The sequence below is a fragment of the Vombatus ursinus genome, unplaced genomic scaffold (assembly GCF_900497805.2).
Source record: "Vombatus ursinus unplaced genomic scaffold, bare-nosed wombat genome assembly UNPS02000749.1, whole genome shotgun sequence".
In the NCBI taxonomy this organism is placed as follows: Eukaryota; Metazoa; Chordata; class Mammalia; order Diprotodontia; family Vombatidae; genus Vombatus; species Vombatus ursinus.
In genome coordinates, this window is record NW_020940527.1 from 5,848,518 (window position 1) to 5,991,115 (window position 142,598).

General features: G+C 41.3%; 6 protein-coding genes across 6 annotated transcripts; 2 read left to right on the plus strand and 4 right to left on the minus strand.

The window, feature by feature from the left end:
* Positions 1-1,626: 1,626 nt before the first annotated feature.
* LOC114042701 (dual specificity protein phosphatase 13-like) lies at positions 1,627-10,969 on the minus strand. The gene is made up of 4 exons (XM_027861392.1): positions 10,902-10,969; positions 8,291-8,524; positions 6,815-7,032; positions 1,627-1,829 (listed from the first exon to the last, which is right to left on the minus strand). Exons 2-4 carry the CDS (start codon positions 8,503-8,505, stop codon positions 1,627-1,629), a joined length of 636 nt encoding a protein of 211 aa, XP_027717193.1. The 5' UTR covers positions 8,506-8,524; positions 10,902-10,969.
* A 5,193-nt stretch (positions 10,970-16,162) lies between these two features.
* Positions 16,163-17,695, minus strand: LOC114039881 (dual specificity protein phosphatase 13-like). Its single transcript, XM_027857789.1, has 3 exons — positions 17,550-17,695; positions 16,878-17,098; positions 16,163-16,407 (listed from the first exon to the last, which is right to left on the minus strand). The coding sequence occupies exons 1-3, from the start codon at positions 17,669-17,671 to the stop codon at positions 16,163-16,165; spliced, it is 588 nt and encodes a 195-aa protein (XP_027713590.1). The 5' UTR covers positions 17,672-17,695.
* Positions 17,696-24,496: 6,801 nt separating this feature from the next.
* On the minus strand, positions 24,497-28,760 carry LOC114039552 (dual specificity protein phosphatase 13-like). Its single transcript, XM_027857347.1, has 3 exons — positions 28,600-28,760; positions 26,873-27,090; positions 24,497-24,705 (listed from the first exon to the last, which is right to left on the minus strand). The coding sequence occupies exons 1-3, from the start codon at positions 28,758-28,760 to the stop codon at positions 24,497-24,499; spliced, it is 588 nt and encodes a 195-aa protein (XP_027713148.1).
* Positions 28,761-31,376: 2,616 nt separating this feature from the next.
* SAMD8 (sterile alpha motif domain containing 8) lies at positions 31,377-82,501 on the plus strand. Its single transcript, XM_027860719.1, has 6 exons — positions 31,377-31,474; positions 61,063-61,655; positions 71,509-71,604; positions 73,866-73,983; positions 77,337-77,487; positions 77,664-82,501. Exons 2-6 carry the CDS (start codon positions 61,078-61,080, stop codon positions 77,966-77,968), a joined length of 1,248 nt encoding a protein of 415 aa, XP_027716520.1. The 5' UTR covers positions 31,377-31,474; positions 61,063-61,077; the 3' UTR covers positions 77,969-82,501.
* Positions 82,502-110,773: 28,272 nt separating this feature from the next.
* VDAC2 (voltage dependent anion channel 2) lies at positions 110,774-131,342 on the plus strand. Its single transcript, XM_027860743.1, has 10 exons — positions 110,774-110,882; positions 111,093-111,147; positions 112,472-112,540; positions 113,645-113,694; positions 122,794-122,946; positions 123,050-123,102; positions 123,732-123,959; positions 126,218-126,368; positions 127,901-127,958; positions 130,760-131,342. The coding sequence occupies exons 2-10, from the start codon at positions 111,117-111,119 to the stop codon at positions 130,849-130,851; spliced, it is 885 nt and encodes a 294-aa protein (XP_027716544.1). The 5' UTR covers positions 110,774-110,882; positions 111,093-111,116; the 3' UTR covers positions 130,852-131,342.
* A 3,459-nt stretch (positions 131,343-134,801) lies between these two features.
* COMTD1 (catechol-O-methyltransferase domain containing 1) lies at positions 134,802-138,639 on the minus strand. The gene is made up of 7 exons (XM_027860077.1): positions 138,552-138,639; positions 138,276-138,418; positions 137,967-138,072; positions 137,672-137,790; positions 137,328-137,382; positions 136,263-136,396; positions 134,802-135,116 (listed from the first exon to the last, which is right to left on the minus strand). Exons 1-7 carry the CDS (start codon positions 138,637-138,639, stop codon positions 134,961-134,963), a joined length of 801 nt encoding a protein of 266 aa, XP_027715878.1. The 3' UTR covers positions 134,802-134,960.
* Between the last annotated feature and the right edge of the window lie 3,959 nt (positions 138,640-142,598).

The following is a 142,598-nucleotide window of genomic DNA, read 5'->3' on the forward strand; positions in this document are numbered from 1 at the left end:
TTCCCTAGAGGACATCTGCATCATCTCAGCTCCCTCTAATGGCTAAAACACACATTTCTCATCTCTGATTTTAAAATGTGGCCGCCTTTAGGACTGCCCTCCAAATTCAAGTTTCCAGTCTGAAAGGAACCTCTAATTCTCTGCTTATTCGTTTGCACAACAGAGATACTCCATAACCTCAGTAAGTGAAGCAAGCTGAGGTTGCCAACCCTGCCCAATTCCTCTACTTCACCTCCATGACTCATCCCTTAGGTGCCCCCCAAGAAGGCAATCTTCCACAATTTTATCACTCTAGTCTTATATGATAAAAACCACTTGACCTATTAACAGAAAGGTAGTGTGGCATAGAGGATAGAGAGGTTCCTTGGAGCAAGGAAGGTGAATTTAAGTTCCATCCATACAGGCTGGGTAACCCTGGGCCTACACGATCTCTTATCAGCTCTAGGCAACTAAGATAAATTATCAGAGAAGGTGTTGGCCTACTTTGGTAAAAGGAGCTTCCTCACCTGGGAGTTCCCTATATCAGTGAAATCACAGGTCCAGGCCCCAGCACTGCCCTACCTTCCAGTAATAACAATAGGTAATGCCACCCAGAGTAAGAAGAGGGTCATGCCACCTTTTGGATACACAGAATAAAAAGTCATTCACATGGCAATCCCAGAGTATGGCAATATATGCATATATGGCAATATATGGCTTCCTAGAACAGTGGTCAGGGCCGTAGCATGCTGGGCATTCTCAGAATATAGGAAGGCACCAACTAGTAAGTAAGCTGAGGGCCTAATTACAGCCCATGGAACACTGGACATCTATAGGATATACTAAGGAAGGAGTAGATCCCAATCTTTTCCTTCAGGGAAAATACTATTTATTAGAAAATGGCTCAAACCTATCTGATAATCCCAATTCTGTTCATGTATTCTCACACACTATTCTCACAACAATTCAAGCCCCAACCCCTCTTCAAGTCCTTGTGTTAATGGCCCTGTGAACTTGGATTGCCAACCATAACAATAGTTAGGGGGCAAGGGCATAGGAGATGGGAAATAGAGCAGTAGCAGGGGTCAGGGAGTTTATGAGAGTCCAAGTGATAGATGACTCAGGAACTTAGCAAGGGCAACGTAGAAGGAAGGAGGGAGCTAAGTGGTGTTACACTAGAGAAAAATGGCCAAATCTGGTGATGCATGGGATGACAAAGCACTGGAAATCTAAGGCTGGTCCAAAATCTGTTGATTTTGGCCAGTCTTATGTAGGGCTTCAGGTGAGGACAGTAAAGATGAGATGGGGAGCCAAGAGAAAGGGAGAAGTTTAAGACCTTTCTTACATGTTTGATTGGGCCCTACGAGTACAAAGAACAAGTCCATTTTTGGTCTGATGAATTAATTCTTTATTATAGATTGAGACCAACTTTTTAATGCATAAAGAATCTTTTTTTTTTTAACAAATTGAGCAAATTCACCTGTTAAACATCAACTCTCAACCTTTCTTGCCCCTGCCATCCTGATGCCCCAAAACTTGATATTTACATCTCAGGTCCATTTGTAAATAGTGGGGGCTGCCAGTCTTCTACAAGGCAGGTGGGAAGGGGAGGCCCCTAAGGGGTCTCTATCCCAGCAACCTGCCCAGTCAGAGCCTCCCTGTCTCTCGCCCCAGCCGACTGTCCAGGACCTGGAGCTGCCTGAGGAAACCCGAGTTGGGGCAAATGTCTCGGTGGGCCTGCACCGTCTGAATGGCCTCCACCAGGGTCATATTTTCACAGATCATGAGGAATGCCAGGACAAGTGTGGCAGACCGGCTGACCCCCATGGCACAGTGTACAAATACGCGGCCTGCAGGTAGAGGCAAAAGGCAAGTTATAACCACAGTCACAACCCCAGGAAAACTAATAGAGTTGAATGTTCAGTTGATATGGCCCCATCCAGGTCCCTTAGAGATTAGAGGCAAAGATGTTAACTAAGGTGAGTAACTGGAGCTTTGCACTGAAATGTAAATATCAGTCAGGGACTGCAAGTAGAGTCTTCATCATGTCCCAACTCCAAGAGGATTCTTAGAGAGAATCCAAGGAAAGACACATTCCTTCTTCCAAGGCTTCTAAGGAACTGGGGAAAGTCTGAGAGAAGCTCCAGGCCCTTCTACCTGGGAAGGCTCAGGCCCTCAGAGAACTGGTGAGTGCCTACTAGCTGGGAGCTTTCTCCTTGCTCAACCCATCATCTCCAGGGGCCTGAGTACAGGAAGGAGTAGAAACTGATTTAGACTGCGTGACTATGAATGATACAAATGATACATGGAACTTCAAACGTCAAGCAGTGGGAAGCTAAAGAGAAGAGAATCCTGTCTAGAGTGAGTTGCAGTAGAAGTCTGCCCCAATCTTGAGTTCACTGGTTCCTGGGCAGGCATCATTCTCTCAGGGTATGAATGGGCAGCCCCAGGACCTAGAGTTAACCCCACAGTAGAATGAATTGTGAAATCAACGGAGGTCAGAGGTGGGGGCTTGGGTGAGGGAGGAGGGAAAGGTCTTCCCACAAACAGTTGCATACGACCCAGGGAGTTTCCTCATCTGCAAAATGGGTAAATTGGATAAGATGACCTCCAGGTTCCCTTCTAGCTCAAAATCTGGACCTATCTGATGGAAGACAAAGAATCAGGATCAAATCATGTTGTTATTCAGTCATTCAGTTGTATCTGACTCTTCATGACTCCACAGACCATGGCACTTCAGACCCTTCTATCCTCTATCTCTCAAAGTCTGTCCAAGTTCATGGTTCACTGTTTCCATGACACCATCTATCCATCTCATCCTCTGCCACCCCCTTTTCCTTGTGCCTTCAATCTTTCCCAACATCAGGGTCTTTTCCAATGATCTCATCTTCTTATTACCTAGCCAAAGTATTTAAGCTTCAGCTTCAGTTTTTGACCTTCCATTGAATAACTTGAATTAATTCCCTTAAATATTGACTGATTTGATCTCCTTGCTATCCAAGGAACTCTCAAAAGTCCTCTCCCACAATTTGAAAGTGTTATTCTGCAGTGCTCAACTTTCCTTCTAGTCCAACTTTCAGCCATACATTGCTACTGGAAAAATCATTGCTTTGACTAAATGGACCTTTGTTGGAAAGGTGATATCTCTGCTTTTTAGTGTGCTGTTCAAATTTGCCAAAGCTTTCCTTCCAAGGAACAAGTGTCTTAATTTTATGGCTGCAGTCGCATCTGCAGGGATCTTTGAGGCCAAAAATATAAAATCTGACACTGCTTCCATTTCTTCTCTTATTGTTTGCAAGGAAATGATAGTACCAGTGGCAAAGATCTTAGATTTTTTGTTGTTAAACTTCAAGCCAACTTTTACATTCTCCTCTTTCACCTTCATCTTAACTCCTTTTCACTTTCTGCAATCAGAGTGGTATCATCTGCGTGTCTAAGATTGTCGATTTTTCTCCCAGCAACCTTAAGTTCAGCTTTTGATTCATCCAGCCTGGCCCATGATGTACTCTGCATATAAGTTAAATAAATAAAGTGATAATATACAGCCTTGTCATTCTTCTTTCCCTATCTTAAACCAATTAGTTGTTTATGTTGGGTTCTAACTTTTGCTTCTTGACCTGCACATTGATTTCTCAGGAGAAAAGTAAGATGACCTGATACTCCCATCTCTTTGAGGACTTGCCACATTTTGTGGTGATCCACACAGTCAAAAGTTTTAGTGTACTCAATGAAGCAGAAGTAGATGTTTTTCTGGAACTCCCTTGCTTTTTCTATAATCCAGTGAATGTTGGCAATTTGGTCTCTAGTTCCTCTGCTTCTTTGAAAACCAGCCTGCTCTTCTGGTAATTCTCAGTTCACATATTGCTGAAGCCTAGCTTGCAGAATCTTAAGCATAACCTTGCTGGTATGGGAAATAAGCACAATTGTTCAGTAACTTAAACATTCCTTGGCATTGCCCTTCTTGAGAATTGGGATGTAAACTGATCTTATCAATCCCATGGCCACTGTTGTTTTCCAAATTTGCTGGCATATTGAATGCAGCACTTTAACCATAGCATCTTTTAGGGTTTTAAATACCTCAGCTGGAATTCCAACATCTCCATTAGCCTTATTTGTTAGTAATGCTTCCTAAGGCCACTTGACTTCATTCTCAGGTTGCATGGCTCTAGATCAGTAACCACACCATTGTGGCTATTGGTGATGATAATGAGGTCTTATAAAATTCTTTTGTGTGTTCTTACCACCTCTTCTTAATGTCTTCTGTTTCTGTTAAATCCCTGCCATTTTTGTCTTTTACCATGCCCATTTTTGCATGAAACTTTCCCTTGATATCTCTAATTTTCTTGAAGAGATCTCTTGTCTTTCCCATTCTATTGTTTTCTTCTATTTCTTTGCATTGCTCATTTAGGAGAGCTTTCTCATCTCTTCTTGTGTCTTGGGTAACCCTGAATGGCATAGCTCATAGTTTCATTGGGCTATGCAAGCTCCTCCACCGACAAGACAGTGATTGGGTAAGTGTTGGGGGAAGGGGAGAGAGCATCATATCATAGTCTCTGGCAAACTGTCCTGACCCCAGTACTTAATATCTAGAGCTAGAAGGCACCTCAGAAGTCACCTAGACCAATGCCCTCACTCTGCAGATGAGGAAACTTAACCTGAGAGGTTAACTGAGTCATTTGAGGTTTCACAAACAGTAAATGTCAGGGGTGAGATTTGAGTTTACATCCTCTGATACTAAATACAATGCTTTTTCTACTGCTCCATGCTGTTTCTCAAGGAGTTGGCCTGGACAAATGGCATTTAAAAAAAAACAACACCAAAAACCTGAAATTTAAATACAATCAGTCCATAGCACATCCCATTACAAAAGTGGACTGCTCTTCCCTCCTTTTACCCTTGGGTTACCCTTTTGTGAATGAATCCTTCTCTCTTTCAGAGTTACCCTTGATGTCTGTTATAACTTGATGGTCACCTGTGTAGATTTTTGCAGAGAGATGTACAAGGTATGCATCTCCCAACCTTGTCCCTTACAGGGATGGCCTTGCCAGTTGGGCAAGGCCCTGCTGGGACCAAGAAATCCTAGACCGCTAGCCTTCCATAACAATTCTAGGGACCATCACATGATACCCCAGTTATTGACCTAGCTTTCCCCCAGAGACTTCTCAGGAAATCCAATTGCTGTCTAGGCATAAGGGCCAGTTAAATTATACTATGTCTTTTTCAGGCTAGCACCAGTTTTCTTTCAGTCACTCAGTGACCCTAATGAAGGCTGTAGACAATGCTTCTGGATACTACACCACTGTCACCTATTCCAACTGGGCAGGGATGAGTAGATGAGGAGTAGAGTGGAATTCCTGCAGGGATGCTTGATCCCTTATTTCCTGATTAAATACCTCCTAAATACAGATTTCACCTCAGTGATATGAATCCATCTGGGGGAGAGAAAAGAAAATCCTGCTAAAAATCCTATCCAGGGAAGGTCATTTTCACTTCTCACTTGAGGGAGCCTCAGTTTCTTGAGCTGAACAATAGGTGTAATGATACTTTATTACCCACTAGGGAGCATAGTATAATGGGTAAAGCTCCAGGCTCAGAGTCAGGAAGACTTCTTGTCTCTGACACATCCCATTGTGAGACTCTGGGCAAAATCATTTAATTTCTCAGTGCCCCAAGCAACTTTTTCAGACTGTAAGTTAGACAACAGGCCCTGGGGCAGCTAGGTAGCTCAGTGGATAGAGCACCAGCCCCTGGAGTCAGGAGGATTTGAGTTCAAATCCGGCCTCAGACACATAATACTTCCTAACTGTGTGACTCTGGGCAAGTCACTTAACCCCAATTGCCTTACTAAAACAAACAAAAACAAAACAAAACAAAACAAAAAACAAAAAAATAAATAAATAAATGAATAGACAACAGGCCCTGATTTGCACTGGTGAAGGGAGTTTACTTACCAAGGGTGGCATAGTGAAAGAGCTCTGGCTTTGGAGTCAGAAAATCTGGGTTCAAATCCCATTTCTGACGCTACCTGTATGACCTTGGGTAAGTTACTTAATGTCTTCAGTTTCTTCCTCTGTAAAATGGGGGGGAGTGGGGTTGGACTCCATGGTCTCTAAGGTCTCTGTCAGCTCTGAATATATGATCCTACTTATGTGACTTTGGGGCAAGTAACTCTGAGACTCAGTTTCCTCAAATGAGAAGTGAGGGAGCTAGAGGGAGCATGGGGCAATGGAAAAAAATAGTGCTTTGGAGTCAGAGGACTTGGGTTCCCAGTTCCTACTTGCATGGCACTGGGCAGGTCATAGGGCTCTCTGGGCAGTGGTTTCTTCAGCTATCCATGGAAGAGATTTGGCCAGATGACCTTGAGGCCCCTTCCCCCTCTGAGTCTATAATCCTCCCTCTAATCCTTCCCAAATAGGAGATTACTGAGTATTTGTGCTTTTCTGGGGTGGAGTGGAAAAGGGAGGGAAAGGTGGCTGGAGCCCCTGAGAATTTTACCCACTTGCCTGGCCTTCTCAGAATGGGCCCAGCTGGCTCTCCTAGAAGTGTCTAACTCCAAATCTTGAGAGCCATTTGTCCTAGATGGCTCCTGGGTTCCTCCCTCAATCTCTTCTACCCTTCTCTCAAATATAATACCACCACCAGAAAAGGAAGAGGGGGAAGAGGAGGAAGAGAAATAAGAAGAGGAGCAGGGAGAAGAGGAGATCAAAGAGGAAAAGGAATAAAAGAAGGAAGAGTAGGAAGAAGAGGACGAGGAAAAGAAGAAAGAGGAAGAGGAGAAAGAAGAGGATAAGAAAGAAGAGAGAGGGAGAGAAAGAAGGAAGAGGAGGAGGGTCACCTTGATTGCTGAGAGCAGTTCTTATGTATCTCGCTGCAGGCAGGAAGTAAATGCTGAGGTCAAAGAAGGGATTGTCATCAGCCTCAATCCCGTAATATTCCACAGGCAACCCTCGGTAGAATTTGGCACCCGTGTCAACATGGAACCTGCCGGCAGCCACATTCATGACGTGAGTGATGCCCAGCTGGCACAGCTTACTCTTATCCCGCGCTGCATATCTGCAGAGTGAATAAAGAAGGAAAGGCATAGAATGCTGCCGCTGGCAGAATGGCAGTGCCGAGCATGGGCTATGGGGAGGGAGGCCAATGAGTAGTTTAGGTTGAGGTGACTTGGCAGGGCGGCAGAAGAGCCTAACTCCTCAGAGTTCGGGAGGTCTAGAGGACAGGCTACTGGTACACAGGTACTTGTACACAGCAGATCTATGCTTTTAGCCTGGCTCTGAACAGGTGATAGCTGTGTAACCATGGATGAAGAAGAGAAGAGAACAGTTTTTATTAAGTACTTACTATGAGCTTGGCACTGTGCTAAGACTTTACAAATATTATCTCATTTAATCTTTCCAATAATGTGGGGAGGTAGGTGCTATTCTGAAACCTCCCATCCCCCATTTTACTGTCGAAGAAATTGAGGCAGACAGAGGTTAAGTGACTTGCCCAGGGCTACACAGTTAGTAAGTGTCTGAGGCTGGATCTGAACTCAGGTCTAGTGCTCTATCCACTATGTCACCTAATTACCTCTAGATAAACCAGTTAACTGCTCTGAGCCTCAGTTTCACCATCTATAAATTGGAATGGGGACTAAATCTGTGATTTCGTTGGTAGAAGACAAAGAAACTCCTAATTATGCAGATTGTCACCTTCCCTTTATGTTAAGAGGGTTGCTTAGGGCGCATAGAGGTTAAGTGATTTGCCCAGGATCACCCAGCCAGTAAGTGTCAGAGGTAGTATGTAAACCCAGGTCTTCCTGGCTCCAAGGTTTGCTCTTTATTTGCTACACCAAGGCGAATAGAAGAATGCAAACTATCTGAGTGTAGGAACTGTGTCATTTTTGTTTTTGTTATTTCCAGCACCTAATTTAAGTCATCTATCTTGCCCTCCTGCCCAGGTATCGATGGGGTTCTTGGGGTTCAGACCAACCTCCACACTGGGAACCCTGTCTTAGGGCAAGGCATTGGGTGAACCAGCCTCAAGAATTCACCCAAATGGCTCTTTCTGAAGCTGGGGCCCTCTATGCTGAGGAGAGAGATGTGCTGCCGGCTTTGGTTTGAAGGTAGCAAGAAGCTGGTCTCTTGGGGAGCCTCGTCCCCTACTTTGCCCTATTGGGTATTTCCCCTCATTCTTCCCTCTCTTACTGGGGATTGAGCCTTTCAACCATTCCTCAGGAAAAAGCCATCCCTGAGAAGACCGCGGCCCATCACTGTTTCCTCAGGGGTGCATCTCCCTCCCGTCATTGCTCGGTGGGGGAAGGCGGGCTTACGCGTCTCCCAGGTAGAGGTTGGGCCAGACCTCATTGATGTGGCTCATGGAAGAGGCCCTTCGAATCCACAACAGGCGCTGCAGGTAGGCCAACGTGGGTGTCTGGTAGGGGACGAGGGTCTGGGTGCTAACTCGGGTTGCCCCATGGATCTTGGGCCTCCTCAGGTCCTGTCTCTGCAGTGAATCCATCCTGGAAAACAGGGGAGGGCATCCCATTGCTGTCCTTATGCAGGCCCTGGGTGAGGGAGGAGGGAAGGGGAAGGGAAGGGGGGAGGAGGAATGAGTCCCGGAGTCCAGGAAGAGCTGTCTGTCCCATCACTAAGAGGAACGATACCTGCTTTTTTGTTTTTGTTTTTGATAGAGGGAGTGAAGGGATGAAGTATAGGAGAGAGACTTGTCCTGTCATGTAATCAGCCATGGGAGGAGAGCTGGAAGATGGCTTTGGGATCTATGGAAAGGGGGGGGGCCAGGAAGGCCAAAAAGATCACAGCATCAGGGGAGAAGATGTCCGTTGCAGAGGAAAGGATGGGGATCTCCCAGCATTAGTCCAGCTGCCCTTCAGGCGTTACTCTGCATCCCTATCCCCTCAGGCAACCCAACGTGGCTGTGTGTGACCTAGGGGGGCTTCCACAGCATGGTCTAGGGGAAACAGTTCTGGACTGAGAATCAGAAGAATGTCCTATCCCAGGAGCTCCTCCAGGATCAGGAAGGGGTCATTGAGGTCATCACCTCCAGGCCCCTCATTTTACAGAGGAGGAATCTCAGGGTTAGAGAGAAAAAGATCCTTGCTCCATGTCACATGAGGTCTGGATTAGAGTTCGGCTTCATACCTGTGTTCCCTTGGATAAGTTACTTAATTTCTCTGGGCCTCAGCTTTCACATCCCCAAAATGAATGAGTGGTAGAAGTTCAGCTAATTGAATGGGGCTCTGAGGTCTAAGGGGGTTGGACCTGTGATCTTTAAAATTCCCTCCCATTCTGTAATTGCACACCATCTTCTTTTCCCTCACCTCTGCCTTACCTGGGTGGCAGGTAGAGGCCATTCTGCTAGGGCCACAAGGACAGAGTGAAAGCTGTGGGTCTTGCCCAATACCTCCCTGGCCTTTTTGCCTGAGTTTAGCCATGAGACAGAGGAGACGAGTGATCCCTGCAGGGCTTATACCATCCCTTGCCCCTCGGGGCTCTCAGCTGTGTTTAAAGGGAAGCGAGATCTCTATTCTTTCTTCTCCTAGACTAGCACCTTGCTGACCATCAAGTCATCCAGCTGAGGCCACCCAGGATCTCAGTACTGTGCTCCACTGGCTACAAAACTCAGCCACATACTTGTCTGGGCCTAAACAGGTCAAGCCAACCTCCTTTGGACATGATTGTCCCAGAGTCCTACTAGTGTGTAGAAGAGTGCAATGGCAGAAAGAGACAGTATCATTTTTGTCTTTGGATTGCCCAGGGCCTGGCACATAGTAGGTACTGAATTGAACAGGTAATATTTCCCTTAATGTAGCCCCAGCAAAACCCAGTTCTCTTTCCTCAGCAAAAAGGGAGGAGGAATCTGGAAGCAAGAAGGTCCCCCTGCCCTAACCAACTTCCTTTTCCCAAATGCCCTGAGGGTCAGAGTCAAATGGAGTAGTTCTGAGGCTGAATTATTGTTTTTCTTTCATTTCAGTGGCTGAACACACAGCATCCTGGGGATTAGGGTTAAGCATGTGACCCTTCCCTCTAGAAAATTCTGTGATTCTATGATTTTTTATTTATTATTATTACTATGGAATACATACTGTCACCTGTTAACTTAACTTCAAAGTTTTTTTTTATTTAAAAAAAAAAGGTCTACCATTCAAGGAAAGCAAGCTATAATCTTCCTTTGTAACTTTTATACCAGGGTTCTTGTTCTGATTATTGAGCAATTACCTCTCCTGATTAGGAGATAAGCAGGAATTGAGTTCAAGGAACAATGAGGAAATTAAGGGTGCATGTAATTTGTTATTTGTAGGAATGTGTAGGAATTGTCCAAGGAGCTCTACTACTTTGGAGAGGGGTGATACCTTAAGGCTGCTGTTCAAAGCCTTTATGACAACTAGCTGACTAGTGGGACAAGACTCAGGGGGAGGATACAAGTTGAGGGAAAGATGTCTAACAGAAAATGATGAGACTTCACAATTTTAACAAGAACCAATTTTACCTGGGCCAGGTCCACCACCTCATGTTGGAAATAAGCCAGGCTGGAAGAGTTCAGTAAACATGGAAGGCCTGCTATCTCCTGGGCTTCTTTTCATAGGACATAGTGGATGCAGTACTCGCATGTATGTCTCTAGGCCCAAGGGGCACCTGGCCCTGGGTGTAGGGGGTAGGCGAGGGAATCCAAGGCCTTCTCACAATTTTCCCAGGTAAGCTTGGGGACCAGTAATATTCTTGAGACACTCACATGAGGCTGAAGCAGCTAGGAACTGAAGTGACTTCTACCTGGAGCAGGGACAATAATGTCCTATACTATTCTCTGTCTGACAACTGGCCAATGTGACCACAGGACTCTCCACGTTCCTCTCCCACAGTCAGGAGCTCCTGGCTGACACTGTCCCGGTGAAAACCCCCCATCCCTCAATTCCTCATTGAGACCTGCCCCTCTAATAGCTGTGAATCTTCCCATCTGATCAAGGAAAGGTTAGACACAGCCTTAATTTTCCTCCTTTGCATTCCTGAGCTGTATCCAGAACCATTATTTTTGGGTGACAGGGCCCTGATGGGCACGGAAATGGAGACACCGGTTGTGTCTTGTCCAGGAAGGTGGCTTATCTGGATAGCCAACTATATAAGGAAATCCCTGGGAAGTTGGAGCTTATAAAGCTGTGGGGTCATATATATCAGGGTCTGGTGTCCCTCTGGTTTTGACCTCCTATCCTGCATGCCATGACTAGGCTATGTGAGATGGAGGTGGTGCCTTCTTTCTCAGGCCACCCCCCTATGCAGGGTATTTAGGTATGGGACAGCATAAAAGGGAATATTCTTCCACTGGGGTAAAGGTCTACAATATCGGCTTGAAAACTGGCGGCAGGGATGAAGAGAAACCTATAGAACCTGATGACCTGTCCAAATTCCCACAGCCAATTGGTGGCAGGAATGATTATTGACCCAGAGGGTTGAATTCCCTGGAAACCCTAACTGTGGGGTTCTGCAGATTTCACAGGCTACAATCAGGACTAAGCTTAAGGCCACGGAAGGACTGCCTAATCCTGCAGACCTCCGACCCTTCCCCAGTAATGGGCATCTTACCTATATACAAATCCACCTACCTAGAGCATGGTCTAGGGCTTGAGTCTGGAGGCTCTGGGAGCCAGGGCGGTGCTGGACTCAACAGTAGGGATCAGAACAGGGGGCTAAGTTCCATCTGAGAACACAGATGTTGTGAAGCGTCTAGAATTCCAGCTGGTTGGCCTGGAAGCCTCTGGGGGGAAGGGGGAGGGAGCAGGAGGGAGGCCCTGAGCTATCTCTGCCCAGAAGAGGAGCGTCTCATGAGCTGCAATACGGCTTCATCAAGCCTTCTCAAGGCACCGATGTACGATGTGCTCATGAGCTAGACCAGGACAGACCGCAGAGCAAGCGGCCTCATATGATGTCATTGAGAGGGGCCCCGGAGAAGGAGTATTGGCAGGAAAGAAGGGAGGTTGCAGCAAACCGCCAAAAACAGGACGTAACCAGAGACTGGCCCCGCCAATCAGCCAGGCTTGGCTGTCCCAGGGCTCTTTCAGCCTTGATTCTGATCAGGCTGAGGCTGGGGGCCGCCTCAGGAAGCTCTTACCCCGTGAACCCAGCCACTCTGTCTCCCTGCTACAATTCTGATGGAGAGACCTGGTCCCACCCAGCTCTTCCTTTGCCATCCCTTTCTCTAGCCTCCCAGAATCAAACACAGGGTAAGACTACCCTCCCGTGGCCATCCCCATGCTCTGCAGCCCGCCTGCTCGGAAGGAAAATAAGAACCCCCCAATATCTCGGACCCAAGAAGATCTTCCTTCCCCTGTGGCCATCACTTCAACCAACAACTTAGCACTTTCCCCGACAGGAAGGATTATTGAGCTGAGAGATTCTGGGCTCCCCGCATTTCTCACCGGAGAAATCAGGGCCTGAGTTCAAATTGGTCTCTGATTTTTGCTGCCTGTACAACCTAGGGCAATCACTTCCTCAGTTCAGCATCTGTAAAATAAGGGGGTTGGAGTAGGTGGCTACTGGAGTGCTTTCTTGTTCAAAATCCCTAATTCTGTCCTTAAAGATTCCTTTCAACCGTAAAGCCTAGGGATCCTTCGCCCACACCATCCTGACCAGGGCCATTGTCTCCACTTCTCTCAGCATCAGGGGGCAGGAGTGGAGTTGGAAAAGGGATGAGGACATCAAGGGGAATCCTTACTCTTCCAAGGGGTACCCCCCCAACTCCACCCCATTGGCACTGAGGCCCTGGATTTCCAGGTGCAATCATGTACAGAGGCAGACCTCTGCACTGGTCTCTGGCTGCCCTGGGGTGCTTTGTGACTGCCCCTAGCCTCTGACTCATCTTAAGACTTGGTCCAAGGGGCAGCGAGGTGGCACAATGGATAGAGCCCTGGCCTTGGAGTCAGGAGGACCTGAGTTCAAATCTGACCTCAGACACTTGATGCTTACTAGCTGTGTGACCCTGGGCAAGTCACTTAACCCTGATTGCCTCACCAAAAAAAAAAAAAAAATACTTGGTCCAAGTTATGTTCTCTGGGATTTTTTTGGTTTGGGGGAATTGGAGAGTCAGAATTTGTGCTTATAGGACTAATCTAGTCTAGCCTAGGGAAGGTATAAAATTGTAAAGAGCTTTGAAATGAAAAATTTATTCTGAGGTTCTTAACCTTGGGTCTGTGAAGTTATTTTAAAAAATAGTTTGATAAGTATTTAGTCCTATGTATTTTAATCCTATGTATAAGTAGTATAACCCTATGTATTTTATTTTCTGTATTTAAAAACATTCTGAGGGGCAGCTAGGTGGCACAACGGATAGAGCAGCCCTAGATTCAGGAGGACCTGAGTTCAACCGCCTCAGACACATAACATTTACTAGCTGTGTGACCCTGGGCAAGTCACTTAACCCTATCACCTAGCCAAAAAAGAAAAAGAAAAAAAGAAACATTCTGAGGAGTCCATAGGCTTCATCAGACCCTGCCAAAGCAGTCCAGGAAATACTCACAAAGGGTTAAGAACCCCTGACATAGAAGAAAGTGAAATAGCGAGGTCTCTTATAACCTTTTCTCTTACAGGCGGAAATAAATGCTGCCCTCCATCCAGGCTCAGCCCCTCCTGGACAGCTGGAAGGCCCTTTCCTTTGTTTCCCTCAGTCCCATAACCTGCCTTCATCTTTCATCTGAGAAGCTGTCTTCATCCCTCCCTTCCTCCCTGGGCCCCTAAAAAATCTGAGAACAGAAGAGCCCATGGGGAGTGGGCCATCCATTCTTAACTTAGGACACTGAGACTCAGAGGGGTTAAGTGACTTGCCCAGGGTCACTCAGCTAACAAGTAACAGGATTCTAATGCAGGTCTTTCCTATTCTAAGTTCCACACTTAGAAGACAGCAGATTCAGAGGTAGAAGGGACCTTAGTAGTCTAGTCTCATCTCTTGATTTTGAGTGAAGGAGGGGAATGGGGACCGGGCTGGTGATTTCTTTGGTAAAGGGAACTCTCAGGGGAGAAAACTCCTCAACAACTCAGAGTCTTAGGGAGTCACCTGGTTCGGGAAGAGTTTAAGTGACTTACCCAGGGCCACATGGCCAAGAACTTGAACCCAGGTTGTCCTGGCTTCAAGACCAGCTCTCTAGCCAATATGCCATAAATGCCTCTTCTTATTTCACAGATTAAGAAACTAAGGCCCAGAAAGTCTAAATAATTTAAAGGTAGTAAATGGCAAACTTGGGATTTGAACCCATTACCTCGGACTACAGACCTAGCATGCTTTCCCCTATACTATACTGGCTCCCTAATCACTACACTACACTATCAGGTTACCTATCAGGCATAATTAATCATTCCTTTACCAACCTCTTATAATTACACAGCTCAGGGTTGTCTTGTCTGTACTGAGAAGAGGAGGGTATACTGCTGAATTCTGTATGTCTCTCTTGACTGTCAATTTTCCTCTGTTTCTGACTCCTCTTTTGTTTGTCTGTTTGTGTCTATCTGTGTGGGTCAGGTGGCTCTAATTGTCCCCACCCACCCAGCTGCCACGAACCACATGTGCCCCTGCCACCCCCAAGCATATGCCACCAAGGTGCTGTGTCCTTCCAGGCATGCCTAGCATGGGGTGAGGAGGGGGTGGCACTCACCTGTGGAGGGGGCCTAACCTGGTTCCAGCCCGCTGGCTATTGTCTCCCAACAGGCAGGTTCCCAGCTGCCTGTCTCTGCTCTGTTGAGGCTGATTCTATTTTGGATTTGTGTTTAATTATAAACCATGATGTGATTCCCCTCTTCCGCCCTCCTCTTCTTTCTACCCACCCTACTCGGGGCCATCAGTCTCGTTCATTCCCAGGAGGGGAAGGTGCCGAGAAGATGGCATGGTAAGGGCATGAGACTGAGCCCAGTCTGGTAGTCCTGGCACTGATGCCTGCCTCCTCCCCCTCTGACCCATCATCAGAACTCTGCATGCTGAGGATACAGTTAGTCCAGCCACAGCCTAGGCTATATATATGGTATGTGTCAATGATTGTTGGGAGCTGGGGGTGGAAGGAATAGCAAGAGAAGGCAGTAAGCAACTAATCCCAGGCCACGGGGATTTAAAACTGTGTGGGTATTCTTTTCAAGTCTTTATTATTATGGAGAAATAGAGGGTAGAAGGCAAAATGGAAGAAGCCTCATGATTATGGTCTTGTCCCACTTAGGACGCAGAGGTGTGATGGAGAAAGGAAGGGAAACCGAGCTCGCCAATAGGTCACTTGGATGTCTGGTCCCCTCCTGGATACCTCCTCTCCTTCCCTCTGCCTGCACTGTCCGTGGCTGTACCAAAAAGAAGGCTGGAGAGGGAACAAAGCTAAGAAAGGGGTAGATAGAAGCTTGAATGCTATTCAAATGAGAGAATATTTGTAAAGCACAGTGCCTAGCACATAGTAGGTGCTATAGAAATGCTTATTAGGCCTTCTCTCTTCACAGAGTTGACTGAGTTCATCCCTAGGATGTCAGGCCACAGGGCAGAGTTGCAAGGAGCCTGGGAGGATTTTGCCAGACAATGAAGTCCAGTTCCTTGGCCTATGCTTTGCAGAAGCTAGATGTCCCTTCTGTAAGAATCTATGACCCATAATTCTATCCAGGTGGAGGATGGGCCGCTGTTTGCAGCCTAGACTTCAGAGAAGTGGCCATTGGAAAGGGTAGTACAGAGGAATAACTACTGCACGTTTCCTGGGCCCTGAGCAGAAATTTAGTTTGTGACCTGAAGCTGCTCAGAGGTCTTCACATCTCAAAGCCATTGGGACCTTTGGAAAATCCCCAGGGAACCTCGGCAAAGTTCTCCTATCTCAGCTTACAGCATCCTCCCGCCATCTTGATCCCTGCAAATTTCAGCCTTCACGGGCATATGTGGGCACAGCTCTTACTGAGGACAAAGTCATAGCTTTCAGATCTTCACCCTTCCAATCCATTTTTTTAAAAAGGCAATTGGGGTTAAGTGACTTGCCCAGGGTCACACAGTGAGTAAGTGTCAAGTGGTTGTTCTGAGGCTGGATTTGAACTCAGGTCCTCCTGATTTCAGAGCCGGTACTCTATCTATTGCGCCACCTAGCTGCCCCCCCAATCCATTCTTAAGGGAAGATAACACCGTTGGCAGAATCTTTGAACCTAGTAAAACATCAGTAAAGCTTTGATTTTTTTAAAAAATGGCCATTTTATTTTCCGTGCAGAGTGGTGGGCGGCATCAGCCTCTCCCTGTTCCCTTTATGCCGTTCCTGGCTAAGTTGGAGATCCAGGTCGCGCAGCTGGGAGAGGAACCCCCGATTGGGGCAGATGTTTCGATGGACACTTACTGTCCTCAGGGCTTCCACCAGGGTCAGCTGCTTCCGGAGCATGAGGAAGGCAAGCACCAGGGTAGCAGAGCGGCTGAGCCCCATGGCGCAGTGGACAAGCACCTTCCCTAGGAGGAATCAGAAGGTCAGAGACTTACTTAGAACTGGAAGAGATCAAGTGCAACTCTCTCCTTTTACAGATGAGGAACTGAGACCAAGAGAGATTAAGTGACCTGCCCAGGGTCATGCAGCTAGTAAGTATCTAAGGCTGGATCTGAATTCAGGTTTTCTTGACACCAAATTCAATAAATCATGCCATGAAGATGAGGAATTGAGAACAGCATCAAATAGGCATAAAGCAAAGGACAAGGAAGAAGAATCCCTGATCCATTTTTGGGAACTCGCAACCCAATGTGACAGAAAATCAGGGGCAGTTACAGGTCTTCAACCCCACCAAATCCCAGGCCTTAGGTCCTAGAACTCTAGACTGACTCCTGCTCCCAATCATCTTTGCATGATCCTGAGAATGGGGGGGGGGGGCAGTGCTGATAGGGCTTGGGCAAAGGAGAAAGTCCCTCCCACTATCTTGCCCTCTTACCTTCTGGGGTCTCCAGAGCTCCTTGGATGAAGTTTGCTGCCTCAAGGAAAAAGACACTGAGGTCGAAGGCAGGGTGATCAAAAGCCTGGATCCCATGGTAGGTCACAGGTAAGCAATAATAATAAGTGGGTCTTGTAGATACATCTAAGCCTACATGGGCAGCATTAAGGATATGAGTGATTCCTTGACTCTGCAGCATTTTGATATTCCTGGCAGCCACACTGTGTTGGGGAAGGAAGCCCGAGAGACATGAAGTTACTCTTGAGTCACACGGCACTGGGCATCCAATAACTGGGAGCCTGACCAAGTCTCAGCCTTAACAATCCCCAACTCTAATTCTTACCCTAACCCACATCCAAAACTGAGACCTCTTACTCATAACCAAAATCCCAAAACATACTTCCCAAACGCTAATATCTCCACTTTAACCCAGAACTTAACTGTAGCCCCAATCCTGATAATCTAGTCCTACTTCTCCAGCCCCATGGCTCATTCTCTAGGGATCGGGATGGGGTAGAGACGTCCAGCTTGTTTAATATTCCCTCCCCCATGGTCTCTCCAGGGGCAGCCCCAGATCCCTCTGGGATTTGATTCCCAGTTTGGGTCCTAGGATGTGTGATTTGGGACAGGATAGGAAATCAGGAGAGGGACAATGGGCAAGGGATATCTTACAAATCTCCCACATAGATCTTAGGCCAGACTTGATCCATGTGGTTCCCAGGCCTCGTTTGAGTCCAGAGCAATCGCTGCAGGTCATCTAGCTCTGGTGTCTTATCTCTGACCTTGTGAAACATCTTCCCACCTGCCTGGCCACCAATGGGGAGTGCTCTAGTCAGGGTGAAATCCAAAGGAACCTTGACACAAGGGAACAGCAAAAGATGGCAGGGGTAAGAAGATAAGTTCAGAGGAAGTAGAGACAATAAGAAGGTTATTGGGGTGCCTGCTTTCCCTAGGGAAACACTAGCCCACTTACATGAGAGTGTGGGTGGTGCCAGGGGGAGGGTATTGGGAGGACAGCCTGAGTACGCTCCTTGAGGTTCTCATCTCTAGATTGTTGGACTTTAGTGGGCTGATGGTGGAGCAAGGATCCCTCATTTTCACAAAGATGTAATTGATGTATCGTCCCAAAACAGGAAGGATTCCTAGTTCTTCAAGACCCTGGGGCCTATCTCTTTGACTCCAGACACCCTATCTTAGTCAACTTTCTTCTCTTCTTGTTCCTTTTCTCTTTCCTTCTCTCTTCCTACCCTTTCTCTTGCAGAGGAGGCTCATTCTTAAGCTTCTTTTTCATCCAAAAAGTCACTTTAGCCCCTGATCCATTTTCCATCAAGGGACCCAAAGATCTGGCTCCCTGAGAAGCACTCCAGCCTAGACTGCCTTCATATCTTGAGTCCTAAATGTGAACAACGGGAAAATCAGCTTAAACTCCTTCCTTTCATTGAAGAGGTAGAGAACACTGTGGGTGGAGAATGTTGCCTTATGCTGTCAACCACAGTTTGATATATCAGTTTGTTTTATTAAACTTTATGCTTGTGTTTTTTGTTGTTGTTATTACAAGGGTAGAAAAAGGGGTAGGGGGCATGTTCAGAAATGAATGTGATATAAAAGCAAAAGTCTATTTGTATTTCACCTCTAGTAAGCTTTTTTTTTCCTGGAAAAAGAAAAAAGGGTTAAAGTTACAAAATAGCCACTTGACGCACAGTTGAGTCATCCTGGCTCTTATTACCAAAGTCCAACTGGACTTAGTCATAACCCAAGGGAAGGCCCAAGGGAGAGAATACTCCTGGTGACTATTTCAGGAACTTCAGGAACCCTGCTTCCTGACTTTCCTAATTTTTTGATTGAGTGACCTCCAGCACAGTCAGGGAGGCATCAGTTTCTAGCTCATTTTATAGAGAGAGAGGAATCTAGCAGGTGGTATGATAGATGTACTAGGAGTCAAGAAATATGAGTTCTAGACCACTGACTAGCCATGTGGCTTTGGATAAATCTATTTAACTTCTCTGGGCCTCATTTTCCTCTTTTATAAAAAGAAGAGATTGAATTTGATGACTTCTAAGGAAAGTCACTTCCAGAGGTCTAATCTTCTATGTCTGGGTGACTTCCTCAAGAAGGAGACTTGGGACTACCCAATCCTACCCCTGGGCTGATTCCAGCCCAACACCAGGTAAGCTGCGAGAACCTTACGGCCTCCAACTGGCAGCATTGGAGGCCCCAGCACACAAAGCCATCGACCAGGCCCTAGGCTCCCAACACAAGAAGTCTGGGTCACTGCCCCCTGCTCCCAAGCAGGAGAGCTCAATCTCTTTAAAGGCCAGGAAATAAGCAAATACCATGAGCAAAAAGAAATGTACGATAGATTCTTATTATGGGAAGAGTGAAGATCAAGGCAGAAATTCTGAAGAGGACAACATTGCCAACAAACTCACATCTGGAACCTCAAAATGGAATATGAACTGGTCTGAAGCCCAAAAAGCTGCCTTAGAAGAACTCAAGAAGAATTTTAAAAGTCAAATGAGAGAGGTAGAAGAAAAAATGGAAAAAGAAATGAGAGGTATGCAAGAGAGAGTCAATAGCTTGGAAAATGAAGGGCAAAAATTAACTGTAGAAAACAAGTCCTTAAAAATACAATTGGCCAACTGGAAAAAAGTACACTGAAGAAAACAAGTCCCTAAAAAATACAATTGGCCAAATGGGGAAAGAGGTACAAAACCTAATAGAAGAAAACAATTTGTTAAAAATTAAAATTGGGCAAATGGAAGCTAATGACTCTATGAGAGAGCTAGAATCAGTCAAACAAAAACAAAAGAAAGAAAAAATAAATGAAAATGTAAAATACCTCATTGGCAAAACAACTGACCTGGATCAGGTCAGATCCAGGAGAGACAACTTAAAAATTATTAGTCTACCTGAAAATCACAATGGAAAAAAGAGCCTGGACAGTATCTTTCAGGAAATCATAAAGGAAAACTGCCCTGAGGTCCTAGAACCAGAGGGTAAAATAGCCATAGAAAGAATTCACCAATCACCTCCTGAAAGAGATCCCAAATTGAAAAGGCCAAGGAATATAGTAGCCAAATTCCAAAATTACCAGGTCAAAGAGAAAATACTGCAAGCAGCCAGAAAGAAACAATTTAAATGTCATGGAACCACAGTCAGGATTACACAGGACCTTGCAGCTTCTACTTTAAAGGACTGTAGGGCGTAGAATATGATATTCCATAAGGCAAAGGAGCTTGGATTACAACCAAGGATCAACTACCCAGCAAAAATGAGCATGATCTTCAGGGGAGGAGATAGATATTCAACAAAATAGGGAACTTCTAAACCTTTCTGATAAAAAGACCAGAGCTCAACAGAAAATTTGGTCTTCAAATACAAGACTCAAGAGAGATATAAAAGGTAAACAGGACAGAAAGAAACATGTTATTAATAAGGGCAAACTGTTTACATCTCTACAAGGGAAGATGACACTTGTAACCCTTGAGAACTGTATTGTTATTATACCATGTTAAAGGGGTATACATAAAGGGGATGGGTATAAATTTACTTTGATGTAATGATAAAAAATCTAATCAAGTGGGTTAAATGGATCCAAGTAAGTGGATTAATTTGATCTAAGAAAATGTACTGAGAGAAAAGGAAAGGAGGGATGAACTCTTCCATGAAACGGAAGTGGATAGCAGAATGGATCAAAATGCTATCCACAAAGAAGAAAGAACTATGGTGTTTGAATGCAGATCAAAACATACTATTTGCTATTTTTTTTCTTCTGTTGCGTTTTGTTTCCTCTTTCTGGTGGTTCCTCCTATTGGTTCTTATTCTTAGTTACAACATCACTAATGTGAAAATATGTTTAATAGGAATGTATATGTATAGCCTATATCAGATTGCACTCCATTTTGGGGAGGGAGGTGGGGAAGGAGGGGGAGAAAATTTTAAAACTCAAAAGCTTATGGAAGTGATTGTTGATAATTCAAAATAAAATTAATTAAAAAAAAAAAGGAGACTTGGGACTGCCGGAGATCATACAATCACAGAATTTGAGGATTGGAAGGGACCTCATTACCCATCTAGTACAGGGGTGGGGAACCTGTGGGCTTGAGGCCGCACTGAATTCTAGTACAACCCCAACGTAAATTATAACTTACCCAAATAGTCATCCAACCTCCTCTTGAAGGCCTACTGAGAGGGAAAATCTACTACCTCTTGAAGCTCCCCATTCCTCCTTTGGACAGCTTTCATTGTTAGGAAGTTCTTTCTGATGTCAAGCCTAAATTGACCCCTTGCCCTTTGGGGTCAAACAGAATAAATATAATTCTTCCTCCCCAAAATAGATCTGCAAACATTTGAAAGCATATATCATGTTCTTCCATCTTCTCTTCTCCAAGCTAAATGTCCCCCCCTCCCCAGTTTTCTTAGCCAGTCCTATGACAAAGCATCATGGTTTTTTAACCATGTTTGGTGGCCATGATTGCCCTGTTCTGCACACTAACTCGCCAATGTTCATCTTAAAGTATGGCATCCAGAATTGAACATAACATATCAGATGATGACTGATAAGAGCAAAGTTCACCCCCCTATTCCTGGAAGCCGTGCCTTTCAATGCAACCCAAGATTCCATTTGTATTTTTTCAGTTGCTGCATCATCCCCATGGGGAGCTTGTGGTCCAGTAAAATCCCTAGATCTTTTTCAGAAGTGCTATCTAACCATGTGCCTCTCCCATCTTGTGCTTGTGCAGCTGACATTTGGTACCCAGAGGAGTGACTTATCCTGATGGAATTTCATCTTAATAGATTCAGCATAAGATCTTTGTTGATCCTGACTCATCAATCAGTATATTGTCTGGCTCTCCCAGCTTTGTGCTTCAGCAAATTTGGTGAGCTGTTAAAAATGCAAGTCATAGTTAAAAAATATTAAAAAGCACAAAGCCAAGCATACATCCCCAGGGTACACAGAGGCCTCTTGACACACTGACACTGAACTATTAGCAGTAGTTCTTTGAATCCAGCCATCCAACCAGCTGTGAATCAATCTATACTACCAGTTAATCCTTGTCTCTTTATCTTCTCTGTGAGAATAGGAGGAGATATCAAAAACCTTGCTAAAATCTAGATAAGCTATGACCATGGCATCTCTCTCATATACTAGTTTAATAATCTTGTCAAAAGAGGAAATGAGGTTAGTCTAACTTGACCTGTTCTTAATAAGGTCACTCTGACTTTTTATAATGATCCATTGCCACTCAAGAGGTTCAACAGCCATATCTTTAGTGATTCATTCTGGAATTTTCCCAAATTGGAGACCTGGAGGGTAGGCAGTCTCCCCGAGCAGGCCAGAAAAATTTAAAGTTCAGTCTTCAGTATATCTATTCACTGGTTTGAGAGTCAGTTCCCCAACTCATAGGACCATGCATTTTGAGCTAGAAGGAACCTTAGGGGGTTATCAGATTTAACCCCTTCAATTTACAGATGAGGAAATTGAGGTACAGAGGTTCAGTGTGCTTAAAGGCTCACAGCTAATAAATGTCTAGGCAGAATTCAATCCCATCTCTACTCTAGCATACTAGGCTGCCTCTCTGATATCACCTACATGGCAGTTCACATCCCCTTCCTCAACCTCTGTGACCATACCAATCCATTTAGAGTCTGTTGCAGTCACTGGGGTCTCTGAAACTCAAAATAGGAGCTAGATAAAGAGTCTATCCACTCCCCCCCCCAAAAAAGAGTCTATCCCCCTTTGATTTAGCAGTTAGCAATGGAAGCAAATCATCACTAAAGTTCAGTGGAAAGGCTTAGGAAAAATGGTCACCAGGAGGGGCAGAAAAACTTCTGTATCACAGGTAGCAGGAATATGGGTCATTTTCTGTCTCTCTTATAGACAGAACAAGAAGATGTGAGTTTAACTGGTGGAAGGAGGGACTCAGTATAGACTTTTGGATGAATTTGAGCACCAGCCAAAGGGAGTATGAACAACTGAAGGTGGGAAATGAAGCGGTGACATGTCCTTCTCTGGAGATCTCAGAATAGGAGATCCTCCTAGTCTAGACTGGGAGTAATCTGGCAGAGAAAAGGTGTTTGGCTATAAAGGATGACTTCAAAAACTCTACCATAAAAAAAAAAAAAAGAAAGTCTACCATATCCTCTGGCCCAGGGAAACTTGGATATTAGGACTAGGCTTATCAAACCCTAACCATATCAATCATTTGGTTGATACACACACACACACACACACACACACACACACACACACACACACATACACACATAAGTGTGACATATGTGTTAACACATGTAACCAAACCATTATAAACAATCACCTAACCAATCAAACCGTAACATGTACCTTCCTTTTTCTCTATTTCTACCTGAGTACCTGGCATAAGAGACAGTTTAGCCTGAAGTCTCTGCCCAAACGGTCATAGCCTGGGTTTCCTGAGTGTGTGGTGAGTGGGGTGGGAGGAGTAAAAGAATGAGGCCAAAGGAGTGCTGAAAAGAGAAGGAAAGAGAGTGAGGGAAAACTGATGATTGGGGGGAGAGGGGTCAGGAGCCTGGAGAAGTGTGTGGAGATATGTGTGAAGTTGTAAGATCTTGGTTAGAGGGACCCTTTGAAGGAAGGGAGATAAGGGGAAAGGAGACCCCCCCCCCCCAAGCACTGGCATCCATCTTGCTCCTCTAATTTAGGAAAGCTGGAGATGGTCCTGCCTGCTCAGCAAAAACACATACTCCTACAACATCTAGCATGGGTAACCAGGGCATTGTTGGCGGGTTAGTTGGGTAGCCAGAATGGCAGGAGAGGGCCTGGGATTGAGTGTGAGCTCTTGGTTTGATGGGTCTTGTGTATGACTTGGTAGAAGTTAGGGTGGAGATGGTGGTACCAGTTAGGATTTGATGACCACAGGGAGGTAGTTTCCTCAGGCCCTTCCTCATCTCTTCCCCTTTGCTGCCTTCAGGGGAAGGAAGAAGGGCCTGGCCCAGACATCAAAGTTAGGCAACAAGCAAGTTTCCCAGTCCACACCTCCTACCCACACACATACCTGTCTTCATCATCACCCCCTACCCACCCTATCTTATATTCCTTCTTCCTTCTCTCTTCTTTCCTCCCACCAAACTTCATCTAGCCCTCTATGTAGGAGTGGAAAACCAGCATCTTTCAAAGGGGATGACTAGCGTGATGGTGTCCTCAGGCTGAGAAACATAAGAAACCTAAGGGATGAGTGGATAGGAGAGAGTAGACCTTGGGCTCCTAAACATTCTTTACTACTTCTACCCCCAGGAGATCCAACTATTCTCTGCAGGCATGTTACTTGGGGCTCCCTGGGAACCCTTCCACTCCCTTCCCATCCCCGTGTTGGCAAGGAAGAGTAGGCATATTCATTCAGATCACCTTGCTCCTTGGGGCAGCCAGCACCAGGAGCCATACTAACCTGTCCTGGATGAGAGACCAATCCTGGCAAAAGACAGAAGGTGCTCCTAATCCTCCCCCACCCCAAACCATCCCTGGCCTTGCAGAGACAGAAATCTCCTTTTTGGTGAGGCTCCTGTCTGCTGTCCTATTCTCTTTTGAAGGTCAGGGTAAAGGTGAGGATATAGCCTGAACGTGATGAGGGGTTGTTCTCTCAGTCCCTTGGAGCTCCTCCTGCTCCCTGAAGCTGCCTGTCCAGCTGGCACAGCTGCTTGAGGAAACCAGAGTTGGGGAAGATCCAACGGCGTTGCTTCACAGAATTCACAGCCTGCCGCAGAGTTAGCCCTTGCCTCAGCATGAGGTAAGCCAAGACCAGAGTGGCTGATCGGCTGATCCCCACCACACAGTGAACTAGGACCTTGGCTGGAGGAATAAGCAAAAGGGAGATGGGTGGTGAGAAGCTATTGGGGGAGGCAAGCCCCTCTTACTTCCAAGGATGGGCGTGGGCTCTGGACCCCTCCCCCTTGGAACTTTCCCATGAATCCCAGAGCCCAGCCCCTGAACTCAGATCCCTTGCATTTGCCTGAGGATCACCTCAGTACAATCCTTTCAACAGTCCTAGCATTGTGGCTTTGACCATGTCCAATTCTCAGTTACCTCTAACCTAGCCCAGCCCTTCATGGTCTGTTACCTCCAGATGGATCCCCCACCCCTTAATTCCATTTAGATCTCTCCCTTCCCTGTGGCCCAGGTCATGCCTGGGACACCCAGGCCCTTCTAGGTCCTTCTGTTACCTCCCAGTCACCCCAGACTACTTGGCCACTCCTAGATCCTTCCCATAGTCCTTCTGTATCTAAGGTCCATCTTGCCCCCTTGTGAAATGCTCAGATTCCTTAAGAGTCTGGCCAATGGCACAAATTCTTAAAATCTTGTGCACCTCAATCGGTGTTTTAATAAACCTTATGTCTAACTGAAAGAAGGCTTGAGTTGAATTCATTCAGGGCAGGACCCGCATCTTCTGCTCTTGAATTTTGAGTACCCCTAGACCTCAACACCACTAGAAATAATCACTCACTAACTCTCGCAGGGGCTCCGGGAACTTCCCCCTCTGGGAGCAATAGCAACAGTTTCCATTTCTATAGCACTGCAAGATTTATGGAGTGCTATCCTTAAAATAACTCTGGGAGGCACAGAGGAGCAAGAACTTTCATCCTCCTCATTTCACAGATAAGGAAACAGAGCAGAAGTGAATTCCCCAGGGCCACACAGCTAGTACCTCAGGGATAGAACTTAAACCAGGGGTGGGGAACCTTCCTTAAACCCAGGGTACCAGACTTCCAGCCTAGTTGGTCTTTCACTATTTTCCATTACAATGACATAGTACAAAAGTTTTGGGGGGCCCTGAGGTGACCCTAGTCCCAGCTCTATCAAAGGTCACTTGTGATTGTTTGCAATTCCTTTCACCGGTCTGATCCTCTTTGTCCTTATCTCTGAAAAGAGTAGAATAACTTAACCTGCCCTTCATTACACTTATGAGGATGGGCAGAGATAATTACTTCTGAAAATAAGTGTAAAGGACTATACTTATTCAAGCCATCATTATCTTCAATCCCATTGCACAGATAAGGAAACTGAGGCCCAGAAAATGGTGCTGACTGAGTCTAGAGTCCCACATGAAGAAAAGAGAGTTGAGGCTGGTTAGCTGAGTTTAGGAATTGCGGAAGGAGCAGAGACTGCCCCCAACCCTTTCTAAGTTGTCTTCTTGGCTTCTCCAGGCTCCTTCATTGACTTTCCCCTCCTTTCTCCTACCCCAGCTTCCTCATGGGGCATATATTTTAGGGCAAAAATGGAAGTCTGAGGACATCTGGGTTGAAGCCTGAGTCGCTCTGGAACCTTCTCATCATAATGTTGAGGTCTAGATGTTTAGGGGTGCTGGGGCCCCAAAATATTGAGAGCGAGATATGTAGGTCCTGCCCCAAAAGAATTTGACCCAAGCCTTCTTTCAGTCAAAAACAAGGTTTATTAAAGATCTGCCATATTGGCCAGACTCTTAAGGAATCTGAACATTTGTGAGCTAGTGGCTAGATTGTAAAATCTGAGCCCTTGGCTAGGTTCTTATGGAATCTGAGCACCTTAATGGAGACAAGATGAATCCTATATACAGAAAGACTGTGGGAGAGATCCAAGAGAGGAGAATCTTGATGGGAATGACTGGGAGGTGGAATGGAGTTCAGATAGGATCAAGGGTGGGAGATGGCCACCACAGGGAGTGGACAGTGGAGAGCTAGGCTAAATTAAGGGTAACAGAAAATTGGGAGATTGGGCACAGAACATAATGAAAGGCCAGTTGATAGGATTATAGCTTCAGGAGAAAGCCAGAAACTTCCTTGATCAAGTGGGAGAATTCAAGGAGAATCTGGTAGACAAATTGGACCCAAATTCCTTTTTGGGGTGAGGGGCAAAGGTCTCAGCTTGGGTCTACACCCCATCAATAGTGAGGGATTTCTTCAAGCCGGATATTCCTTGGTTGGACTGCAAAGCAGGGAGAACAGAAAAGCACACTCATGCATTCCCAACCCCTGTTTCATACCCCCAGGTGTGAGGAGAGCATTGTGGATAAAATCAGCAGCAGAAGAAAAGTAGGCACTGATGTTGAAGTCAGGGAGGTCATGGGCAGGCACCCCTAGGTAGCTCACGCAGCTGCCATAGAAGTCAGGGCCCCCCTGGCAGCAAAGCCCCCCATGGGCTGCATTCAGCACGTGAGTGATGCCTAGTTTCCACAGTTCAAAGCGATTGTTTGCTGTGGCCCTAGAGGAAGACAACAATAGATAAGGTGGCTAGTGGATTGATCCAGTCTGGCTACGTTAGGGATGTGGGGAAGATGAGGAAGAATAGTGTAATCTAAAGGAAATACCCACCAAGCCCAAGCCTTGGACCCCTCCCTTACTCTTCCCTGTTCCTAGCCCTTGAACCTCCTCCTCTCATCCCAACACATATTTCTCTTTATGGATAGTGTGGAGCTGATAGGATCTGAACCCCTAAAAGGAAAAGGCCATGTCTTTGGGATCTGGACCCCAAAAAGGAAAAACCCTGGACTTTCCCACCTAGCCAAATCTCTGGTGTTCACCTGAGGCCATAATCCTATCAACTTGCTTTTCATTGTGGCTATGCCTAATCTCCCAATTCTGCTGTTACCTCCCAATTGCCCCTGGTCACTTCCCACCCTTAATCCTACATAGACTCCATTCTCCCTTGGCCTCTGGTGGTCCAGGTCCCTGGCAGTTCTATTCATCCCAGCTTACTGGCTATGCCCATCCAGATCTTTTTTAGACCCCTCCTCCAGTCACCCCAAACTACTTGGCCACTCCTAAATACCTCCCACAGTCTTTTTGTATATAAGGTCCATCTTGTCTCTTTTAAAGTGCTCAGATTAGCCAAGGGCTTAGATTCTTAAGATCTGGCCTGTTCACATTAGCCATACAAATGCTTCGATTCCTTAAGAGATTGCCCAGTATGACTAATGCTCTAATAAACCTTCTCTTTGGCAGAAAGAAGGGTTGGGTCGAATTCTTTTGGGCAGGACCCGTGTGTCATGATTTTGGGGTCTCAACACCCCTAAGCCCCTAAACTTCAACAGAGTCAGGTTTGGGGGACCCCCTTTGCTACCTGGGGTTTTCAGTTTCATTGGGCCCAGACCTTGGGTAGAGAAGAAAGAGGGAAGATTCTTAACTATCCTTGTCCACTCCCCATACTACATGTACCTTCCTTGATGCCTTCTTTCAACACATCTGTAAGTTACCTTTTGGACCTGAAGCTTTAGGGATTTTTCTTGTCCCCAGCTCCCACTGTCATTCTGAGCCAAGAGAAGGGAGGGAATGGGCTGAAATAAGCCGAGATGGACCAGTCGGAGGTTCTAGCAACCTCAACGACATTGCCCTCTCCAACTCCATCTCTTGTCTTTCACCCAAATCCCTGTAACTGGCTCTATCTTCTACGCCTGAAGCCTGCCTTACCACATGCTTATCAGTTGTTCTGAGTTTTTGGAAGACATCTGGAATCTACACAAAACTCCCAGTTTCTAGGACTACTATTTTTCTTCCTCTAGGAATACTGAGTGTTCTCATTCTCCCACCTTATGGTTGTACCTAGGAACCTTCCCTCTCCTCCCCTCCCACACCATGGTCATGTCTAATTACAGACACGGTATACCTCCTTCCACCCCTGCTGTAAAGCCTTCCTAACAGAACAGGTTTCCTCTCTTTCCTCCCTCACCCTAATTTCCCCACTGCATTTTCTTATCCCCAAATCACCACTCACGCATCTCCTATGAAGAGATTGGGCCAGACTTCGTCCACACGGCTGCAGGAGACCCTCCCTGTCCTGAGGAGCTGCTCTATTTCAGAGACACTAGGACAGGGAGAATCAGTATCATCTGTTTGAGCTTCGATCTCCCTTGGGGAGTCCTTTTCCCCAGACATCAGCAGGAGAGACCTTAGCCTCTCTATCTTGGAGAAACTGTGCTTGTGTATATGGGTATCTTGGTGGGGTGGGGTGGGGTAGATGGTGTAACAACTCCCTCCTAGAACTTGTGCCTTCCCTCACATAGGTATCATTTTTCTTTCCAGAGACTGGCAGGGACAGGTGGGACAGCAGTGAGTGACTCAGCAGGGCACAGTGGCCTCCAGAGAGAAAACAGTCACTTTTCCTTCCTGATTAACTTTGGTGTTTCCCTCCCCACCCCAGAGTCCATTAGCTTTTTTCTTCTTTCTTTGCCCCCTCCCAACATCTATACCTGCCCCTGGAGACCACTAGAATTGGGAATTGGGAGAGGTTAACGCAGCTATGGCCAGGGTGCGTTAGGGATGAAGCTCTGATGGTAGGCCAGTGTGTTCAACAGTGCTTTCCTCTTGGAACCTAACTCTAGGCCCAGATTTGCACATGTGAGTGAGGAGAATGAGTATAGATGGATTGAGGAAGGTTAAATATCCTGTTTCATGTTCCAATCCAGAACAGGCAGACACTCTCATTAATCATCTGAGCCTATCCTGAGAAGGCCAAGCTGCTAGACGGAGAGACCTTGGTGTCTCCTCTCCTTTGAAAGGATAAATGAAACCCCTTAACTCACAAGTCTTGACAGAAGACCTATGGGTGCAGTCCTCTGGTAGACACAATGACGGAACATTGAAGAAATATAAGACACAAGCTTTCCATCATCATAGATTTGTAAAATTCTATCACACATTGCCTTGGTGGCCCGGGCTGCATAAGAGATTAGACACATGGTACATGTCTGCCTTGTGAATAGAACCAGAGAAGGTTCCTGAAGTTTCAATAAACCATACTCTTTACTCAGGTACTCCAATCACATAAACAGCCAAGTTGTAGGGATTTGGCAGTTATCGAATGGTAGAAATCATAGAAATGGACAGATCTTTGCAAAGGTAATGGAAAAGAACACGCCAAGTGGTCAGAGGGTTGAGCAAAGGACTTGTGAATAAAATATTCTCTGGTTCTCAGTTTTTTGTTTTTTTCTAATCTGTAAAATGAGGGATTTGGATTAGGCAGTCTCTAAGGATCCTTCCAGCTCTAAATTTAATGAGATGCTATGGATCTGGCACTAGAATTGGAGAGTTTGAGGAAGAGATGAGTCAATGCATAATCTGGTCTAAGGACTTTTGAGCACAGGGAAGGGTGAAACTGTTCTCCGACACCTACAGCCCATTTGCCATGAATGACTTGCAGGCAGAATTCCTTTGATAGCTTCCCTCAGCAAGAGACTTCTGTCATTTTTGTCCTGTGCTTGCTGGGAAGAGTTAATGACTGACTGAGCCCTGGTGGGAGCAGTTTCTCAGCTGTTTCCTGCTCTGAATCATAACAGTGTCAGAGCTGGGGAGGAAGCTTAGAGCTTGAAGCCCCGAACTACCTGTCTCTAGGGAGGAATCTAGGTGGTGCAAAGGAAGAGGGTTGGTTTTCAGCATTCTCCTCCAGCTCCTCACCCACACACCCCTTGACTTGGAGGCAGCTGACTATGGAAGGGGTTGGAATGCTGGGCCTGAAGTCAGAAGGAGCTGGGTTCGAATGTGCATTTAGACCCCAGCTATCCTTGCCAAGGTGGCTATTAACGGCGCCTGCTTTGTACGGTGGTTATCGTGAGGGTCACATAAGACAGGGTGGGGAACCGGCGGCCTCGAGGCCACACGTGGCTCTCTAGGTCCTCAAGGGCTCCTGACATAAGATAACATGTGCTAAGCGCCCGCGGGCGTTCTATGGATGCTGATTCCCTTCCCTCCCCCATCCCCAACTATCCAGCTGGGGCCAGGCTGTAAAATCAGACCCCGCGGGCGTCTGTCCCGAGGGATAATAATATCTGACATTTATGCCGCATTGTAAAGTTCTCAGCATGATCTCATACAGTCTTTCGTCTGAGTCAACACCCCCGTGCTATCGGTATCGTTAGCCCCGTTTTACAGATGAAGAAACTGAGGCTCCAAGAGGTTTGATGACTTGGCCTGGCCTCACGGCTAGTGGTATTCGAACGCAGGTCATCCGGGCCCAGCTAAGTTTAGCCCTCAGTCCTCCGTCCAGAGGATGGGCTGGCCAGAAGTGTCCACCTCCCCCCGCCACTAACAGGTGTTTTGGGGGCCAAAGCTGCAGCAGAAGCTGTAGGAAAGCTCGCCCTCCCAAACGGTTGCCCTCCGCCCACTTGCCCCGCCCCCTGGCTGCAGCCCCGCCCCATCGCCCTCATTGGCTCCTCACTCCTTTATTTCCCCACCCTCAGGTCCTCCTGGGCTAGGGTCCTGGGCCTCAGGCCCTTTCGCATGCGCACTCTCGCCCTCGCTTTCTCCTCCCTTCGCTTCCCCTCCCTCCGTTCTCGCGCCCTTTCCGGACTTGGCCCCGCCTCGCTGCCAGCCGAGACCACGCCTCTCGAAGCAGTTCCGGTTCGGGCGGGCGCTGCCGCGGGCGCTGCCGCGGGCGCTGCGGTGCCCGAGGCCCCAGTGTGATGCTCAAGCTGAGCCGCCCCTCATCGCCAGCTCCGCCCTCGCTCGGGTCCCCGCCCCCGCCAGAGGCCCCCGGCCCCGACTCTGCTCCGAGGGGCCGCCAGGACAGCGACTGTGACGGCAGCAGCTGCGACTCGGAGGAGGAGGAGGGCTCCTGCCCAGAGTGTCGGTGGGGCCCGGCGGGCCTGGCCAAGGTGAGGCTCGGACCCGGGCCTGAGGGGAGGGGCGGGAGGTCCGGGCCCCGGGGCGGGGCGGGGCTTCCCCTCCCCCCACCACGCACCCCGGGGCGGCGAGGTGCTGGGGGTCCGGGGGGAGCGACCGCCAGAGGTGAGGGTGAGGGTCGGGCCTGGGGAGGGGGTGCGGGTGCGCGCGTATGTGTGCATGTGTGAGAGGAAGAGGGGGTATGTGCGTGTGTCTGGTGTGTGCGTGGGGTGTCAGCGTCTGCAGTGTGTGCATGCGTGTGAGGGTGTCCAGTCTGATGTGTGTGTATGTGACGAGGGGGTGTCAGTGTCTGAGCGGGTGCGAGCGTGAGTGTGTGGTGTCTGTTCGGTGTGTTTTGTGTGGAGGGTGTGTGAGTGTCTGATGTGTTTCATGTTGGGGGTCTGTGTCTGAGGTGTGTGGTGTGTATGAGTGTGTGCATACGTGATTGTTGTGTCTGCATCTGTATGGTGTGCTTTGTGTGTGGTATATGTGTGTGGGGTGTGTGTCTGAGGTGTGTGCATGCACGAGTGTCCCGTGTGTATTTTGTCTGGTGTGCTGTGTGTGTTTGTGGGGGGAAATCTCTGAGGTGTGTGTCTGGTGTGGTGTGTGTCATGTCAGTGTCTGAGATGCACGCATATGGGAATCTGTGCCTGGTTTCTGTGGGGGTACTGTCTGCTGTGTGTGTTGGAGGTATGTGCACACATGTGTCTGGTGTGGTCTGTGTTCGTGCGGGGAAGATTCTGCGGCAGAGGTGTGTTTCGTGTGGGTGTTAGTGTATGAGGTGTGTGCGTGTGTGTCTGTGCAGGTGCTGGCATTGCCCATTGGGGATGATCCAGAGCTCTGGAAGGTCTCGTTAGGTCAGAAGAGCTGCTTGGAGAGGGACAGGCTAGACAAACTGCTGGCTCCTCCACTTTGGTCCCGTGGCTTTTTCCCAAGCCCCTGGGGCTGACTTTACCTTTCCTGCCCAGGTTCTTGTGATTCCTCATCATGTTTTCAGCTGCCACCCCCCCCCTCACGTCCCTGGCTCTTGATACCCCTCCCACCTTCCCCCCATGTAGAAGGTACAGAATAAAATGTTTGATGAAATAAAATGTATGATCAGGCAACATTTTGCTCATGTTGAGGGGTTTTCATGGTTTTTTTACCTCTCAGAACCTAGAAGAGGTAAGGCCTTGCATTTGAATGATGGGGCTCTATTTGTAGTGAGGTGATTAGTTTAAAGAATTGGAAGAGGTGGGTGAGTAAGTGACTTTCCCTAAACCTCCTGGAGTCTTGTCTTAAGTCTTATAAGAAATTCAGGAGTAGTAAATCTTGAAGAGAAAGATATCTTAACAATTTCTTCTTTCTGTAACAGTTTCCTTGCTCTTTGAATTGTTTATCTGAAGGGCCTGAGGGCTTTGGGTTTTATACTTAGTTTTAACTGACTGAATTTACCACAGTGTAATAGTTTCATCGGTACAGATCTCAGTAAGGTTAATGTGGATTGAAGTGGTAGGCCTGTAACCTTATGAGAAATCCAAACATGAAACGTTAATGGTGGGAGCTTCCCATGTTCTCTCTGGATCATAAGACCTTCAAGGCCACGGGCTACTGCTGATTCTCAAGCAATTGAGGTATGTTTTGATAAAATTGTGCTATAGAGCGCTGGGCTTGGAGTCAGGAAGACTCATCTTCCCGAGTTCAAATCTGTCCTCCTACACTCACTAGCTGTGTGACCTTGGACAAGTCATTTCCCCTGTCCGCCTCGGTTTCCTCATCCATAAGATGAGCTAGAAAAGGAAATGGCAAACCACTCCAGTATCTTTGCCAGGAAAACCCCAAATGGGTTCACAAAGAATCGGACACAGCCGAAAAATGGCTTTTTAAAAAAAAAAGGAAACTATTTTAAGTTTGCTGCTAACAAAGACGGGTGGGCACTGTGAAATATTTTTTATAGGAGACAGCATAATACCAAGATTTTGTACTTGGGCCAAGGAAAAAAAGTGGTTCAGGGAGACATTATGGTAGGAAATGAATAATAATCTTTCATATGTTTTCTTCCCTGTAAAATGTTAATGTCAATGCTTCATTCAGCCTTTTATTTTAAAGGTCAAAAGTCACGTGCTTTATTCTACCTGTTACTTTTATTCTCATTGGGTGCAGTACTGGATATCTTATAGGTTATCTTTATGTAATCCATATGTTGAGCACATTCTGCCAGAGACTGGAATCCTTGCTTAAAATGACAAGACCATATGAGTTTCTCCTTGGGTACTCAGATCAGTTAGCCAACAACCATTTTATAAAGGCTAAATGAATTGTTTGATTCAACATTTTATCTTAGGTTGTCAGAAGATCATCTTGTTTGTTTTTTTTATGGAACTGATAAGGAAAATCTTTCATTTTAAAAATGTAAGTGTAAGAGCTTTCTATTTGGGTAGCATGTTGATGTTACAGAGAGCTCTGTTAAATATCTTTTATATTGCTGTAAGTCTTATTATAAAATTGGCTTAATGGTTTTATTTTAAAGTGTCCAATAAGCATTACTTAGAATTTCAGAACATGCTTTTTATTTTGAGCTTGATCTTCCATATTCTCTAGATCAGATTTTTGAAATGTTGTGTCTCCTGAGCATTTCCTCTCTTAATTCCTAATATGAGGAATTTCTAATTTTTCACTATAGGTAAGTTGTGTATGCTTAGTCAGGTATCTTGATTGCTTAGGTAAGCATCATTTTATTACAAATGTTATTTTTAATAGAAACAATTATGAGTTCTATTTAAGTCCACTTATAGTTTTTCATGAAGAAATTACATGTTATTCCGGGGTGTATGGAGTGTTCAGGAGGACTAGCACCTCTGGTGTGAGGACTTTCCAGACTCTTTTCAGGATTGCTTATCCACCTTTGGTGTCCATCAAAATCACTCGACTCTTACCTGTGGCTCCAAGAAACTGTAGCATGCACAGTGGTCACACCCCAGTAGAACCATTGGGCTGAACCAGGTTGAGGGTAATCCACAAACCTGTCAGTGAGTTGGGGGGATATCTACCGCAAGCATGTGAAGACTTCCCTGGGCAGAATGGGTGGATGAGAACAATTTGTTCCAAGGGCCATGAAAGTGACTGAAGCAGGTGCTACAGAGAGCTTAGAGCTTGGGCAGGTATCAAAGATGCCAAGGTCACCCACTGCATCCCAGGTGATTGACTTTTGTCCTGCCACTGGACTTTATGACTCTATAGAGAGTGTGAGGCCGATGACTTTGTTCGACTCTGCCTCACTTATCCAGTTCGAGTGGGAGGCATAACACTCGTGATGTCATTGGTCCTCTTTGAAAATGGAAGGACAAACAACAATTTTGCTTAGACACTGTGTTAACAGGCTAAAGACACAAAGAAAGGCCAAAGATAACTCCTGACCTTGAGCTTATAATCTGATGGGAGAGACAACATGCAAATAAATACATACAAACAAGCTCTACAGACTAACTAGGAAAGAGAGATATGGAAAGCCCTCCTATAGAAAGTAGGATTTTAGATGGGACTTAAAAGAAGCCAGGAGGCATCGTTGATATTAATATAGTATCAGTATACCTAATTATCCAACTCCTTTTATTTACTGTTGCCAGATCTTCAAAGCCACTTAATTGTAGTGGAAGTAAGCTTTATGAATAGACTGATAAAGACTAATATTTAACACAAGGGATCTGTTTTTAAGCTTTTACATTGTGACAGTGGTTAGAAATCCTCAGTACTTTGTGACACAATCATAGTTGATACAGGTGATAATTTTTTGCAGAATTTTTTAGGGATAGGAATCTTAACAATTTTTTTTTTAAAGAAACTGTTTAATCAGAGATGTTATGATGGGATTCCTTGTTAGTTTTGTAAGAGAAGCCGAGCGAAGTCAAAGTTTCTTAGTTTTTCTACCAACGTTTTTTTCTCCCAAGCCTGAACTGGAGTGGTGGTTTGGTGTTGATGGCTCCAGTAGGGTTTGTAATCTAGTTCATTCATCTTCCTCATTTATATTTAACCACTTTGAATTTGTTTCTACAATATAAAGTTAGTTTCTGTAGTTTAGCATCTTTTTTTGATGTTGACTAAGAGTTGTGAATATATGAATGCAAGTTAATATTATACCAAAACATTGTATCAAGAATTCTTAGGCAATTTTTGAAAGGAGCTGTGGAGCCAGTTTGGTATCATAAAGCGAGGTATTTAAATTCCGTTAGTAGTTTGAAATGTTAGATAATCATTTTAGCTTGCCTCAAATAATTGATTTTCAAAATTTTAAAGCTATTTTTTCATTCCACGCATAAGATCATTCTGTTTGCTAAATTTTTATCATTTTTTAGTTGAATAGTTTTTTGTTCTTCCTTGAAAACTTCACACATAAGATTATTCTATTTGCTAAATTTTTATCACTTTTTGGTGGAATACAGTTTTTTGTTCCTCTTTGAAAATTTTGTGTGTTTTTTTGAAACCTTGCCTTTTTCTAAGTATGATGTAACATGTTAAGGGGTAACAGTAGGATAAGAACATAAATAGTCACTTGACCAGAGATTTCAGAATGACTGATTTCTTATTTTGTTAAAAGCCTTGTAACTCTCCTGACCTTGAGAGATCAGAAAGTTAATTGAAAACAGGAAAATATGGGTCAGGCATCTATGAAGAAGGCACTTCTGAATATATAACCTTAGTTTCTGTTTAGTAGTCCATTGTTCCATTTAGTGGTTTGGTGGATGGATCTGTGATGGGTTGGTAGTATGTACTGACCTGCCCTTTAGTCTCTTTCTCCAACTCTTGATCCTGTACTTAGAGCCCTCCTTGCCAACATGCCTCTGGGGCTTTTAGATTTGCTTGGTGAATTTTGAAAAGTAAATTTTCTTCCTAACTCCTAGGGTAAGAGTGAGTTCATAATTTATAGGTGGAAGTGCCCACATAACTGTTGCAATGCAGAATTCGATTTGGGACAATATGGGACCTAGATCCTAGCTAGGAAGATTACTTATTCAAAATACTAGGAGGACTTTGTTCTAGCAATTTCATTGTCAGGGCCCCAAAGACAGTATCATCAGGGTCTCCATGTACTGTGCTTGCTTATATTTTAAATTCTGCTCACACAGTAGCTTTGAGTTGTAGTTTTGAATTTGCAGAGTATTTTGAGAGACCAATATTCTGCTTCCTTGTATATTTTTACAGTTAAAAAAATTCCTTGGGTGGGGGTGAGGAATGAGAACTGTGGATTCTGTGCACTTACATTACTCAAAATCTAAACTCTTTAACAACATTCCTAGCTCTGTAGCTACTTGAAGATTTGTAAATACCATTGAGTCAGCTAAATAGGTCTTGTCATTGCAATTTAATTAAATCCATATCAGTTTCATTAAAAATAGCATTGGCAAGAAAGACAGATCACCAGAACTATACATTAAAGCTGGATCTAAGTGCAATACAACATTTTCAAAGTATCATAATAGAATTTGTCATTTTGAGTCAGCTTTTCATTCTCCATTAAGTCGTGGTTGATTTCTGGTTGTATCATATTTAAGAATAATGGTCTCATGGATCAGCATATCTAACCTCCAGTGTCTAAGTGTTAATTTAGTGATTTGAATACCTGATGATTGAATGTAATCTTAATGCCAGTTATTTGGATTCATTAATGTTTTAGGAATGAGTGGGTGGGTGACTCTTCAAGGATAGAGAATTATATTCAGAGTTCTGCTAATCTTCTGTATTTAATTCTGGGCTTTTTTTCTGGCAGTTTTTATAAGTATAGTAAATGTAAACCATGCCTTGAGTTCAATAAGAGAGTAAGGTGACTATTTTGAGAATGATTTTAAAAGCAGAAAGTATGATACCTAGAAAAACACATATAATACTTAGCTTACAGGAAAGATTTATCCATCAGGAAATCTTGACTGTAAGTTGAGAGTTCTTAACCTGGTGGAGTTTGTACACTAAAAAAAAATATGGTTGAATTTCAGTATAATTGGTTTCCTTTGTAATATTGCATATCTTATTTTATGCATTTAAAAACATAATTCTGAGGAGTCTGTAGGCTTTACCACACTGCTAAAAGAGGGATCCATGATACAAAAAAAGTTTCAGAACCATTACTCTCATGAAGAAGAGTGATGTGAAGAAAAACAAGCTTGGATAGACCCATGAGAGAGTGAGCTAAATTACACTCATGATTGCTCATGAATGATGACCATGAACAACATGATTAATCCCTTGACGTGTTACTATCAGTGCCCTACAATATAGTTCAGACTTTCTGCCTTCAGTTAGAACTGTATGTTATCCTTTACTTCATTCATCTGTAAAGTGGCAGAATTAGTTACCTACTGTGTGCTTATTCAGTAAACTTTATTTAGTAGACTTAAAAAATTAGGTAACTTCCAAAATCTGCTGAAGCATTGTAACCATATGCTTTCCTCCTAAAAAAATAGTAACCTTATTAATTTTTACACAGTTGTATTTTCCTTTTTCTTATTTAGCTTTTTATGTATACCAAATAAGCAGGGTTCCTAGAACTGTTTTTTCCCGAGGACATTACTACTTTCTTACTGTATAGATATTAATGAATTGTATTTTATCAGATGTTTTTTAGAAAAGTTTCTGGGAACCAATAATACTTTGTTGACCTCAGCACTTGACTTAAATAAAGTAATCTTTAGGTGATAGGGCTTAGTAGAAGAAGTACTGAACTTCAGAATTAGGAGCACTGGGTTTTCAGGGGTTGGGAACCTGCAGCCTTGAGGCCACATGTGGCCCTCTGAGTCCTCAAGTGTGGCCCTTTGACTGAATTCAAACTTCACAGAACAAAATCTCTTAATAAAACTTTCAAAAGGCTGCACCCAAGTACCTCAAGGCCTCAGGTTCCCTACCCCTGGATTAGCTGGGCACCATATTTTATCAAGGCAAATCTCTTAACTATTTAACCTTTCTGTTCCTTAGTTTCCTTATCTGTTAAATGAGAGGATTGGAGTGTAGTCCCTTCCAGCCCTTTGATCCAATGATATATATTTTTTCTTCTTATGCACTTAAATGCAAAGATTAAAGAACTTGTGGCAGATAGGTGTGCTATATAATGAAAATAATTTGAGTGTCTATAATGTGATTTTTTACAGTCTTTATGTCTGAGGAATACCTACTTCACTTTGATTATATCCTCTGCATTATAAAGACTGCCTCATGATGTACTGAGAATCATTTTGTTCTCTCTCATGGTCTAATTAACCAAAATGGAAATTGGCTGTGTCTCTTACTTATCACTTTAAACAGTTTTGCAGCCTGTCACAAAATTATTTGTTTGCCCTCTCCCTCACCTCTGTGTCTAGTTATTATTAGCCAAGATGGCATTTCTGTTTTTATAATACCTTTTTTATAGTCTAGTCCTCTTCTTTTCACTACTACTATCCTATTTTGGACTGTTGTCACCTATCACCTAAAATACTTCATAGTAGCTTCCTAACCAATGCCCTTGCTTTTGGTGTCTTCCCTCTGGTAGCTGGTTAATCTTCCCAGACTCTCATTATGTCATTCATTTTCCTGCACAAATGAAAAATCTTCAGTGGTTCCTCATTGTCAATTAAATAAAACTTGAACCCCTTAGACTGCCATTTGGGACCCTCTGCAACTTGGCTTCTGTGTAACCTTTCCAGCTTCTCATATATCCTAGGCACCAGACAAACTAGATTACTCCTCAATTCCCTGAACTGTCCAATATTTTTCCCACCTCCAACTCTTGTACTTGGAGTGCCTTCCTTACTTTCATCTCCTTCTTCCCATCTATACCTCTTGAAATCCTGAAGACTGAGCTCCGTGAAGATAGGAACCATATCTTACCTGAATATTGTGTCTCCCCTTTCTATCGTGGGGCTTTTCTCATAATAAGCTCTTAATAAATGGTGAATTGAAATGGAATTGAAGAGTTGAAGGCCTGGCTCCAGGTGTCATCTCCTCAGTGAAACTTTCCTTGACAAATTTTGTCTACTTGGAAGTGATCTCTACTCTGAGCCCTCCTAGTACTTCTGTTGAGGTTAGAGGTTTAGGGACCCCAAAATCACAACACACAGGTCCTGCCTGAATTCGACCGAAGCCTTCTTTCAGCCAAAGACAAGGTTTATTAGAACATTGATGGGGAGAGGGGAATGTGAGATTTAAAGAATCCGCCATATTGGCCAGAATCTTAAGGAATCTAACCATTTGTATTGCTAATGTAAGCAGACCAGATCTTAAGAATCTGAGCATCTTAATGGAGACAAGATGAATCTTATATACAGAAAGACTGTGGGAGGGATCCAGGAGTGGCCAAGAAGTCTGGGATGACTGGAGGAAGGGTTCTAAAGAGGACCTGGATGGGATTGGCCAGTAAACGGGGGTGAGCAAAACACCAGGGACTTGTACCACAGGAGGCCTAACAGAATTGGGAGATTGGGCCTAACCACAGCTAGAGGCCAGCTGAGTGGATTACAGCCTCAGGCAAAAAGATTTGGGAAAAGTCCAGGGATTTTATTTTTTGGAGTCCAGAACCCAAAGACATAGTCTTTTCCTTTTAGGGGTTCAGATCCTATTCCCATCATTTCTATTCCTTTTTTTTTTTTTTTTGGCTTGGGCAGTTGGGGTTAAGTGACTTGCCCAGGGTCACATAGCTAGTAAGTGTCAAGGGTTTGGTCTGAGGCCAGATTTGAACTCAGGTCATCCTGACTTCAGGGCCAGTGCTCTATCCACTGCGCCACCTAGCTGCCCCCATTTCTATTTCTTATACAACTTAGTATACCCTACTTTGCATTAAGTTTGTGTATGGGTGTTTCTTGTAATGCATATGGCACTTCTCCCTTTACAAAACACTTTGTTTACAATCACCCTGTCGGGTGGTAGTATTCCCATTTTATGTAAGGAAATTGAAGCTCTGAGTTGATTTACTGAGTCACAGAAAATATCAGAGCTTGGACTTCAACCCATGCCTTGTGACTTCTAAGTCCTGGAGGTAGGAACCCTGCCTAGTCTTATTTTTGTGTCCTTATCAGGCCTTGAACAAAATAAATACTCAATAAATGTTATCTAATTGATAGTCCAAGATAGTCCAAAGCTAGTTGGCTTTTGAGCCATCAGCTATCAATAAAGTCAACATGACTTTGTTGATAATAAGATAAGAATTACAAAGTGCTCAAGACAGTTCCTGAGTCAGTAGTAGGTGCTTAATAAATGCTTGTTCCTTTCCTCTTCCACTTTTTGTTTTCTGTTGTGATGGTGGGTGATCTGTCTGTATTATCTGTTAAAATATAAGGGTTTTTTCTTCTTAAATCAGAATCTGGTTAAAATTTGCTAGACCTTTACTATAGAAACTCACTTTATTCATATCTAATATGCAGTTTTCTACATCATTTAATCAGAATTACCATAATATTGTGTTGTTCATTTAGTTTATAATGTTAGATTATCTTGTTCTTTTATAATATATTCCTGTTGGAAAGATTATGCGAGAACCTTAAATGGTTAATATTTGAAATATAGAAAAAATCATTTTGAAATGTATACTTTTCCTTTCCAATTAAAGATATCTTTTAAGAACCCTTGAAGAATTGAGTTTTTCCTGGCTAGTTAATCTGTTTCAGTAATAAAACAAAATAAATAAATAAAATTTGTTTCCGTTTAAAAATAAGTTCACAAATACCAGGTTGAGAATCCCTGACCTATATGATCTTTAAGATCTTTAGCTCTAAAGTTACTTGATGTTACTGACTGCCTCAGTAATTCTTAGGGGATCTTATACTATTTTTATTATTAAGTTTTTATTACGTTGAAAGCATAGTCACACACTTAAGTAGGTGCTTGAGGTAGGCTTTGAAGTCCTATACCCTGACTCTCACTACAATATTCTTTCCAGTTTTCCAAGTTGCCTATTTTAACTTCTCTGGTCCTCATATTTCTCATGTCAAAGAGGGTGTTAGGCTATGTGATTTCTAAAAGATCTTCTAGCTCAAATATTCTGCTTCTGTGGCTCAGCCTCCTATGCCATCTGCAGTGCCTGGTTCCCTTTGTTCTATGTATGATAGCTATCTATATTCCAGCAACTGGTACTACCTATATATGTAAAAGTGATGATGGGCACTTTGGTGTGTGCTGTGCCCCTAATGATGAATAATTATGATATTGCTGTTAACATTTCAGCCTGTCTAAGGGTGCTAATTCTGCTAATGGACAGTTTATGTCATATTTTTATTTAGTTTAGTTCTCATTCCTTCTATATGGAATATGTGCTTTTATTGACAAATTTGATAGCAATTCCAATTTTTTATATTTTATTTTTGGCTTTTAACAACCTTTGGAAAAATAATCTTCAGTACCTTATTTAATCCATTTACAAGTAAATACTGCAGTCTACTTTTAAATCAGTATTAAAATGGTATAAAGGGGAAATGGAAAATTGCAAGTGAAAAAATCGTCAGAATAGCAGTGTTAAAAGTATACATATTAGCATATCCAGTTTTCAGGGTAAACATTCAAGAAAAAAAGGGTAAGATTTTCATCTGTGTAACAACCTGTCAATGATAAGGAACTTTATAACAAAGAACATCATTTTGTTCTTTTATCTCCAAATAAAATGTATGATTAATGTTGTAAAAATGTTATTGCAATCATAGCTTTAATTCTGCATATATTAGAAAAGATTTGTTGTTGTTGTTTTAAAGATTGCTTTAAAGTTGTAATTTCATTTAGCCAGTAATTCACATCTGGTTATTGAAGATATTATTTGCATTTGTTGTGGTTTGTTCATCCTACCAGCGTGAAGAAGGGAATTTTTAAGGTGTACCACTACCTGTTAATAGAAAGAACAAATATTGATTGTAAAGAGAAGATTTAATCAAATTTACTTCCAGGAATTTGGATTAACATTGGACTTAGTTTCATACTGCAGCTGGGGTCTTAATGATCAACAATGAGAAGAATGAACCTAGAAACCAGACACACCTAGCAGAATGTAGATTAGGAGGCCAAGCAGACCAGATCAAACAGGAAGGTTCCATGACTTTCCAAGAATGTCAGGAAGGCTGAAAATTAGGGGCTAGACTTAAGGTAGAAATTTTCTGTGTTCTTACTGTCTTTTCATTTATTTATTTGATCCAATGTTGATTGCCAAAATATGAATTAATGATAATTTTAACAGATGATTGACAAATTTAGTATAGCAGGAATAATAGTTTTTCATTTTCTCAGTGTCATATTTTGGCATTAATAGACCCCAATGGTGTCAGTCAATGGTTAATAAATATTTGTTAATCTCCTACTATGTGCCAAGCACTGTTCTAAATTCTGGGAATACAAATAAAGATAAAAGACAGTCCTTGTCCTTAAGGAGCTCACAGTTTAATGAGGGAGACAACATGCAAACAACTATGAACAAATGGGCTTTATACAGGCTAAATTAGAAATAATCTGTACAGGTAAGGTACTAAAATTAAGGGGGATCTGAAAAGGCTTCCTTTAGAAGGTGGGATTTTAGTTGGAACTTGAAGGAAGCCAGGGAAGCCACAAGGCAGAGATGAGGATGGAGAGGATTCCAGTCATTGGGGACAGCCAGTGAAAATGTCCATTTGTTGGATATTATTAATTTACCTCTCTTTCCTTATCCTGATTAATGATTGCCCCTCTAGGCGTACTACATTATTTCTGCACTCCTTGCTATTTCATCTTCTCAACAGTCTTACCAACCACCCTGATGCCACACATGGTATCATTTTTACTCCCCCTTCCTAACACTCTAGTACTGGAACCGTGATTTAATTAGCTCTGCTATCTTGCCCCCCTAAGTGGAGTATTTCTGTTTACTTCCCCACAATCATAGTCATTTTAAGAACCAAAGTACCCCTCCCTAGCCACCTGGGTGGTCTCCTATAAGAATGTTAGCTCCATGGGATTAGAACTATTTTTGCTTTTGTAGTTGTATCCCTAGCCCTTAGCAGAGTGCTTAACATAATAAGTTTTAATGAATGCTTTTTCATTCTTTATTTTGAAAAAATGAGTATATTCAGTTGTTTTTCTAGTTAACTTGGGCTACAGTAACATTCTGTTACAGTGACTAAGGTATCGTATTCAGAAATTCTCAAAGTCATTTAGATGATTCCTTCTTATCTTCTCTTCATCTTTAAGGTTGCAAATTACTTCTGGCAAACAGTTGTTCACAGTAATTTAATTATTTCGTGTACTCAGGTTAAAAGTACTTGCAGTATTTGAAAGGTTTTCTGTGTGAGGGAAGTGTTCATTAAAAAGAAATGTTATGAGCGACAGATTGCCTTTGTACAAGTATTGATCAGGATTTTTACTAGCTACCTAAAAAAAAGGAAGGCTTAGAATAGAAACTAAATCCTAGTAGGACACTAATGATTCCAAGCTCTGTGGTCTCATTTCGTTTGAGGGGAACTGTATAAATCTAATAGAATAACCGAATTTTGTTTGTAGTTCTTAAAGAGTCCTTGATTTGTAAAATTAGGAGCCCTGAAGAGAGCTAAAAATGTTACTGGTGAAATTCTATGTGAGAAGTTCTTGCCAGTACAAATCCACGTGTAATCATATACATTATTATCTTGAGCCAAGCAGCCTGGTTTGGTTCTTCAGTGGTAGACAAGGCAGACAAATCTGGAACTATCTGTAATGATTTGGTGATGAAATGGTATAGCTTAATGCCTGGATTTTGTGTTAGACTTTTTAAAAAAACATACTTTAGGTATTGAGCTTTATCAAGAAATTATTGGAAGAGTGATTTATTTCCATATTACTTTCTGCAGAAGAGAGTGGCCAATTGTTTTGACAATGGTTGGTGATTTGCTGGGCTAGATCAAAATACTTTATATATGCACTTCATGTACCTAAATCAAAATTCTTATTTTTATGATAAAATAATGTAAAGTATACAGTTTGAGTATATATTTTTACTTTGAGCCTTCTGAAATCTTATCAGTTTATCAATTTGGTTTCATAAATTTATTTGTGAAAATATTGTTGATGTTTCCCCAAAAAATCATGACTAATTTGAATAATTAATAGGATTTTTTCGTGTAAAAGTGTCATCAACTTATGTTTATATTAAGAATACTCATCAAAGAATTGATCAAATTAAACACTAGTACAAAATTCAGATTTTTTTTTCTTTTAAAGAACTTTTATTGCTGCCTGTTTCTGTAGCATGGTAGAGTAGAGCGAGGGCAGATTTTGAATTCCAATTCTAACTCTACTATTTATTTACCCTAGGAAAATCGCCTAACATCTCTGGGCCTCAGTTTCCTACTCTAAAATGAAGGAAATGGAGTAGGTAATGTTTTAAGTTCCCTTCCTGCTCCAAGTCTGTGATGCTATGTACCTGTTGACACAGTATGTGTACTTTTGCAGTCTCATATCCTTGTTTTTTCCCTGTTTAAATTAGATTGTATTCATGCCCTACAATCTAGACAAAATGATAATATATGCATTTAATATTTTTTCACCTTTACTTTTCAGTATACTCTTAGTTTTACCTCCCCTCTTATTCTTGTATACTTTTGTATGCCTTTATAGGAAAACTGCCAGTGTCTTTGTCCCTTTTGTTTAAATAATAAACTATTTTACCTCTCAAACACTTCTTTACTAATATTTAAGAAGTACTTGATTGAGAGAAATAAATATGTGGCTTTTCAGGGTAGAATTCAATGTGGATTTAAAATGCATGGCAATATTAGACAGATTTAATGGAAAAGGAAGGAGAAAACTGTATCCAGTATAACTTGTACAGGAAATTACAACAGAATACAATTATTCCATCTTAGTTGAAATTGACCCAGAAAGTGGTCTTATGAAAAGACCACAGAATTACTTGGTACTAGTTAAAAAATAAGTCAGTGAAACAGGCTAGATAAAGAAGAATCAGAAACAGTTCAGCTATTGAATTTAATAAATCATAAACCCAAGAACATAAATTACTTGTGGAAAAACTTATTTAACATGAACTGCTGAGAGAAGTAGCAAGGAATTTGGCAGAAATTAGGTTTAGACCCGTACCTTACACTATATACCTCTTTAACCTCAAAATGGAAATGAGACCTGAATATTAAAGATCAAATCATAAACAAATCAGAAGAGAATCAAGGTGAAGTACCTTTCACAAGTAGGGAGTTACTGCTTAACCAAACAAGGGAGAGCAGTGATCACAAGAAATAAAATAGGTAATTTTGATCATATGAAATTGAAAAGCTTTTACATAAAATTATTGGAACTAGAACAAGACAGGAAACTGTCAATTGAGAGGAAAATATTCACATCACATTTCTGATAAGATACTCATTTCCCAGGTATATAGGGATCTAAAACAAATATGTATAAGACCAAGAACCATTCCCCAGTGTACAAGTGGACAGATGATATAAATAAACATCTCAAAAGAATAGCAAACTATCAATAACCATATGAAAGATTGCTCCAGATTACTTGTGAGAGAAATTCAACACAATTCCAGATCTTTACCTTATTCCTAGCAAACTGGCAAAGATGCTAAAAGGTAGAAATGAGGAATTGTGGAAAGACTGATACAGTAGTAAATACTGTGTTGGTAGAGCTGTGAATTGGTTGTCATTCAGGAAAAGGATTGGTAATTTCAATAAGAAAAGTCTAACATGTCCATACCCAAAGATCCTTCTGATAGGCATATTCAAGGACGTTAAAGATATAAACAAGGGTCCCATATATACCAAAATAGTCATAGAAGCCTTTATGATAAATAAGAATTAGAAGTTACCAGTAGGGGAATGACTTAACAAATATTGGTACATGAATGTAAGAAGATAAGCTAGGTAGTACAATGGATAGAGTTAGGAAGACCGGAGTTTAAATCCAGCCTCGATACTTGCAAGCTTTGTGACCCTGGGCAAGTCATTTAACCACTAACTACCTCAGTTTCTTATTCTGTAAGATGGGGATAATAATAGCACCTACCTTCCAGGGTTGTTATAAAGGTAAAATTAGATACTGGTAAAGCACTTGGCAAACATTAATGAGCTATGTAAGTGCTAACTATTATTGTTGTTATTATCTAGATAAATCAGTAGAGCATTTATTAAATGTTTACTACTATGTGCCAGGCACTATGCTAAGTCCTGTGGAAACAGATTCTAACAAGTAAGATAGCCCTTATCCTCGAGGAGCTTGCATTCAGTAGAAGACAGCAAATAAAGGGCAACTGGAAAGTAAAGTTAGTGTGTATTGGGTGGGGGGATGGGGGTGGGGACAGGATGTTACCTGGAGATTCCTTTTGCTTGGGGCAAAGCAGTTTTGTGATGAGAAGTCTGGGACCCTGCCCTCAAATAATGTTATGGGCAAGGAGTCAACAATAACCAGAGTAAGATTTCACCAGATTGGGAGGAGGAGGAAAAGCACATGGGACTTGTATATGAATTGATTCAGAGTGAAATCAACAAGAATGTTGACTTGAATATAAGAATGTTGTAAGGGGAGAGCACCTGCCCTGAAGTCAGGAACTGACCTTAGACCAAACACTTGACACCAGATGTGTGACCCTGGGCAAGTTACTTAACCCCAATTGCCTAAAAAAAAATATTGTGCCATACTTGTTAACAATTAAGAACTTGGTGTGCTGAGTACTTTTTAGGCAAATAATCCTGTAACAATCTATATGGATTAGGCACAGGATTTGTCTACTTGTGAAATTTTTCAAGTCTTGTGTTCTATTGACAACAACCCAGTATAAAGAAGCAAACTAAGGAAACAAAAAAGCTATAAACATTTTAAAGAACAAAAAAATAAGAAACTGAATGCTGACATAATTAGAATGGCCAGAAGAAGAGGTGACACAATGTACCTCCCCCTTCCATTCTTTGCAGAAATGGGGGAGACTATGGGTATAGAAATTTCCTATACTGACAGACTTGTTGATGGGACTTGTCTAAGGTCATACCAGTGATAATAAGTGGCAGAGAAATGAGCTTTAAGTCATCAGTATTTCGTCTCTGAAAGATTACTAAATCCCAGCCTTCCTGGATACTGAGTCATTTTTGATTCATAAATAGTATTGCTCCTCTTAGTCATTCATGTCTAAGTCACTTCTGATGAAGTGTCACTTGGCTGATGTGCCAGTGTTGGAAAGAGGCACACCAGACAGAGCTCCAGTAACATAGAAAAAAGGGAGAAGGGCTGAGGGGGTTATCATTGCATTTGTAAGTCTTGATTACTTTTGATTTTTCCATTAAGCCTCTCATCATTTCTCTATTGTTGATAGGATGGACTACAACAAAATTACTCACAAAAATTAAGACAATGTGTATTATAGAATGGATTAAGGACCCTTTGTGGGTAGTTTCTGACATAGCTATGTCAAATGAGTAAAGAAAATCAAGGTTTTAATATAAATTTTTATGTTCGTTATATTTCTTCCTCTTATCAAACATGAAAATAACATCATAATTGCATTAAATTATTTAAAGGCAAAAAGTTGTACTAGTGGAGAACTGATATTTTGAGAAATTGCATCTTAATCAATCAAAAATTTCTAGTTAAAATGTTGTAAGAAAAACTATTGTCTTATGTTCCACATAGTACAAAGAGTTATCTATTTGTGCTTTTCTCTTGTACTTGGAACTATGAGTACACCACTATCTGCTGACAGCAAGCTCTTTAGGTGCTGGCTGTTCTCTTCTCTTAACAACATAGTATTGACCTTTGATACTTACTAGCTTTTGGTTGCAACTAATTTGGGGAGAAGATATATTTTAAAATAATCTCAAGTGAGAGAAATGTGATGGTTATTAAGGTAGAAGAAAATGTAATAATTTTTCTAGTAGTATCTGAACAATGAGGTAAACTTCTAAATAAATACAAATTAATGATATTTGCCTGAAACACAGATCCATCCTCCATGTCAAAAAATAAAAAAAGGGAGAAAAAAGTAAGTTCAACAAAACTAAGAAACCCATCATTCAAGACCAATAATATATGTAGTGTTCCACCTATCTCTTCAGTGCCAAGTTTGACCATTACACTTACAAGTGTAATTTCTGTTCTTGCTCTTATCCTTTCTGTTTCTATTTTTATAGTCTTCATTATAGTCCTGGTTCTCTTACTCTGCACAAGTCATGTCTTTCTATGCCTATCTGTGTTCTTCATAGTCTTCATTTTTTACAGTGCAGTGATGTTCCATTACATTAAGGTGCCACAGTTTGTTTAGCCATTCCCCAATAAAAGGACATAAGCAAAATGTGCTGCTATAGATATTTGAGTGTGTATTGAAGGAGAAAATAGAAAATAATGTTTTTATATAGGTATGTGTATATTTATACATGTATATGTGTGTGTATATGTATGTGTAATAGGTGATAGAGACTGGACCTCTGATTTCATTGGTATAAAAGCTCCTAGTAAGGAATTTTCTTATCTCTCAACCAGTGCAAGTTGGTACCTTCTTCTTTATGTATAGATTGACATGTCTTCTTTTGCTCAAAAAATCGTCAGTGGTTTCCCCAAGACTTACTCAGTAGAATTAAAACTCTTCTGCTTGTATTGTAAAGTCTTTCCATAATCTGATTTGCCATTTTTTCCAGCTTAATCTCATATTACTACCTTTGACTCCCTCTGTACTTCAGCCAAAATTGGATAAGCATTGTTTTTACTCTCATGCCTCCATGCCTTTGCTCACAGCCTTCCCTAGCCCTGGAATTCCCTTCCCTCCCCGAATTTGCCTTTTGGATCTATCCTTCTCAACCCAACAGGAAGCTTTCCTTAGTTTACAGCAAACTACCTTAATCTCAGACCTCACAGAGCACTTTTTTTTTTAACTCAATAATGCACTTTTGTGTTGTTCAAGTCAAGTCAATATGCAATCTAAGGGGTAGCTAGGTGGTGCAGTGGATAGAGCACTGGCCCTAAAGTCAAGAAGACCTGAGTTCAAATTTGGCCTCAGACCAAACACTTGACACTGACTAGCTGTGTGACCCTGGGCAAGTCACTTAATCCCGATTGCCTAAAAAAAAAAAAAAAAAATGCAATCTAAAAGAAATAAAAACCTGGTGAAGAAATAGAATTGATGAAAGTTTTGTTCAATCCTTTGGGGTTTTTTTGGTTTTTTTTTTTTTACAACAGGAATTGAGGAGATATATATATGTATGTAGGTATATAAACCTTATAACTGTGAACCACTGTAATACCAAGTATTATCATAATTATAACAATCAGTTCCAAAATTTAACTTCCTAAATGAAATCATGAAGTACTTATTAGTGTTTCATACATATTTGTACACAAATGTCATTTGTGTTTTACTGCAAATAATCTTAAGAAGATTCATTTCTTCCTTTGTAATATGTCATCTATCTCTGGAGAATACCAAGTGTTTTTATTCTATTTGGTCTTGAACATTCTGTGATACACATATATATTAGTCACATATTTTTTAAACTAAAAATTGGGGCATGTGTCTAATAAATGAAATTCCTTTCACAAAGCCTTTTTAGAAGTACATTTTGTTTTCCTGACTATACTGGAAAATCTGGGATGTAGAGTCATTATAACTAAGTAGAAAATAGGTAGTGTTGTCCCATTTTACAGATGAAAAACCAACAGAAAATAAAAGTAGCATAAAATTATGCTGCAGATTGTGGCAGGACCAGGAAAGTTCATCATTTAGTTTAAGTTATATTGGTTTATAGAATTGTGAGACATTCAAAATTTATATAATTACTCTGAGATTTCTGTATTTTTTCAAAGAAATATTAATATACGTTATATATAGGTATAAACTTTGTTTTTAAGTTATGCTAAGGTCTTTAAAGTACTTTCCACTTCTATGTCAGAGTGGATAAACAAATAATTTTTAAAAATGTTGAAAATGTTTACTTAATTATTCTACCTCTTTATTTTCTATGCCTTTCACTCAAGCCCTTACAGGATCACAGATCTATGAATCATCTGTTAAATAAACGCCAACTGTATGCCAGGCACTTGGCATGTGCTAGGCACTGGAGATTCAAGTACAAAGAAACAGAGAAGCCATACTCAAAAAGTTCTTACATTCTAATGTGGAGAACAAGTATCTATATAAATATGTATGGCATAAAGTTGAATAAATACAAATATGTTCAGAGTAGTTAAATACAAGGCAAGTTTGAGAAGGGAAGGCACTAGCAGTTCGGGAGATAGGAAAAGCTTCATGCAAAAGATGGTGCCTGAGCTATATCTTAAATGAAGAGAGAGATTCTGAGGCGGGGAAGGTAAGAAGGGATTTCCTTTCAATCACAGGGATTGGCCAGTGTGAACGCAGGGAGATAGGAAAGTGTCATGGAAGAACAGAGAGAAGGCCAGTTTGCCTGGATACAATGTGGGAGGAGGAAGGGACCTTAAAGGCCATCAAGTCCAGCCCTTTCTTTTTACAACTGAAGACTCCAGGAAGATAAGTGATTTGTTCAAGATTTAACATGTGAATTGGCTGAGACAAAATGAAATAATTGCATATATTGACATATGCAATAAACCTTAACAACTTTTTATGTCTTAAACATTGTAATTTTAATTTTAATTTTTTTTTCAGTTAACAAAAATCTTAAGTTCTCAAAAACAACAACAACAACAAAAAAAGCCTTGTACGAAACACATATAGTCAAACAAAACAAATTTCTTTTTTGTCCATGTCCAAAAAGTACACATCTCAATCTGTACCAAGTCATCACCTCTCTCTCAGGAGGTGTGGGTATCAGGATTCATAATAGGTCCTCTAGAATTGTGATTGGTTGTTGGATTTACCAGAGTTTCTAAATCTTTTAAAGTTTCTTTTGTAGTGTTAAGATTTTGTAAATTGTTCTCCTGGTTTTGCTCAATTTACTCTGCATTGGTTCATAGAAGTCTTCCCAGGATTCTCTGCAACCATCTCTTTCATTACTTCTTATAGCATAATATTATTCCATTATATTCACATATCAGTTATTCTTTATTCTATATATTCACAGTTCAGTTAGTCTTCAACTGATGGGCACCCCTTTTCATTTCCAGTGATTTGTCATTACAAAAAGAGCTTCTATAAATATTTTTGTCTGGATCTCTCCCATTGCCATTGTCATATTTCTATATTATATCTTGTTTGTGTATATATATTAACCCCTCTATTATTAGACTGTAAGGTCTTTGAGGTCAGGGATTCTTTTCTTTTAATCTTTGTATTTCCAATACCTTATATGTAATACGCACCTGATAAACGTTTATTGAATTGTATTCTCAAAGAATAATCAAGATCCTTATTAAGAACCCAGCTGCCTTTTTCTTGTTTTATACTAAAAATATTAATAAGGGAGAAATCTTACAAGTAAATGTTATTTTGGTTTGGCATGCATTAAGTGATTTTTTAAAAAGATATATGTATATATTATCATTTAAACTGTGGAATGGTGGAAAAAACTGAACTAGAAATTAGATGATTTGGGTTCTAGTCCTGGGACTGCCACTTTTCGACTCTGTTACCTTGAGCAAATCACATAATATCTCTGAGCCTCAGTTTTCTCATGGGTAAAATGGTGATAATAATCACCTTCCTACCTCACAGGATTAATAGTGGTGAACAAATATGAATAAAGTATGTGAAAATGCTACACAAATATAATTTGTCAGTAGTGTCACTTTTCTAATTATATTGTCTTAAACATTCACTGTGTACATAGCAACTAGGATGGTAAGCAGCCTAGAAGCATTTTTGGTGTCTACTAGGGAAATCAATATTAAGAATTTTCCACCAATAATCCCCAAAGTAGATAATTCATAAGCAGAAAGTTGAGGGTTGACTGCTCTTCATTTAAAGACTTGTACTTTTAAGTATTTATACCCAGCCAATTCCCTTTCAAAATGAAGGCAGATCTCCATTGCTTCTTCTGTGAAACCTTCCTCAGCCATCTCATGTCTGCAATGTCTCTCCATTAGGATTATAAGTTTTTGTTTCTGTTTTGGTACCTACCTTTTACCCTCAGTACCTAGTACAATTCTGAGTGGTAGGTTCAGTAAATACTTGCTGAGTTAAATGTGTAGAGAAAAAGAAAAATCCCAAATATGTGAACCATTTAGGTATATATTGGTGAGTTATTTCATTTCTCGATCCCTGGTGTAATTTATTACATCGTGTAATCTACATAATGCAGTGACATATATTACATAATGTATTCTGTTCATGAGTTATTCTTTAGCAAAACTACAGATAACCTCAAAATACTCCCTGAATGTACTGGACTGGTTTGGAAAAAAAATTTAGGGGATGGGGTGAAGAGGAAGGGAAGAGCAAATTGTGAACTTTCTTTTGAACAATTTGGATCAACACTGGTTCCTTCTGTGGCATAAAATACAATCCTAAGATCTTAGGATGATATAATTATAGGACATGTTCTTACCTGAAACATCATAATAGGCTACTACAAGATGTGTCATGTTTTCAGGATATAGTAGTAGCAGGCTCAAAGGAGGTTTCTGTGTGATCTGTCATAGCTTTTAGAATCCAGATAGAAAACATCAAAGGTTCTTTGTTAGCAGTGTGTTGGTAGAAAGGAGAACCTAGTGAATCAAGTCAGAAGAAAATATTTGAAAGAGTAAAGGTTATTTGGCAGAAATGTAAGAAGAAAGAAAATTGGGTAAACTGAACTGGAGAACAAGCTTAACAATGCTGTAAAAGGATGGGAGTGACTTGGAACACATTGGTGGTAAGCTCTTCTGTCTTTACTAGAAGGAAGATGGCTAAATAGGGAGAAAATGAAAGATAAAATTGGACCTTTATAGTATAAGCATTTGTCTGCATAGTACTGTTGCACCCTTTGAAGCATGTGCTTGTGGTTCTCAAGTCTGAAATAACCAAGCCAGGGTACATGAGGAGAGGTAGGTTTTGAGAAGGGTCAGATTTGTGTGTGACATTCCCAGTATGCTTAAAGTAAGCTGGGTGTTAATATGTTCCTTTGCTTTCCTTAGCAATAAAATTGATTGAAGTGTTTAGATCTCAGGTTTGAAAATATTGAAAACTAAATAGAGAATTATAAATGTTAAAAAGATCTATTGGAAAAGAGAGAGGTTTGTGATGAAACAGTTAAGCCCTATGAACTACAATAATATTTTTAATCTTGCTGACCATGAATGTAAATTACAAATATTGTCATGAAGAAATCCTACCACCTGCACCGGTGGGATGGTAATGTCCTGTCTCCTCAAAGTGGACTAGGGACAAGTCTTTCTACTTCCAGAATCTCAGTGTAAGTCAGAAACCCTTGATAAAAACACTATTTACTAGCTCTTCATTAGGCTGATTAGAGGTATTAATTTTATCTCTAAGAACTGGAATTATGCTATGAATGTATGCACTAAAAAGCTTGTTGTTGGGCAGAGCCAAGATTGGCAAGTAATGGCAGGGACTCTCTTGAGTTCTTCCGATTTCCCCTTCAAATAACATTAAAAAAATGCCTCAAAACAAATTCTGAAGCGGCAGAACCAACAAAAGGACAGGGTAATTTTCCAGCCCAAGACAACTTAGAAGCTTGGCAGAAAAAGTCAGTCCCACTGGAGTGAGAGTGGAGTGCAGTCCAGCATAGACCATGTCCCAGCAAGCCATCTGCAGGCCTTAGGGGATGGCTGAATTGGTGATGGCACCTTCTGTAGCTGTCAGCCCACAGATGGTAGGTTGGCAGGGGAGGTTTGATGTCAGACAACTGGTCAGAAGGAGATTACAGGGGACCCTTTGCTGTCACTAGAAACTGGATTCTGTTGCATTGTCCATATGTAGTTCTGGGTTGTAGTCAGGGCAAGGAGCAGCACTAGCAGGAGCAGGGACCCTGGACACAGTTCCAGGGCAGAAAAGAGTGCTATAGTTGCTCTCAGACCAGAACACAGGCCAGGAAAGCAGCGACCAAACCTCTCCTTAGATCATATTACCTTGGAAGAACTGAAAACTTATAGACTCTCCCCTCCCCTGAACTGGCTCTGAAAATAGCAACACAAAAAGCCAGAAGCTTAGGAAAGCACAGACAGCACCCCATCCAACTTAGGGGCAGAGCCCAACTTTTACATAAAGGTAAAAGTCAGGAAATAGGTTGGAAAAATGAGCAAACAGCAACATCAGAAGAACTAGACCATAGAAAGTTACTGTGGTGACAGGGAATATCAAAACACAAAGTCAGAACTGCCTTTGTGCAAATTCTCAAAGAAAAATGTGAATTGGCCCAAAAAGAATTCCTGAAAGAGCTCAGAAATGAATTTGAAAAGCAAATAACAGAGTTGGAGGAAAAATTGGGAAAAGAAATGACAGTGATGCAAGAAAATCATGAAAAGAGAGTCAGCAGCTTGGTAATGGAGTCACAAAAAAATACTGAAGAAAATAACACCTTAAAAAACAGAACAGGCCAAATGGGATAAATGGGGCACAAAAATCCATAGAAGAGAAGAACATTTTAAAAAGCAGAATTGGCCAAATGGAAAAGGATGTATGAAAATTCACTGAAGAAAATAACTCCTTAAAAAGTAGAATTGGCCAAATGGCCAAATTGGCCTAAAGAAAATCATTCCTGGGGCGGAGCCAAGATGGTGGAGTAAAAGCAGAGACTTACTTGAGCTTTCCCCCAAACCCCTCCAAATACCTGTAAAAAATGACTCTAGACAAATTCTAGAGTAGCAGAACCCACACAAAGACAGAGTGAAACAAATTTCCAGCCCGAGAAAACCTGAATGGTCAACAGGAAAGGTCTGTTGCACTGGGCTGGGAGAGGAACATGGTTCAGCATGGGCTGTGCCTGCGTAGACTGAGCCCCAGCAAACCCAGAACAGGCCTCAGGGGACTGAATCAAGGGCAGCTGTGGTGGTTTCCAGACTTTTCAACCCATAAAGACACCTTAGAAGGTCAGTGCAAAAGGTTTTTCGGGACCTAGGTGAGAGAGGAGCCCAGTGCAGCTCCAGGGTGGTGGTGGTGGTGGTGGCAGTGGCAGCTGCTGCTTGCAGAGCTCTCAGCCCATAGACAGTAAGGGGATCAAATAAGTGATCAGAAGGAAATTACAGAGATCTCTTTACTGACGTGGCACGATTCTGTTGTTTTGCCCATACTTGAATCTGGTTGGCAGTCCTGGGGCAAGGAGGAGCACTGGCATAGCAGAGCTTGTGGCAGCAGTGGAGAGGGAATCCTCCTCAGTTCCAGGGCAGAAGGATGTGTTTGTGGGAATAAACAACTCTTATTAGATCATACCACCTTGGAAGAACTGAAAACGTACAGGTCCCTAGAAGAATCTCTAAAAACAGCTGCACAAAATGCCTGAAGCCTGGGACAATGCACCCTTCACCCTGGAAGCAGAGCCCTCCTTTAACAAAGAATTAAAAAGTCAAGTCATTGGCTGGGAAAATGAGCAAACAGCAGAAAACAAAGACTATAGAATCTTACTTTGTGACGGGGAAGATCAAAATATACAATCAGAAGAAGACAACAAAGTCAAAGGTCCTACATCCAAAGCCTCCAAGAAAATTATGAATTGGTCTCAGGCCATGAAAGAGCTCAAAAAGAATTTTGAAAATCAAGTAAGAGAAATAGAGGAAAAATTGGGAAGAGAAATGAGAGTGATGCAAGAAAGTTATGAAAAACAAATCAACAGCTTGCTAAAGGAGACCCAAAAAATACTGAAGAAAATAACACCTTAAAAAATAGACTAGACCAAATGGCAAAAGAGGTCCAAAAAGCCAATGAGAAGAATGCCTTAAAAAGTAGAATCAGCCAAATGGATATCCAAAAGCTCTAAAATGAGGCCCAAAAGAAGAAAATAATTCCTTAAAAATTAGAATGGAGTAAATGGAAGCTATTAGAAATTAAGAAATTATAAAACAAAACTGAAAGAATGAAAAAAATAGAAGACAATGCGAAATATCTCATTGGAAAAACAACTGACCTGGAAAATAGATCCAAGAGAGATAATTTTAAAATTTTTGGATTACCTGAAAGCCATGATTAAAAAAAAAAAAAAGAACCTGGACATCATCTTTCAAGAAATTTGTCAAGGGCTCAAACTCCTTAAGAACCTAGCCAATAGTTCACAAATGTTCAGATTCCTTAAGAATCTGACCTGTATGGCAGATCTTTAATAAACCTTGTCTTTGGCTGAAAGAAGGCTTGAGTCAAATTCATTTGGGCAGGACCCGCATATTGTGATTTTGACGTCTCAGTACCCCTAAATCTCAACACTTTGGTGGCCCATGTGGGGAAGTTGTCTAATCCCAAGTTCTTCTCCAGTCAAAATTTGAAGATTAAAAAAAAAATTTGTCAAGGAAAATTGCCCTCATGTTCTATAATCAGAGAGTAAAATAGAAATTGAAAGGATCCACCAATTACCTCCTGAAAGAGATCCCAAAAGGAAAACTCCCAGGAATATTATAGCCAAATTCCAGAGTTCCCAGGTCAAGGAGAAAATGCAGCCAGAAAGAAACAATTCAAGTATTGTGGTAACATAATCAGGATAACACAAGATTTAGCAGCTTCTTAACTTCCTCATTATTATGGCCCTTAAAAGGCGTATAAATAGAGGGTATGGGTGTGAATTGACTATGATGGGATAATATCCAAAAAAATAAAATTAAGGTGTGAGAAACAGGAATGTACTGGGAAAGAGAGAGAATGGGGTAAATTATCTCTGATAAAAGAGCTTAGTAGAGGGGAAGATGGAGGTGGTGGTGGGCAACGTTTGAACCTTACTCTCATCGAAATTGGCTCAGAGGTAATAACATGCACACTCAGTTGGGTATGGAAATCTATCTTACCCTTCAGGGAAGTAGGAGGAGAAGAGGCTGGAGGGCTGGGGGGGGGGGGGTTGATAGGAGGGTGGATTCAGGGAAGCAGTGCTCAGAAACAAAACACTTTTTTTTTTTCCTTTTTGGTGAGGCAATTGGGAGTAAGTGACTTACCCAGGGTCACACAGCTAGTGTCAAGTGTCTCAGGCCGGATGTGAAATCAGGTCCTTCTGACTCCAAGCCCAGTAATCTGTCCACTGCGCCATCTAGCTGCCCCCAGAAACAAAACACGTTAGAGGCAAAAGAAGGTGAAAGGGAATGATAAATAAGGAAAAAGTCAGAGGGTGGAAAACACACAGTAATCATAACTGTGAATGTGAATGTGGTGGACTCATCTATAATGCAGGAATGGATAGGTTGGATTACATGATTTACACATAAAAGAGAGATACAAGCAAGTTAGGGGAGCATATAATGCATAGATCTATGGATAAGGGAAGGGTTTATGACAAAATAAGAGGCAGAGAATATTATAGGATGTAAAATGGATCATTTTTATTACATTAAATTTAAAATTTTTTTTTTTACTCAAAACCAGTGCAGTCAAAATTAGGAGGAAAGCAGGATATTGGGAAAAAATCTTTCTAACAGCAAGTTATCTCTGATAATACACATTTCTCAAAGATTGAGAGAACTGAGTCAAATTTATGAGACTACAAGTCATTCCCTAATTGACAGATGGTCAAAGGATATGAACAGTTTTCTATCTATACTCATTTAAAAAAATGCTCTAAATCACTGGATTAGAGAAATGCAAATTAAAACAGCTCAGATTGAAAACAGCTATCAGATTGGCTAACATGACAGATAAGGGAAATGACAAATGCTGGAGGGGAAGTGGGAAAATTGGGATACTAATGCATTGTTGATCGAGTTGTGAACTGATCCAATAAAGGGCTATAAAACTCTCCATACCCTTCGACCCAGAAATATTACTGCTAGGTCTATATTCCAAAGAGATTTTTGAAAAAGAAAAGAACCTATATATCCAAAAATATTTATAGCAGCTCTTTTTATGCTGGCAAAAATTTGGAAATTGGGGGGGGATGCCCATTAATTGAGGAATGGATGAACAAGTTGTGGTATATAATTGTGATGGAATACTATTATGCTATAAGAAATGATGAACAGGATACTTTTGGAAAAACCTGGAGAGACTTAAACATGAGCATGAGCTGATGTAAAATGAAGTGAGCAGAACCAGCAGAACAGTTTACACAGTGACAGCAATATTGTATGATGATCAAATGTGAATGACTTAGCTGTTCTCAGCAATACAATGATCTAAGGACTTATGATGGAAAATACTCTCCACCTCCAGAGAAAAAACTGATATTGTCTGAATATAGATTGAAGCAGGCTTTTTTGTTTATTTTCTCTTTTTTGTGGGGTTTTTTTGGGGGGTTGGTGTTTTCTTTCACAACATGACTAATAGGAAATATTTTTGTATGACTGCACATGTATAACCTGTATCAAATTACTTACCTTCTCAGTGTGGGGGGAGGGAGAGAATTTTTTGAAAAGAATAGAAAAAATTACTTTTATGTGTAATCGTGAAAAAATAAAAAATTTTTTAAAAAAGCTTTTTAAAATCTAGCAGAGACCCCATATATGATACCAGTGGTAGAGAATTGTAGGTCCTTTGAAATCCAGAGTAACTTTTTAAGTACTTAAATATTGTACGGCAATGTTTAGTGTGTGAGGGGTGTGTGTGTGTGTGTGTGTGTGTATGTGTAAATAGTCTGCTTTCTGCTTTGCAACCTCAGTGACAATAGGTAATGCTTTAGTATGCCTTTGTCAACAAGTATCTTTTGATAAGCCTTTGGCTTTCAGGTTATGATCTAGGAGTCAGTGTATATTACTGTGGAAAAGAATATTAGATTTGGAATCAATTAAGACCTGAGTTTGAATTCTCAGTCTGACACAGGAGTATTATGTGATCATGGGCAAATGATTTCATTTCTGATTCTCTTTCCTCTTCTGTAAATAATAGACCTTTAATTCTTCTCGCAAGGTTTTTTAAGTGCCCAAAAAGATGATGTATGGGGGCAGCTAGGTGGTGCAGTGGGTAGAGCACCGGCCCTGAAGTCAGGAGGACCTGAGTTCAAATCCGGCCTCAGACCAAACCCTTGACACTAGCTGTGTGACCCTGGGCAAGTCACTTAACCCTAATTGCCAAAAAAAAAAAATGATGTATGTAAAGTAGTTGTAAACCTTCAAGTATTATATAATATGAGCTATTTTTATTTTAAAACATGGTATAAATCCCAGTAACAAAAAATACTTAAGTTTCAAGAATATGAGGGGAGAAGTATGGGATCAATGCAGTAGAAAATGTAAAATGCTTAAATTTTTAGAACTTTGAAAATATTCATTTGAAGTCTGACTTAAGACTTAAACTTAAGACTTTAGATAATATTTTACCACTTTCACATGATATTAAAACTTTTAAATTTTAGTTCAGCAAATTCTCCACGAACACAATTTTGGAAATGGATTACTCAATAGAGTTTTTTGGGTTTTTTTTTTTTGTTTTAACTGGGTTTCCCTATCTCACCCAGGCTAGAAGTATAGGTGCTACTCATGGCCCTGGTCCCAACCTGATCAACACAGGAGCTTTGATCTGCTCTTGTTTATGATCTATGCAGACTCTATCTTTCCTTTAGGCAACCTGGTACTCCCAGGGGCACACTGTATCAATTCCAGACTTAGTTCAGACATATGATTGGCTATCAGTGGTGGGAAGTCTGAGGCCTTAAGGCCACAGGTGACCTTCTAGGTCCTTAGATACATCCTTTTGAATTGAGTCCAAGTTTTACAGAACAAATCCTTTTATTAAGGGGATTTGTTCTATGAAGTTTGGATTCGGTCAAAGGGCCGCACTTGAGGACCTAGAGGGCCACATGTGGCTTCAAGATCGCAGGTTCCCCACCACTGAAACCTATAGCATATCAGATCAGAACTCCAGAGCTTAAAAGATCGACCAGCCTCAATTTCCCTGATAATAGGGATTATAGGCATGTCGGCTTTCTGAAGGAATATTCAAAGTATAAAAGTTACCCATCTTTTTCTCCAATCTGTACCTTCTTTCAAAACTTTGGCATCTGTATATTATGATTGTTATGTACATTGAAGATAAAAGACAGCTCTAAAGAGCTTCCAGAAACTAATGGAACTATCTAGAGAATTTTCTTTTCAGAGCATGTTTGAGAAATTTGATGTTCTTTATTTATATCTGAGTCTTCTATATGTCTCATTCTTTTGCTAATAGCCTAAGTGAAAATTTTCTAAAATTGATTCCAATCAGAGGATCTCTCCAATTTAATTATAGTTAGAATATCCCAGCACATTGGATTTAACCCCTGTGGCAAACTTAGAGGAAAACATAGACAGATTGCCAGGAACAAAGCAAGGAAATACTCGCTTTGATGTGATGACAGATCGGTTTGAGTAACATGTGCTTAACATTTTTAAAAAATGTCTTAATCTCACAAAAATGTATGATAGGCTTTCCTATTTTTGAGATACCCCCCCCCCCCATTTTGGGACTATAGTCATAAATATATTGAAATAGAAATATGTTAAGAATAATGTACAAGTACTTCCTAAATTTAATTTTACTTTTAACCTTTCTAGAAATCAAGTATAGCTGTGTGGGTGCATTGCTTTTTTTGGAATACATCCATACACACATGCATACATACATGCATGCATATTTGTATAGTTCTTGATGTAGAACCTTTTCAGTTCATGCTTAATTTGTTCCCTTTTTTTTTTACCCCAGCAAACAGAGGAGACAATGGCAGGGCATAATCAACTCTGCATTCGCCGTTGGACTACTAAGCATGTCGCTATATGGCTGAAAGATGAAGGTTTTTTTGAGTATGTGGATATCTTATGCAATAAACATAGACTTGATGGACTTACATTGCTAACATTGACTGAATATGACCTACGGTCACCTCCTCTGGAAATTAAAGTCTTGGGAGATATCAAAAGGCTGATGTTATCAATACGTAAACTGCAAAAAGTACATGTTGACGTTTTAGAAGAGATGGGTTACAACAGTGACAGTCTCCTTGGCCCCATGTCACCTTACATCAGTGTTCTGCAAGGCTCGGACTGGCTTTGTAATGGGGAACTATCACATGACTGTGATGGACTTATCACTGACTTGAATCCAGATCAGTACCAGTACATGAATGGGAAGAACAAACACATGGTTAGAAGATTAGACCCAGAATACTGGAAGACCATATTGAGTTGTGTATATGTGTTCATAGTATTTGGGTTTACATCCTTCATCATGGTTATAGTCCATGAACGAGTGCCTGACATGCAGACTTATCCACCACTACCAGATATATTTCTAGATAGGTAAGTATTTGTTTGTTGTTAATATACTAATTAAAAAGCCATTTTAATGTTGTTTAAAAAACTAAACAAACAGCAGTCTAGAACAAAATATCTGTGGTAATTGGTATTACGTCTCATTTGGTGGCATACACTATTTGTTTTATTAGTGTATTAAAGTATACTTTTGTTTGTTTTGTTTTGTTTTGTTTTTTTGAGGCAATTGGGGTTAAGTGACTTGCCCAGGGGTCACACAGCTAGTAAGTGTCAAGTGTTTGGTCCGAGGCTGTGTTTGAACTCAGGTCCTCCTGACTTCAGGGCCAATGCTCTATCCACTGCGCCACTGAGCTGCCCCTTTTTTTTGTTTGTTTGTTTTTTTTAAAGTATACTTTTAAAAACCCAGTTAGCCACTTACCCAGTGACTTAGAACTTAGCCCAGGTGACTGGAAAAAGAATGTCAATAATTCATTTTCATGCAAGTGTATCTCCTTAGCAATGAACTCTGTTGTTTAAGGACCAGCCAATCCAGCCTTTATAAGTTCTGGGAGTCTTGTCATTATTCACAAGGTGAGAAGTTTTCTGGACACAGCCACTCTCAAAGACCATTTACTAAGTTATGGAAGGGTTGTAATCTACATCTCAGTGTGAAAGTATGTCCTGACAACGTGACAATTTCTTGGCAATGAAAAATGAGGGAGTTAACTAGACTTCTGAGGGTCCCTTCCAGATCTAAATCTCTGCTTCTGTGATTCCAGGTTTTGATGGTTAACAGTTCTGCATTTAATGTAATCTTTGGAGGCCTACAGGTTAGCCCAAATGAACTAGATATATCTAGTTACTAAAATCATCACCACAGAAATATTTGTTCAGTGATAGTTAGCTAAGTTTTAAGAATAGAAATTCCCAATGATTTTGAAGTTATAGCAACTTCTTGTTGGCTTTGCTTAAAAAAAAATTTCCATTTGTACAAGAACTATATGCCTTGTCTTTATTTTTAAAGTTCATTGGATTTGGAGTTGGAAAGTACTTTAGTCTTCTAGTCCAACCCCTTCATTTTCCACTGAGGAACTGAGGCCCAGAGAAATTAGGTTACTAATGTAGTATCTGAGCCAGATATGTCCTCCTCTGACTCTAAATCAAATACTTTTTTTGGGGGTGGGGGTGTTTTTATTATTTTTGTATTTATTTAGTATTTTGTTTTCCCCCAGTTACATGTAAAAACAATTTTTAGCATTTATTTTTAAAACTTCAAGTTGCAAATTCTCTCCCTCCCTCCCCACTCCCCATTGAGAAGGTAAGCAATTCGTAAATCAAATACTCTTTTAAAAGTGAATTTAAAACAACTTAGTTTAGGGAATTTTAAAACCTTTTTCAATGCCTAAAAAGTGATTTAGTCAGTATTTGCTTCAAAGAATTTATAATCCAAGAGACAAGAATTAAAAGTTAACCATTCAAATATTTATTAAGAGCCTCCTATCATTATGCTAGTTGCTAAGAATACAAGAACAAATGGTAGCTTCTTCCCTCAAGGAGCTTAACATTCTATGGAGAGACGAAGTATATGATGTTGTAGGCACGTAAACACATAGAAAACATGAACAGAGTAAATACAAGTTAATTAGAAGGAGGAGAGAGAAAGAGCATACCAGCAGCAGGGGGCATCAGGAAAGGCCTTAAGGTGATGCTTGAGCCAAGTTTTGAGAGGAGCTAGGGATTCTGAGAGACAAGAGGAAGGAAGAGACAGCATTCCAAGTATGGGGAACAGCCTTTGGGGAAGGCATGGAGAGGGAAGGTGGAGGTACAGCCAGAAGTCCATTTTGGCTGGAACTAAGAGTGTGTGGAGGAAACAATGTATAATAAGCCTGCAACGTAGGAGAGCCAAGTTAGTTGTGAAGGTCTTTAAATTCCAAAAAGAAGAGTTTGTATTTGATCCTAGAGGCAATGAGGAGCCCCTGAAGCTTACTAAGAAGGTAGTTAAGAAGAATGGCTTTTCTAGACTTCTACATAATTTATTTCTGATATTTGTTAAATATCACTGGAAGTTTCCAATAATTGAATAATAAAATTAGCAACATATAAATTAGTTCTCTTAGTAGCGAGTGCTATTTGGAATGTGTTTATATTAGAAGCTAATGTCCCTTTAGGTAGTTTTACTTTTAACTGACTTTTTGGTTCCTTCACTGTATATTTGCGGTCAAGTTTAATTTATTCTGCACAAGCACTTCAGAGAGAGAGTTTCCAAGTAAGTACCTTTTCATGGCTCACAGACACTGAAGAGAATCAAGCCAAAGAAGGATTGAGGCAGTAAAAACCAGCCTGTTGGAAACAAAGAACACTGGCAAAACTGTGGAACAGTGTCTTTGAAGAGAAAGTTAAGAAGCAACAGTTAATCTCATTGTTGTCTTAATGTCTTCCTATCACATATTTGGGTGATGTAACTAGATAATACTTCACTGTATCAGCAAAGTGCTACCAAAAAGTTTTTGTCATTAAAATAAATTTTTCTTATTGGTTGTCTTGTAGACTGTATGGGAATTTCACTCCTTAAAGCGAGTAGTAAGTATCAAAACTAGAGGCTACGAGTAGCCATAAAACTCCCCAGTGCAGCTGAAATGTTTAACAAAATAAATACAAATATATTACAACATAGATAATGTTAATTTGTGGTTTTCTAAGTGAGCATGCTGCTGGCAGAAATCCATTTCTATTTGAGTTTGACAACACTGCCTTTAACTATTCTTAGATTCAACCTTGGATCTATTTGGAGTTAATTGAATTTGGCTTGGAGTTACTCAGATTTATCTGAATTTGTTTTCTGTTTTTAGAAGTTCTTGCTGAGATCTAGATTCTGGGCTTCAAATGTGTCTCTTTGCTGGTAGAAGTCTTCTGTTTCCATGGGTACTAATTGTTGTTAAATCCAGATTAGCAGAGATTGTAATAGTTAATAGTAATAGTAAAAGAAATAGTTGTTGAAAATTGGAATCCCTTCTGAAATTGTCTGTTACTGCTTCAGAAGACTTTTTTTTTTTCAGCTCTAATTTGTGATAAAGAACTGTTTGCTTAATTAAACTAACTTTTTACTTGTGGTATAAAAAGTGCCTACCATTTTTATAGCTCAAACTTAAATCCAGAGACTTTTGTTCTAGCTGTCTACCACCATGTTCAGACCTAAAGTAGGTTTGTTTCGTATCTTGTCACGAAGCTTAATTGTTCTGTATTTTCACATCTGTGCTCTAATTGGAAGTCGTTTTTGCAAATTAAGACTAAGAGATAGATATGTCCTTGACCCTTTTGAACCCAGAACCAGCTAATGTCAATCTCAGTTTCAGTATCTAAGGTACTGAAAAACTCTGCCTATCTTGTCCAATATGTTATTATATATTGTTGTAGTTAAATTTTTTTTTCTAAACTTTTGCTTTTTTTAACAGGGCTTCTTGAGATGTCTTTATCTTGGTTAAATCTGTCTTAAGTCTAGGATTCTTGGTCCTTCATTTTTTGTATTCAGGAACTTATTTTTAAATATCAGTTTACTCAGGTTTCATCAGACTCTAGGAGACAATTTTTGCTAGTGAAATTCAAGAAATTGACTAATTTCTTGTAATAGTAAATAGTACATTGAAATATACCTGCCAGGCTGACCAGAACATTCATGCTAACAGATCAGCTTATTCTCTTCCTATTAGAAAAGTCTATTTGGGAAAATGGATTAACATTAGAAGGTCACTTGGTGAACAGTCACTATAAAGGAATTTGATGACTTTAAGAGTGTCATTAGGTAATGATACTAGAATATATGTTCATTCCAGGTGTAGAGATGTGTTTTTCAAATAGACTTATGTTAATTGATCAGGGCACATTTTCCCCTAGGAAATGGGAAAACTAGAGAGACACTAACACATTTTTTACTCTTCAAAATCATCATTTCTTAAGTTCCATGCAGACCATCAAAAGCTTTTGTCACTAAAATATTATGTTGTGTTACAATTAACAAGACTAGATCATTTTAAATTAGCTACATTTTAGATTGGTATTGCCTCATTTATATTTTAGGAGACAACCTGTTCTGTAGCAGCACAATTACAAATAATTTTTAGGATGTTATTCTTAAATAACCAAGAAACAATAATGTGTTCTATATTTTGTATTTATATGGGGCCCTTTATCCTTAAAATCAGAGAAATTTCCAGATCAAAATCTTATTGTTAAACATATCTACCATGGTTTGACATTTCCACTAATTATAAGTAATAGAAATATAGTATACAGAAAAGGAAATATGACAATGGTGCTGTCCTCTTCCTTGATAAGATTTTTTTCTTTTTTTAATTTAATTTAATTTTATTATTTTTTTTAACATGTGTTTTTAAAACTTTGGTTACAAATTTTCTCCCTTCCTTCCTCACCCTCCCACCCTCATTGAAAAGGTAAGCATCTCGATACAGGTTACAGATGAGTAGTCATGCAAAACACTTCCATAGTAGTCGTGTTGTGAAAAACTTAAGTATATTTCTCTTCATCCTATCCTGCTCCCCATTTATTCTATTTTCCCTTTTGACCCTGTCCCTCCTCAGAAGTGTTTGCTTTTGATTATCCCTTACCCCAGTCTGCCCTCCCCTCTATCAACCCCCTGCTCTCTTGTCCCCGTCCCCCCTTATTTTCCTGTAGGGTAAGATAGATTTCCGTACCCCATTGTGTATGTTATTCCCTTCTTAAGCCAAATCCTATGAGATTCATTCATTCCCTTTCACCTTCCCCCATTTCCCCTGTAAAAGCCTTTTCTTGTCTGTTACATGTAAGATATTTGACCTCATTCTACTTCTCCCTTTCTCCTTCTCCCAGTATAATCCTCTCTTGCCCCTTAATTTTATTTTCCATATATCACCCCTTCATCTTCAACTCACCCTGTGCCCTCTATCTATCTATCTATCTATACATACGTATAATTTTTTCCCTCCCACTACCCTAATACTGACAAAGGACTTATGAGTTACAAATATCATCTTTCCCTGCAGGAATGTAAACAGTTCAACCTTAATAAGTTTCTTATGATTTCTTTCTGTTTACCTCTTCCATGTTTCACTTGAGTCTTGTATCTGAAGGTCAAATTTTCTATTCAGCTCTAGTCTTTTCCACAGGAATGTTTGAAAGTCCTGTATTTCATTGAATGACCATTTTTTACCCTGAAGGATTATACTGTTTTGCTGGGTAGGTGATTCTAGGTTGTAGTCCTAACTCGTTTGCCCTCTGGAATATCATACTCCATGCCCTCCGTTCCCTGAATGTAGAAACTGCTAAATCTTGTGTTATCTTGATTGTGTTTCCACAATACTTGAACTGTTTCTTTCTGGCTGCTTGCAATATCTTCTCCTTGACCTGGGAATTCTGGAATTTGGCTGCAACATTCCTAGGAGTTTTCCTTTGGGGATCTCTTTCAGGAGGTGATCTGTGGATTCTTTCAATTTCTGTTTTGCCCTCTGGTTCTAAAATATCAGGGCAGTTTTCCTTGATAATTTCTTGAAAGATGTTGTCTAGGCTCTTTTTGATCATGGCTTTCAGATAGTCCAATGATTTTTAAGTTCTCTCTCCTGGATCTATTTTCCAGGTCAGTTGTTTTTCCAATGAGATATTTCACATTCTCTTCTATTTTTTCATTCCTTTGGATTAGTGTTAGAGTGCCTTGATTTCTCAAATTGACCCTAGTTTCCAATTTCTCCATTCTAATTTTTAAGGAAGTATTTTCTTCAGTAAGCTTTTGGACTTCCTTTTCCATTTGGCCAATTTTGCTTTTTAGGGCATTCTTCTCTTCATTGACTTTTTGGACCTCTTTTGCCATTTGGGTTAGGCTATTTTTTAAGGTGTTATTTTCTTCAGTATTTTTTTGGGTCTCCTTTAGCATCACTCTCAGTTTTTCCTCCACTTCTCTTACTTCTCAAAATCCTTTTTAAGCTCTTCCATGGCCTGGGACCAATTCATATTTTTCTTGGAGACTTTGGATGTAGGAGCTTTGGCTTCATTGTCTTCTTCTGGTTGTATGTTTTGATCTTCTTTGTCATCAAAGTAAGATAATATAGTCTGCCTCTTTTTGCACTGCTTGCTCATGATCCCGGCCAATTGCTTGAGTTATAAACTCTTTGTTAAGGTAGGAGTCTGTTTCCAGTGTGGAGAATGTACTGTCCCAAGCTTCAGGGGTTTTGTGCAGCTGTTTTCAGAGATACTTCTAGGGACCTGTAAATTTTCAGTTCTTCCAAGGTGCTATGATCAAGGGCAAGGTGCTTACTCCTTTCCTGGCCTGTGCTCTGGTCTAAGAGCATTCTTTTCTGTCTTAGAACTGTGAAGAGGGTTTCCTCTCCACAGTCACTACAAGCTCCACCGTGCTAGCGCTCCTCATCACCCCAGGACCACCACCCAGAACTGTGACCCAGATCCAAGAACTGGCAAAGCAAGAGAATCCTGCACCAGCAGAGACATCCCTGCAATCCCCCTCTTATCAGCCACTGGATTCCCCCTCAGTCTGTGGGCCGGAAGCTCAGGAAGCAGCCGCCATCCAGAGCCTCACTTGGGGATTGGAGCTGAGACCACCGACTTCTCTCTCTCCCTGCTGATACAGACTTTTCCCACTGACCTTCTAAGTTATCTTTGGCGTTTGTGGGTTGAGAAGTCTGGAAACCACCACAGCTGCCCACGATTCAGTCCTCTGAGGCTTGCTCCAGGGTCGCTGTGGCCTGTGTGCCTATGCTCAACTTCACTCCTCTCCCCGCCTGGCACAATATGCCTTTCTGATCAACCATCCAGGCTGTCTTTGGCTGGAAATTTTTTTCACTCTGTCTTTTTGTGGGTTCTGCTGCTTTAGAATTTGTTTAGAGCCATTTTTTATAGGTATTTGGAAGGGCCTTCCTTGATGAGATAGTGTCTGGAGTATTGGTCAAATCTGTTTACCAGATTTTTAGAAGGACATTGATATATAATGTCTTATCTTACATCCCCTCATAAACCTGCCCCTCACCCAAACTTCCCTATTTCCGTTGAGGGTACTACCATCCTCCCAGTCACCTGAATTCATAACCTTAGAACCATCCTTCACTTTTTCTTCTTCCTCATCACATATAACTGGTCATTTGATAAGTCTTTACATCACCGTCATCCTTTTCCTTCTTTGTACTCACAGAACCACCAACCAGCTAGCTACTCTAGTTCAAGTCCTCCTAACCATTTGACCAAAATGTTAAAAATAACTGTGTATCAAGTCCTCCTAACCATTTGACCAAAATGTTAAAAATAACTGTGTATTTGCTATCCATGCTTTCTTCCAGTCTCTTGTCTCCAGTAGATCCTTTACACGGTCAGAATAGGTATCTTGAGGCATAGGTCTGAACATGGCAGTCCCTTGCTCAGAAATCTTCAGCATTTAACACCAGGCTTGGGACAATAGATGCTTAATAAATGTTCATTGATAGTAGACAGTTAAAAGTCATTCACAGTCTAGCTCCCACTTCCCTTTTCAGCTTTATTTTATACTGCTCCATTTTACCAACCCTATGTTCCAGTTCAGCAGAAGTTCTCAATGAGTTTGACTGCCATAGCCAGCACCTGTGCCTTCATACAAGTTATCCGTTACACCTCTAATGCACTTCCTTTTTGTTTCAGCCTCTCCTTCTCCTCCTTCACATGTCAGCTCAGGTATCCCTCCTGTGTGAAGTTTCCATGACTCCAGTTGTTCTTTTTCTTTCCTTCTTTAAATTAACTGTATTATGTTTATCCACATTGAGAGGGACTGTAACTAGGATTTCATTGGTCCTGCAGTGGATACAACCTACGACTTGGAATTAGAGGATTTCTGTTTGAATCCTGCCTCAGACACTTAACTAGACAGGGGATGCTGGGCAAGTCACCTTTATATATCACATAACCAATACTTGGGGGTGGGGGGAGGGAATCAGGTCTTCCAGATTTTCAGGTTGGTTCTTTATCCACTCTTCTATACTACTACCACCAACCCTGTACCTTCTTACCACTTGGGAAATTATATGATGCTTTAAGACCTCACAACAACCCTGGGAGGTAGATGCTATTATCATCCCCATTTTATAGATTAGGAACCTAAGGCAGATAAAGGTTAAGTGACTTTTCCAGGGTCACATACACAGCTTCCAAGTATCTGAGATTGGACCTAAACTCAATTATTCCTGAGTCTATTCTCCCCCTCTTTCTCATTCACTGACTCTCTCTGCCTCCTCTCCTTTCCTTCCTTCTAGTTTTATGTGTTACATCCTTCTGCTAGAATATAAGTTCCTTGAGAGTAGGAACTGTCTCATTTTTTCATCTTTGTATTTCTTGAACAGTTCATGGTACCATGCATGTAGTAGGAACTTACTAATGTTTGAGAGGAAGGTAACCAAGATAGCAATGTTGGGGTAAGGGGAAGGGTTCTCAAGACCATACATGCAAGTATCTGTTGAAGAAACTGAGGAACATTTTGGTCTGGAGGCAAGAAGATTTAGGAGGGACACAGTAAAAATCTTCAGATATTTGTAGGATTGCCATGTAAAATCAGATCTGTTCTTTTGGTGGTATCCAAAGAAGAAAGCTAGGACTGATGGAAGAAGTTATATGAAGGCAGATCTGAGTTCAGCATAAAGAAAAACATTTTAACAATTGGAATGATCCAAAAATACCTTGAAAGAGGTAATGACTTCCCTACCTTTGCAGCTTATAAATGGAAGCTGAATGGTTACTTACCCTGGAGATTGTGAATGATATTCATGATTTAGGTGGAGGTTAAACTAGATGACCTTTGAAGTCCTTTTTAGATCTAAGATTCTGTGGCTCACCATCTGCTAGCATTCTGATGAGTAGAACATTTGGGGGTGGGAGGGGAAGCAATAGGCAAGCCACTTAATGTTTATCAACAATTGAATCACCATTCAGAATGGCTTAGGTGTGGTCTAGTCTGCCGGCAGAAGAATGGGAGTACACAGCTCTTAAGGTCTGATGATTCTCAAAAAATACTGAAAATACTTGTTATTGGAATTTTATCAGTTGAAAACATTGGGGGCAGCTAGGTGGCACAGTGGATAGAGCACTGGCCCTGAAGTCAGGAGGACCTGAGTTCAAATCCAGCCTCAGACCAAACACTTGACACTTACTAGCTGTGTGACCCTGGGCAAGTCACTTAACCCCAATTGCCAAAAAAAAAGACAAAAAGAAAGTATTAAAGATAAAACTATTCTGAGGTTTTATTTTACTAATACTTTTTTTGAAGAACAAAAAAAGTAGAATAAATATGACTTAGGATAGTTATTCAGTTTTTTTTCTGTCTCAAGTTTGACATACTTAGGAAATATCTGATATCCAAACCTTTTGAAGTCATGAAATCCCAAAGTGCTCTAAGGTACAGTCATATGTACAAATACTAGATGGTATTATCTCATTTATACAGACATTCACTTAACTGGCAACCACAGTTCTTGGTAAGGAGTGGTGGCAGCTGTGGTGGTGGTTACCAGTGTATCCTAGTGATACTCCTTTTATGCTGGAAAAACTTACATTAAAAAGTTCAGCTGTTATGCAGATAAATAGTTATTTTTTAAAGGCTGTATTGAAATTCCTCTTGGTTTTAGAAATTTTCAGGAATTTTAAATGTTCCTTAAAATAGTTTTCAGCACACTTACTGTTTTGTGAAAACTGAACTATTAAGTATTTCCTGTATATGAGACACTTTTCTAAGCCTGTGGTTTTTTTCTCCTTTGAGTACTAAAAATGAGCCTTCTTCCCAACAGCAAAGTGACTATATATATATGTCCACTTTTAAAGACCTCTTTAAACAAATCCATTCTCGTGTTCCTCTGTGCATCCTGACCTCCCCCTCCTCTCATTTCAGTGTCCCTAGGATTCCGTGGGCCTTTGCCATGACAGAAGTGTGTGGTGTCATTCTCTGTTACATCTGGCTGCTGGTGCTTCTCCTTCACAAACACAGGTACTTCTTTACTTTTGGCTGCAAGTAGTTTAAGGTTTTGACTTTTTAGAAACTATGTCAACACCTTATTCTAGCCTGGTTGTTAATAAGCCTGTTTTACTTCCTTGTTTATTTCTTCCCATGCTTTACGTAATTAAAAAAAAAATCTTTTTTAAAGATGATCACAGTGTGATAGCAGTTGAGAGGAACATAGTTTGGGTGGGAGCTATTATAAGGGTTAGATAAAAATGAAATGTCATTGTCTTCATATTTGGAAGTTTACTTCCTTAGAGTTCTGGCTCACATCTCAGTAGTGAGGTGGAGAAAGACTAGACAGCTGCTGGATAACTGTGTAAGTCTTCACTTGGCCAGTCTCTTGCTCGTCTTTGACAACACAGTGTTTTCTTGAGAGTGATTCTCTTCAAAGGCATTAATTTAGTTTTACAAAGAATACGCTGTTCCTTACTATGACATGACATATTGAAGTACATATTGCTCTTTGTATTGAATTTGAAGTCATGTTCAGTATGTTTAATATAAGTAAACACAGTACCACAATGTGGCCATCCACTGTTATAGCAAATGAAAAGCTAGTCAATACTATATGTTTATTTCTCTTTGGCTCACTAAAAATCTCTCACCATAGAAGAAATGTGAGACTCCTTTTCTGCTTTAGGGAGTTAGGGGAGGGAGGAATGCCATTTTGGGTTTGAAAGGGAAAAATGGCATAGGCATTGATATTTTACTGTCCATATAACTTTGGAACATTTGGATGAGCTAACACTCTTTGATGCTCTCTCCCTCACTGAAGGTAAATCACAGATACGCTTTGGGTCTGAGGTAGCAGTTCTTTTAAGACTGTTGATAGGCAGTATAGTGGTAAAGGGACTAAATTTGGTGTTGAGATAGCTTTGTGATCTTGGGCAAGTCACTTTATTACCTGGACCACAATTTCTTCGTCAGTAAAATAAAGGAATTGCCTCGATGATCTTTAAGTCCCCTTTCAGCTCTAAATCCTATGCTTCTAGGAAAGCAAGCGGTATGTAATAGAAAGTCTCAGTTTCATGTACAGTTCTCTTTTCTGCTCTACTATGTATGTGGAAATAGCTTTTTTTAAAAATTTATTTAAAGTTCAGAGTAAAAATTAATTTATGAATCCTTTGATTCTGTAACTATCCATTCTGGTCAACTCTGAATACAGTTTTGCCCCATTTTGAAAGTCTGGATGTTTTACTCTGGGTGTTGCTTGGGGCAGGGGGTAGTATATACACAAACATCATTACTACTTTCCAGTGACACTCCTATTCCATAGAATCATCATGGACTTTTTAAAAATACCCATCAGAATTAGAGAGGTTGGTCCTTTAGGAAACTTCCCAAGGTGAGGAGTAACCCCCTGCTATATTAGACCCAAGTACAGATATTGTTACAATAGAAAGAGTTCAAGGCATGGTGGGGTCCTCTGAGAACACAGGTCTGGCCCTGTACTTAAGGAGCTCCCTTGTCCATGAAGTAAGAGGGGAAAGGGTGTAACAGTCAAAAGTGGTGGCCCAGGAGTAGAAGAGCTGTACACTTTAAATCACCATTACAAATCAGTACTTTATTTAGCCAAATGAGTGGTATTCAATCTAGTTTTCCAAACAGAGAAAACGTTAGGAATTAGATTTTATTGGGCCACTACCAGTGAGGCAGGGCCTGACATGAGTCCTAGCAATGACCCTTTATGTCTGTGTGACCTTTACTGGGCCTGTCTTCTCTTCTATAAAAGAGAGATAATATTGCTTAACACTGCATATATCATGGGCAGGTTGTGAGGAAATAGCTTTTCCCCTTAGGTTGTAAGTTCCTTGAGAGCAAGATTTGTGTGGGATCTATTTTGTATTCCCATTACCTAGCACAGAACTTTAACCTCCTAAGTGCTTAATGAAATATTTGTTAATTTGAATCAGCCATTTTGCAGTGTTAGATAGTCATACACCTGTAATTGGCTAGATGCACAGGTATTTGCTGATGGGCAAAAAAAAAATGTTCTGTTTGAGCATGGCATAGTGGAGAGAGCACTAGAAAACCTGGGTTCTAGAGTCCTGATCTGTCATTACTTTGTAACCTTGTACAAGTGGTTTGGCTTTTCTGGATCTGTTTCCTCTTCTGAAAATGAGGGGACTAGACCAGATGATCTCTTAGATCTATGGTCTCTCTCTTATTATTCTGCTTTTTAAATAAACATTCAAACCCCCCTTTGCATGATATTTTTTTTCCCCTTTTGGATACGCTGTTTACAGGTCAATACTCCTTCGAAGACTCTGTAGTCTGATGGGCACTGTATTCTTGCTTCGCTGCTTTACCATGTTTGTGACTTCCCTCTCTGTGCCAGGGCAGCACCTCCAGTGTTCTGGAAAGGTAACTAGCTGCATTCTTACTCTCTCTTTCATTACAGTAGAATGTTGAAATGATTGCATTGTTTGAAACGTTTCTGACAGTAGTTACTTCTAACTGTATGTTATATATTGATAAAGTGTGCTTTCCAGTATTTGCAGTGTACATAGTGAACATCCAAGTGGGTGACACCAAGCCAATCTCTTTGGATCCTTGTGAATTAGTTTGTCAAGTGATATCAGTATAAGAATTTAAAAAACTATTTCCCCATTAGTTGTGGCTTTGAAAAGTAGTTCATAGTTAGTACTAACCATGTGCTTATTCTTCTAACTCATGAAATACTGAGTGCCTTGTTATATAAAATGACGACTCATTGCTCCTTTGAACCTCTTGAGCCACAGGTCCAGATCACAAGATCATAGACAGAGTGTGCTGGAAGGGACAGGAACTTTAGAGGTTCTGTAGGGTCCAACCCCCTTACTTTATAGATAAGGAAAATGAAGCACATGGAAATTCAGTGACTAGCCCAGGGCTCCAAGGCACTGATGTTCAGAAATTGTCTCTGCCCAAGATACTAACTCTAATTTGCTCTAGTGGGAGCAACATCCCACCCAATGAATGCAGGAATCCCCTCTACAGTATCCCTGCCAGTTGGTCATCTAGCTTTTGCTTAAATACTTAGAATAATGGGAATCTTAGTACTTAACATTCCATTTTTAGACAGCTCTGATCGCCGTAAAGTTCTTTCTTCTGGTGAGTTATGGTATGAGTCCTAACTATAGCAGTTCAAGGAGTGCAGAAGTAGAATGGGCTGCTTCAAGAGGCAGTGGAGATCTGTGGCTATTAGGAGGGTTTAATTACCAAGGAAAAAGGAGGAAAATCTAAGATCTTACTTAGCAGTTAGGCTAACTAGGAGAAATTTAAAAGATAGTCCAAATATAATGAGCACTTATTGCTCCTCGGAAGGATTTGTTTGAGGGGCTGATTCCTCATGGAATGGGTGGTAGTACAAAATACTACAGTGTATATTCCAAAGAAATGTGTTACAGTAACTAAGCTGCCAGCAGAAGCAGGTCTCTTTTCTGTCTCATGCCAGTGATTGGTTGCCAGTTCGTTATATATGGAAATATCTATTTTAATCTACCCTTAATACTGTTAATTGCTCTGAGTTTTGCTGTAGCCTACTTTTTGACCTATATTATTTGTGGCATCATTTTAAAATTAGGTAATTGAAAAGGCATCTAGATCACATCTTACTACAGTAAACCCCTAGTGCGATTGTTAAGTGTATTGCCGCATGGTAGCCTCACGTGGTGAATAAAGAGCAAAGAAAAAGGCTAGCTCTGGATGAGGAAGATGTGAGTTCAAGTCCTCCCTCTGAAACCCAGCTGGGTAACAGTAAGAATTTAACCTTTCAGTGTCTCCAGACACCTCCTCCACATTATCAGTTACAAACAAGTTGCCAGTCAGTGTCATTGGGAAGAGTTCACTAGCCATAAATCTATATAGTTAGAAATAACATAGCCCATGGGAAGTGGGAAGAAAACGGAATATTTCTGTGAAAGAAGCTAGGCAGTGAATTAGTCATCAGAGACCCTTCCAAACATAGGAAAGAAAACCCTGAAGCAGATGCCTACACTTGTTTTTGTCAGTGCTTCCTGCCTGTTGTTTGTAATGTAATATGAATGATTTTGGTCAACTTTTCTGGGTGAGGGTAGTTGGGATGGTTAAGGTGGAAAGAGATAAGGGGAACTGGATTGAATGAATGAAAAAAACATTAAAGTATTTTCTGTGTGCCAAGCACTGTGCCTGAGCACCGCTGGTAGAAAAACAAAAGCAAAACGGTCCCTTTGGGGCAGCTAGATGGCACAGTGGATAGAGCACCGGCCCTGGAGTCAGGAGGACCTGAGTTCAAATCTGGCCTCAGACACTTAACACTTCCTAGCTGTGTGACCTTGAGCAAGTCACTTAACCTCATTGTCTAGCCAAAACAAAACAAACAAAAAAACCAGTCCCTTCCCCTCAGGAGTTTACATTCTAATAGAGGGAGAGAACACCTAGGGGGCAGTGGCGAGCAGGGATGGGTGTTTGGGATTGAGACATCACAAGGGATGGTGAAGTAGAACCAGATTGTAGTTGATTTTCATTCCCTTAACAATAGCAATGGCAGTATTTGATTATGGTTTCATAGTCAAGGGTAGGAAGGAAGATGACAGGAATGTGAAACATGCGTGGCTTGGGCTGGATACATATAGTGGGCAGAACAGCATAGGCCCCCAGCTGTGAGTTCTGGAACTGAGAGGGTCGAGTCCCTTAGGAAGATGTAATCAGGGGAGTTGGCAAGGTTCAGAGCTCTAAAGGTGCTGTGACAGACAGACCCACTGGCAAGAACATGGCCACAGTAGAGATTAATTACTGCTTTTTAGCTGTCATCACTTGCTTCCTCGCTTTGGCTTGCCAACTCTTTCCATTGATTTTACTTCCTCACCCCAAAGTAAATGCTGCTGCCTTTCTAGCTGCAAAATAAGATAGAAGACATTAACATTGAATTTGAAAGCTAGATAGTGAATTAGCAATATTATAGGAATTTAGAGTGCCTGTGATGAGGGGATATGATAAAATTTAAATTAACTTTGTTCCCCATAAGTACTTGGGTATAAGCTATGAAGGTGGAATTCAAAGCAGACTAGAGTGGTAGTCAGTCAGTACTGAGGAAACAAAATAATACTGCCAATAGGCATTGGTACTCAGTAAATATTACTGACAAGATGTTTCTGTGGTCAGTAGCTAGCCTTGCTAATACAACCCACTCATCAGATACCTTTTCTTTAGAAAGTAACTATGACTAACCCTTCCTTGAGATGGATTAGGATTAATCTCATAGAGTATTTCTTTATGAATAGGGTATATAAGTGCTCTCTCTATGCCAATGGCCAGACCTTGAAAATACTTTAGTTGGGGCAGCTAGGTGGTGCAGTGGATAAAGCACCTGCCCTGATGTCAGGAGGACCTGAGTTCAGATCCAGCCAGTTTCAGACACTTACTAGCTATGAAACAGTGGGCAAGATACTTAACCCTGATTGCCTCCAAAAAAATGCTTTAGTTGTAGTGAGCTTGAGTGGAAGAGTCTGACATAGAGTGAGTGGTTTGAGTTGATGGCTGACTTCATACATGTTTGAATTAGTAAGTCAAGCACAGTTCGCTTAGTGAATTTTCAGGTTTAACTGAGACCAGACTGTCTCCAGTCGTTTTTACGTAGGCGTCATTCATCTTCTGGATCATTCAGCTTTTGATTTTTGCTGAGAATTTCATGTGGGAAGCCTTAAGTCATCTTTTTGAGCATTGTAAATACTAATCTATTATTTTCCTCATCTTAGCTGTACGGCAGCGTTTGGGAAAAACTGCACCGAGCCTTTGCCATATGGAGCGGCTTTGGTATGACCTTGACTGGAGTACACACCTGTGGGGATTATATGTTCAGTGGCCACACAGTTGTTCTGACTATGCTGAATTTCTTTGTTACTGAATGTAAGTATCCATCCACTGTCATCATGACTTTATTCTTCAAGTCCTTAGTGAGGGTTAGGGGAGTCTACCCTACGCTAGTGTCCTGTCTGAGCAGAAGGTGTGTTTATAGGCTGATTTATGGAATACGTGATGAAGACTTGCTTGTGGTTTTAAATTGAAATTTCTTTTCTTTCCAGATACACCAAGAAGCTGGAACTTCTTGCATACTCTGTCCTGGGTCCTCAACCTCTTTGGAATCTTCTTCATTCTGGCTGCACATGAACATTACTCCATTGATGTGTTTATTGCCTTTTATATCACCACAAGACTCTTTTTGTATTACCATACTCTGGCCAACACCAGAGCATATCAGCAGAGTAGAAGAGCAAGGATCTGGTTCCCCATGTTTTCTTTTTTTGAATGCAATGTTAATGGTACAGTACCTAATGAATATTGTTGGCCTTTTGCAAAACCTGAAGTAATGAAAAGATTAATTGGTTGAAGAATGTGTCTTTGTAAAGGATTCGTGATCAAATATACAGAAATGATTTCAAAAACTAATAACTTTATTTTTTCCCCTCTTGTGTTTCTGAATGCCTTGTTACTTGGCTTGTTAGTTGACAGAGTGGGGCTTTCTGTGCTTAGCAAGGTTATAGTTGTAAAAAGTAAGCGTTGAATAGTCACGAGTACTCAAGTAGGTATTTGAACAGAAAGCTCAAATAATCTTTTTTCCTTTTAGGGGAGGAGCAGGGACAGAGAGTGCAGATTTTGTGTTAGCATTTTGAGATAGGTATATTTCTTGTTGAAAAGAAGATTTCTGCGATTACTGGCATGATTATATTCAAGAAGTAATATTTTGTGAAAGCTGCTTCCAGTTATCTTCAAAGAAAAAAAAATCCATGAGCAATACTTGTCATTTAAGCAGATCTCTCTCTCTCTCTCCCCTCCTCTATCTCTCTCTCCCCCCATACACACACAAGCATATAGATGTTTAGAAAGTGTAATTCTGAAGAATGAATAAGTTCTGTTGGCTAATAGCTGCCTTCTGAGTCTGCCATCTCAGAGAAGATACTGTGTTACACCAAGATGCCTGAAACTAGGAGAAAAGAATAAAAGGGACATTCAGTGGGATGGACAGAGTGCTGATGATAAAGCCGTCAATAGATGAAAATCACTGATCCCACTGCATTTGTGACCAGAGGAGCAAACAATATAAAATATTTTCTTTCTACTTTGTGTGGGCCTCAAGGTAGCCTTCAGTCGGTAGGAAGAGATGGCCACATTCATTGAAAAATAACTATGTTTTAGTTTTAGTGATATCACCTTGAACAAACTTGTACTTTCTGAAGACAAATTATTTAACTAGAGAAATGAGAGGGTTTTCTAGATATCAAACAAGATTTTTATGCCCTGTAAATAAGGAAAATAAGCATGTGATCATTTTAACTTCTGAAAAAAAAGCTTAATAGCAAATTTCAGAATCTTTTCCCTTCTGTTTTTGATTTTTGAAGTTTCTGGTTCCAGCTCATTGAAAAATGAGCAAGTATATTGAGAGACTCAAAGAGAGTTTTGTTTTGTTCTAAACACAAACTTGTAAATACATTCTTTCTATAAAGTATTATTTCAGCAGCCAGCACATTAGATTAGCTGCTTGTTTACAACATTAGAAGTTAAGTATACTGAATAATTTAGCTCCTAAGATACCATTGGTCACTTTTTTGGAATGATTCTGTTTTGTCGTTGTGACTAGAGAATAGTTAAAAAACTGGAGTTTTGAAATCTTTGGTGGGCAGATGTAGTGTGCCCTGCTCTTAGCCATCCTCTGAAAACCCTGTGGGTGAGCTTCGTTGTGCAGTCTTAACATTACTTTTTATACGTAGGAAGTTGGAGAAGGTGCTTGGATTTGAAGCCTTTACCTTAAGGCCCTAAATGAGGCCAACCTAGTAACAACCTACTCCTTTGCCTTTTTCTTTTGGCACTTTAATTACTCTCCCGCCCATTAGCTGCAGAGGACCCAGGGTGGATTATAAGGGAAAGTATTATTATCCTAGCAAGACTCACCTTGGTACTAGGTGACCTCAATTTGTGTCGGCTTTGAACTTTACCTTTTAAGTTCATTTCTGAATGTCTCTCTATAGGAGATACCAAGTGTGGAATGAGACTGATTTAAGTTTTATTATGCTCTGTAGTCTTTGATGCTTCCAATTCTTCTAACACCTTAAATCGTCAATCTTGTTATATTGGTGGGGAGGGGAGGGCAAAAATGCTGACATTTCATCCCAGCATACTGAATTGTCTTGAAGGATGATTGTTTCTATGCCAATCAGAGTAGTTAATATTAAACTGATCTGCCCCCTTCCCCTTGAGATCAAGAGATGGCCAGTGTTATTGCTTTATTTTCTGAGGGGCAAAAAGAATTGAACATCCCCTTTTGAACTTAGATGCGGTGTAATTTAGCTGGGGAAGGTCAGATAATTGCTTCTGGAGAAACTTTTCAAAATATGTTGTAACATTTTAATTTGAATATGTTAAATACCTATTTAATGATCAATTTTTCCATCTTTAGTCTTTTCTTCATGTAATTTTTAAGACTCAGAAAGAAAAATGCAATTACCTTTTCAGAGCTTTGGACATCAAAAGCACCTAACTGCTTTCGAGCTTCATTGGCTATAAGGACTTAAAAAATAACTTTTCAACCTGGCATTTACTCATTTCTATTGTTGAAGCAAAAAGTAGAGGTTTGTAATTTATTATTGTAGCTATTTTAAGACAGTGTTTACATAAACTAAAATGATCATCTTGAAGGTTCTCTCCTGAGACTTTGAGACAAAATTCTTTTCGTTTTTTTAAATGTGAAATATATATTCTTGTAATTTTTTTGTCCAGAAATTTCCAGTTTTACCTTCAGACCTTTTTTTTTTTAAAATTTCCTTCTTAAAAACCAAGCCATAGTGATGATAACATTTATGTTTACATTTTGGGCTTCATATGTTTGGATAGAGAAGCTACACACCCTAGGTCTACATCATTGTTTAATGACGTTATGGTTCTACCACTGTGAATTGGTGAGGTACTCACACCACCAAGGAATCAGGATTTAAGCTTCCCCATTTTCAAGGTGCTGTGGAGTCATGTGTAGAAGTAGAGACAAGGGTTTGAATTTGGCAAGCAAAAGTAGTTAATGTCCTTTCTGGTTCTGATGTAATTGCTGGGATTCTGGGGCTCTAGGGTTCCCTTCTTTAGACTAGCAAGAGTTGCGGTTTTAGTCACTACTGAAGTACAGTAGGACAGGAGGAGGCCAGAAAAGGGGGAAGTCTACCATTGAGGTGACCAATAACAGGCCCTTCTGTTCTACTGCATTCATAATGCCTCTTTTCCTCCCTCACTCTAGTCTCACGGGGCCACCGAGAGAGCAAAACTGCAGCCAACTCTGTAAAAATTGCAGAAGGTTGGAGTCTCCATCTTTCACATCTTATCATGGTCTTTTGGGTTTTGTGAAGGAAGAAATCAGTAAACGTAGATTTGGAGATAGAGACTTGAATAAGTGTGAGTTGTTCAAAGAGAAAATTCACTGACTAGAAACCTGGTGTTTCAAAAACAGCGTTTTAGGAATAACGTCGTCAGTATTCTTCTTTTCTTTTTGCCTATATGTTATTTCATGGAACTCCAGAAAACCAACAACTACAAAAAGAGGATAAGAGATGGCATCTTGATAGTGTAATGGATTTACTTTTCAGGGGATCTGTTTAGAAAATGTTAGTTCAATGTTACTGAAATACCAATAACACTAACCTGCTGTTTGTACTCAGCAAAAAATAAATATCACTAATTTTACATGAACTTTTTTGTTATAATTACAAAACTAGTACTCTAACCAAATGCTTGTTTTAAACTTGCTAATTTAGTAAACTCAGTTTTTATGGTCTTTTTTTGTAGACTTCAAATATCACTCATAAATTATAACATTAGTCATAGCTAAGTCTAGTAGGAGTGTTCAGTTATTTAAGATGAATAAAAATGAACTATTAGAATAGTTCAGTTGCTTTTAAAACAGTATCAGTTTCATTTGGATACTTTCAAAGCCAACTGAGGTATGCTAATTAGTATCCAACTTTGCTTAGCAAGTTAAAGGAGCTTGTTTTTGACAAACCTTAGACTGAATAAATTGTATCTGAGAGGAGGTGAATTTGTTGATGATATCTAAGGCCAAACTGTTACAAGCAGTTAACAAAACTAGATTTTCCCTCCAGTGTGTTTGAACAGATTTGAAATGATTGTACTTGGTATGAGAGGACGAAATACTACCAATTTATAATGACTAAAATTTGATTTACTCTTTTTTGTAGTAAATCCAGTGGTAGCCTTGACTAAATCTATAAACCACAACTCAGTCATCAGGGGCTGCTTTTTTTTTTTTTTTAAATTATGCTTACTTCCCCAAACTAACTGAAGGACATTGCAGCTCCTTATTCAGAGCACTCCACAATTGAACATAATTTAGCTTGATCCCTGAAGGTGGGAGGAATATTGTGGAAAGGCATGTTCTATATAGAAGTCAAGGTAATTTTTTTCTAGACCTATATGAAAAGTCTAAACTGCTGAGTTGACTGAAGAATGAAATACGGTTAGCCACATGATCAGTTAATCCATTGATAAATTAGTAATATCACCCTCTTGTTTCATTGAAAGTCGTTTTTATTTTGAATAGTCTATTGGCACTATGGAGTACTTTGGTTGGATAACAAAAGACATGGAAACTGGTACTTACTGCTTTGGGGAAACCAATGCCAACTCACACTGAAATAAGCATGTTTTCCTTTTTGAGGGTTGTTCCTAAATATCTCCCTGCTCCACAAAGAAACTAGTGTTACTTGAAGGTGTGAGTCCCTGTGGCAGCTGTACCTTGAAGCACAGTATTGTAAATAAGTAAATATTGTCTTGATTCAAAATTTAAATCCAGATTTCATTAATATATTATTTTATATCTTTGTTGTATCAAAACATATTTAAAAGAACTAAAAATAAAACATTTGAAAGCTGCATGGAGGTCTCATTTAAAGACTTTTTCATTATTATTGAAGCTGTTTAAAAAATTAGTCATTGTTTGTGCTGACAAAGCAGAGTACAGCAAGGGAAGTTAGAGTCCTTGTGAGTACTTCGTGCTGGATATCCTTGTCTTAATAGGAAACAAGCTGCTTTCTGCATCTTCCCTTTCTGTTTTATAGAAAGGGTATTTCATAAGGCTGTTGAAGCAGTTTTGATGGGGGGATGGGAAGGATTCAAAAAAGGAGAGGAAATTCTTCCTTAGATTCCATTTAATTTTTTTTAATTTAAAAAAAAATTATTTTCAGTTCCAAATTCTCTCCCTCCTTCCACTTCCTCCCCCACCAATTAAGAAAGCAAGAAATACTATACCCATTATACATATAAAGTCACACAAAACATATTTCCACATTAGCCATGTTGCAAAAACAAGAAAAATGAAGTGTAAAAAATGGTTCAATCTGCACTCAGAGTTCATCAGTTCTCTCTGGAGTTGGATAGCATTCTTCATCACGAGTCCTTTGGAATTGTCGTGGATCATTGTATTGATCAGAGTGGCTGTCTTTCACAGCTAATTATTGTTATAATATTGCTGTTACTGTCTACAACGTTCTCCTTGTTCTTCCCACTTCATTTTGCATCAGTTCATATAGTACTTCTCTGGTTTTTCTGAAACCGTCCTGCTCTTCGTTTCATAGAACACAATAGCATTCCATCATAATCATATGCCACAACTTGTTCAGCCATTCCCCAATTGATAGGCATCACCTCAATTTCTAATTCTTTACCACCACAGAAAAAAAGCTCCTATATTTTTGTACATATGGGTCTCCTTTTCCTTTCATCTCTTTGGGGTATAGATCTCCTAACAGTATTGCTGGGTCAAAGGGTATATATAGTTCTATATATTTTTTATATTTCGACATAGTTCCAAACTGTTCTTCAGAATGGTTGGATCAGTTCACAGCTCCACCAGCAGCTCATTACTGTCCCAATTTTTCCATATCCCCTCAAATTCCATTTTTAACATTTCTTTTAAAAGTTTAAGAGTTTTATAGGTTTTCATAGTCTTGAGTCAGCAACCAAGGTAATAACAAGAGAAGTACAGCAGAAGACCTTGTGAGATTAGGTCCTGATGTTGTCTTTCAAATCCACAGAGCAGCAGAGAGGTCTCATCTCTCAGTCACCAAGCCATTATTGATTTGTTCAGCCATTGAAATTGTCTTATAAAACCACAATGGCAGATAATCTATCCAAATAGGGATATTTTCTCATCAGGAACTTTTCTTATTGGTACAAGGAAGATGGGGCCAATAATAATAGGTAACATTTATATGACACCAATGTGCCAGGTACCGTACTAAGTGTTTTATAAATATTTCATTTGATCCTCCCAACCCACCTGAAAGGTAGGTACTGTTATTACCTCTGTTTTACAGATAAGGAAACTGAGGCAGGCAGAGGTTAAGTGATTTGCCCAGGGTCACATAGTAAATGCCTGAGGCTGAATTTGAATTCAAGTATTCCTGACTCCAGGCCCAGCATTCTATCCACTAGTTATTTAAGTTAGAGTATGTGTGAATTAGATATGTTCATATATAAAAGTGAAATTTCAAGTGTTTAAATAGTACGGAAGGACAACACCTTGTATTAAAAAATACAAATGTATACAAGGTGTCCCAGTTTTATCATTGTAAAACTTAACACTGTACTAAGACTTTTGGGATATCCTTTATAATACTGTCATGGAGACATACAGAAATGTGACAATATTCAGTTTCCCAGTATATTTATTGAGCGTCTCTTCTGTGTAGGACATAAAGTGCTGTGGGTAATACAAAGAAATACAAATATAGTCCTTACCTCAAGGAATTTAAAATGTAGTTGAAGAAACACCAAAAAAATTATTAAAAAGATAATATTTAACAATTGACATCCTACTCATTTGTCAAGGTCCAATTCAAATACCACCACTGCCATAAAGCTTCCTGATCTGAGCTTTCATCTGTTCTGGTATTCTGTACTCTCCCTAAGTACTTAGATGTTATTCCTACTATATTTTAAGCTCCTTGAGGGTGGTAGATACTAGAAAGTATTATAAAATTTAGAACTGGAAGGGACCTTAGCTCATCCAATTGAAACCTCATATTTACAAGGTCACAGAGGTAAGTAGTGAAGCCAAAATTTGAACCCAGCTCTCTGGTGCTTTTGCCTATATATCACTGTCTTTCTGACTTATCAATCATGTCCCTTCATGCTCAGTACAGTGTGTGCCTAACACATAGTAAGTGTTAAGTGTTTGAATGAATGACTAGCAATGTAAGGTATTGAAGTGCTGGGGAAAAAAAAAAACACCTTACATTTTACATGTAGAAACATGGATCCATAAAAGTTGTGACTTGGGGCAGCTAGGTGGCGCAGTGGATAGAGCTCTGGCCTTGGAGTCAAGAAGACCTGAGTTCAAATCTGTCCTCTGACACTTGATACTTACTAGCTGTGTGACCCTGGGCAAGTCACTTAACCCTGGTTGCCTCACCAAAAAGGAAAAAAAAAGCTGTGACCTGCCCAAGATCTTGAAGCCCCTTTGATTTGCCATTTTGGGACCTACTTCTTGTCTTCCCTCCTTCATTTGTAGACTTTCTACCTAAGGTTTTAAATGAACAAGTAGATATAAAGTACTGCTAAGTTAGACTTCAGTGTAGAATAACCAATATGCTGATTACTTAATCTATGCCCCAGAATCTCTTGTAATTAATCTGATCTTTGCTGTGCCTAAATTGACTGAAATGTGCTAGATTGTAGTGATGTGAGGTAGAAAATAAATACCACCAGCAGAGAAGCCAGCAAGAAAGAATTTATAGTGGACAGAGCAGCAGCCTTAGAATCAGGAGGACCTGAGTTCAAATCTAGCCTCAGACACTAACTGTGTGACCCTGGGCAAGTCACTTAGCCCCAGTTGCCTAAAAATAAAATAAAAAAAAAAGAATTTATGAATCCAACACCCTGGTTTTTGAAGGAGAAATCTTTTTACTATTCAAAGCTGCCAGCATCATAGAGGAAACCTGAGATCTGCTGGGGATAGGAAAGAGTATCAGAGTCAAATACAGTATGTTTTGGAACACCTTTCTTTGTAAAACAGAATAATTGACATTTACATAGTGCTCTAAGGTTTGCAAGGTGCTTTACGTACATCATATTATTTGAACTTCACAATAAGTCCAGGGTCCTTATTTTACAGATGAGGAAACTGAGGCTCAGGGAGGGTGAGGGATTTGCCAATGGTCTGAATCTATATCCAAATCTAATACTGTATCTATTAAGTTAACTAAAAAGTGCAACAAACCCTCCTTTAGAGGGTGATTTTAAGTAATTATGAAAGTGAAAAAATTTTTTTACAGAAACGAAATGTCCTTCAAATACCTTCTACTCTCAAGGCCTGGAGTGCAAAACCCAGAAATTCTAAGCCTCAGAGTTATGTTCACTTCTGTGGCCTTGCCAATCCAGGGTTTTACTTTGAAGTGAAGAGATCTGTACTCTGTGTGTGTGTGTGTGTGTGACCAGCAACACTGATCAACAGGACGTCAGACTACATGAAATTTGAATTCCACTACGCCACAAAGGCTGATTTCAGTGATGTTTGACCGGAGTCATGCAGTTTGAGGCACTTGAACCCAGATGAAATCTCACGCAGGCAATTTGATACCTGTTAACCTAGACCAGCCTCCGTGTGGCCTTCTAGGTCCTCAGATGCAGCCTTTTGGCTGAGTTCCAAGTTTTACAGAACAAATCCCTTTATTAAGGGATCTGTGAAGTTTAGATTCAGTCAAAGGGCTGCCCTTGAGGACTTAGAGGACCACATGTGGCCTTGAGGCCGCAGGTTCCCCACCCCTGACCTAGACTCTAGGCAAGATTTCAAACTTTTTAAAGCCTTGATGTGTGGTTTATACACATTTGCTCCAGCGTGTTCTTATTCTTTCTCCATGAAGTCTGTGTAAATACATTTCTTAACCAACACAAAAAGGGATTGGCTGTAACTCTATTGGGATCAACGTAGATCTGTTCAGGGATTTATTTGGAAATAGGGATAACACTGGATGAGTAAGCAGGATATACATGTTGGGATCTTGCTTTTACCATTAAATTAATTCACTGAGGGATCTAATCTATGGTCTGAGCATCTTTGCAAGGGAATGGGATTGGACGAGGTTACTGGCTGACCCCAAATCTCAGTGATGTATTAAGGTGTTAAGGATTTAACAGCTTAACGCTGTGCTGAGACCTAAAATCATATGAGAGAGAACTTGAAGGGACCTTATACAGGGTATCTCAAAAGTCTTAATACTGCACTAAGACTTTTCGTACATTCTTTTATGTGGTCTCTTCAAGCGCTCTCTCCTGTGTTCTGCAGATAGATATTGAATGGAAGAAACAGACTTAAGTAGTATTTCTCCCTCTATTTGTATCATGGCACATAGCTGTTACAGAAACTTAGCTGGATTGGTTTCAATGTCTATTGAGTACCTAATTCTAGTTCTTCTCTTGGCCCTTTTACCCTATCTAGAATGTACCCCTTCTGCACTTCTACGAACTCTTGTAATCAATCCTTAGATCCTTCAAGGCTCAGCTTAGTGGCCACCTCCTACTTGAAACTTTTTCAGATCCCCCTCAAATTATCTTGCATTTATTTATTTTATGTGCTGTATCTCTTAGCAGCATGGAAGCTCATTGAATGAAAGAACAAAGTATTTATTAAGCACTTACTATCTACAAAGCGCTATACTAAGCTCTGGAGACAGAAATATTAAGACAGAGCCTGCCTTCAAGGATCTCACATTCTAAAAGGGAGACAATACACACAGAAGCTTTCAGCTTAGGGTACAGCAACAAAGCAGATGGTAATACCTGTTGTTTAATGTCATTCCCACTGAAAAAAGCAGATCAGTGGCTGATGCTGAACCATTTGACAATGCAAAGGAGTTTGGGGATAACACCTCTTTTTTCTGGGTCTTCACTAGAGAAGTTCTCAGGCTGCAGCTTGAACAGGGGTTGTTTCCCCTATTCTATGACGATGGTTGCAGGCACTGGTCTGGAAGCATGGCTATTCCAAAGGCTCTGCTGTTCACGGCCCAAGATGATTTCCATCAGGGTCTGAAGGGAGATGTAGTCAAGGTGGTGGTGGTGGTGGTGGTGGTGGTTTAATTTCCCTGGCACATAATGTTTACTCTCTCTCCCCCACTAAGGGGAAGAGATGTTGTATCATCTTCTTTTCTTTTTCTCTCCAGTGCTTTGCACATGGGTAGGGTATTAATAGATGCTGTTGGTAGTAGTTGTTTAGCCAATAAAAATCTATCAAGTGCCTGCTGTGTGCTGGGTACTTGTCCCTGCTTCAAAGTAGTACATAACTTTTTAAGTTTACTGTTTGGTTTCAATTTTGGTGACTACTTCAGTCATCACCAGAACTAGGAGTTGAGGCAGAAATTGTATAGCATGCTTTCAGTGGAAATAAGACTACAGTAGATGGAATAGTATGAAGAACTTGTTGAATAAGTTTTTTCATTAAATTTTAAAAACATGGATATGAGCAAACCAGAATTGAGACCAAGTCCAGAATATTGGTCATGAGCTATGCAAAAGGACACCAGCAGAGGGCATCATGTACCTCTTTCAATCAATATGCTTCCTTCTCTGTCTGCTCTGTGTCAGTCAGACACCAAAAGTGTTTTGTTAAACATAGTATTTTAGTATAAAGTCTAGAGAGTGAGGAAAGGATCATAGATTCCAAGTTAAAGAGACCTACAAGGTCATCCAGTTCAATTCCCTCATTTTATAGATAAGGAAATCGAAGCCCAAGGATTTGCCCTAAGGTCACACAGATAAATAAGAAAAGGCAAAAAGAGGAAAAGATGGGATTCAAACCCAGATCCTTGTACTCCTACTCCAGGGCTCGTCCCATCATGCTACATGATAGGCACCTTTATTGCCTGGTTCATGATGAAGTTATGCCAAGTGAGAGGAGGTGGGGAGGGGGTTGTGGTAATGCCTGGCTGCCCTTCTGTTCCCAGGTGAGAATCAGTTCATTTTAGTCCTTCTACCCTTGGTGTTTCAACAATTCATCATGTCATTCAATTAAACAAATATTAAACTCATTATTTACTAGGTAGTGTGATATGAAGATAAAAATTTACACAGTTTCTGCCCTTTTTAAGGGACTCAGAGTCTAGTGAGAGATGAAATATGTGCATAGAAAACTATAATTCAGCAAGTTACAACCCCAATTACCTCACCAAAAAGCAAAAACAAAACAAAAAAAACTATAATTCACCTGTAAAAATAAAAGTTGGGGAGGAAAGTTATCTTGTCTAACCTTGAATCAAATTGTCATCTAGGGACTGCTGGAGAACCTCAGTGAGGTACTGCAGGGAGAGAACCACTCTTATTTTTTTGTAGACGGCTCTAATTGTTGAGAATTTTTCCCTTGGATTAATCCTAAATCTGCCTCTGCAACTTTCACCCCTTTTTCCTAGTTCTGTCCTCTATGGCTAAGCAGAATGAGTCTTACTGGACTCCAGTCAAACTGGATTTGAACAGTTCTTCAAATGCTTGAGAACAGCTTTCCTGGCCCCTCAGCTCATTTTCTTCTCCAAGATAACCCAGTGCCTTCAACCAGTCAGTCAATAAGCATTTGATGAGCACCAAGAAATATACTAGAAATACAAAGAAAGGCAAGTCAGTCCCTGCCTTCAAGGAGCTTACAACCAATGCACAGATGACATGTTCTTAAGTCCCCTCATCATCCTGATTACCATCCTTCAAATGCACTTCTTCTCTATGCCCTTACTAAAATGTGATGCTCTGACCTGAATATAAACTCTAGAATAAGTCTGATGGTAGCCAAATGAAGCAGAATTGTTCATCTTTCTCGTCCTGAACCAAGCAGATGTGTCATCAAAATACACACACACACACACGTGTATATATATGTGTATGAGTATGTATATATACATACACACACACACACACACACACACACACACACACACACACACATACATATAAATCAACAAAAATCTGCCTTTGCTCCAGCAAAGCAAATTTCCACATTGGCCATATCCAAAACAAAAATGCACATCTTATTCCTCACTCGGAAGTCTTTCACCTCTCTATCAGAAGGTGGCTAGCACGTTTTATTATTAATCTTCTGGAGTCAATGTTAGTGTTTACACTGATTAGTTCCTAATGCTTTCAAAGTTGTTTATTTTTGCCATGTTGTCATATTCTCCTTGTTCTGTCCACTTCATTCTGCATCAGTTCCTGTAAGTCTTCCCAGGTTTCCTTGAAACCATCCCTTTCATGATTTCTTACAGCATAATTGTATTCCATCACCTTTATAAACCATAAACTGCGGGAACCGGCAAGCTTACAGTGCTCCAAAGTGTTCTGATCCAAGGCAAAGTTTGATTGATGAACCCCTGCTCTGAGCACTGTAAGTTATTGGCCTGGGTTAGAGTCTGAGCAACAGTAGACTGCTGCTTGACTCAAGTTCTATCAGCCAACTGTTAAGCTGTGCTGGTTCAGAAGGACAGAATTACAGGCTCCCCTTTGGTCTGGGAGTCCAGCCTCGGTTATTCCTCTGCAGGCTTCCTATTGGACTAGAAGCTGGAACTGAGACCCTGCTCTGCTCCTGGGATCTGAGCCACACCCCCTATGCTTGCTTCTGAACTTCGATACACACCCTCTCTGTATCCACTGCCCAGGGCTTGCAACTGCTCCTCACACTGAACTGTCACCCCTAGACTCACGCCCCTTCCTCAGTGCGCCCTGGATCTGTGACTTGGAACTGGGTAGTAGGCAACAAGGCAACTCGGTGGCTCGGTGGATAGAGTACTGGGCCTGGAGTGAGAAAGACCTGAGTTCAAATCTGGCCTGTGTGACCCTGGGTAAATCACTTAACCCCATTTGCCTTAATCTACCGGGGAAGGAAATGGAAAACCACTCTAGTATTTTTGTTAAGAAAACCCCATGGAGGGGCAGCTAGGTGGCACAGTGGATACAGCTCTGCCCTTGGAGTCAGGAGGACCTGAGTTCAAATCTGGCCTCAGACACTTAACTCTTACTAGCTGTGTGACCATGGGCAAGTCACTTAACCCTGATTGCTTCACTAAAAAGCAAAAAAAGAAAAAGAAAACCCCATGGACAGTATTGGCATACTATGGTCTATGGGGTTACAAAGAGTCAAATACGGCTGAATGACTGAGCTGTTAACAACAGAGTGGGCCCAAAGATTTTGTCATAGTGTCCTGAGATTGGTCTTGAGGGTCCCCTCATGTGCATCTGGGACATCTGCTTGCCCCTGTGGGCAGCCTCTTCCTGTATCAGAATGCTCCTTGAGCAGCACACTCCTGTCCAGACCCCATTCTCAGTGTCTGCAGACTCCTCTGTCTGTCCCACCATGCCTACCTGGGCTACAAAAATGACTCACTGTGACTTTGTCTTGGTTCTCCCCATCAGGATTTGTCCTGGTGAGTTTTCTAGATCTGTTTGGAAGATTTTTCAAACAAAAAAGCCTCTTCATGCAGCCTAGGATAGGATTAATGTTTCTGAAGGTCACGTCATACTATTTATCCATGTAGATAAACAGCCCTGCTAAAACTTCCAGCTATTTTCACATGAACCTTATGAAACAGGATCCATCCTGTACTTGTGAAGTTTATTATTTTTTTTCTAAACTTAAGTTAAGAACTTTATTCCTTTTAAATTTCATCTTATTTAATTTGGCCCATTGCTCTAGCTTGTTGAAATGATTAAGTCACTTATTTTGTATTATGCAGCTTCCCTGCAGAAAACTTTCAGCTTCTGGGCAACTCCAGAGCGAGGAAATGAATATTATGAAGTGAAGAGAGACATCAGAGATCCAGTCTCACCATATTCACAATCACTGGAGCCTTTTCTGGATCTGAGGCAAACTCTCCCAGTATCTCCTTGATCTTCTTGCCTATTACAGACTGCTATCCAGTTAGGATTGTGGCCTGACTTGCCAACCTTCCTGTTGAGGTTTTAATACAGTTGATTTCATCATCTTCTGACTCATGACCCCAGCTAGCTGGGCCTTGGACCTACCTCTGCTGACACTTGAGATCAGGAACATTCTATGTTTGCTACAGAGATGGGCAGGCAGCCGACTGCTTGCTTACTGCTTTACTCGGGGGAGTAGAGGGGCCGTGTTTGGTCTGTTTACATAATATATATGGACAAGTTCTATATTTAGCCAAGAGTATAAATGCCAAACTCTCAGGTTTGAGAAGAGAATAAAGAATACTCATGAAGGTACTATTTCTCCCTTTTACTATTTTCCCTAACAGATAAAGCAGTTAGGTGGTGACGTGGATAGAGAACCAGGCCTGAGTCCCAATCCAGCCTCAGATACATATCAGCTGTGTGGTACCTTGTCACTTCACCCTGTTTGCCTCAGTTTCCTAAGCTGTAAAATGAGCTGGAGAACGAAATGACAAACCACTCCAGTATCTCTGCCAAGTTGTTTTTTTTTTTTTTCCTTTTATTCCTTCTGAATTTCCTCTTATTAGATTTATCTGGAAGCTGTAGCCTATCAGACTCTTCTGGGTCCCAGAAGGTATTAACCAAATGTGTTCACTTTGCCTTCATCTGGACAAATACACCATCTATGCCTTTAAGTCCCTGATAAAAATGTTACACAGTGTAAGGCCAAGCACAAATCCATGGAACAACCATTGATCACTTCCTGCCAAGTTGCCATCTAACTATTAATTATTACTCCAGGCATTTATCCAGTCCCAATCCATCTAATTTTATTATCTATTCCATAGCGATCCATCTTTTCCACAAAAGCTTGGTATCCCCCTACAAGTCCGAAAGCTCTACGAAGGCAGCAGTTGGGTCTTAATTAACTATATGTCTCCTCTAGTCCCTTACGCCTTGCTTGACCTACTGTAGTCTCTTAGGAGATGTTTAGCAAATTTAGTTAAATTGAGTGTTAGAGTGCATCTGTAAATAAGGTAGTAATTTGTTAAATTAGTTTTTCTCCATGCCTCTTTTTTATGTCATCATAGTTTCCCCAAGTATCTCTCCCTCTTCCCCTCCCAGAGAGCCTCCTATATAACAAACAGTATTTTTTCTTAATAAAAAGAAAAGGAAATATCAGCATACTCAATCAATACATTAAAAAAGTAAGGCAGTGATTTCTAAATGCACTCCCATATAATTTTCCTCATAGTCTCTTGACAAAGATGGAAAGTCTCTTTTTCCCTCCATTTTTAACCCAACTCTCCCTCCACCAAAGTCCTACTCCATTGCCTCATTGTGACATAGAAGTGACGTTAGAGTCTTAAAAACTATGCCTATAGAGGTAATGTAGCATGGTGATCAAGTGGTAGATTCTGAATTAGGAAGACCTATTTTCACAGCCATCCAATATGGTACCCAGAGTACAGTGTGAAACCAAATCAGTAAGGTGTTGAGTTTCAGTTTTCTCATATTTAAATTGTAGATGATACCAATAATACCTGGGTTTGTCATGGGTCTCAAATAAGACAATGTATATAAAATGCTTTGTAAACCTGATTACATAGCACTGTCTCATTTACTCATTACTCTATGGAAATGTCAGATAATTTGTTTCACTGTTGATTCATATGGAAATTTCAGTCCACTAAACCTCTAGTCCAGGGGTGGGGAACCTTAGGCCAAGAGGAAACGTGTATCCCTCTAGGTCCTTGGGTGTAGCCCTTTGACTGAGTCCAAGTTTTACAGAACAAATCCTTTTTTAAGGGGATTTTTTTTGTGAAGTTTGGATTCAGTCAAAGGGTGGCACTTGAGGACCTAGAGGGCCACATGTGGCGTCGAGGCAGTAGGTTTCCCACCCCTGCTTTAGTCCTTTTTTCATTTGAACTGCTCTCTAGTTTTACCTTTACCTTTATATTTCAATCAGTCAATAAACATTTATTAATTCCCTAAGTGCCAACTATGTGCTACATTTATCCTTCTTAAATTTCACTTCATTACATTTGTCCCACCAAAGGAATATGTACTTTTGACAGGACAATCTGAGCTTTATTTTGGGTTATTCCCCCTACTTTGGGTACCCTTCCCCATGATCCTAAATACTATTTATCCTTCAGTGTCAGATTGGGTTATGCCTCTCCATCATGAAGCTAATGCAGCACAGCTGCTAAAAGAACTTATTCAATCTTAAGTTCTATGGATGGAAGTATGGCATCCAGTGCTAGGAAGGTGATGGTTCCACTGTACTTTGCTCTGATCAGACAATAGTTGAAATATTGAATTCAGTTCTGGGTAACATTTTTGGAAGAACATTAAGAAGTTGGAGGCCCCAAAGGCAATGAAAAGATAGGAGACCATGCCATAGAAATATCAGTTGCAAGAATTGGGGGTATTTAGGGGAAGCTAGATGGCGTAGTGGATAGAGCTCTGGCTTTGGAGTCAGGAGGACCTGAGTTCAAATCCGGCCTCAGACACTTGATATTTACTAGCTGTGTGACCGTGGACAAGTCACTTAACCCCAACTGCCTCACCAAAAAAAGCCAAAAAAAAAAAAGAATTGGGGGTGTTTAGTCTATAGAAAACAATCCTTGATGGGGCACAGGAGGGAGATGTAATATGATAGCTGACTTCTAGTATTTGAAGAGCTCCCAAGTGAAAAGAAGAATGAGACTTCTTCAGCTCACCAAAAAGTACTAGATTTGTAGGTCTAGGACCAGGGTTCTAATCCTGGCTCAGCCACTTTACCTCCGTGACCTTGAACAAGTTATTTGACCACTCTCCAATCCCATTTTCCTCATCTTAAATATAAAGGAGTTTGACCAGACAACTTCTAAAGTCCTTTTCAACCCTAACTCTATGATCCTGTTGTAACCATCTGTACTACTGTGCCTCACACTTCTCACTGAGAAGGTGGCACCTACTCACCCTCCTGGCTGGCTCACTCACTTCATCTTTCTCTCATACTGGCAGATCTAAATTCTCAGACAAGGACCAACACCACATAGTTGCACCCACTCTTTCACAGTCCTAGGGGTAATCCCATTGTGAATATGTGCCCCCACTCCCCACTTCAGCTCCATCAATGTGCTTCCATTTACACAAAACCAGTCACTCACAATAAGAATGTTTTTAGATCTTAAATAACCATTTACTAACAATAAAGCAAAATAAATTACATTCTAGGCATTCATACAGTAGAACAAAAGCAGGAATAATAAATATATTACAATCCACACATAAACTTTGGTCATACTCTTCCACTAATGCACTTACCATTTTTTGGGGAGAATGGGCACTCCTTTACAGAAAATTGCCAAGGAAGCACATGAGTGAGGAAAATTCATGTGTTTAGGATAACTAAAAACTCTGGAATTGTGAACTTTGATATTCTTTTTCTGCTTCAGGAACTGTCCATAAAAGTTCCTTGATAACTGTAGCTTCTGTGTTAAAAAGATGCTTCCACTGCTAAGCTAGTTGAGTCACACTACATTTAACTAACACCTTATTCAACATGATGCCTCAGCCAAACTAGTTGATACTTAAGGTAACTTCTTTGATTCTCTGCTTCTAAACTATTTCTTCCCTAAGCTGAACTTAATTCTCAGCAGCAACTGTAGTATCCATCACTTCTAGCTTTAAGCTTAGCTGATGCTGTTTTTAAATCTGTCCTTTCTAGCTTTCTCCTCTTCTCTCTCTGGGTTCAGATTTTGGGTCTTTTTTTGTAAACACCTCCACCTTAGCTTATCTTCAGTAATCAAATTCTCATCTTCTGTCTTGAATCAGATAAATTACCTTTGTCCCATAATCACAGAAGTGTTCTGATGTTCATATTGCTCCAGTATACTATAGCTTACTGCATTCAAAAATGAACAACTGTCTCAGAACTCTGAGTCAGAGTAACTATTTCTGTAGGAACTCTGAGCAGATTTAACAAGAGGTTCCATATGAAAGAGCAGTATTTTAGGGGGAAAGTACCTTATACTGGGAGCAATGGGTGAAAGTTGCAGCCAAGAAGATTCAGATTTGATATAGGGGGCAGCTAGGTGGCGCAGTGGATAGAGCACCGGCCCTGAAGTCAGGAGGACCTGAGTTCAAATCTGGCCTCAGACCAAACACTTGACACTTACTAGCTGTGTGACCCTGGGCAAGTCACTTAACCCCAATTGCCTTAAAAAAAAAACAGATTTGATATAGGAAAAACTTCCTAACAATTAGAACCATCCCAAAGTGGAATGTAATAGATTCTCCCTCACTAAAAGTCTTCAAATGAAATCAAACAAGGGAACAAGCATTTATTAAGCACCTATTACATGCCAGGCACTGTGCTAAGTAGTAGGAATACAAAGAAAAAACAAAAACAATCCCTGTCCTCAAGGGATTGAACTGGGACACAAGTTCAATTCTAATTCCATATTCTAATGGGGGAGACAACATATGTCAATTGGAACATATAAATAGAAAATAGATGGAAGACAACGTGGGAGGGGATGGCACTAACAGTTGGTGGGACGGGGAGAGAAGAAGGGTTGCTTGAGCTGAGTCTTAATGGAAACTGGGGGTTTTAAGGGTCAAAAATTGGGAAGTTGGAAAGTTGGAAATTCCCGGCATGAGGGACAGGCCACTAGTGCAAAGACACAGAGATGAGAGATGGAGTATCCTGTGGCAGGAATAGTGAAGAGGCCACAATGGCTACATCCTAAGGTTTGTGGAGGAGACTAGATTAAGAAACATAGGAAGTAGGGACAGCTAGGTAGCTCAGTGGATAGAGTACTGGCTCTAGAGTCAGGAGGACCTGAGTTCAAATCCAGCCTATGATACCCTGGGCAAGTCACTTAACTCCAATTACCTTTAAAAAAAAAAAGGTAGGAAGAGATCAGATGTGAAAAGCTTTAAGTGTCAAACAGTAGGTAACAGGGGACCACTTCGGTTTATTAAATGGGGAAGTGACAAGGTCAGGCTTGCACCTTAGAAAGATCATCTTGGCAGCTCTGAGGAGGATGGATTGGCATGAGGAGGGACTGGAAGGCTGCTGGAATATCCCAAGCAAGAAGCGATGAGATCCTGAAATAGGCTGGTAGCTGTGTGAGTTGTCAGAGGACGTATGTAAGAGATGTTTAGAGAAAGAAATTACAAGGTTTGGCCACTTTTTGTATATGAGGGATGATTGAGAAAGGAGTCAAGGCTGTGTGATTGGAAGGATGGGGGTGACCTTGACAGTAACAGGGAAATTTGGAAGAGTGAAAGCAGGATGACTTGTTGGGAGTGTTGAGGTGATTCCTGTCCAGGTACAAATTGGGTTCAACTACCTTGGTGAGACTTGTGAAATGAGTAAGGTCAGTTCTCCAGTGAATGGAGGGAAATGGAGGCCTAAGTAATAATAATAATAATAACAAAACTAGTCCTAATTATTTTTTTCCCTTATAGGTAGATGCAACCTGATTTACTCAGTCTGGGCCAGCTTGGGGCTGGTCCTGGTAAGAGGGGAAGCCACAGACATTCTGCACTCCAGGGATAAATGAGGGTGTGGCTTCTAGTAAAATCTCATCACTTTGGACCCTACTAATTCAGACCTGGTGATAAGATACCCGTTAACAGATAACCTTTGCTTTGATTTGAAAGTAAAATAGTTTAATTAAGATATCTAAACAAAATAAAGGAGTAAATTGTCTAAACACCTGTACTTTCATAATTGATATACAGAATTATCATTGTTATCCATTGCTTAACAATTCATTGAAGACCTTTAATAAGTAAAGATGTTAGCATAGTCCTACTCTCCTCCTAAAGTTAGTTCTTTGTTGTTTTTTTGTTTTGTTTTGTTTTGTTTTTGCTAAGTGATCAAACCCCGTGGCCCAATTCATCTGAATTAATGAGGTCTTAACTATTTATACAACGATGGTGTGGAGGTTCAGTGGACTCTGGTTCTCGTACATGTTCCCCTTACTCCAGAGAACTAGGAAACGTGCAAATACCACTGCTGTTAGGGGTGGGGAGTAGGGGAAAGAGAAGGGACAGCCTTTGTTTCCATCTGACCTGTTTTCAGGCCTCTCGAGGTACCTGGCTTCTGCCCAGAAAGGGGCCCCGACAGAACCTTCCCCTTCCTTTCTCCTCTTAGCTTTCTATTTGCGTATTTTTGGTCTTCATTCAGGATAAGGACTTCTCCCCTAACAGAAGAGCAGGCTGGTCGTGGAAGAAGAGAGTTGTTCTTTAACTAACAAGAAAGGTTTGGGGGAGAGGAAGGAAGCAGAAAACAAAAGAGTAATGAATTAGAGGAAAGATGCAGGGCCTTATATGTTGCTACCAATCAGTGTCCAAATTGAGGGAGCAGAGACGTGTGGACGGGATTATTAGCGTTGTGCTGTGCTCAGCTCTGGGCCAGCCCCAGTAAAAGCCTTTTCACAAAATCCTGGAAGAGCTTAAATATAAAGCAGTGACCTGTATTCTTTGGCAAAGCTCCCTGGATCTGGGGCTTAGGAGGCCTAGGAAGGCTTTGGAAAGAGGGAAGCTGGAGGAAAGAGGGGCTCCCTAATCCCTAGACATGAGTATCAAGCCCCAGCTCTCCATCCCAAAGGGTCTGTGCTTCTCCCAGAGGAATGAACATCCCTAGAAGAAAAGTGCTGGTGTCCTGGGTGCGCAGACCCCACTCTGAAAAAGTCTCTAACAACATTCCTGAGTGCAGCCTGGACCAGATTAAAATGTAGGTGGGAAATAGTTAACAAAATAAATAAAAATACAATAGAACTTAGATATTGTTTCTAAGTCAGTATGTGCCCCATTTCTATTGTTTAACCCCACTGGGGCACAGTCAAGGAGATAAGGCCTCTGTTGATCCCTTTCTCCCTAAGAAAGGGCAGACAGGGCATGGGACCTGAAGGTCCCACGAGTCCCAGGGGTGGGGGAAGCCTCATTGTCCCTCATACTAGAATATTGGAGTAAACTAGGATCTAAGCTCTCATGGAACAGACACTTCTTGAGCCCAGAGAATGTTACATTCTCCCTGCAATCCCAGCACCGGCATTTAAATGGTTGTTGAATTGAAATGAAGTTGTTACTGGTAGACTGTGGTGACAGCACATTCTACGTTAAGGAGTGGGGGAACAAAGCTAAGTCGACTCCGTCTCTTGGGATTGGCTCCCCCAAAATGTTTCTCCCCAGCCCTCATTTCCTTCCTTCCTAAACTTTGCTCCAGCTTCGCTTGTTTCCACTGAGTAGGTGAGGGGCATTCTAATGGGAAGCTGGCCATCTTTCCTTTGATATTCTTCCAACAAACATTTTTAATTATCCCTTCCACATTGGGGGTGGGGTGGGGGTGCGGAGCCCCTGCAATCTAGAAAATCTGCATAAAACTTTTTGGCCCTCTCACTGTACCAGAGATTATGGTATTAAAAGGGAAAATACGTTGATGTTATACAATACTACACATATAGTTTATGCATTTCTGATTTCTAAACTTTTTCTCTGTCGTCTATTGGCCTTCACCTGTTGTCTGTGGCTTCTGTAAAACTACACCAAGCTCCCATTTAATTTCTTGTGCCGATCTGAGATATAGTAAAACTTCGATGAGGAAAGTCGCAATGTGGAAGGGATAACTGTATTGCTTTTCTACTGTGAGACACTACAATAGGTCCTGAGGACCATACAAAGATGAAGAAGACAGCTCTGTCCTCCAGAAGCTTACAATTCAATAGAGATGATAAGACTTACACCAAGAAATTGAACACAAAAGACAGTGTCTTGAGTGCAAAGAAAGGCCCAAAACAAATGGTTCAGATAATTGAAAAGAGGAAAGTGAGTACCTCTACCTGCAGGGAATCAGGGGTAGCTTTGTAATTGGCTACCCCTTCCCCCCTCAAATCTGGGGCTCCTATAAAATGGATTTTATTCTGGGGACTCATCTAAAGAGGTCATTTTCTCTATTAGGGTCACTATGTACCTGCCTCAGGGAAATTTCCAAAATAAAGTTTAGGATTAGCTTGTGTGTAAATCCCCACAGGGGCAGTTAGATGGTGCAGTGGATAGAGTGCCAGGCTTGGAGTCAGAAAAACCTGAGTTCAAATCCGGCCTCAGACACTTACCGGTTGTGAGACCTTGGGCAAGTCACTTAACTCCACTTGCCTCAGTTTCCTCATCTGCAAAATGAGCTGGAGAAGGAAATGGCAAACCACTCCAGTGTCTCTGCCAAGAAAACCCCAAATGGAGTCACCAAGAGTTGGACATGACTGAACAAGTTTCCCCAAATGTGAGTAAGAAGGTTCCCCATCTCTCATTCAGGAACTCATATCTCAGTAGGACACTTTCTGTTTCATTCCACAGAAAATGCAAAGGACTCAAAAGAACCCATTAAAAAAAAATACAGGAAACACACGAACCATTCAAAGTACTCACAGGAACACACTAACATGTACAGGAAAGACATCAAGTACTCATAGTATTTCTACCATTCCAGGGAATTGAACCCCATAGAGAAACTCCAAGTGTTGGGCTCCTTGGAAGAGAGTTTTTCTAAATGGAACACAGTTTTTGGAATTGCCAAATGGCAACATCTCTTTCCGTTGGACCTTCCCTATCTAAACAACTCAGGGTAACAGTAGAAGACGGGAAGGTCCAGAGCTCTTGTAAAATAGTTTTAGTCCTTAAGCTTCAGGGGCCATTTGGACAATCTTCTTCTTCCTCCAAAGAGCCACAGTGTTCAGTAAATCTCCCCTTTTCTTCTAGAAACTTCAGACTCCCCCCGCCCCAAGTAAACTTAAGGATTACTCATAGGTCAGCCCTCAAGGCTGGTGCTGCTCCAGAAATCTCCCTTCTTAGCTAGAAGGCTAGACTCCAGGAGTCTGCCTATGAAATGGAAATCCCCACTTCTCTACACAGTAAATTTTAGCTCAGGGACGTTTGTGAACTTCCCACTCCTGCTGAGTGTGAATGCACATGTCTGCTTTGACCATGCACTTCTGCAGGAAATCCACCAGTGCCCCGGCCACTTACATCTCTTGGACTGGGAAAGTCCATTCTCAGGCATTTTCCTCTCCGGCCAAGTACAAGCACATGTCTCTGCCTTCTGCCATTGCTGGAAGTTGCTATCAACTGTGTCTGGAGAGTGGGGGAAAACAAAGGGAAAAATCTCTTTTCTCCCTTTCTAAATGAAAGATACAAGTAAAAAAAAAGGGGGAGGAGAGGGGACCAAAAAAGTGGACTGCTGTTCTTCATAGAATAAAGGGATAAAGGCATAAAGGGATAGCTCCTATGATAAGAGGCTATCCTCCTGGGTATCACCAGTCATCTTAGGAGCAGCTCTAGTAACTGGAGACTATCAGAGGTTATCATTGGTCTTCTTAACAAGGTCCCAGTGTACAGGTCTATATTGTATAGATAGAGAGATAAATTCAAGTGAATGAAAGAGAAGAAATCCCTGATCCCACTTGAAGCTTCATGAAGGAGGTAGCCTTTGAAACAAACTTTCAAAGGATGAAAGGTAGGATTTCAACAGGCTGAGATGGGGAGGAATTCTGGACACAGAGAAAAGCCAGGAAAGTCTATGGCACATAGTGAGCACTGAATAAATACCAAGTGACAGAACTGGGTGGTTCACTGGATGTGACCGGCAAGGGAGAGGGATGGAGCCAAAGATGGAGGAGGTATTTTTAGCATGGGAGACAGGGAGTATGCCGGCTCTATTAGCAGAAATAAGGAAATCAGGAAGGAAGAGAAGGTTTTGGAAGGGAAATCTAAGACAACCTGAATTGGTATGGCAGACAGAACAAATAAGTGGTGTCACTCACTAATTGGAAACAAGAGTCAAGGGATGAAGGCTGGACAAATATATATGGGAGGTGTCAGTTTAAACTGTGAGAGCAGATGAGGTTATCACCAAGGAACAGAGTGTAGAAAGAAGAGAGGGCCAATGGAAAGGGAGCCTATGTTTAGAAGGAAAAATGGAAGGACACCATGGGTCAGTCCTATCTTCTTGCTCCTCAGCCAGAGGCATAGTTACTTGCAAAATTAGAGCCTTTTATTTGTATTTTTGTTTCCCAAGAGAATTTCCCACCTGCCATCTTCTGATGGTTGCCTTTCTGACTGTGCCAATCCCCTTTGTGAATCCACTACTTTTTAAAAATTGAATAATTCATACCTAATACCTTAGATCTCTTCTGGCTCACATTCTGAGTTCTCTGTTCTCTTCTCCCTGGGTCCGAGTATATACGATTTACATTGTCAGAAATTTGTTACTTTGTTTTAAAGACAAACCATAAGCAGACAAATTTGAAATGAAGGATTTTGTACTAATGGTCCCCCAAAGAAATCATTATGGAGCTTCTAATTTGTTACATATTTCAAATACCTCCACTGTGAAAGGTACATAAACATACAAATAACTGATGGGGGAAGGCCGTTCTGGCTGGGGGTGGATGTCCCCAAATGTCCCCCTGGCCCTGGCAGAAGGTTGCCGAGCGTCACGCTGGCCTCCTTCCCGAATGAACCATTGTCTCTTTTGGCTCTCCCTTCTGTCCTGTTCTTCCAAATGAGCTGCCAGACAGAGGCCTCCTGCCCTCCTCAGGAACTTAAGAGCCTTCTCCTCTTCCTCCGCTTCCCCTCACATCCCCAAATACAAAAACTTATTACGTCAAGGCAGTGGCAGAAGGGTATTGGCAGAAGTTCTCCTCAGCTTCTCTCTGAAATAGTTGTGTGTAAACAAGCCCTCCCAAGTTAGGGGTCTGGAGTCAGAAAGACTCCTCTTCCTTAGTTCAAATCTGGTCTCAGACACTTACGAGCTGCGTGACCCTGGGCAAGTCACTTCACCCCACTTGCCTCAGTTCCTCATCTACAAAATGTGCTGGAGAAGGAAATGGCATATCATTCCAGTACCTTTGCCAAGAAATCTCCAAATAGGGTCACAGAGAGTTGGATATTGGGCCCCTGTTCTTCCATGAATTCAAAGCAAATTTAAATCAGCAAACACAATCCTTTCTTCCTCCTTCTACACCCTTTCAACCTATCATTAGAGGCAGCCAATAGAGTGGATAGAGTGCTGGTCCTAGAGTCAAATCCTGCTTCAGCCACTCACTAGCTGTATGACCCTGGGCAAGTCACTTAACTGCTATCTGCCTCTGTTTCCTCAACTTAAAGAATAGGGATGATAATAGCACTTACCTTGAAGAGTTGTTTTGACAATCAAATGAGATATTTGTAAAACACTTAGCACAGTGCCTGGTACATAGAAGGAGCAATATAAATGCTTATTCCCTTTTCCTTTCCTCCCTCCATGTATATAAATAACATGTTAGAATATGATTTAAGTGTATAGAAGATCTCAAACAGGGTGGTATGAGAGATTCCAGGAGGAGAGGTGTCATTTCAAGATGGATTCAGAGAAGGAGGGTAAAGGGTGGTACTTGAGCTAGGGTTATCAAGGAAAAGACTTTTAGCTGTTAGAGATATGGGAAAATCCATAGCAAACATGGGAGATGGTATATACATATGTAAAGGGTACAGTAAGACAAGATCAGAGAATGATTAAGTAGCCTGGTTTGCCTGGAGTGTAGAGTGAATAAACAGGAATGGGGTCAAATAAGATTGGAAAAAAATTGGTTGAAGACCAGTTGTGAAAGGCCTTGAATGCCAGACTTAAGAAAGTGTGTAGTCTGTGTGTGTATATGTGTGTGTGTGTGTGTATTTACATATTTTCCTTCTGAAGTCAATCTGTTGAAGGTTTCTGAGCAGGGAAAGAGTAAGCATTAGTAAAATTACGTGGGCAGTGATATGGATAATGGGTAGAAGAGAATATTCACTTGTAACCAGGAAGACTTTTTAGGATGCTGTTAGAAATAGTCTAGCCAAGAGGCTGATGATAAGAGGGAGTAGAAAGGTGGATGTGAATGGTGGACTTAGACAGGGAGAATTGACAGTACTGGCACCTGGCTGATTTCAAAGGGGTCTAGCCTGGGTGCCTGGAAGGAGGACACTTTCAAAAGAAACAGGGAAATGAATGGGAGGAAATGATGGCAGTCCTACTTTGGCCATGTTGAGTTTGGGGTGTGGATGGGACGTCCACAAAGTACCAGCCACTTTACGATTATTATCTCATTGGAGGAAAGTGTTGTTATTATCCCCGTTTTACAGAGGAGGAAACTGAGGCAAACAGAGGTTAAGTGATTTGTCCAGGGTCACATAGCTAGTAAGCATCTAAGGTCAGATTTGACCTCACGTTTTCCCACTCTAGGCCCAGCGCTTTACACATTGTACCACCAAGCTGCCTGATTAAAGTAGAGATATAATAGAAGATGAGCTTAGGAATAAAGGGAGACTATATTTTGGATGGTCATGAACTTGAGACCAAAGAGGTTTTATTTTTGTTTGTTTTTGTTTTTTTCTGAGCAGAGGAATCCCTGCTTTGTGCAAGTTACTGTTGTAGTCCCAGATTACCTGGGTTTTTGAAGCTTGCCTTCAGATACTTACTGGCTATGTGGACAAGTCAATCCCTCTGAGACTCAGTTTCCTCATATGTAAAATGTAAAGACATAAAATGTAATATATTGTAATAGTAAGAAACCTGTGTTATAGGTTGTTGCTCTGAGGATCAGGTAAAATAATGTATGGAAAGTACTTTGTAAGCCCTAAATTGCCACATTAATGGGAGCTAGTATAGTCATCCCCCTCCTGGATCATTTGCCTTGTCTGGGAAAGGGGGCTTTTGTAGCTCAGTGAAACTATAAGCTATGCTGTGCAGGCTTACCTAAGATAGACAGGTTATGACCTGTGGAGAGTTCTGACAAAAAGTGATCCAATGGAGAAGGAAATGGTCAACCACTCCAGTCTCTCTGCCAAGAAAATCGTACGGACAATATTAAAATGATAAAAGATATGACATTGGAAGATAAGCATCCCAGGTTGGAATGTGTCCAACAGTTACTGGGAAAGAATAGAGGACGACTAGCTCCAGAAAGAATGAAACAGCTGGGTCGAAGCCAAAAGGAGGCTCTGCTGCGGGTGGGTCTGGTGATGAAAGCAAAGTCTGACGCTGTAAAGATTAACACTGCATGGAAACCTGGATGTAAAATCTATGAACCAAGGTAAGCTGGATGTGGTCAGTTGGGAGAAGGAAAGATTAAACATCTTGGGCATAAGTGAACTTAAATGGATGGGAATGGGTGAATTTAATTTAGGTGATCATTACATACACTACTGTGGGCAAGAATCCCCCGGAGAAGAAATGGAGTAGCTCTCATGGTCAATAAAAGGTGGTCAATAATAGTCTCGAAAATGACAATGATATCTGTTCAAATTCAAGGCAAATTGTTCAACATCCCAGTAATACAAATCTATGCTCCAACCACCGATGGTGAAAAGGCCAAAGTTGCTCAGTTCCGTGAAGACCTACAACATCTTCTAGAAACACCACCAAAAAAAGATGTCACATTCATCATAGGGGATCGCAATGCTAAAGTAGGAAATCAAAAGATAATTGGAATAACAGGCAAGTTCGACCTTGGAGTACCAAATGAAGCAGGGCATGGACCAATAGAGTTTTGTCAAGATAACTCACTGGTCATAGCAAACACTCTTTTTTCAGCAACCTAAAAGGTAATTCTACACATGGGCATCACCAGATGGTCAATATCGAAATCGGATTGATTATATACTTTACGGCCAAAGGTGGAGAAGTTCTATGCAGTCAGTTAAAATGATGGAGCTGATTGTGGCTCAGATCATGAGCTTTTTGCAAAATTCAGACTTAAAGAGAGTAGGGAAAACCATCAGATTGTATAAATATGACCTAAATAACATTCCTTATGAATATGAAGTAGAAATGACAAATAGATTTAAGGGATTAGATCTGGTAGATAGAATTCCTAACGAACTATGGGCAGAGGACTACTGACCTCTCTGGCTTCAAGTCACAACTAAAATTCCACCTTCTACAGGAAGCCTTCCCCAACCCCTCTTAATTCTAGTGCTGTCCCTCTCTTAATTATTTTCTATTTATTTTGTATATAGTTTGCTTTGTATATATTTGTTTGCATGTTTTCTTCCTCATTAGATTGTAAGCTCCACGGGGGCAGGGACTATCTTTTTCCTCTTTTTGTATCTCTAGCACTTAGTACAATGCTGGCACCTAGTAGGCCCTTAATGTTTATTGCACTGAATTGAAATATATTTGTTGTCAATAATTTATGATAATGCTATTTACTTACTCTCCATTGTGAATTCTCTCTCCTTATTTTTAATTTTGGTAACTTGGTTTTCCTTTTTCCCAACTGTGTGATCAAATTACTTAACTGGTTTGTCTCTTTTACTGGTCATTTAAAAAAATGGCTCTTTTTAAAAAATTCATCTCAATAGTCTTTTTGTTTTAAATTTTGTCTCCTTTCATTTTCAGGATTTGTACTTTTATGCTTATTAGGAGATTATTAAGACACTCATTTTTTGTCTTTATGTACATCCTGAGCTTTGCATGGTGGCTTTCATATGAAAGTTGCATAATGATTTTTTTTTAATGTTAAGCTTCCAGCCAGCTTTTACAATCTCCTCTTTCAACCTCATAAAAAGGCTTCTCAATTCTTTTTCAATTTCTGCCATCAGGGTGGTGTCACCTGCATATCTGAGATTGTAGATATTTCTACTATTACAGCAGTACATAGTGCTATGGGGGGCCTATGGGAAAGAGAGATCACATCTGGTGACTGATAAGGCTTCCTGGAAGACAAGGCATTTGAATTGGACTTCCAAGAATGGATGGCCAGCAGAAATTGCAGAGAGGTCATGTTGAGTCAAAGAACCATATAAGCCAGGCAGTCAAGTATTTGGGGCATGGAATAGCTATAGCGTACATTAATGGTTTTAGACAGAAAGCTGGAAAAGTAAGCCTTTGATGCCAGGCAACATTTGGATTTGATTCTGTTGAAAATGAGAAGCTATTGAAGATTTTTGAGTAGAGACTAATGGGAGGGGTTGTAATAAAGCATGCCAGAGTGGAAATGGGCACTAGATTCAGAGCCAAAGGGCCAGAGTTTGAATCCTGACTTAATCTCTATGGGCTCAGTTTTCTCACCTCTAAAATCAGCGGGGGTTAAGTAGATTGGGGGTTCTTTACTTGGGGTTCTAACTTTTTAAAAACATTGGATAACTAACATTATTCTGGGGGGGGGGGGTCCGTTGGCTCTCCCAGACTGCCAAAGGGGGCCGTGACATAAAAAAGCTAAGACCTTGGAGCTAGATTAAGACCTTTGAGGGCCCTTTCTTGTATAAACCTGTGATTCTATAATGAATTCCAAGCCTGTTGTGGTCCACCATACCATGAATGACCTCTCTGTAGCCTTTGACACTGTTGATCACGTTCTCTGCCTTGATAATCTCTTCTCTCTGGTTTTCGGGATACCCCTCTCTCCTGGTTTTCCTCCTACCTATCTGACCATCCTTGTCTGTCTCTTCCTTCAGATGACGCCCTCTGTGATGTCATTGAACTGTAGCTGTTCCTCAGGGTTCTATTCTGGGCCCTCTTCTCTTTTCCCTCTATACTATTCCACTTGGTGATGTCACCAGCTCCCATGGACTTAATTACTAAATTACTACGTTGATGATTCTCAAATCTATCTATCCTCCTATCTCTCTCCTGACCTCCAATCTCACACCTCCGACTGCCTTTCAGCTGTCTCAAAATGGCTATCCAGTAGAGATCTTAAACTCAATTACGTCCAAAACAGAACTCATTATCCTTCCCCCAAACCCTTTCCCTTCCTACCTTCCCTATTGCTGGAGAATGCAACACCACCCTCTCAATCCCTCAGGCTCAAACCTAGGAGTCATCCTGAACTTCTCACTCTTTCACCCCCCAAATCCGATTTCTTGCCAAAGCTTGTTGACCGATTTTCCATATCTCTTGAATTCCTCCATTTGATGTTCAAAGTCCTTCATAACCTAGCTCCCTCCTACCCATCTAGTTTTCTCACACCTTACTCCATGTACTCTTCAATCCAGTGACACTGGCCTCCTTGCCATTCCATGAAGGCGCTATACCTCTTGATCTTGGGCATTTTCTCTGGTTGTCCCCCAATGTTCTCCTTCCTTATCTCTATGTCTGGCCTTCCCTTAAGTCCAAGCTAAAATCCTCTTCTGCAGAAAGCCTTTCCCAGCACTTCTTAATTCTAGTGTCTTTTGTTTGTTTTCTAAGTCTCCTGTTTATAGCTTGTTTGTACATATTTGTTTGCTTACTGTCTTCCCCATTAGAATTTGAGATTCTGGACTGCAGAGACTGTCTTTTTCCTCTTTTTGTATCCCTGGCATTTAGCACAAGGCCTCGAACATACTATGCGCTTAATAAATGTTTGCTGACTGAGTAGGGTAGGGCAAAGAGCTGCCTAGGGGAATGAGGCCTCCCTAGTCCAGACTCCAGACCTTGGGTGTTCCTCCAGCTCTGTACTGCTCCCCTTCCCCCAGGGCAAGAGGGGCCTTTCCCGTGAATCCCTCAAGCTTCTTGGGTTATAGGACTGCTGCACCCGTCTTTCTGCTGGTTCAGCTGTTCCATGGTTTTTCTTGGGGCGATGTCTTCTGGGCTTTCAGAGGGTTAATAAGGGATGGTGAGTGCGACTTGCGACTTACTTCTTACTCCTCCATCTTGTCTGGGTGTTCCTTAGGAGAAGCAGAAAAGTCTGAAGTTAAGAGTAGGTTAGAGGCGGAGGGAGCTATAGGACAGTTTTTATCCATGTTGAGTTTGAGGTGCTGGTGAGAGATATTCAGGTAGAAATCATTCAAATGTTTCTATTTGGCCACGGAATAGCAAATTATGTCTTTTCCCAGCATCTGTTACCTTCCTAATTATGTTAGCTTAAATCATTATTAGAATGAGTTTACATTCCCTAAACACACATAGACTGTCAGGAGGAAAGAAATTGAGAAGAGTGTGGAGGTGGTTAGATGAATTTAGCCAAGAGGATCAGTTCTATTTTAGATAACTGAGGTGGATAATTTATTTGTGATCTTTTAAAAAAATTATAGCAATGGTAAAACATTTATACAGCATTTCAAGGTTAACACAGTAGTATGTGTGTGTAAGCATGTGTGTGTACGTGTACTCTCGGCCTGTTACCCCGGCTTCACCTGCCCAGCTCTTCCACTGGGCATGACCAAGGACAGATGAGTTCTATGGCTAAGACAAGCTGATTGTACCACAGTAAGCTCTTTGTTTGAGCTATTCCTGACATCTTCCTTCCCAGGGTTACATCTCGAGCCTCATACCTGATCTTCTAAAAACTGAAAGCCCTGCTGGTGCCTGAGGAAATGCTCTGGATTTATGCCTCCCAAGGGGAGATCCAAGGGGAGCTTTTGGGAACTGGTAATCTTCCTTTCCTGTTTCAGGATGAAGTTGTAAAAAAAAAAAAAAAAAAAAAGCAGTTTTCAAAATCCTACATTTAGAGCAAGAGGAAGCCAGGGCAACCTTGTTTCATAGCCAGGGGGATGCAGTTAGCATCACAGGAGATGTAGAACTACAAATCTTATCTCCCAGAAAAAAGTGGAGGTCTGAAGCAGCTTGTATCATCATGATAGAACTGAACTCTCCAGACAGAGGAGGAACTAGGTATAGAAGGTAAGATGACACGGCATAGCAGATGCAGTTTTCTTAACTCGGAAGAGCTGAATTTGAACCAGGTTTTAGACACCTACTAGTTATGTGACTCTGGGGCAAGTCACTTAACCGAATTCAGCCTCAGTTTCCACATCTGTAAAATGGGTTGAGAAATTCAAATGATATAATGCCTGTAAAATGCTTTTCGAACCTTATTAGCCCAGTTTAAGTGTCAGCTTTTACTATTATTATCCTTGGGTACGCAGGGGAGGAGAGCGCAAAGGAAGAAACTTGAAGCTCTGGAGCAGCCCCAAGACAAGTATATATTAAAAAAAAATCCCCAAAAAACCTAACCCTAAAAAGCTGACCAGAGTTTCAGTTCAGGCAGTGGCTGCCCTGGGAGAGTCTCAGGGTGAGGCAGGCATAGAATCTGTGAGATCAAACTGTGGTCTAGGGTAGAACTTGGATGATTTGAGTGGCAGGGACATTTAAAAAAAAATCCTGGATCCCATTCCTCTTCTTCAGGCCATGGGGTGACAGACAGGTGGGGAGTTGTTACAAGCTCTAGGCACCACCTAGGTGGTTCACCGGCATCGAGGGAGGTTCTGTGAGCTTTCGGGCCAGTTCATTTCAGATTAGGGTGTGGAAACATGCCCATGAATGGCAAGTAAATACCTCTTAGACATCTGCCGACCCTCTTTTCTTTTTGCTTTATACTGAGGTAATCGGGTTAAGTGACTTGCCAAGGTCACACAGCTAGTAAGTGTCAAGTGTGGAGGCTGGATTTGAACTCTGGTCCTCCTGACTCCAAGGCCAGAGATCTATCCACTGCGTCAGGTAGCTGCCCCCCAGTCCTCTTTTTTAAATCATAAGCTCTAATTCCTGATTCAGATGTTTACTAGTAAACACTAGTATGACACCCCCCCAAGTCACTTAAACTTTGTGCCTCAGTCTCTTCATCTGCAAAATGGGCACTATAGTAGCACCAACCTCCCAGGGATCAAACTAATTTAAATGGGTGCTTTGCCCAAGTAAAGAGCGCTAGGTAAAAGCTGGCCACTGTTATTATGATCATTACTATTGGACACAAACACTGAAGCCGGTGTAAAAGCTATTAAATAGCCCGGCAGTCTAGGCTTACACAAGCCCCCGGAGGCTGCATTCGAATCCAGGTCTCGGGGCAGACGCCACGTTCTTCCCACCACGTGACCGTAGGGAGCTGGGCTGGCCTCGGCCGGCTGGGGGTAGGGAAGCGGAAGGGTTGGGGAGCCCCGCCCCTCCACAGGCTGTCGCTCGGCGGAGACCTGCCCTACGTGCTCGTAGAACACAGGGCGGTGGGGCGGGAGGAAGGGAGAGCGGGCCTCGGCGCACGTAAACCTCCTCGGCCACGCCCCGCCCCTCGCGCCGCGGCCATCGCGCCGCCGCGGCCCCCGCCGTTCCCCGCCCCCTCTGCACTCGAGCTGCCCTCGCCGCTGCCTGATCGTCGTCCCCGCGCCCTGCGGGTATCCGGGACGCCGACGCAGAGGCGGCCTTCGCCGAGCGGGAGCGGCAGGTTTTCGGGCCGGGAAGGAGGTTTTCCGGCGGTCGGAGCGGTCGGAGGGCGGCCGCGGTTGGGAGCCGGCGCGGGGGACAGCCGCGGGGGGCCGCGGCGGGGTCCTCGCGGGCGGAACGGCGGTGTCTCCTTCATTTCGCCCTCCAGCAGCTACAGCTTTCCCCCGGACCCGAGCGCGGCGATCGGCCCCAGCAGCTAGCGGAACGCCGGCGGCCCCAACCCGACTAACAGGTATGGCCGCCCGGGCCCGCCCGGGCCCAGCCCGGAGTCCCCACCGCCTACGGCGCCCCCAGGCCGCGGCGGGCCCGGGCCGGGCTCCTCCAAGATGGCCGCGCCGGTCGGGGGTAGGGGGGGGCCGCGGCCCCACGCCCACCCTCCCGGCCCCGCCCCGCCCCGCTCCCCGGGCCGCGCTGACTCCGCTTCTCCCGTCCTTCCCTGCAGGTCACCGCGCTCCTCGGCCTCGCCATGTCGTACCAGGACGAGTGTCAGCGACAGTGTAAGTGGAGCCGGGGGCTGGGCGGGCTCCGCGGGCGGCGTGGCCAGAGTCGGGGCTTTCCGGCCTCCGGGGCCGGGACACGGCCAGAAGCGCTTTGCGCCCCCCGAAGCGCTGTGGAGCGGGCGAGCCGGGGGCTCCTTGGCTCGGAGTCGGCCAGCTCGGCCGTCGTCCTTACTCTGGGCGCCCCGCTTGCCTCCTCCGTGCGACACCCCGGCCCCCGAGGATGCAGGAGGCGCTGGTGGACCCGGAAGCGGCCCCCTCCCGGCCGCCGCCCGCCCTGCCCCGGGCCTCCCCGAGGGGTCTGGGGTCTGCGAGAGGGCGAGGGGGGAGAGACTAAGGCCCCAGCCTTGTCACATGTCGGGTAATGTTTCCTAGGGGAAACGGGAGGCTCGTGGGGAAAACTTGGGGAGTTTGGTTTTTAAGTTAAGCGTGTATGAATTAGTGAAGAGTTGCATAGGCCTGTAATACACGAGGAATTTTTCCGTGAGAAACTGAAAGTCCACCTTGTGAGAGAACAAGGTCATTCAGTGTCCGAGGAAGGGCGTGGAAACTGCTTTGTGGATGAAGGAAGGAAGGAAGGAATGAATGAATGAATGAATGAATGGATGGGCGGGTCCCAAGCTCTTAGATTTCCTGCCGGAGGGTCGGTGGTAGTATTGAATTTAGTCATCACCATTAACTCTTCAAAGTGAAACTGAGTTGATCTTCTCCAAATATCGATGTTTTAAGTCACCTGAATAGTCATTGTCTATCTTTTTTACCTTCCATCCATTTCCCTTCTTTACTCAACCTTGTTTTGACCTAAGCCAGCTAAGGGAGTTGGATAAGCCTCCTATTTAAGATTTACTCTTTATTATTTTCTTGAAACCAGGCAGAGTTTTGTAGTGCTTTTAACCCACTGTGTAGCAGTGCACAAGTATTCTTTTGGAGCTAAAATAATCTGGAAGTTTTTCTGGTAGAAAAATACAGTAAATATATACTAAATATAGGAACTTGCACATCCATAATGACTTCTGAGGAATTTTCAACATTTTTGGTAGTCACCTTAAACCCCTTTATTTTGAAATAAGATATGGTTTGAGAACAGTGAGCAGCCCCAAGGTTCAGTTGAATTAGGATTTTAAAATTTGAACAATATTTATTTGGGGGGAAAAGCCTGAAGAACTAAATTTGCAAGGGAATATGTGAATGCTTGTTTTTTTTTTCAAGAGGCAGTACCAAGGTAACTATCACTGTAGGTTTACTGCATCTGTATATTCTATGTGCAGGAATTAGGTGGAAGAAAGAAAAGAACTAATACTATTTGTTTTTTTTTTTCTACCAGCAACCTGTATTCCTCCTTCATATGCTGATCTTGGCAAAGCAGCCAAAGACATTTTCAACAAAGGATTTGGTAAGAACTTAATTTGAAACATAAAGGGATGAATCCCGATATACTTATATTTTTTTAAAAAAAGGGAACTATGTAAATACTTAATGATCTTCAGCATTTGCACAAATTACCCTATTTTCCAATCTCTGCAATGTATACTGTTCTCTTACCTTCAAGCCCAAATTTGTAATTTTTTTTTTCAAACATACAACTTGCCAAATAAACCATGTAAGAGCTCTATCCTGAAATTTTTTTTCCTTCTCTTTTACGCCAGGTCTGATTTTATAGATCAAACTTTTTCGAGTTGTGAACTCTTACCACTCTTTGACTTTAGGGAAGTTGGTAATGAAGGCTTCCTACAGTAAAGTAAATTTTTCTTTGAAGATTCATGACTCCTGTGGTCAATTAGACACTCTAGAATTAGGCAAAACTCTACGTTTAGAATGGATGTTTGTACTATAATAAACTATAATCTACCATAAGGTTAAAGTTGAGTTAAATGGTTGTTTTCTGTATGTAAGAAAGCACTTTTGTGCCAATGCTATAGAAAAAACATTAGTCTTGTCATAAAAATGTTAGTTTAATACTTCAAGTATATATATTTGGTGTGAGTACTCTTGTCACAAATTGCAACCCCTTCATGTCTTACTGGGTAGATAGTATGTGAGTGGCTGAGGCCAGAAGAGTTATTCCCCAGGTGGTTAATCTGATGATGACCCCTCTCTACTGTTATGGCTTCGCTGGTCCTTATTGGACAAGTACTGTAGTCAGGAAGCCAATTCAAAGCCTTTCCAGCTTGGTAGGGCATATTAGAGCTTGAATTTTGCTGACAAAGCTTTGGAGAACCTAGGGTTACTGACACTACAATGGGCCATCAGACACAGTAGGATTTTTGAGCAGGTATTTATCAATTCCACCAGTCCAGTACAATTATAGCAAAAGTTAACTGAAATGTTATGTTCTGCCAGCAAACATTTGGGTACCTATGGAATATGCACAGACTCTTTGTTTTTAACCATTAACTTTGCTGGGTGGGTGATTCATAATTTAATAAGTAAATCTATTATTGCACTTATTTTATACAACCTAGAATATTTTTATGATTCTTTTTTTTCATACATTAAGGTTTTGGGTTGGTGAAACTGGATGTGAAAACAAAATCCTGCAGTGGAGTGGTAAGTGTTCGTTACATATCTAATTGTTGTTGATATTAAAATGTACTTCTGACTAAATATGATCTAGCTGAATCTTTTTCCTGCCAAAGCAGAGGCAGAAATGTTTTCTTTGCTTGATTTCTCTTGGGACTGGATATGATTTCTAATTTGCATAGTTGGACTTTTGCCATTTCCTGTCTGTATATATAAAGCTCTCCATTACTTTTAAAATCATGTTACTCCAATAAGATTGCAAGCTCCTGGAGGGTAGAGATTGTGTTATAAACTACTTTTGTTGTCTCCCTTCACTCTTCCCCACCCCTGTGTTGGGCAAATAGATGCTCAATAAGTACTTGTTAAGTTGAGTAGGCTATTTTTTGATATGTATATGGAAAAGCCCTGTTTTGGCTCTAGTCTGTGGGGAAGATTGAATATCCAAATGAATTTACAGAAATGTGCATTTTGGTGGGTTAGAGATCTAGTTTAATTTATGGGGTTTTTTAATTTTTTTAGGCAATTGGGGTTAAGTGACTTGGCGAGGGTCACACAGCTAGTACGTGTCAAGTGTCTGGTCAGAGGCCGGATTTGATGGGTGCTGTATCCACTGCCCACCTAGCTGCCCCAATTTATGCTTTTTTTAAAGAAACATTTTGGGTAATAGAATAAAGGTTTTTAATCTGCAGAACTATTTAAGAAGGGAAATCTGAGCATTTAGTTTTGAAGGTGGTTTTCCTGACCCCAGGAAATGAAGCTTTTGGTCAGTATTGCTTGTGACAAAATTTATTTGATAGATTGGTATGTTGGTGACCATTCGAAGACCTCTCAGGGCTTCAGTTTTCTTGTCTGTGAAGAGAGGAGGTTGGACTTGATGATTCCTAAGGTTCCTCCTAATTTTAATGCCTATGAATAGATATTTGTATGGATTTGTATAATATTTCCTGGTTGAATGAGTTCCTATCAGTGGATAATTAGCCCTTTAGAAATATGTAGCTAGTTTCAGATTTGTTCTTAAATTTTTTTCTTGGACTGAACAATATCAATAGCTAGTTCTGCTTTCTCTCTAATTTGTAACAAATTTAATGTTCTGTGATCACAAGAGTCCAAGGACCATCCTGGGCATATGAGGTTTTGTGTGAGCTATATGGTCAATTAAACACAATGTTGATAATCTTGATATGGATAACCAAGAATTGGGAGTACAGGATGTACAACTATAATTTTGGTTTCCCAAAGGTAGAAGATGATTGTTTCAGACTAGAAGTTTTTGAGTTTTGTTTTGCTGCTTGATGATGAGCAACTTAGTGTAGTGGAAAGTAGTATACTAGGTTTGGAGTCACAGGACCTGGGTTGAAATTCTTGCTTTCCTGTGTGATATTGAGAAAATAATTTAACCTCCCAGGGCCTCCCTTCCCATTGTCTTGCCTCCTGCTGCACTACAGAGCCTTTTTTCTGTGGAAAGTGTCCTCGGATTGGCAGCCCCACAACTTAGGACAAATTTCAAGTCAGCTTAAAAAAGTTAACTTCAAATTCATGTCACTTAAAACAAACCAGTTAGCATTTATTAAATATCTATTACATGTTTGCCAAAATAAACATGATATTTCAAAGCGAAAAGAAACAGAAAACAGCCTCTACCCTTAAGCTTGTGGGCAGAAATAAGGAGTACAAATATGAAGCTATAAAGGTAACTCATTTTGATATGATGGAAAGAACACTGGGCTGGCAGGCTTGGGTTTATTTGGTCCTTTGACCTTTGATCTCATTAAGTTAAGGCTTACTTGTTTGTAAAATTGAGGTAATAGTACCTTACATAGAGTTTTGAGGAAAGTAAACTTGAAAGTCCTACATAAGTGAGTTATTATTGGGATCCAGTGCTATAGTAAGTAAAAAAAGACAAATGCTCTAGGGAAAGAAAAGCTCATTGAGGGCTAGAATTAGTTCATCATTGCTGGATGGATGGCTTCTCTGAGGAAGTGTGGGTCTTGGAGCTTGAAGGAAGTATTTACTCTAAATTATCTTACTGTATTTTTTGTTTGAATATGGATGAGTCACTAGCTAGCTGCCTTTTTTCTCTCTGGGTTACCCGACCAGCAAAAGTGTGCTGTGGAGGGGAGCTGGATTGGATTGTAAGAAGGGAAACTTGTCAGGCCTTCTTGGATCCCTGCGGCTTTTTGTTCAGGGTCTTTTAGGTGCATTGATGAGCTGACTTGGTGAATGAGATTGCAGTGGGAATTAAGAGAATGTAAGACTCTCCGTTCACATACTGTCTCAAATTTGAATTTGCATTGTAGATATTATCTTAGGGTGGGAGGGATTGTGCCATGAACTTTTGGTCTGAAAAATGGGATAAATTTAAATTCATATCCACAGTTAAAATCAGTGATGTCACACTAACACAGAAAGGAGGGCCATTAATTAATGCGGAAATATCCCTTCCTCTGCATATTGACTTAATTATAAAATGTAGTATTACCTATGTTTTATTGTATTTTATTTATTTTGTTAAGTATTTCCCCATTACATTTTAATCTGGTTTGGGCCAGGCTAAGGAGTGTTGTGGGCCTGTTTTTGATAACCTCTTGTTTAAAATCAATGTAAGGAGGCAGAGATAAGTAGAGGATGATGTGTAGTGGACAGAGAGAGAGCTAAACTTAAGAAGGCCTCGGGTCAGGTCCCTACCTCTGACAGTAGCTCTGTGACCATAGACAAGTCACACAACTTCTGAGCCTCGGTTTCCTCATCTGTAAAAATGAAAAGGATTGGACTGGACAGTTTCTAAGATCCCTCACAGCTCTCCACATGTGATCCTGTGACGTAACATAGCCTAAGGATTATGGTGCTTAAAGACGTGCCCGGACTCTCCATCAACAGTTCAGCAGAGAATTAGCAAGTCTCTGCTGTGTGCAAGGCAGAGGCAGTTGGGGGTTGGTAGAGTGCTGAGTTTGGAATCAGAGATGCCCAGATGTGGATCTTTCCTTACTGGCCTGGAGACCCTGAGGAAGTTGCCTCAGACAGCTCCCCAGGACTTTTCTGCTTAGTTGCCTGTTGGTGGCTTGAGTTACCTCTGTAGTAGTAAAATCACAGAACTTTGCATATTCTGGAATGTGTAAAACATTGGCTGAAAGGAGGTAATATTTGTAAAGCCCTGACTGGCCCATAAGAGTAGGCCGTCAATAAATGGAACCACAGTCCCTGCCATGAAGCCACTTCCATCTTTAATATACTTTCATTTGACCTAGCCACCACCCCAAAAAACCTCCTGTCTTTTTTACCTATCACTGTCAAACTCCTACCTGCCTTAACTTCCTTACCACCTTGCAGTCTGGCTTCTGACCCCACCACTAGACCGAAACTGTTCTCAAAGGTCGTTAGCCATTTCAACTGCTAAATCACATGACTTTTTCTCAGTGCTGTTTTCTTGTTTTTTTCTCCATCTGTTGACTACTTATTCCTAGATATCATTTCCTACCTTGGTTTCTGTGACACACCACTCCTGTCTGGCTGCTGCTTCTCATTCTTTGCTAGATCATCCTTTTCCCTGTATGAGTGGTTCCCCAAGACTCTGTTTTGAGGTGTTTTTCTGAATCCTTCTCTTGGGGATCTTGTCTACTGCCACGCATTCAGTTATCACTCATGCAGATGACTCCCAAATCCAAATATCTTGACCTAATCTCTCTTTGCAGCTCCATTTCTCATTTATACGTTTCCCAAATAGAACTTAACCTCTTTCCCCCAAAATTAAAACCTCACACCTCCAGATATTGCTGTTTGGGTATTTAAAAAACTTAATCTGAACTAAAATGAGTATTTCCATATATAAACAGAAAAAGGATTATTAAAATTTTGAGTTTCTATTATGTATAGTTTTCACTTTAAGGATATCACCATTAAAGCTTAAAACTGAACTAAGACTTTTTGGGACACTGTAGAATAAATTCAACATGTAGTTTTCAAAGCTGCCCTGCTTGTCTATGTAATGCTTCATTGATGCTCCCTTCCTTTTCTCACTCTTTTCACTCTTTTCCCTCTCTTCCTTCCTACCTTCCTTCCTTCCTTCCTATCTTCTGACTCCTCCATTCATTTGGGGGAATAACAGCAAAACCTTTGTAACATAGATGCGTATCAAAGAAAGCATTCCCATATTGACTGTGTCCAAAAATATGTTTCACTCCGTACCTTGAATTTATCACCTCTGTCAGGAGGACTAGCATTTTTCATCATCAGGCCTCTGGAATTGTGGTTGGTTTTATGATCATCAGAGTTCATACAGACTGACTATTTGTTGAGGGCCTTTCTTCCTTCCAGTTATTTAGGTTTGTTACTGCACCCTCATCCATCTATCCATTCAGTTTACAACTTGATTCATCAATTTAGAGTCTAAAAGGACCTTAGGCATCATCTAGTCCAATTCCTCAATTTATTGGTGAGGCCCAGAGCAATTCTCATACGAGATTACATCAGAAATAAGTAGTATTGTCAGGATAGAATTTGAGTTCTTGGATTCCTAGTCTAGAACCCTTTCCACTATTACTGTGCTGCTCCCCTCAGTCCTCTTGTCTCTATTCACATGTCTACCACCCTGCCATCGGGCCCGCATCACTTTTTCCCTCCACTGCTGTATTAGCTTCCTAACAATTCTTTTTGTTTGGTCTCTTTCCTTTCCACACAACTACCACAGTAATGTTTCTAAGACACCAAATACTCTGGCCATATCAGTTATCCACTCTGAAAACATTCAACAGCTTCCCATTGCCTCCAGGATAATAGACAACATCCTTAGTCTGTCTCTACCCTACCTTTCCCACCATTTTTCACATTACTTCTCTTTATATATACTCCATTCTATCCAGAGATCACTAGTGTTCCCTGAACTCAGAATTCCATATCCCAGTTCTGTGCATTTGCAAAAGCTTTCTTCTTTGCCTTTTTCTTTTTTTCTTTTTCTTTTTCTTTTTGGTGAGGCAATCGGGGTTAAGTGACTTGCCCAGGGTCACACAGCTAGTAAGTGTCAAGTGTCTGAGGCTGGATTTGAACTCAAGTCCTCCTGACTTCAAGGCCAGATCTCTTATCTACCTAGCTTCCCCACCCTTTTGCATTTTTGAGACAGCCAAGTGGCACAATGGATAGAATGCTGGAAATGGGTTCAGGAAGACCTGAGTTCAAATCCAGCCTCAGACACAAAGCTGTGTGACTCAGGGCAAGTCACTTACTCTCTGCTTGCCTCAGTTTCCTCATCTTTAGAACTGGGGACAATAAAACCACCTAATTCTCAAGATTGTTGGGATAAAATGAGATAATATTTGTAAAGTACTTTTGCAAACCTTCAAGTGCTGTAGAAATGCTTCCTGTTGCTTTTATTAGCTACTGTTTTGTCTCAGAATCCTTATATTCCTTAGAGACCTGGCTCAGGTATCACCTCCTCTGTGAGGGCTTCCCTTCAGGGATTATTTCATTCATTGTTCTTGTTTCTCACAGTGCCTAGCAGAGTGCCATAATAGGTACTTAATAAATACTTGTTAATTGATTATCCCTTCCAGTTGCTATGTTCTTTTTGTACTCAGAATATCTTTTATTTACTTCTCTGTATATATTGTCTCAGTGGAATATAAGCTTCTTGAGGACAGAGAAAGTTTCCTTTCAGTCTTTGTATACCCAGAACCTAACAATGCTTTGCCACATTTTGTTGTTCAGTCATGTCTCTTTGTGTCCCCGCAAAGATATTTGAGTGGTGCCATCTCCTTCCAATGTATCCTTATTTTTTGAGGAACTGAGGCAAATAGGACTTGTCCAGGTGGATTCCAGCAATGAGTGTTTTAGTCACAGAAAGGAGTTGTTGCTAGCCCCACATTTTCTACTTGTAGCTAATCATGTGGTTCCCCACACCTCTACCAATGTAACCTTCATGTTGTCATCAACCCCATGTCACCTCCTCTTTTCCGTTCTTTGTTCTGTGCTCCCTAAAATCTATGAAAGGGGAAGTCACTGGCTAGAAAATGAGGCAGCCATTGACCCCTTTATTAATAGGTGCCGTACCCTCTTAGTAAACTGTTATCTTGCTCAGAGAAAGGTGCCTCGGTGTAACTTCACTTGTGACGATACCTGAGTTGTTGCAGAATAGAATCAACACCCAAGACTTGAAAATGGAGGGAAGAGAGAAAGACCAAAATGATGCCTCCCTTGTATCCACCCTTGTTACTCAGGGACAACAGAATTCCTTGAGGCACGAATAGAACAGTGATTCGCAACAAAACTGAATTTCTAAACTTGACCCTGTAGAAGTCAGCTGAATTCTGAACTGAGTTCAGAAACAATTGCAGGACAAAATCAGCTAATTGTAAATCGGATCAATAGAAAATGGTATATAATCAGTTTAATCCTCTAAGTTTCTACCTCCTCCTCTCCATTCTCAGTCACTGCACTGGTTCATGGCTTCGTCCCTTCGGTCCTAAACTCTTGGGAGTAGTCTCTGACCTCTCTGTTTCTCTTCTCTGCCAGCCTATTTTCCACAGATGCTAAAGTAATTTTCAAAAGGCAGAAGTTGTAGAAGTGTAGTAGCTGACATTTGTATAGCATCTTAAAACTTACAAAGTGCTTTCTGGGCTTTATTATCACTTCCATTTTACAGATGAGGAAATTGAGGATTAGAGAGATTAAGTGACTTGCATTTAGCCACACAATTAGAAATGTCAGAAGGGGAATTTGAACCCAGGTGTTTTCTCCAGGTCCAGTGCTCATGTTCACTATATAGCATGCTGACCATGTGTATCACTCCGTTATTCAAAATAGTCTGTGATACCCTGTTGTCTCTAAGATAAAATACAAATGCCTCAGCTTGGCATTTTTCTTTCTTTCTTTTTTTTAAGATATTTTATTGATTCCATTTTTATATCAGTATTCATTTCCAAATATTTCCTTCTCTTTTCTCTACCTGGGAGATCGTCCCTTATAATAAAGATTAAAAAAGAATTAAAAGGAGTAAAAGCATTTCAGCAAAGCCAGCCAATACAGTGACCGCATCTGACAGTATTTGCTATATTCTGTACCCCTAGTCTCCCACTTCTGCATTAACTCTTCAGCCTGCCATTTAAGGCCTTCCACAGCCTGACTCCAGTTGACCTTTTCATTCTTACTTGACAAACTTTGTGTTATCACGTAAACTGTGCTACTGTTTTATACCTCCCTCTGTCCATTGTCACAGGCCTATTCCCCATTCCTGGAATGTGTTCTTTGAGCCTCTCAGAATCCTCTTCCTTCAGGGTTCATCTTCCATGTAAGGAGAAAGTGTTCTCTCCTCATTTCCTAGAACCTGTTTTTTCCATTGTGCCTATTATCATTCCTTGTACCTAATATTTTAATATATTTTTTTTTCTTGTGTACATCTCACACCCACCTGCTATAGCATTTCAGTTCTTCAAGGACAGTGACAGTGTGATTTTTTTTTTTGTAACAAATCATAACATCTTGCACAGCTTCTTAGCATAGTAGGCACTTAAATATGCTTGTCAGTTTATTGAAATAGTATGCATTTTAGTGACTGTCCAAACTAAAGACTATAGGAATGTGAATATGGTAATCTAAATAGAAATTTTATCTGGTGCTATTTTAAATTATCTATACCATCGCTTCCATCCATTAAGATAAAATAAATTGTCTTTTTAATCATGATGTAAAAACCAGTTGGAAAGGTTTGTTTTTCATTGTACTCAAGTATTTCATTGAATCTGTGATCTGACTGGTGTGCATATCATCCATGCATCTTGTTCTTATGATTATTGTCCAGTCCTTTCATAGATCCCAGTGCTAGGAGACTGCTTAGGGGTCTCTTAACATTCAAGATGCTCATCTTTTATCTTTTACTTGCTATAGGACCACAGCCAATCTTGATTTCAGGACCATATATCTCTTTTGATATATTTTATGCCATTTCTTGTGCATAATTTGTTGTTGATAATATGTTGCTATCTGTTGGTGCTCATCATGAGTCTTTCCATTATTCTTTGTGTGACCTATAATTAGAGAGACTGAAGTATTATAAGATTTATAACCACATGGTATCACTGGAAAAATTGGTTTTAAAACATGAGTTTTTTGTTATAGGGAGAAGCATGGGTTTTTTAATTGTACCTACAAGTGAACAAATGCCTTTATTGTTAGTGGATGTTTAAAACAATATAGAGAAGTCTTTGAGTCCCTGTTTTGAATATGAGAAGATGATAGAATAACTGAATGGCAAAGAAAACTATAAGATAGACTTTAAACTCCTAAATATCATTTAGTCCAACACTACCCTCACTTTACACATGACAACAGAGTCCAGGAAAGGAATATCTTCATCTAGAAATAATTTTGATAGCAAGAAAATAATATATATTATTTCCTATGTTGAATTATTTAATGATTACTAACAAAATCATTGGTGCAGCTCAGAAAAGAAGAATTTGTATTCCATATTGTAGTAATAGTATTTGAGGATTATTAATTTTTCATAGCAGAAATGTTCTGTTATCAGTAGCACTCAATTATACTTCCTTATATATCTGTATCTCCGTATACTTATATTTGAAGATAGCTGTAAACATATTTATGTGTATCTCTTGATATACAGATATAATATATATACATACTGCTAAATGTGAAAAACAAAAAGGGGAGATGCTTAGATTTCTTTCTCCTTTACAATTAATATTTATATTATAACATGTGTTAACTGGTTAGAAGTTCTAGAAATAAATGGCAGCCAGTTACTTGAAAGTTAATCTGGGAGCATCTAGGTGGCGCGGTGGATAGAGCTCTAGCCTTGGAGTCAGGAAGACCTGTGTTCAAATTTGGCCTCAGCCACTTGATGCTTACTAGCTGTGTGATCCTGGGCAAGTCACTTAACCCTGATTGCCTTACCAAAAAAAAAAAAAAAAGTTAATCTGGCAGTTTTTTGTGGCCTTAAAATGTGTCTTAGCAAATTAGGACAAGGTACAAAAAAAAAAGGAGGTAATGCTTAAGCTGTTAGGGTAAAAAGGTGAGAAGACAAAGTACACTACCATTTAGGTTTCTGTTTTTGTTTTTAATTAAGCAGCTTACTCCTAGGTATGGAAAGTTCATGGAAAAAATTTACTGTCTTAATAGGAATTCTCATCATCGGGTTCATCTAATACAGACACTGGTAAAGTTTGTGGGACTTTGGAGACCAAATATAAATGGTGTGAGTATGGTCTGACTTTCACAGAAAAATGGAACACCGATAACACTCTGGGAACCGAAATCGCAATTGAAGATCAGGTAACAGACAATTTGTGTATTTTTAGTGTGTCTAAGTTATATTTATTCTTTATTTGCAAAACCAAATGAATCTGAATTAGTTCCTTTTCTCCCTTCAAAATAGATTTGTCAAGGTTTGAAGCTGACATTTGATACTACCTTCTCACCAAACACAGGGTAACCATGTGTGTTTTCTTGTTTTTTAAATTAAAAATAGTATGTTAAAAATGCACTTTAAATTCATGATAAATTGTTCATCTTCCAAAGTGGAAAACCATTGTTCTTCTCCTTAAGTTGCAACTACTTAGTATCACTGGCCTGAAGTAATGTTTTTGCCTAATTTTTGATATGGTGCTAATTTTGTTTACGCTTATAAGAGGCTTTTTTGATTCTCTTGTTACCTGTACTTAAAAAAAAAATCCTTCACAATAGTGATGAAGTCTCATTATTATTATTATAAACCTTAGTTTATGAGCTCTTTGAGGGCAGGGACCATCTTTTGTCATTCTTTGTATCTTCAGCTCTTAGCACTGTTCTTGCAACACAATAGGCAATTAATAAATGTTTGTTGATTGACTTGACCTAACCCCCTAGCAGTAGGGGTCCTCTTTTGCTCTGCTTCACTTCACTTCACTGAGCTTGATTATAATACAGATATTCAGCTTATCTTCTCATTAATCAGTTACATTTCAAGTAGTTAAAACTTTAAATAATTTTCTGTCCTTTTTTCAGGGTTCTAATAATGTTTTTGACTGCATATGTTAGAGTTTACAGTGGAATAAATTTTGAATCTGTTCTTATTCCAGAAAGAAAAGTGGAAAAATAAAGTCTGCTTATAAACGGGAATGTATAAACCTTGGCTGTGACATTGACTTTGATTTTGCTGGACCTGCGATTCATGGGTCAGCCGTTTTTGGTTATGAAGGCTGGCTTGCTGGCTACCAGATGACCTTCGATAGTGCCAAGTCAAAGTTAACAAGGAATAACTTTGCAGTGGGTTATAGGACTGGAGACTTCCAACTGCACACTAATGTGTAAGTATTTCTTTAGGGTGTTTTATTCCTACATCTTTAAAAAGAGTGGTGTGGCATAGCAGACAGAACTGATTAAGTTCTATGTCTGATACACACACAACTGTGTGACCCACAGTAAGTGGTCACCTCCAAGTTAACCTCCAAGTGCTGGAGGTAACCTTCTGATACTCTTTAAGTTGGCAGAGAAGGTGATGACTCACATTGGGAGAGGGTGTTTCCTCACTTGGAAGTCCCTTATTCAGTGAAATCACATAAATCCAGTATTTGTACCTATCCTTAAAAAAAAAAAAAAAAAGTAAAATAAAACTTTTCTAGTCACACAGAGTACTCATTTTTTCATCATTTGCTATTTGTAGATCTCCATGAAGTGAGGTGGATCTTCTGCTTGGGTTTAACATAAAAAGAAGGCAGGACAAAAATCTAAATTCAGACTTGGTGCTGAAAGAAGAAATGTTCTTTTCATCCTAAGCTTTGGCTTCCCCAGGAGTGGCTAATTCTGCCAACCTGCTACATTTCACTTGACTGAAGTCTCGTTGTGTTTTCCAGTTGTGATAGGAAAATGCAGACCAGTGATAAGACATTAGTAAGAAAGTTTGTTGTCATTTTCTGGTATGTCTTCAGGATATGACAGAGAGAACTTTCCCTACTTTGTCATACCTAATGACTGCTACCTACTTCTGGTTCCTGTTGCCACAAACCATATTGCCACAGAGAGCATTAAGAAAGAGTAGTTGCTTTTGGGCAAAAACCGAAACCCCTCAGGAGCATAGCAGTGTTTTCGTCATTGCTGTTGATGCTTCAAATGGGTTGAAAAAATGAAAAAATGCATATTTGGGAAGTGAATTACCCGGTTAAGAAGTTGAGTTTCAGAGAACAGAATTTGGACTTCTGGGTTTCAGCTTAAAACATACCAAAAATGTTTTCTTAGCTAGAGACAGAATGCACCTAGCAAGGACAGGCAAAATGAATTGCCCAAGAGTCATGCAAATCTAATGAAGCTTTTTTTTTTTTGAGGCAATCAGGGTTAAGTGACTTGCTCAGAGTCACATGGTTAGTAAGTGTCTGAGACTGTCTGAAGAAGCTTTTAAGCTGAAAGGAAAAAATCTTTTTGCCTGTCTCTACCCAGCTAAATGCCAGAGGAGATAGAATGGAGCTTTAGAGGTGGCCTATGCAGGAGAGATTGGGAGGGAAAGTGTCAAGAAAAGAATTCTCAGGATATCAGATGAAAGCTTCTAATGAGGAAAAAGAGACTGCAAGGATGTCATTCACTAAGTTAGGTTTTTAAAAGATGCGAAGAAGACAGAAGCAAAGGTAGGGAACAGGATGAGTCTAAAAATGTGGCCTGTGAGGTTGGTGTCATAGGCACTAAGTAAAGGACCACAACTATGTGAGGGTGATGAGAAGAGCTCAAGATGACAAAAAGTAATTCTAAACTTTAGTTTAGCTATGTTGGGAGAAAGAGAATCAAAGAAGGGATAGAATTAGGGCTCCATGAGTAATGGGAAAATTATCGTGGATAATGGAGAGAAAGAAGAACTACTCAACCCTTTGTTTCCCTTTTCTCTTCCAAAGAGATTCTAATGGCTGAATGGGGCATTGAAACTTGAGCCAAAGACATAGTGTGATGGTCGGGAGCATCTGGGTGATTTGGGTGGGTTTAGGTCCCTAGGCTCAGGCTCTCAGTCTCTCTCTTCTTGGCACCTCTCACAATACTCAAAGAACTGGTAGATGTGATTCCTGATCATTCATTGTCAGTGTTTTTTTTTTTTTAAAGATTGTGGTGTGAGCTTCCTCAGAGGTTTTCATGTAAAACTTGGGTGAGCGTTTGTCTGCTTAGTTATAAAGGGGATTCTTCAGATATGAGTTGGAGTGGATGGTGATCTCCGAGGTTCCTTCCAACTCTGAGATGTGGTGATAGATATTTTTGAATTAGCTTGGCAAAACTTTGCACCGGAAATAGAAATTTATTTTATACTCAAACATAACATTTTTAATAAAATTCTTTTAAATTATTTATTAAGTTATTGGTATGCATTTTAACTCTTTTGCTTTATTGTTAAATAGCCTTACATAAAAATTTTCTTGGTTGTGTATTTAATAGCCAAATATATGCCGAGAGCAGAGTCTTATACTTAAAAATGGTTGTAGCGTTTGTCTCAGATGCACTTAAAATTGATGTATGTTCTTTGGACTGGGGCAGTGGCAGTGAGTAGTATCTTATCTTCAAAATGTTAAATAATGTGAAAATAATTTTGCAGCAACGATGGAACAGAATTTGGAGGTTCAATTTATCAGAAAGTATGTGATGATCTTGATACTTCTGTAAACCTAGCTTGGACATCAGGCACCAACTGCACTCGTTTTGGCATTGCAGCCAAATATCAGTTGGATTCCACTGCTTCAATTTCTGTAAGTAATATTATGGGACAGGTTTAAATTCAGAATTTTTTTGGGGGGGGATGCTATTAGAATTCTCAGTTAGATTGAGTTTTTCTTGAGGTAATACTACAAAGGTTTTTTTTTAAAATTACAGCATAAGGAGCCCTCAAGTTAGAAATTAGTTGTTTTCCAAAAGTTTACTTGAAAATTAGAATTTATTTTTCCTTAGAGACAGTATTACTTTTCCTGACTAGCCTTTTTATAATGTAGCTAAAGTAATACTAGTATTATTGTAATAATACAATAATATTCATTGATGTTATTTATTACAATACTAGAAGTAGCTGTGAGCCTTGGGGGGTGGGTGTGTGTGTGTGTGTTTTACTGGCTGAACAGCTCCAACAATAAACAGATGCCTTTCATTAACTGGGATTCACCAGGGAATGATTGCTCTAGGAGTGAAATAGTTCATGTTGTCTCAGTGAATTGTTTCTAATAGTAAAATTATCCAATGATAGTGAGTGGTAGTAATTTATTAAGTTTTAGCCAATCTTGTTTCAGACTTAATCTACTCTGGTAACATAGGAGACAGGAAGCCCAAGTTAGACTTCAGGAAAATGAAATTAATCATTTTCTAGAGTGAATAGGTGTGTTTTTTTTTTTAGTTCATAGGATAATTGAACTATGTCTTGTTATTCCTCTAAATAGTAAATATTATTTCTCACTATATTCTCCATTACACAGCAGTAGAAACCTTAGAACTTAATTAAGATTAGGTAGTCAGATGCTGTTGTCCTCCTGTGTCATCATGACATCAAAATTAACATGAAAGACAGTTCCCATTTTGATACTTCTGGAAACCTAGCTTGGACAAATCCAAGTATATGGTATAACTTATGCCCCAAGGAGTGACTCCCGAGGTTAGTGGTAGTCTCTTCAGCTTTGTTCCTTTTGTTTTCTTTATTAAGATTAAAAATTTTTTTTCTTGTTTAAACCTTAGGTCTACTCCATAGTTCCCACAATATTTAATACTGATTTTGCTGAATGATTATCTGATCTAAATGAGAAGAGATTTTTTTTAAAAAATAGTGCTTACTAGTCTAGTAAAATTTTACCTCATAAAGAAAGACTTTTTTAGATGAATGTACTCCTACAGGGTTCAATTTTTGTATTTGGTCTTCTAGTAGGACTTGGTTGGTTTATTGTTTTTGTTTTTAGGTGGGGAAGGGGAAGGCTCAGTTTCTAATGTTCTTTCTAGTTTTAAAACTCTACAATTGAGCAGAAAAATTAAACCCATTTGTGGTAAACTTTTCTTCTGGGGCACACTTGTGGACAGGTGGATAGAAGAGTTATTCTGTGTGATGTGTGAATACAAAATGAGTGATTTCAAGTTAACTAGGTACATGCAAATCCAACTTGCTTTTCATCTGAATCAGTGAAAACCAATTTTTTGTTAAGTTTCGCTTAACACACAAATTTGTTTGGGGATGTTATAAAATGGGTAAAAAGAAGGGATTTTTTCTATTTCTAATTTCTCATAGCTGCTTTTTTTTTTTTTTTAGGCAAAAGTCAACAATTCTAGTTTAATTGGTGTGGGTTATACTCAGACTCTGAGGCCTGGTAAGTTTTCTTTTTCTTTTCTTTTCTTTTTTTTTTTTTAGGCAGTTGGGGCTAAGTGACTTGCCCAGGGTCACATAGCTAGTAAGTATAAAGTGTTTGGTCTGAGGCCGGATTTGAACTCAGGTCCTCCTGACTTCAGGGCCGGTGCTCTATCTACTGCGCCACCTAGCTAGCTGCCCCTTTGTTTTGTTTGTTTATTTTTTGTTTATTTTTTGTTTTTTTGGGTTAGGCAATGGGGTTAAGTGACTTGCCCAGGGTCACACGTTTAGTAAGTGTTATGTGTCTGAGGCTGGATTTGAACTCGGGTCCTCCTGAATTCCGGGCTGGTGCTCTATCCACTGTGCCACCTAGCTGCCCCTAAGTTTTCTTATTTGATAAACTTTGGTAATAAGTTTACAAATCCTGTTTTCTGACTATTTTAGGATTCTTAGCAGCATATTGTTCTGATGTCTTTGTACGTTAACCATATTGATGCATTTTTTACCAACTTTAATCTAAATTACCATAATATCTGCAAATTTTTCTTCTCTTAAATGTTTAATAACACCGTAGTACCTACTCTTTCTCATTTTGTGGAGATGATTCTGCTCTGCTGGTTAGTGTAAACCCTCACAGTTTCTACTAAGCTGGAAAGTCGTTGAATATGGACCTAGTGTTGGAACCAAATACAGAGAGACTCATTGCCGTGTTAGCTATTGTACAGTGTGTCTTTTGGCTGCAGCAACTCTTTATAGGTAGTCGAGAAGATGCCTTTAGTTTCTTAACTGGTGTCATGTTTGCTGTGATCTCACAGTCTTTTGCAGTCTTAACCCTATAATTAGCCAGCTCTCAAATCCCTTACTCCTTGTCCTGTTAGCACTCTTGTTTTGCCAAGCCCTAACCCTGGGTTATCCCTGTGTACTTAATTATCTTGCTGCTTGGTCGTTGATGCTGGAGGAAATATCCTTACCAGATGTATCCAGTCAAAACTTACCTAATCTCAATTTTGCTCTTATTACCACCAAATACTCTTTTTATTCTTCCCTAATTGGTTCCATCTTGTACTCCCTGTAGCTGCTTTTTGAAACCTCTTTCTGCAAGCCTCCTTTGCTATTCCCTTCCCTCTCAGCAGAGCACTTGGCGTTTTACTTTGCTGAGAAAATGGAGGCTATCCATGATGATTTTCCTCTTCATCCGTCATTCTTAACATCACTGAAATCTTTTAAGAGGTGACTCTCCTCATTTTCTCCTGAAGTTTACCCCTTTAATCTCAGTATATTGACTTTTTTTTGCTGCCTGCAGACATTTTTAGGGGTCGCCCAGGTGTTTAAAAAGCCCTTGTTTGACCTTGTACTTTCAACTTTTCATCCTATATTTTTCCTTTCAGCCAAAAGTGAAAGAAAAAGCTAACTTACCTTAGCTTTCCCTCACTTTTCAACACCTCAGACTGGTGTATAACCTCACCTGTTGATGTGTATAATCTCAACAGTTGATGTATGACCAAAACTGTTATCAAGGATCTAAGTAATAGCTTTGATGTAAAATCTGATGACTTCTTCCCAATCCTTATCTTTCTTGACTTCTTTGTAGCCTTTGGCACTGTTCAGTTCTCTTCCTGAGTTTCTATAACACTGGTCTCTCTTGGTTTCATTACTACTTCTCAGTTTCTTTGTGCCTGATCATCATCCACATCCTACCACCTATCGTTGTCTTTCAAGGCTCTATGTCATCACCTTCAATGAGCTTCTTTATCACCTCCATGTAGATGACTCTCCATACGGCTATCCTGTCTAGCAGGAATTTGGTGATGCCCAGATATCTGTCTTGATGTCCCATGGGCATCTCAAATTTAATGTGTCCAAAACAACTTATTTTTCTCCTGAACACCTCCTTCCCTTGCTAACTTGCCTATTTCTGTTACCCAAGTTTGAAACTTTAAAGTTGTTCTAAACATGTTCTTCTTCCTCAGCTCACCCTCTCATTCTCTAAGGATTGTGTATTGTGTCACCACAGGTTCTCTCAAATCCATCCCCTTCTATTCGATCCCATGGTGACCATCCTAATTTAGGTTCTTGTCACTTCTCGCCAGGATGATTTTAATAGCATCTTCATCAGGTTTCCTGTCTTGTAGTCTCTCTTCTCTTTGGTCCATTCTCTATATGGTACCAAAACAGTTTTCCTAAAGTACAAGTCTGAGCATGGCATTTAAGACCCTTCACAGTTTTTTTACTCTAGCCTACTCTTCCAGGCTTATTCCACATATCCTTGTGTTCTTGCCAAACTCTTCTACTTGCTGTTCCCTGAACTTGGCATCCCATCTCCTGCCTCCCTGTCTTTGGAGACACCTGCCTTTCACCCTTGCCTCTTAGATGATCCCTCGATTACTGGAAGGCTCCTCAGTTTCATACCATGCAAAGCTTACCATAAGAGCTTTATGCTATGAGAAAGAAGCCAGCTTGAATCTCTGGGTTTTCTTAGTGCTCTTTCCTTCCTGAAACCATTGTGCATACACACCTCCTTCTGTGTTTTATTCCCTTCTTGCCTTTTCCCAGTAGAATTTAAGCTCCTTAAGGACAGGGCCCAGTTTTTGTTAAATCCAGGAGAGATCACACCCTTAAATCTCTCTTGGATGGTAGAAAGAATGCCTGCCCTCATTGATGAAATCCAGTGCTCTTAATTGCCCTCTGGTGGCTTATGTTTGTATTTGTTACATTTAGAGAGTGTCTTGACTACATGAGAACTAAGAGAAAGAAGCTGAAGAAGGATAACAGGAGGAAGGAGATGGTGTAGGAGGTGTCATGTCCTTGTTCATGTCCTTGCAGGTGTGAAGCTTACGCTGTCTGCCCTGGTGGATGGGAAGAGCATCAATGCCGGAGGTCACAAACTTGGGCTTGCCTTGGAGTTGGAGGCTTAGTACAATCGAAGAAACCTGTGGGGAAGGGATAGCTCGCAGAAGATTTGGCCTTAAAATATATTTCCAATGTGACCAGCAGGCTTTTTTTTTCCTAAGAGGGATGATCTAAACAAGGGATGATCCAAACAAGAGCTGTATTTTAAATATTTAGACAGTTACTTGTTGGTTTCTAGTTAAATTGGTTATCTATCTAGTTACCAATGCTGCAGTAGTGCAGTCACCTATACATTATTTAAATGTATTTAACTGTTAAATGGCGCTACCCACCAATAATGAAATAGACCTTTATGAAAACTGTGCAATTGTGTGCATGTTTGTTTTTATGTTCCTTTTAACAAATTTGATATTCCCATTGGATGAGATGGATCAATGGATGTTTTGAGATGAGGTACAAAAATTTTGTTAATTTACCATCATTAGAAATACTTTTGGTATTCCAGAACAATACAAATTATGAATAAAACAGATATGCATAATTGTGCCTCCAAGTATTTGCAGAGTTAAAGCTTTGATAACTAGAGTCAGATGAGTCAGTTTGCAAGCTTTCCCTTTGGTCTCTTTCTTGTCTTAGGTTATAATTTATTTTTCCACAAGCTCTTAACTTATATCTGTGCCACAAGTCCTCTTTGCCCTTAGAGTAATCCCATAAACTTTTTTTTTAAAGAATAAAATAATATGAAGATATATGATTTTCAACTTTTTGGTCTTAAGTTTCTGCAAATTTTAAAGTGTACTATTGTTGGGAGCTGAGGAAGGGATGGAAAATAAGAGCTACAGAGGAGGAAAGTTGAAGAAGTGGTACTGAGCATCCAGCTCAGAAGAGTTGTATTGCACCTTACCTGTGCAGGATGACTGTAAGGTATTGTCATTACAGGTATTTCCAAAGATGTACTAGGTGATTGAAAAGAGGGGTGCTTTGAACAAGTAAGATGACGAGTAGTAACGTAGAGAAGACTTGAGCACAGTGTGATGGTAAGCATTGAATTTGGAGTCAGGACCCGGGGTCTGCTGTGTGACCTTGACAAAGTCACTAGGTCTCCATTTCCTTCATTTGTTTTATAAAAGCATTAGAGTAAGTAACCACTGAGGCTCCCTCCAAATCCTATGATGCTTTATGTCATAGAGGTTCCCAAACTTACTTGACCTACTGCCCCCCTTTAAAATAATAATAATTACTCAGCACCTCTCTGGGTTTAGGTTAACTCTTAATTTCATTCAGTTGCTACTACTGCCCCCTTGGCTTGGTCCAGTGCCCTCCAGGGGGCGGTATTGCCCACTTTGGGAACTTCTGCATTATGATAATGAGTCAGGACAGACTCGTATTCTGGGATCTGTGGATAAGGAGCAACCTAACTTGGGTATTTGAACCAAGCTTGGCAAGTTCCTACACTAAAGATTATTTACAGACAATGAGTGGGATGAGCATATTGTTTTGGGTAGGGGTGCTCTCAATGGAGTAGAGTCAGGGCTCCCCACATTAGTAGGTGATCAGGCAGGAAGAGGATGCGTTAGAAGTCTGATAGTACTATTTCACTCTCTTGAAGAGAAGAAAGATGATGATGCTCTCTAAATCTTAAAGTCTAGAAAATCATAAATGGCCTAGGGTTAAAATATCTCTATTTTATTTTGGCTAGGTAATGGGGTTAAGTGACTTGCCCAGGGTCACACAGTGTTATGTGTCTGAGGCCGGATTTGAACTCGGGGCCTCCTTAATCCAGGGCTGGTCCTCTAGCCACTGCACCACCTTGTTGTCCCTAAAATATCTTGTTCATGAACTCCCATAGTACAAGAATTTAACCACCTTCAAGCCTTAAGAAGTCATTGGAGGACAAATAAAAGAGGTCCTGTTTTATAGATAAGCATTACTCCAGTAGGTGGAACACGGGCAAAATAGAAAACGGTTTGATCTGTTAAGAGAGATCAGAGATAACATTGGTCTTTCTTATATTATTTTTCTTTTCCTTCTGCACCATCACTTTTGGCATTTGTGAAGAAATCCAGCTTTGCTCCAGTAATACCATTGGTCTGAAAAGGGTGGCCAGTTCCAATACAGCATGTAAGGAACAGTTCACAAAATACCGGCATCAACCATGAGGGGGAAGCTTTTTTGCAGTGGTTTAGGTGAAATAGGCTAGGCCAGGGGTGGTGAACCTGTGGCCTTTTGAATCCAAGCTTCATCAAACAAATCCCCCTAATAAAAGGATTTGTTCTATAAAACTTAGACTCAGTCAAAAGGTCACCCCCAAGGACCTAGAAAGCCACATATGGCCTTGATGCCGCAGGTTCCCTAACCCTGAGCTAGGCTTTAAAAAACAATAGAAACAGACTGCAAGTGTCGGCAAGGCGAGACAGGAAATGAGGCCAGTCGCTTTACCCTGCGTGTTGAATCTAGGCTGGGGTCAAGTCCACCAAAATGGGGATGAATGCCGTAAGTGAAAAAAACAACCAAAGAACTTCGACGTCTGGGCTTGTAGAGGCTTGGGTAGGCATACAACTTAATCTCTAAATACATTTAGAGCAGTTGCAAACTTTTTGGTCTTAAAACTCAAAACTTAATGAGGCTACCCCTGCCCCCACTTGAACTTTTGTTGATGAGGGTTCTATCTATTGATATTTACCATATTAGAAATTAAAATGTCAACATTATGAAAGTAGTTTTTATCATAGGCACCCCAGGTCCCTGGACCTTTTGAGAATCACTGATATTTAGAATTTATACGGTTAGGTAGACGCAAATGAAAGTGAAACAGTAATAAATAAGCGCTGCTGAAACGAAATCCTGCGTAATCTTTGCACATGTGTGCATATGTGAACAGTGTTAAGTACGGTAGACACTATAATACAGGAGGGTTCATTTTTACCTACCACCTGTAGAAAACCAGTAAGGGGTTTCTAAACAGAACTGCTGCCACATTTCCTTCCTGTGGAGTTGGCAAGCATTTACCATCTGTATGTGCCAGGCACCTTGTTGAATACTGTGGAAGACTAGAATAGCTTCTCTGGGAGTTCAAGTGTTGACAAAATCCCATCCCTGTAAAGTCAACTGTCAGGGTGGAGGCAGATCTACCTAGTTGTAAGGGGTTTTAGAGATGATCTAATCCCAATCTCCTAGTTTTACACATTAGAAAATGAGCTGGGAGCAGTGAAAGGACTTCTCCAAGGTCACCATGAGTAGTTAAGGTGTAGCTCGGGTCAAACACAAGTTCCACATCAAGATGTCTCATACCATCTAAAGATGGAGTATCTACACTCTGAAGATGTATGCAAATAAGCATGTCAATATCTGGGGATATTCTAGTTCCAAAATGAGGGGCTTAAACTATTTTTAGTTTTGAACAAGGGTCTTAATCTTGGCTGTTTAATGCCAATCCTTCAGAAACAGTTCTAGGTAAAATGTGCTACTTTTGTGGAATTGGTTAACGGAAAACTACAAGCATTAATGCCCCCCTTTTTGGGGGGGCAAGTGGGTGGTACAGTGGTACATAGAGCACTAAGTCTGCAGTCAGGAACGTCCGAGTTCAAATGCAGCCTTGGACACTTACTGTGTGACCCTGGGCAGGTCACTTAATCCCTTAAATCTCAGTTCCTCATCTATAAAATGGGGATACTGGAGAATGAGATGGTAAACCAGTCCAGTGTCTTTGCCAAGAAAACCCCATGCACGAGTCCATGGGGTCATGTGGGTCATGGGCTCAAACCCAACTGAACAACAAGTTTGAGCTTGGGGCTCCAAACTGCTCCAAACCAGGGGTGGGGAACCTGCAGTCTCAGGGCCATGTGTGACCTCAGGGCCGCAGGTTGCTCACCCCTGCTCCAAACCTTTCTTTCCCTGGAACTATTACTGGGGAATCTGAATGGCCACCCTATCTTGGGTACTGACTATAAACGCAACCTCTGCTTGCAGTGTTTGCTGTCTCTGCCAGCTACTCTGGGACATAGGGAGAAAAACACACAGGAGGCTCAGAGGGTCCCAGGTCCCAATCCCTCATTTTAATTGTCCTTTTAAAAACGTGTCCATGAATGAGCTCAGGCCCCCAAACTGTTCCCCTCCCAACATACAGCACTGCCACCATTTGTCTCTTCCTGCCCTGACACTCTGGTCAGGTCGCCTAGATCTTGAAGGCCAAAGTAAGGCCATCTCCCAGGGGTAGGAGGCTGACATGGACCCGGGAATCCCTCAGGATTCTCTCATTGAGATCTCGGACACACTGAGTAGCCACGTCTCCCTTTTGTGGCTTGTTGAGCACTTCCCCGTTCCATAGGACCTAGGACAGAGGAAAAGGACAAATGAGAAAAAGGGCCGTATGAGACACTGACAAAGGCATTTAGGACGGAAATACCATTGACTTTACGAGTGTTGATTATGCCTCTACTGTATGCCTAGGCCCCAGAGATACACAGACAAAAAAAAATCTTCACTCGAGGATCTGTAGGGAACTTCCCAAGAATAAAGAGATACCAGGCGGATGTTGGAACAAGACAAATTTAAGCATTTTCATACTGAAAATCTGCCATGTGTACTAATATTTTGGTTACCTTTTAGAGGAACAGTCATGAACAACTTGTGTTTCTAATATTCTGAAAATGAAATTTCAATATAAATTCTGAAAAAAAAAATTCTCAGAAAAAAATGCCATGAAATTGAATGGTTTTTTTTGTTACCAGAAGACCCAAGAGATCCACAAAAATGCAGAAGTCATTCAGAAGTATATTGAAACAGTAACAAAAACAAGAATGTTTTTCTTTGTATTTCTAATTCTTTGTAATTCTAATGTATCTTATTTTATGTATTTAAGAATATTTTTTCTGAGAATACTTAGGCAGGCTACCAAAGGGGTCCATGACACAAAAACGTGGTCAAGAACCTGTTTTAGAGGAAAACATGGCTAGCAATGATATTTCAGCCATGCTGCCTGCAATTTTAGGAGTCCTGCCTTAAGTAGATCACATGCCACCGTCTGGATCAACTGCTTAGTCACTAGGGAAAGATAGGGTAAGTGTTGTTTCTCCTGGCATGAAAGGGAAACAGATGGGGTGGGGTGGGTGTGAATAGCTATGGCCAGAATGCGGATGGCCTAAATCCTAAGCTACATGGGGAGGCTGACCTTCAGACAGTAGGGGGTGATAGCAGACATTTTTATATATATGCTCTAAGGTTTACAAGGTGTGTTACATTTTATCTGCAAGACTCTGTAAAGTGCCACAGATGATAACACCTTTTTACAGATGAGGAAATGGAGGCTAAGAAGTTCAGTGATCTGCCCAGGTAAAGTCAGATCTCCCTGATTCCAGCAGTCTATCCACTATAGCATAGGGCCCTGCCATGATGCTTCACCCCTTCTCTTAATGTCCCAGCCTTCCCCCAAAGGCGCCCCCACATTCTAAGCCTCAACACCAGCTGTGGCACTTACACTGCTAATAGCAATGATCCCACCAGATCGAACAAGCTTCAGACACTTCTCATAATAGGTGCTACAGCTCTCCTTGTCAGCATCAATGACCGCCACGTCAAAGGTGCCTGCTGCCCCTTCGGCCAGCAGTTGATCTGAACGGAGGAGACAAGATTTTGTCCAGGGAACACATACCGCTCAGCCCCAGCTGCAGCGTCCCCTATAGTTTATTTGTAGAGCGCTGTATACAGTTTTCAAAGCTGCTTCTCATTTCACATGCCACCTCTGAAAGTTCCCTCTTTTTACTCTTCTCAGAGATGCTCCCCAGACCATGCGCTTAAAACATGGCTGGGTTCATAAGAGAAAACTGTAGTATATGTTGTTTACTCATGGATCACACTCAGGGATACACAGCACACACATGTACAAAGGACCCACAACAGCTCCACTCCTAGACAGGTGGTATATGAACATGGGACCTACGTGCAGAACCAGGGAGTGGCTTCGTAGATGCTGCTGCTGCTGCCCTAGAGAGGCTCATCCTTCTCTCCCTAGGTTCATGGCTTCTCATGAACCTACTTAGGACACTATGGCCTTCTTGCCTGGCTGCCTTGGGAGGGGGGACCCTGTCTTATCTGCCAAGCTGATTGTGTCGCTCCTGTCCATGGATTCGACCCCCACTGATGTGGGGAAATGCAGGCTGTGGAGGAGCAAACAGGGTAGTTAAGACTCCATTCAAGGCTGTCTCCTCAATCAGACTAAGAGGTCCCCAAGGGGTTTCCTGAGGGTAGGAAATTTTCTGGTGCCTGAAATAGGGGGTTTCCTGGTTGGTCTCTTTCCCATGGAGCCTTGTTATTGTCCTCTGACAATTTCCTTCCCAGCTCAGCCAAGCACATACCCAGGGGCATGATCTGCTTCATGGTTACCCCCCTCCTCCCTCCCTCACATCCTTGCTCTTATCAGGGCGGGCAAAGTCCAGTACTGGATGGGTGCGCCTGATCCTTGCTAGTTCACCCACTGGGCTCTGGCTTCTGCTGCCTTTGGCTGAGAAACACGTCTACCTTGCTTACTAATCCATGTACCTACCAAGGGTTTGCAGAGCTGGCCTCACCCGAAGGTCGATCTTGTGCTCCTCACCTGCCTGAAATGGAGGAGAAATGAGCCCAGGTGGGCTCCACCCTTTAGGTACAGCAACCAAGGTGAGAAGATGAAGCTTGACCACTGTCTTCCAGGTCAAGGAGTGGGGAGCATAGGCAAAAAAGGACACAGGCTGTGGGGCCTCAGTATTGATCTGTAGGTTCTGGCTGTAGAGAGCGCCCTGCCCTTGTGGGTGTAAAGGAACTAGCTCCTAGAATTCACACCCTTCCCCCACTCCTGCCCATCCTCCAGATCCCCAAGTCTAGAGCAGAGGGACGGGGCACATCACTCACCTCTCTCCAGAAGGGTCTACCCAGCTCAGTGGGAGCAGCATCAATTTCACAGGCTATCACTTGCCCGGCGGCAGGCAATGCCAGGGCCAAGCTCAAGGCAGTATAGCCTGTAAAGGAGCCTGGGGGACACACAGGCAATGTAAGGGGGCTGGGGTAGTGATAACCCGGAGACAAAGGGGCCCAGTTGGCGATCATATGAAACAAGTGGACAGGGGCTGGGGGGGGGGGGGGAGGCTATCTTGTGCTGTGCACGAGATCAGCTCTTCTCCCCAGTCCCCTTAGCGCCCACACTTACCAATATCCAGAACCTTGTGGGCTTTGATGAGCCGGGCCAGGTTGGCCAGCAGCTGTGTCTGCTCACAGGTCATCATGGAATGCCCCTGGGGCTGCTCCAGGGTGAGCTGGGGGAGGAGGGGGTGGGAGGAGTGAACGCACGGCCTTTTCCCCAAGCCACTGCGTTCAAGACCCTTAGAAGCTCCACAATGTCCCGCCTCCCCCAAGTCCCCACTGACTTTCTTTCCTCGCCGAGCCGAGGTTCAGCCCGAGCCCCTTCCTGCCCCCAGCCCTGCCGGGGATGCTCCCCGCTTCTCCCTTCCCAGCTGACCTTCCGAAGGCTCCGCAGCGCCGGGTGCTCCCGCACGGAGCGGCTGAGCAGGTACTGCCACAGGGGGTCGTCTTCAGGGGGCAGGAGCCGCCGTCTCTGCGACCGCTGCCGGGGGGCGGACAGCCACTGGGGGACCCTTCTCCCTGCGGGACGGGGGCAGGACGCTCAGCCGGCGGACCCCCCTCCCTTTGCCGTGTCCCTCCCTCCCTCCCGCGGGGCGCACGTGGGGCGCACACCGCAGCCCCCGCCCAGCGGGGAAGCATGGGGGGGGCTCACCGAGGAAGACTCCGGTCACGAAGGCCGCCCCCAGCACGGCGGTGCCCACGGCCAGCTCGGCGGGCAGGGAGAGCCGCGGCAGGACCATGGCTCCGGGGCCAGCAGCGAGGCATGGGTCAGTAGGGAAAGTTCCAGGCCCCAGCAGCTCTGGAGGGGCGGGGGCGGAGGCGGGGCCGGGGCGGGGGCCGGAGGCGGGGCCAGGGCGGGGCTGCAGGTGGGCTCCCTGCTCCCTGCCTTGGCCTGGACCGGCCAAGCCGCGGCCTTTGGTGCCATCTCGTGGCCGTCCTGGAGAACTGCAAGCACCGGGGCGTTCCCGGCCTCCGGAGGCGGAGCATGGGTTCCTGTCGCAGGTACGGGGCGGAGGGAGACCCGCTACTCAGTGCTCTCCTCTCCGTGGAGGGCGCCGTGGACAGGCAGGTGCGTATGTGGGGTGCGATGAAAATATCAGTGGCTCTCCAGGCATCTAGGTCAAATCCTACCCTTGCCACTTACTAAGTCTCCTATGCCTCAGTTTCCCCAGCTGTAAAATGAGGGGGCTGCAGTACATAACTCCTAAGCGCCCTTCCAGCTCTAAATCTGATTCCCCTCTACAGAAAAGCTCGGATAAAGGAGATTCACGCATAATACAAGAAGCCACCAGTACCCCCTTGAAGCGCCCTTCCCCTCAAAGCCGGTCCCCACGGACACAGGTGAGTTTGGGCTTCCCAAGTGGTTTGTGCCAATGATCCAAGACAATGCCGAAGGACTTAGGATGAAAAGTGCTATTCACCTACAGAAAAAGAACTGATGGGTGCTGAATGCTGATTAAAGCATACTTTTTTTAATAACTTTATTTTTTCTTTTTTTGGGGGGGGTCTGCGTTTTTTTTTTCAGTATGACTAATATGGAAATATGTTTTGCATGACTGCATATAACTTATATCAAATTGCTTGCCTTCTCCAAGGGGCAAGAGGAGAAGAGAATTTGGAACTCAGAATTTTTAAAAACGGATGTTAAAAAGTTTTTACATGTAATTGGAAAAAAAATATTAAAATATAAAATTAAAATATAAAAAAATAAAGAAATAAAACCAAGTAGTTTTTACCATCCGAGGCGTGAGGTCCGCAGCTCCATATAGCTTAACCAGGTCAGACTTAACAGGGGTGACCCATGGACTCCCCTGAAATCTCCTCCAGAACTTTGCCAACGCTTCCAGGGACAGATTCAGGGCTGCATTGCCATCCTGTGGCCTGTCTGCTAGTTGCACTCGGGTGTCTGAAATCTCACTTGCACAGACATTCTAACTTCTTTTCGCTGGAACCAGCCTGGACAGGCAGCTTGGCTGTCCTGCACTTCAGCTGCTTGGCTGTCCTGGACCTCAGCCTTCTCCATCCATGGATGGGGAAAACAAGGTGGCCTGTGCAGCAGCAACAGCCTGATCCTGCACACTCTCACTAATTTATACCTCCCTTTATTGGGACTGAATGAGATACAGGGACAGAGTGTGAATTGGGTACTCTTTCCTGCCCCAGGAGAACATAATTTCTACCTTCACATCCCCAGGGCCTTGCACATAGTAGGGCTTATTAAGTAATGGTTGAGTTAAATAAATCAAAGGATGATGGGATCATCAATTTAGACCTGGAAGAGATCCTAGGGTTCTGTAGTCCAATCTCCTTATTCTGCAGATGAGGAAACTGAGGCCCAGAGAATTTAGGTAATATACCCTTTGTCAGACACGTCAATCAGTCAGAAAATCCTTATGGCTCACCTAATAATAATGATAGCTAGCATTTATATAGTGCTTTGCAGTTTGTGAAGCACTTTACAAATATTTCATTTGATACAACAATCCTGGCAGGTAGGGGTTATCATTATTCCCATTTTACATATGAGGAAACTGAGGCAGACAGGTGAGTTGATATGCTCAGGTTTATGCCACTTGTAAGCGTCTGAGGGAGGATCTGAATTCAGATCTTTGTGATTCCAGCCCCAGCCCCAGATCTACTGCACCACTGAGCTTCTTCTGTATGTTTCTTCATGAGAGGCAGTCTGGTCTCATGCAGAACTTCTTAACCTTTTTTGTGCCACAGACCCTTGTGAAGCCTATGTACAAGTTTAAGGACTCCAAATTAAGAATCCTTGGTCTAGTGGCTGTCAGTGGATGTGAGTTTGATGTCTGCCTCTGTCACTTAACTGACTGTAAGACCTTGGACAAGTTACTTGAACCTCAGTTTCTTCATCTGTAAAATGAGGGACTTAGATTATAATCAGAGCGTCAAATTCTGTGCCCCCAACTCCTGAGTACAGCCAAACCAGATTGTGCAATTGGGAAACATTTAACAAGATAAATAAAAATACAATACAATCTAGATGATGTTAAGTTGTGGTTTTCTAAGGCAATATGCTGCCTGAGGGAGTTCTGTTTCCAGATGAGTTTCATACCACCAGCCAGGGAATCCTCTAAAGTTTCTTCCATCCCTAATCTATGACCCCATGACCCTTGGGGTCTAAGCTCCTCCTCATCGATTGAAGGCTTTGAGCTGAACTTTTCAGAACACTAAGGATTCTAAGGGGTAGGAGGTCAAGGTCAGGATTCTAAGAGATTAGAAGAGAGTCATTCCAGATATGGTGGGTAGCCTGTGTAGCGGTGCAGGGGCCAGGATATAGTATTGTGTGTATGTAACAGAAAGACCAGTTTGTCCAGCCTAAAGAGTGTTTATGTAGGGAAATAGTGTATAAAAAGCCCAGAAAGATAGGTTGGAGTCAGGTTATAAAGAACTTTAAATGCTAAACGGAGGGGTTTATATTTGACCTGAGTGCAATAGGGAGCCATGGGAGTTTATTGAGTAGGGGAGTGACATGGTCACACTTTGGCAGCCATTTGGTAGATAAATTGGAGAGAGGAGAGACTTGAGACCAATTAGGGAGCCGAATTAGGAGGATGTTGCAATAGGATCTGAATTAGGGTGGAGAGAAGGCAATGGATGGGAGAGATGGGAAAGCAGAGCTAGTTGATGAGACTTGGCGGTTGACTGGGTATGGGCGTGAAGGAGAGGGAGAAATCAAGAATGATTCTGAGATTGTAAAGCTGAGTGACGGGGGGGGGGGGGGGGGGCCCTCAGGAGAAAGAGAGAAATTTAAAAAAAGAGTTGGGGGAGTAGTGAGTTTGGCAAGAAAAGTCATGAGTTATATTTTTGACATGTTGAATTTGAGATGCCAGTGGGTCTTCCAGTTCAAAATGGCCCATGGGTGGTTGATGAGCTTAGGAGAGAGAGTAGGGCTGGATATATCATTAGAGTCATCTGCACAGAAATGACAACAGATCCCATGGGAGCCATTGAGGTTACCAGGAGAGAGAGTGTAGAGAGAGAAGAGAAGACCCAGGGGGTAAATCCACAGTTAAGTACATAGACAATTTTCCAACAAAGAAGCTGAGAAGGCATGGACAGGTGTGTAGGAGGAGAACCAAGAAAGAACAGTGTCATTTAAAAAAAAAGAGAGAATATTTAGGAAGAAGGCGGTAGTAAATATTGTAAATCCCACAGGAGGTCAAGAAGGATGAGGATTGAGAAAAGGCCATTTGAGTGAGTAATTAAGAGGCCATTGGTAACTTTTTTTTTTTTTTTTAGTGAGGCAATCAGGGTTAAGTGACTTGCCCAAGGTCACAGTTAGTAAGTGTCAGGTGTTTGGTCTGAGGCCGGATTTGAACTCAGGTCCTCCTGACTTCAGGGTGGGTGCTCTATCCACTGCGCCACCTAGCTGCCCCCATTGGTAACTTTAGAAAGAGCAGGTTTGGTCACAATTGGGACCAAAGTGGATTGCAAGGAATTCGGAGTGAATGAGGAGAAAGAAAGTGGAGGTATCAGAGTACACAGATTTTTCTAGGAATTTTGCTTTCAATCAATCAATAAAAATGTATTAAGCATCTGTGATATGCCAGGCACTGTGCTAAGTGTTGGGGATACAAAAAGAGGGAAAAGACAGTCTCTGCCCTCAAGGAGTTTACAATCTAATGGGAGAGACAACAGGCAAACATCTATACAAAGCAAGCTATCTACAGGATGA

Excerpts from the sequence above, each read along its gene's own strand:
- SAMD8 (XM_027860719.1), top strand. The coding sequence starts at position 61,078 with ATGGCAGGGCATAATCAACTCTGCATTCGCCGTTGGACTACTAAGCAT. Across the intron at positions 71,605-73,865 it reads CTTCTCCTTCACAAACACAG|GTCAATACTCCTTCGAAGAC; the intron begins GTACTTCTTTAC and ends CGCTGTTTACAG. Across the intron at positions 77,488-77,663 it reads GAATTTCTTTGTTACTGAAT|ATACACCAAGAAGCTGGAAC; the intron begins GTAAGTATCCAT and ends TTTTCTTTCCAG.
- LOC114042701 (XM_027861392.1), bottom strand. The coding sequence starts at position 8,505 with ATGGGATGCCCTCCCCTGTTTTCCAGGATGGATTCACTGCAGAGACAG. Across the intron at positions 7,033-8,290 it reads AACCTCTACCTGGGAGACGC|ATATGCAGCGCGGGATAAGA; the intron begins GTAAGCCCGCCT and ends TTCACTCTGCAG. Across the intron at positions 1,830-6,814 it reads AACTGCTCTCAGCAATCAAG|GCCGCGTATTTGTACACTGT; the intron begins GTGACCCTCCTC and ends CTCTACCTGCAG.
- COMTD1 (XM_027860077.1), bottom strand. The coding sequence starts at position 138,639 with ATGGTCCTGCCGCGGCTCTCCCTGCCCGCCGAGCTGGCCGTGGGCACC. Across the intron at positions 138,419-138,551 it reads CGTGACCGGAGTCTTCCTCG|GGAGAAGGGTCCCCCAGTGG; the intron begins GTGAGCCCCCCC and ends CCCGTCCCGCAG. Across the intron at positions 137,791-137,966 it reads CCACAAGGTTCTGGATATTG|GCTCCTTTACAGGCTATACT; the intron begins GTAAGTGTGGGC and ends TGTGTCCCCCAG.
- LOC114039552 (XM_027857347.1), bottom strand. The coding sequence starts at position 28,760 with ATGTCTGGGGAAAAGGACTCCCCAAGGGAGATCGAAGCTCAAACAGAT. Across the intron at positions 27,091-28,599 it reads AATCTCTTCATAGGAGATGC|GGCCACAGCAAACAATCGCT; the intron begins GTGAGTGGTGAT and ends GTCTTCCTCTAG. Across the intron at positions 24,706-26,872 it reads TGCTCTCCTCACACCTGGGG|CCAAGGTCCTAGTTCACTGT; the intron begins GTATGAAACAGG and ends TTATTCCTCCAG.
- VDAC2 (XM_027860743.1), top strand. The coding sequence starts at position 111,117 with ATGTCGTACCAGGACGAGTGTCAGCGACAGT. Across the intron at positions 123,103-123,731 it reads ACCTTCTCACCAAACACAGG|AAAGAAAAGTGGAAAAATAA; the intron begins GTAACCATGTGT and ends TTCTTATTCCAG. Across the intron at positions 123,960-126,217 it reads TTCCAACTGCACACTAATGT|CAACGATGGAACAGAATTTG; the intron begins GTAAGTATTTCT and ends ATAATTTTGCAG.
- LOC114039881 (XM_027857789.1), bottom strand. The coding sequence starts at position 17,671 with ATGTTTCACAAGGTCAGAGATAAGACACCAGAGCTAGATGACCTGCAG. Across the intron at positions 17,099-17,549 it reads AAGATCTATGTGGGAGATTT|TGTGGCTGCCAGGAATATCA; the intron begins GTAAGATATCCC and ends TCCCCAACACAG. Across the intron at positions 16,408-16,877 it reads AGCTCTGGAGACCCCAGAAG|GGAAGGTGCTTGTCCACTGC; the intron begins GTAAGAGGGCAA and ends GATTCCTCCTAG.